Source organism: Amphiura filiformis, chromosome 6 (genome assembly GCF_039555335.1).
Source record: "Amphiura filiformis chromosome 6, Afil_fr2py, whole genome shotgun sequence".
NCBI classification, from domain to species: domain Eukaryota; kingdom Metazoa; phylum Echinodermata; class Ophiuroidea; order Amphilepidida; family Amphiuridae; genus Amphiura; species Amphiura filiformis.
Genome location: NC_092633.1, coordinates 46358771 through 46502949, shown reverse-complemented (window position 1 = coordinate 46502949; position 144179 = coordinate 46358771). Strand labels below are relative to the sequence as shown.

The window sequence follows — 144179 nt, the reverse complement described above, 5'->3', positions numbered from 1 at the left end:
AAGCAAGTAGTTATTGATTTATTGATCAAATATTGGTTTCCCCTCATTTTTGACTGTAACTCCACAACTGTTGTCTGTGCTGAAATAAAATTTCCAGTGGAGTAGTTGTAGTCCTTGCCCCAATACTAAACATACCTCACTTGTCACTAATCAAAGTATTTTTTGTTTGAGATTCACGAGCGCACAGTGTAATTTACTGTGACCCATTACCAACTTCAAAGTAATGCGCCATATTGCCTTAGCTCCAAAGCTGCAGCACCCATATTTATCCAACAGTCAAATATGTTGAAAAATCACTCATGAACTTTCATGTTCATTTATTTTTCAGGTTCAAATAATTGTTAAATTATTCAAATGCTTATATTTACCCCATAACGTATTTGATATTAAACATTGACTTTGTTTTATATTTTACACCCTGCTACGATTGGTACACTCAGTCAGCAGTACTAGTGTTTATGCATGCAGGTCGCTATTAATAGAATCCATGCGTGCATAGCTGACCCCGTTCCCACACACACACACACAGCGGCCATGCAAAAGATGGATTTTTAATGTCACAAAAAACAAAAGATCCGCCAAATTTGCGAAGGATCCGCCTCACAAGCTTTAGCGCATTCAACGCTACGATAATACACAATGTGTGATGTTAATTTGAGTAAGGCATTGACATTCATGATTACAAAAATTAAATATCTGCAATTAAAAACTCGTGTTTTTGAACGATTTTGAATTTTATCAATGAAAATGCAGCGATGACGTCATTGGGTTAACGATTTTCCAACTGCTGATTGGTTGATTGCGTTACTGTCAGTGATCCGTGCATGCACGGTACGGTCCGTACGGAATGATTTTTCGTATGGGTAAAATACACTGTGGAGCGTCGGGTGTGATAATGGAGATTCAAGTTGCCATGCCAGCAATCAGTTATTACAGAATACATAAATTCAAATATTACTGAATGTAAATATAATCTGAAATATGATAATGGTTAGGGATTTTCAAAAGGGTTATTTTCTGTTATTTATTAGAAGAATCAACAGTTTTATTGTTCAAGAACAAACTCAATATTGCTATACATCATTAATGCTTTAAAACACAATGGTTCCAAGGAGAAATCGCATGTCGTTTTTTATTATTAACAAATTTCGTTTCATCTTAAACAAAGAATTTCCGATTCATCACTGCAAACCAAATTTAAAAGCGTGAAAACTGTCTATTAGATTTGAAAAAGCTCTAAGTATAAGTTAAGCTATATTGACATAGTTTTCTACCATCCCAGGGAGGGTAAATAAGAATAATTTACTCGGTGCGCAAATAATTCAGAGCCGGATTTACCATTGGGCCAGATGGACCCAGGCCAAGGGCCGCACCCCACAATTGACCTGTACATCTTCATTAATGCTTTAGTGTATTTATTATGCAAATAACCACTTTCCGTTCTCCAGTGGAGAATCTCCACAGTGTATCGGGAACTAACCCTTTATTATGCTAAATAGCTTTCCCAATTTTATGAGTTGAAGGCCACACTCTCCATACATCAGTAAACATGAAAAGAGAATCTAGCTGTTTTCCGTGTCAAAAAATGATAGGGGATTTCTAGCGCACTTGAGAATAATATTTAAATGGTTTGCCCATTTCGTCTACGGATCCTTAAAGAACTTTAGCAAAATTATCCTCGATTAGAGAAAAGCGAGGGTAATAAATTTTGTTCCACTGGTTTCATTTTCCGATATTGGATTTCATAATTTGATCTCATATACCTCGACACCTGCTGATGTTTGACCTTTGGCATGCCAACACATTCCTGGTGCTCTGGAGGTCAGCTGGGCAGGCCAGTGGCATGACTGTAACACAGTGTCATCGCCCCGATATCTCCATGGTAGAAATCGCCATGGTAGGTTGAATCCACAGCCACGAAAGGTCATTTTATTCCGACCTTATGAGACGCATATAATTAGCCAAGTGACCTGGCTAAGGCTACTGACAATAGCCGGGGTAATTGATTTCTCGCTGCGTGAGTAAGCTTGTATACGACATTGTGGTCAATGGGCATACTGCCTCCACTGGAGTAGTGAGTGCAGATTAAAGCCTGCGCGTTGTAGTCCATACAGGACCAACGCAATACAAAATTAGCGATTTTGGTCAGATTTTGAGTTCAAGACTCACGGCCGTTTCTCAAAGCGCAAACTAACGACTATCATATCTGTTCAACGCGTATTTTCAAGTGTATGAGACCAGATCTGGTTTCTTGAGACGAAATCATTTACGGGAGATATTGATCATTTTCTAACCCTGTATCCGAAGATTTTCGTCTGATATCAAAATCGTGCATAGCAATTCACGTGTATCGATCCCGTGTATTCATTTTAGTGTCTCTGCTGCACCAAATAATTATTAGCCAGGCGATGTCGGTGTGTGTAATGCCATTGATAAAGATAGTGGTGGAAAGTAGTCTCAGCGTGGAATTGCCGGAGGGCATAATATGTAATATGGTGACCCGTGTCCAGCTGGTTATGATGACAGGCTGACCAGTGTGTTTTTAAGACTACCTTTCATGCCCATGGCAATTGCCATGGCAACTAGCTGTCAAAGCTGAAAACACTTGAAAAAAGCATGAATTCAAAAGTTTTAAGGATGTGTACACGAAATGAATATGGGCTTTCGAATGAGTTAATATTTTATGAATGAACTGCAATATGAATGGCAGCACACCGTCACCCACATCCACAATAACTACGTTGAAATTACATCAGGTACCTGTGTCGGTGTTTTAATTTTTTAATTTTTTGCATGTAATATGAAAATAATACTATTCAAACAATATTAATTGTGATATTTTGGCCTAGATACATTTGTTTAGCAAGACACGGCTTTCGAAAGGAGTGGATACGTAAAATTGGCCTATACACTTGAGTGTGTAATTATTACGTAGTCAATTCACCACACACGGGTGAATGGGAGATGTCCGCTAACATTTTCTGTTTAAACTCTATACTCAGTAGTATGAAAGTAATTTATATTATTCAATATAGTCTCAATGACTGAATTTGCCGCAACTTGTTAATTTCATATTTCCACTTCAGATACAAAGCATAAAGAAACAACCATTGTTTCTTTCCCACACTTCTGAATCTCTGTACCCCCTCCCGCCTCTTGTTTCCCCTCCCTCCCTTTTCCATATTCTTCCCTCCATCTATCCTCGTTCTCTCAAACCAACTCCTATAACACCCTACTTTCACTGCGGGGTACTGTTTGCAGACCTTTCCAACACCTCATGGTCAGCGGGAAAAGTCGGACAATTAAAATCATCATCGCATCCTGGATTGTAGGTATCATTTTCATCGCATTGGTTGTACCTCGCTATGCAGGATATTTCACATTTTGCGTTAATTGGCCCGAAAAGGAAGAGTACCTTTCGTTTCCAAAACTGATTCAGTTTTGCGATACAATCCATCCTGATGTTTACATTCTAAGTGAAGCTTGTCTGTCAGGTCCTTTCTTTATTGCCATGATAATCAACTTGTTCATGTACACACGAATCATCACAACTTTGAACAATAGACCAGCAACAAAATCAGAAAGTTCTCAACACTCTGATCATGCTGGTGCGCAGCAAAAACAGACAATCCGAGTCCGAAACCAAGTAGCTCGGCTTCTTATCATCAATGGAACTATATTTTTTCTCAGTCAATTTCCGTACAGAATCTTATCGATAAACAACATCTTACAGCAAGCAATTGGCATAGGTTTTCTTAACCGACAGCAATACGGTATGTTCTTAGTGATCTCGCGATGTCTTGTTCTGATCAACTCTTGTGCCAATCCAATAGTGTATGTTACAACCAGCGAGTTCTATCGCAAAGGGTTTAAGAAGGCACTTGAGTGTAAGAACGAAAATTTGTCTACTAACTCCAGCCACACTAAATCAACGATTGCTTCAATATCTAATCACGGATAACACAAGTGATACAATTTTCACATATTGTTTGAATAATGGTAGACATCATCGGATGACGGTAATCGAATAATTCGAACACTTGAACTAATTTTCACTATATTTGAACTTGGTAAACTTTAGATAAATATAAGTAGAAACTTGTAAAAGAACACTACGAGGGGTATCCAAAAGTTTTTGACATCACCCAGAAGTGAAAGAGCTATACCAATGAAATTTTGTCAGTGTAATCACTGGTCCTTATGTACATTATGGTCCAAAAATGGTCTCAATGAATGAAACAAAGCCTAAAACGCAAAAAATCACTATCACACCGGCACGCATCCTACAGGTTTAAAATGGACAAGAGTCTTTCCTAACAGTTATGACTAATATCATTTTATCATTGTAAGTAAAGAATAACAAAAGTTTACTTTGATAGAAATTATAGGAGTTCTATGATACTTCTCGCACAATTTTCATGGACTAAATAGACGATTATATTACATTCGTTCGTCGTTCCAATATATGTTTCTCAATGTCTGTTCATCTGGCGAAATTTCCGAAGATAGTATCATTACATTTATGTTTTGGTTGTGAACTGAGCTGGGAACTAAATTAAAGGGTTTTGGTACTTTTCAAGGCCAAATTCAATTTACTAGATATATTTGTTACCATCAATCTTGTTAAATCCATAACTTAACAGAACACATATTTACGCAAATTGTGGCTTGTAATTAAAGAGTCCAATTAATATACAATTTCGCTACACCTGCAATAATAATTTTAAGGCACGACCAGATGTGACATGGCGAGATGATCAGAAAACATTGATACCAATGTCCATATAGGAAATCATTTGAAAGATTGTCTCAAATCTCCTTTGAAGTTGAAAATCCAATGCGGAATGTGTGTGGGTGTGTGTGTGTGTGTGTGTGGGGGGGGTGTGTGTGTGTGGGGGGTGGTGTTAATTTTATTTGTTTTATTTTAGATAGGCCTATAGTTGACCTACGACTCGATTATCTTATAATATTGCACATAAACACTTGTTAGGGGCCTGATGCAAAAAATTACGGGTCAACCCCATAGAAAAGAATATAAACTCAATTTTCCCAGGGAAATTTGTGGTCATTTTTTCCAGGCCCACCCCCCCCCCCCCCTTAGGAGGATCAAACATTTTCAGGGCCACCTTTTTGCATCATGCCCCCCCTAGCAAGTGTTTGTGAACGGTCCCTAATGTACACAATATAAATCACAGATACAAAAAAATGTATGAATAGAGTCTTGGGTTCTTTATTTTATGCTGTTGAGACATTCAAATCACCTATTTAGGCATATTTAACCTTATTATAATATTCGGAAATTGTACATGTGGACTGTAACTCACGACTCCTATCATGTTGTCAATGGTAAAGAATGCAAAAGATAAATAACATTTTACAATTTAGGCATGACTGACGCGCATGAATTTTCTAATACGCTCTTTGGGTCAAACTTTTAAATTAATGGGGCTTAAATGGAATAAACTGTCATTCGTACAATTAGAGTGTGCCATTGCAAAGCTTTGACATAAGCCTGAGTCTCCTAATTTACCTAAACATAAAACTAAGGAACGTATAGTTTCCTTCAATGTATTGCATTACATGCTTTATGATCATTACATATGTTGTGACGATAATTCATCATTGATCATAGTGCAGCAAGCCATGATAACCATTCATCAAGTGAACGTTTTTATATCCGTGCATCAATTGCACTGACTGAAGCGATGTTTTGTTTGTGCGTTAATAAAGAATTGTTAACCCTGTTACCGATACAGACGTGGCCAGGTTTGGCTCATGATGTTTAGTTAGATTGGTCAACATGATGGCGATTATATTGTCATCATGTCTTGCACGTGAATCATATTCAATTATACATTACTTATTATGATGCGATGTAACTCTGGTAAGACTTATTATTAAAACACACATTATGTATTTTGATCAGTTTGTCTGATACTGTAAATTCATAATAAATTCTTAAACTTAATTTCTGTTTCATTTGGTTCATTTCGTGATAGTCATTTTTCCCGTTCATTATCCCTCATCCCTTTGGACTCCAAATCTGGTACCTCGCTCTGCTTTCCCCTTGGACTAATTCCCCAATTTAGATTCATAAGACATATATACATGGAATTTTTGAAGCTCAACAAAATCATTGCATATCCTCAAGATCAGCTCTAAGGTATGAATTGTACAGGCTGCCCTGTTACACTTTTCCCTTTGTGTTTGAATGTGTTTGCTTTTTAATATTAAGTCTCGTAAGATTCTTGAACTCTTTCCAACTGAACTTTCTGGTAGAAACATACATTGTTCTCGAAAAAAAGGTATTGTTCACCTCGATCGTGAAGAATTTAAAGTTTAAGAATAATAATGCCCATTCGTCATGGTAAAAATGCCAAATTGACTGAACAGAAACATTGCTTCGCATTAATAACATTGAGTCCATTCAGTTTATGTTTTACAGTCAAACATAACTTTTAGGGACAGTAATATAAATTTGATCAACTAAAAGAACAAAATATGCAAATTAAAGAATCAATTTAATATTCAAATTTGTTACTCCAGTGATGAAATTAAAAAAAAAAATGGTTTGTATAATTATGTTGCAAATATTATTAAATAGAGAAAATATCATTCTTATATTTTAAAGTTTTGAATGTGACAAACGTTAATTAATGTTTTGACAATGAATTACAAAGTACGTGACCCGGGTACGTGATGATAGTTGTATAATATTTAATTGGATTTGCCATTACACTTTCATGAAAGGTATAAAGCTATGTGATATTGGAAATGAAGAATGATTGGTTGTAATGCAGAACGTTTCATTACGTCACTGGATGTCCTACACGCCCAACAGTCACAACTACACAAGTTATTAAAGGTGACGCACAACCAACCATGGATTCCTCTCCGCGAGAACAGCTTCACAGTAATTGTGCAGACTACCCAGTCTTAAACCTCACAAATGAATTGGTAGCTTCGGCATGGTTATGGAGCCCATTGGAAGATCTCTTCTTTACGGTAGTTCTCCCATGCATCATGCTGATTGGGTTCATCGGTAACGTTTCATTTCTCCTTGCTGTAATTCGCGTACGCGCCATGCAAACCATCACTAACGCGTACTTGGCTAACGTCGCCTTTGCCGATTTTCTTTTTGTGGTTTATTCGTGTGCTATTTATTTTATCACCTATCTTTTGACTCCGGTCAGAAACGACGTTCCCTATCGATCAAATGTTGGTTGTATCTGCAGTTTTGGAATGATCTACTTGACATATTTTGCGTCTTTGAATCTGATAACTTTCGTAACGGTTGAGCGTTATTTTGCTGTTTGCAGACCTTTCCAACACCTCATGGTCAGCGGGAAAAGTCGGACAATTAAAATCATCATCGCGTCCTGGGTTATTGGTATCATTTTCATCGCTTTGATTATACCTCGCCATGCAGGATATGTCACATTTTGCGTTAATTGGTCAAAAAAGATGAGTATCTTTCGTTTCCAAAACTGATACAGTTTTGCGATACAATCCATCCTGATGTTTACATTCTAAGTGAAGCTTGCCAAACAAGTCCTTTCTTTATTGCCTTGATAATCAACTTGTTCATGTACACACGAATCATCAAAGCTTTAAACAATAGACCAGCAACAAAATCAGAAAGTTCTCAACACTCTGATCATGCTGGTGCGCAGCAAAAACAGACAATCCGAGTCCGAAACCAAGTAGCTCGGCTTCTTATCATCAATGGAACTATATTTTTTCTCAGTCAATTTCCGTACAGAATCTTATCGATAAACAACATCTTACAGCAAGCAATTGGCATAGGTTTTCTTAACCGACAGCAATATGGTATGCTATTAGTGATCTCGCGATGTCTTATTCTGATCAACTCTTGTGCCAATCCAATAGTGTATGTTACAACCAGCGAGTTCTATCGCAAAGGGTTTAAGAAGGCATTTGAGTGTAAGAACGCAACTTTGTCTACTAGCTCCAGCCACACTAAATCAGCGATTGCTTCAATATCTAATCCCCCGGGATCTAATCACGGATGACACAAGTGATACAATTTTCACACATTGTTTGAATACTGGTAGACAGCATCGGATGACGGTAATCGAATAATCGAACACTCGAACTAATTTTCAATAATATTTGAATCATAGTGAACTTTAGATAAATGCCATATTCCGTTTTGATGTGTCCAATGGCAAATTACAGCAGTGTGTGCGTTCATGTGCCATTTTAGCAATTTTCTATGGTAAACCTCCATTTATTTTAAATCTCTTACTAACATTTCTATAAACAAATTAAAATACCTGATATATGGTTCATGACCTTGCACTATTGTGAATTTTGCACAAAATGAGTAAAAATCATCATATTTAGAACCATAATGTGGGTTCTTGAGCAGCTTTCTGAGCAAGATTTGCCACAAAATTTGTCCTGGTCTATACGCTGTAGAAGTGACGTAGTTAATCAGATTAACTACCATAGCAATGGATTAATACAATTTTGACTATACCGCCCTGCACTACATTGAACCATTAGATGTCAAAGAAAGGCTGATCACTCGCACCTGTAAAATAAGTATCTTTGAAAAGAGCGGTTTTGTATTCAATCTATGTTTGCTGACATACACAGGTGATTAGTGCAATCTGCTTGTAGTGTAGGGCGGTCTATTCAAAAATTGTATTCATCCATTGCTATGGTAGTTAATCCGATTGGACGTCACTTCTACGGCGTATAGAGGTCAGTTTATGATATTAAACATGTTCTCACATGGAGTTTTTCTTGTTTCGTGTTTAAAGTTTAGTCTAAACATGCTAAAATACATGTATAAAAGCAAAGCATGTAAGTTTTATCAATGTACAGGGTGATTTAAAATGAACTGTACACAACTTAACCCATTTTTCATATATATTCGCGGAGATTACATATCAAAAAACTATCATAGAAAGCAGTGATAAGTGTTTTGTAGTAGAAATTTTGAATTTTGATAATAAGTGGTTTTAGTCAGAAGATATCGTATTTTCAATTTATCATCCCATTGTTAGACCAACACATGGAACTAAGTTTATCCGTGTTCTCTACCGCAGTAACAAAATTGGTGTGTTTTATAAAAATGTAGTTTTCTTCAAAACCATTTGTGGTAAAGACATGATTTTTTCACCAATAATAGGAAACATACTATCCTCTTACAACTTACAACTTACAAACACAAATAATTTTAATGTCGCTAAATATTTTATTTTAATATTTGAATTTGGGTACAGTTCATTTTAAATCACCCTGTATCATACTTCTGCCCAATAATTGAGGCATCAATCAGTAGGAAGGGTCTTTTTATCTTTTCAGTTTCCGTAAGTCTATTGTTCAGATACGAAAACGCAAGTGATTCAGTAAGTTTACTGTAATCTGACTTCATTGTTAACTTTGAAGTACCAATCAGCTTATTTCAATAGAGGCAGATGACTATGTCAATAAAAGCGGAAGAGACAAGACCGATGTCTTAATGGTCTTGCGCCCTCTCGTCTTTGCATTGCTAAATTGATCTATATAAAAAAATTTGACAAAATGTATGCCAATCCGAAAGATAATGTCCACTTTTTTTCTGTAAAAACGTTGAAAATAAGCCCTTAAATCACAAAAGGTCCGCTTATGAGCCTGTCGCGCCCCCAATGCACTTGTGCATGGCCACAGTGTCGCCCTCCCTCGTATCAATGGCTATCTCCCTATTTTGCTTCCTCCTGCCCCCCCCTGATCAGGCTCCCCACTCCTTCCCCGGTCCCTACTCTCTCCTCTCGAGCTTTCTCTTTCTAGTCTTTCCGTCTCTCCCTCTCCTCTCTTTCTTCCTCACCCCCTCCCACTCTCACTTGTTCAGTCTCAAGTATCTCCCTCCCTCCCCCCTCCCTTGCGAAATTTATCAGTATGATCCATGACTGAAAATAAGCTCTGCAAAAATAAACATTTAAAATAAACCCGAGTCTTGCATATAGGCCCAACCAATTATCAGATTAGCTTGCCATTGGTACGAATGAATAGAATGCATTATCTTTGCTCCAATGCAATTCTTTTGTATTGCATTTCAATATAAAACATGATTACCAAATCACCACTTGTACGCGCCTCATTGGGAGATATTTGACTATTTCAGACGCTCGTTTCGTCGCCAATATGAAAGACTTTTGCTTATAACTTGGCAATATGGTTAGTATATATTTCAATGCATGACAATTTTTACGAGCCACTTACGTCTAGGCGTAAGTGCATATACACCAAACACAAGTCAATTGAAGCCGTACAATTTACCGCGAATTTAGGACCGTAAAATTTAGACTCTTCTTTTGTCTAGATTAGCACCCAACCGCACATCTCAAGGTTTTATGTAACAAATCAATATAACAAATACCAAAACGAAAACTGAAATTCACGAGCTTCAAATTTTCAGTAACTAACAAAAGGCTAGAATAAAAGATTGGTCACACCTGGGAGACTGCCACTTCAGAATAACAATGACTTACAAAAACGGATACGGAAACAGAAACAGAAACTTAAAAGGAACAAGGCGGAACAATGGAGTTTCAAGTTACTGAATGTAAATACAATCTCAAATATGACAATGGTTAGGGATTTTCAAAAGGGTTGTTTTCATTAGAAGAATCAACAGCTTTATTGTTCAGGAAGGAATTCAATATTGCTATACATCATTAATGCTTTTAAAACACAATAGTGCTAAGGAGAAATCGCATATCGTTTCATATGAATATTGTTTTTTAACAAATTTCGCTTCAACTTGAACATTGGATTCACGAAGGAATATCAGTGTTGTAAATTGTATAGGGACGATTTTTTTACTTTTCGAAAAGTTGTCATTGTCATTCTAATAACATATCTGTTGTTAGGCAGAATTTCCAACTCACTGCAGACCAAAATTCAAAAGCGTGAAAACCGTCCATAGATTTGAAAAAGCTCTCTACGACTTTAAGTATAAGTTAAGCTATATTGACATAGTTTTCTACAATCCCAGGAGGTAAACATGGCAAATAAGCATTTACTACGTGCGCAAATAATTCAGAGCAAGATTTACCATTAGGCCAGATGAACCCGGGTTAAGGGCCGGACCCCACAATTACCATGATTACCCTGTGCATCTTCCTTTTTAGCCCTTTTTTGCGCGTTTCAAGTAGCAAAATTCACCTTCATTTTGGGCTAAATTAGTTCTGTCGATCTAATACGTAAAACAAATCTTGACTAAGTACACAAGTGCACATGCCTTCCTCACAGTGAGTTTTGGGGCCTCGAAATTTTGGCCTGGTCCAGGGCCCCAAAAGTGTAAATCCGGCCCTGCGGGCAATTTAATTTCTTCTTGCGCCAAAAATAGGGAAAATAATTTAGTTGGTGGGCAGATTTGATTTTAATGGCATTTAGTATGGCTGGAATGGATCAATAAATGGGTGTGTGGAATTTCCAATCCAAATAAATACTTTTTTTTTTCAAACTCGGCTCCGATTTAAAAAGCTGACTTCCAACACTAAATTGGTTTTTGATGGCAGAAATCGCCATGGTAGGGTGAATCCACAGCCACGCATGGCCATTTTGTTCCGACTTGTTTAATAGTTTTGAGACGCATAATGAGCCGAGGGACATCCGACTAAGAAGAGGTCATCTGCTTTTAGACTGCCTCCACGAGTGAGTGCAGCTAGCCTACGCTGCGCTATAGTTCGGCACATATAAAATCAGAATATTTGTCAGTTTTTGAGTTCAAGACGCACGGTTCTTTCTCAAGACGCAAGTTAACGACTATCATATCCGTTCAACACATATATTCAAGTGCAAGGAAATAAATATGGCTTCTTTAGAATAAAAAAACCGGGAGATATTCACCATTTTCTACCCCAGTATCCAAAGATTTATCGTCTGAATATCAAATCGTGGAGAGCACATTCACGTGTATCGATCCCGGTATTGATTTTAGTATCTCTGCTGTACCAAGTAATTATTAGCCAGGCGATGTCGGTGTGTGCCACTTATCTGCTTGTATGCGCTTGATTTAAATAACCAAGAATGAACTCGATAAGCGATAATCTTCTCAATCATGGGGGTATGTCAGGAGCAAGCGCTAATATTTTGAAACTATATACTAGTATGAAAGTATATTATTTAATATTGGTGCAATACCATGATTTTCATCAGTACCCCTCTTCTTTTTTTCTTATTTTTTGTTGCAAATTTATGAAGTACATAAATATGTTCATCACCTCATGTCCTGAACTTATAAAATATCTCTACATACAAAGTGCTTTTAAACCATTTTAGTCAATCATTTTGGCCCTATATATTTTTTGTTTACTGTATCCTAGTAACTCAGATGTGTGCTTCATAACAAACCATTATTTATTCTATTCAAGTGGAGTGCATGAATAGAATACATTAAATCCTTTGTTATACTATCTGCATGCTAAATAACACTGAATAAATTAAATAAGCTCTTCCACAGTGGATGCATAGCAAATTTAATACGAAGTTTGACGAACGTGCGACCCCCAGTCTCCGAGCAAAGAGGCGGACAGACAAACAGACAGACGTACAGATTCTGGTGAATTATAGTAAGATGTACCTTCTATAATGTGTTGTTAGGAAAAGTGATTTAAAAAGGCTATAGGTCATCATAGGTCAGGTTATAGGTCACTTGGTTCAGGTCAAATTTAGGCATCCATTTTGAATACATGTGATAGTCTGTGATATCATAATGAGGCATCTTGATATGAGGCATTTTGATTTTTTGTCTTTTACTGGATATATATTGAAAGGTGTGAGGTGGATATACTAAAATACCTTAGGATGTAAATGGTGAGTACAATTTAGATTGCCTAGTTGAAATGGATTGGACAAACAAAGGTAAAATAGTTACCAAAATCACAAAAGTGAAGCTTACGAAAAACTACCTAATATGGTGGTGTAGGTGACAAGAAATTCAATGTTTGTTTCAACATTGCTGTAGTGTGGTTGTGGTAACCTGTTACCTATGGCTTAATTAAGTTTCAGTGAAATAATATCGCTAGTTAAAAATACAAAATATAGCTCAACATTGAAAATAGAAGCATTTTAACCAGTTCGTTTTTTGATAGGTATGGAGCACCAAGTTCATGAAGTCAAAAAAAGAAATCAGGAACCACTTATTCCCATTTTACATATCAACATTATTTCTCTAATGCGTTAGCAACACATATCCAACATTTTAACGAACGTTGATTGTAAGCTTTCCAAAATGAAGTGAATTTAAAACATCAGTGATGTACCACCTGTTAGCTTCTACCTTTAAAAACATGTAAGCTGCATTGATACCGATGCCACCAATAGAACGAGAAGATTTGCCCCTTCATTTTGCATACCAGTTTGTCCTCATTTCTTCACAATTTTTTTCCCTCATTTCTTCACAAAATGCAAAAAAAAAACCGTTAAAAAAATGCAATGGGTGTAAACCATTCACAAACACTTGTAAGGGGGGGGCCTGATGCAAAAAAAATTATCGCAAACATTTTTCGCCCCCCTTTACAGACCTCGGCAATTTCAGGCCCCCCTTTTTTTTATTTCATGAAAATTATCGGTCAACCCCATAGAAAAGCATATAAACTCAATTTTCCCAGAAAAAATTGTTCTCATTTTTATCAGGGCCCCCCTTAGGAGGGTCACAAAATTTCAGGGCCCCCCTTTTTGCATCAGGCCCCCTTACAAGTGTTTGTGAACGGTCCCTAAGTTACCGCTACTTGTCTATTTCAGATTTCCATTTCAAACACAAAGCATAATGAAGCATCCACTGTTTCTTTCCCATACCTCTGAATCTCTGTCCCCCTTTCATTTCCCCTCCCTCCTTTTTCCATAAATATCACTATCACACACGCCAGCATCCTACATGCTTAGAATGTACAGAAGCCTTTCCTAACAGTTATTACTAATATTATTTTATCATTGTAAGTAAAGAATAACAAAGGTTTAATTTGATAGAAATTGTAGCAGTTCTAAGATATTTCTCGCACAATTTTCATGGACTAAATAGACGATTATATTACATTCGTTCGTCGTTCCAATATATGCTTATCAATATATGCTTTTTTTTAAATGACTGTTCATCTGCTGGTGAAATCTCCAAAGATACAGGGTGAGTCAAAAAAACTGCAATAGAGCAAATAATCGATAAGAACCAAGGCGAATTTTCCCAATATTGAAAAACTTTATAAATGCCACACTCAATGGCCATCTTCTGTGAATATATGAAGTGAATCGCGACTACCGTTTTATTTTTATGACTCCTTTTGCTGCGATACCCAATTTCGTTAATTATCCACGAGGTACCATGTATTTTGAACGAGAGCACACATTGCACGGTAAAGGCACCAGATCTAAAACTTTAATAAGGTTGATTTTTGTGTTATTTTAATTTCTTTTTTTTTCTGTTCAAACAAACTTTCTAGCAGGTCCTTCGTACCTCACTCGACTCCAACGCCAGTTTTTTTTAATCCCAATATGTCCAACTTACTGGATATTTTGTAATTCACTCCACTTCAATTTGCGCGCATTTCATTTTGACATTTGAAAAACCCGCCTACAAATTTGTATGTTTTTGATAGAGAATAAACCTCTTTAAAGTAAAGGTAAAATGAAAATAACAACAAATAATGTTTCTTCTCCTTAAACAAGACCAAGGGCAATAACACTTTGGGTGCTCCATTTTATTTCGATGCCAATGAGGTTAAGAAAATGGCAGTTGTTCCAAATCTACCTTTACTACACAGCGTGGGCTGATCGACATTCAAATTTTAGATGTCTCTTGGACGAACATTAAAATGGGGTAGCGCTATAAAATGTGTCATAAAAACAAAACGGTAAATGCTAATTCCTTCATATTTTTACACAAGGTCGCTGATGGATATACAATATATAAAATGTTTTAAAACCTAAAAGGTTTAACTCGGTTCTTAAATAAAAATAGATTCTTTTCTCTATTGCACTTTTTTTTACTTACCCTGTAGTTACGTTACATTTATGTTTTGGTTGTGAACTGAACGGGGAACTAAAGGGTTTTGGTACTTTTCAAGGCCAATTTACTAGATATATTTGTTACCATCAATCCTGTTAAATCCATAATTGAACAGAACACAGATCTACGTAAATTATGGCAAGTAATTAAAGAGTCCAATTAATATACAATTCTGTTTTACCTGTCATTATAATTTCAAGGCACGACCAGATGTGACAGGACGAGATAGTCAGAAAACATTGGTATCAATGATAGGCAATCATTTGAAAGATTGTCTCAAAGCTCCTCTGATGTTGAAAATCTAATGTGGGTGTTTTGTAAATATTTTTATTTTCATTTTAGATATAGCTGCGTAACGACTTGTGAAGCCTGGTTACCTTACAATATTGCACATAGTAAATATAAATCACAGATATACAAAATGTATGAATTGAGTCTTGCGTTTGTCAGTTTTATATGCTGTTGAGACATTCAAATCACCTATTTAGACACATTTTAACCTTATAATATTCGAAAAATGTACAAGGGCGGTCAAAAATTTTCGTACAAGGTACGGCATTTTATCGCACGGTAATGAATTTGGTCTTATTTGAAAGCTTGTTCCTAAAAAACATTGCAAAAATATATTATTACAGTATATGGTTGGGACACCCTGTAGAAGAAGTCTACCTCTTTGAATTCACAGGCACTACCAGAAGTTAACACAGGGTCATCAATTTGTTCCCGACGGAGGTGAAATCTCAATTGAAATTTAACAATGTAGGCATACAGTTGATGTAAATGGTGATGAAGTTCTTAATATTCTACAGCAACGAAATGGTCATTCGAATTCGAGGATGGAATGAGCGTCCTTGAAGATCATCAAAGGTCCAAAAAGAGTGGCTGACATCACGTTAATGATACACATTCTGGTATAGTAGCGTTGATAATGAATACAGAACCAAACAAGAAAGGTGAGATAGCCATAAAATATATTCTGATGAAAGTGTTTTCAACTTCTTAAATCCATTAACATTTGGGTACATTTCAGGGCGTCTTCTAGATGGGATCCCAGAAAATGTTTACCAGTTGACATAATCACCCAGCAAACACAAAAACGTTTTAAAAACGTTTTAAATAAGTTATATTTTGGCTTTTGGTTTAGGTAAAAACGTTTTAATAACATTAAAATGTCGGGTTATATAAAGGTCATGATAACGTTTTAAAACGTTTTGTATGAAAACACACTACAACAATATTTTTAAATGTTTTCAAAAAATGTTATTGTAAACTATTTTTGCAAACATTTTTGCCAAATATTGTGTCAATACTTAAATAACATTATGTTAAAATATTTGAACCCAGTAAACACAGAAATGTTCTGAAAATGTTTGTTTTTTCAAAACCTTTTAATAACATTTAAATGTCGGGTTATATAAAGGTCATGAAAACGTTTTTAAAACGTTATTGAAAATATTGTGAGCAAACATTTTTCGCAAAATATTTTTCAACCCCCAAATAACATTCTGTTTAGAATGTTTTGTATCAAGTTTTCAACAATGTTTTTGGAATGTTATTAAAACGTTTTTATACCCTTTATATAACCCGACATTTAAACGTTTTCTGTAAAACGTTTTTGTTTGCTGAGCAGTAGAATATCAAAAAATGTTTTTTAAGGCTATGAAAACGTTTTATACTCTTAATATACCCTTTATATAACCCGACATTTAAACGTTTTCTGACAACCTGTTATAACCTTTTGCGAATGATGTCGAAAATGTTTTGTGTTTGCTGGGCAGGTCCACACATCCAATACACTATAGATCCACTACACCAAGACCGAGACAAGTTTCATCCATATTTAGCTTAAGGTGATAAGACATACATTAAGCACTAGACTAATTTATTATGAGTCCATTCAGTGGAAGCATCTGGATCTCTCACAACTAAGAAGATCATCACTCGGTCACTATAGGTCAATGTCTTCATCGCTGTTTTCTGAGATTCAGGGAGAGTCTTGATGACAAATCATTTGTCAAATGAAAGTACAATCATAGGCATATATCATGCAATTTTGATAGCAAAATTGTTGCAAGCATCAAGTGAAGAATGTTCGTGGTAGGAATGGAACTCTTCTCGGATTGAGTCCTGTACACTATTCATAGTTTTCAAATTGTCATTCACGACAGAGGGGTCAGATAACTAAAGTAATAATCAGATTGTGGTCCAGGCATGGCATCTAGTTAGCGAAACTTATTTCAGAATTTTAAGTCCTATATACCTTCATAATATCAGGTTTTCTCATGCGAGTCATGATTTTTTTTGGGGGGGGGGGCGCTTTGGGGGCGCCAGCCCCCCGGGGTCAAAGCAGGGGCGGCAAAATCGAAGGGGCGGCGGGAAAAGAAGGGGCGGCAAAAAGAGGGGCGGCGGAAGAAGAAGGGGCGGCAAAAAGAATTAGTAAAGAAAAAAGGGCGGAAAATGTGAAAAAATTGTACTATACATCAAAATGTGTTGCTTTTGGGGCGGCGGTAGGGCCTATAAAACCTTTGGGCCAACCTTTTCGGGCTGTTTAAGAAGGGACGGCAAAATTGGCTTTTCTTCAGCCCCCCGGGAAGGGGCGGCCACGGTACGCCACTGTTTCTGGTGATCAATGCTGGTGAACCTTTACTGAAGAGCGGCTAAAGGAGCAAGACTTCCATTTTGTTATAAACATAGGAACTTGTTTTAAGAAAAATTTAGACTGGTGCATTAAGGGATCTAAAATGAGCGTTTATTGCGTTTCGACAGTATTTTTTGTGGGACATGAGAGCACCTCAGACCTATCGAATTGCATTCTGAATACGAAGCATGTCTTTCTGGTATCAAATAATTTTCATTTTTGAAAATCACAATATAATACAAATTTTATGACAAATTATAAAAATTTGATATTTTTCAAATTGTTGATATATAACAGTCCTCGAAGTTAATTATATAAATCTAATGATATATTCTTAAAGTGTATGTAGCAGGGAGGAAAAGCCGATGGTCAATTGAAAATTTTGACCTTTCATCTTGAAGATATGGATTTTTCCCCAAAAACACCTAATTTTGTTGGTGTTTTGGGAAAAAAATCCATATCTTCAATACGAAAGGTCAAAATTTTCAATTGATCGTCGGCTTTTCATCCCACCTACATACACTTTAAGTATAAATCATCAGATTTATAAAGTTTACTTCAAGTACTGTTAAATATCAAAAATATCAATTTTAATGGTTTACCATAAAATGTGTATTAAATTGCGAATTTCAAAAATCAAAATTATTTGATATCAGAATGACATTCTTCGTATTCAGAATGCAATTCGATATGTCTGATGTGCTCTAATGTCCCACAATAAATACTGTCCAAACGTTCATACCCCAGCCCTTAAGGTTGGTCTGAACCCTGGAATTATGGAAACTTTCGGGCCTCATAACTGCTAAATTGTTGGTCTAAAGTATATAAAAGTATACATATTTAGAATGGCAAAGACTTGATAAGTTCATCTGTGAGGTCAAATTTGGGCCAAAATGCTCATTTTTGGCCCAAATAACGGTTTTTTGGCCCACTTTTATTTTTCGTAGGCCTACAACGTAAGAAAAAATTCTTGGGCCAAAAATGTTTTTTATTAATTTTTCAAACTAGATAAAAATATCTAGGAGCCGTTTTTTCATAATTTCGACCAACTTCGAGAAATTTGCACCAAAAATGGTCAAAAAATGCTGAATTTTCAAAAAAATCATAAATTAGCCCGATTTTCGCCCAAATTTCAAATATTTCTAACCCTAAGACCAATAAATATTGGGCGTAAAGCATCCAATTTTATTATTATTATGTGTTGGATCCAATATTTTCACACACTTATCCATCAAAACATACTAATGTGAAAATTAGGGGGGGCCTACTGATGGGTGGCAAAATTAGCAAAAAGTAGGTAGGCCTATCATAGAGAAAGTCAGCATCCGAAAGTCTGCGTGGCAAATTTTCTTTGAAGACCCCCCCCCCCTTGCATTATTTAAGCGTTTCCGTAGGGCCTATTTCCCCTAAGCCATGAATGTGTGCCAAAAATCCCCCCTCGGCTTGCCAAAAATTGCTTGCCCCCCCCCTTTCGGCTCCTCAAAAATTTCTCCTCCCCACCAATTTTACCCTCCCCATCAGGCAGTAGCATAGCCAGCGTGGGGAGGGGGGGGGGTAAGGGGAAGAGCCCCTGACAAAAAATGAAAGCAAAAAGTGCCCTCTGACAAAAAATGAAAGAGAAAATCAGGAGGGCAAAGAAAAAGAAAAGCCCGATCATCATTCAGCCCGATCATGGGCCAAACTTGTGTAAAATACAAAAATTTTGCGCCTATGAAAGATAAAGCGATTTTCCACCCTGACAATGGGCGAAAAATAGTGTCAAATACCAAATTTTTGGCGTGCTACTCGCGTACATCGTCCCAGTAAAGCATTTTCTGAAGCTTGAAGACATACAGTCTCTATGTATTGTATGACATGATGCCGTCATGTCTACAGTAGAATTCACCTCGACCTTTGCAGGACTTAAACCACATTAAAAGCTATTAAACCAAGATAACACTCATTGAACAGCTCAACTGATTAAATCGGATCTTCTCTGGCTGTGCACATGTGTCTGTTTTATATGTGCGATATCATGAGCTGCTATAATACAGCTTCAGTTGGGTAACCGAGTATAAAGGAAACGCAAGGAAACAATGGTAGTGGACCTTTGTTCACGAAATGAGACAATGGCCTGCTTTTTGTTAACCAGCATTCTTGAAAATGAGCAACATAATGATTGTTAACTTAACACGGTTTGGAAATAATTTCTTCATATTTTTGGTGTTATCTGTCGTTTACATATCCTTCCTAAAACACAAAAGTGCGACCCTTTGTCAATCACCTACAGTACCCAATTTCGGCATACTATATAAGAAACTTATCATGATGATTGCCAGAGAATAGTTTAAATGTAGCTTGTACCGTTTTTTTGTGGCATCCTTCAGAAGTGAGCGGTACGATACCAATATTTTCGGTCAAATCTCCATTCAATTAACACGGGGAGTTGGCTAGCTATGCCTTGCCCTCACTCATATTTTACAAAAGTGCGACTATTTCTGAACATCTAACCTAGCTGTAATTTTAGGTCATGTTAGAGAAATATATTTGCTAGAAGTTTGGAGAATAAGTTAAATATTGGCTGGTTATTTTTGCACAGTGATGTTAACTAGGCAAGTGCCCATTCTTCCAACATACATCATTTGTAGAGGTCACGCGTCAATGGTGAGAGCACTGTGTATTGTGTATAGGAAAACGGACAGTAACTGCAGTATGATGCAACTAATTGTAATTTGTTTCGTCTGTGCCGCCGTTATCCTTTTTTAAGGTCTTTTCTTGTTTACGTGTTTCAAAGGGACATTTTAATTGGTGTTACGCGCCCTGAAGGTCAAAGCGCTGGTCAAAGGTTGTGTACTTTGTTGTCATTCTGTTGTCAGCGGAAAGCTATTTTATTTCACAATGTTTTGAGCCGGGAATGCCCGGGATGATTCATTTCTGTATCGTAAACAATCACAAACTGTTGCGGAGGCAAATGCTCTATCCGTGTATGTTGTAAATATGAGCTCAATTTCAGTATAAATACATTTTAGAGGACGGAAAGTTTTGGTTTGGTTTCGGGCAGGGCCAGTGTCGGCTTTCAGTCAGTGTTTATCATGCTATCCAGGATGTTTGACGTGCGGTGATTTTAATACCGAGGAGTTTCATTTTCGGTTCCTGTAAACAACAAAGTTATCACAGTTTCTGTCTGTCAGACTTATTGTTGCACCTGATTTTACGGACTTTTGGACTTGGTGACAAGAATCAAAAGATCAATCAACCAGAATCATTTTAAATCTTTTCAAATACATGTTCTGACAAGTTTGGCAGTCGGAAATCGACTTCGAAAGAAAACTTGTGCTATTTTCATCAGCTCCAGCTTCAGGTAAGTATTTACTAGTATTATTATTGATTTATAGTACATTGCTGTAGTTCGCAAGGCAAACTTTAAAAAAAACGGGCAAAACAGATGACATGTCATTTATCGGTATTCTCTTGGTCGGGCTTGCTCAGTCTTTAGACGTTGGAATTCCAATTGAATGAACGCAGCTTTCAATAGCCGTAACATTTTTTGCGTACACTGCGCGATGTACGCCAGCGTGTGCGCCTGTGGGTGAGTAACGAGTGAATCCAACCATTAGATTAAAGATTAATTTCCATATTATTTCCTTCTAAAGCTGAATTTATACTCAATCGCTTTTGCAGAAAAGCGATTTTCACGCATGCTCAATGTTTACTTACATTTCCAGAGCGTCAAGCCGATCAATCGATTCAAATCGCGGAGCAAAAAGCGACGTCGCTTTTGCAAGTTGAAGAAATCTCAACTTCCCAGCGATATCGCTTGACACGTGAATGCGTCAACCAATCATATACATGTACAACCAACTGGATCTATTATTTTGCTAATTAATTTACCTTTCTCGATTTTTAACTTTTGGTGATAAATTAATTCAAAGCAATAATTATTGACAGCAACTCATGTTTTAAAAATGTATTTTGTGTCATTTAGAATATTTTAATTGTCGTCTGCAATCGCTATCGCCGTGATAAGTATAAATGCAAAAGCGACGGGCGATGCATCGCACAATTCGGCGATTGCAAATCGCTTTTTCAAAAGCGATTAATCGCATCGCTCGGCGATCGAGTATAAATTCAGCTTAAAGATCCTAAACAATTATTATATTCATATGCAATCTTTTTACTGTCACGGGTACTCACGCTCAAATAACGCTACAATAGCGTTTTAACTTGAGGGATATGAAATGTCCAGGGGATGCAAATGCGAGGGGATGAAATGTCCAGTTACCCCAACGACAACATACTTGTGATTGGTTAGCAATGTATCCAAGGTCGTGTGTTCGCGTTGTAGTTTGAAATACGCCATATACGATCACGGTTGGATGGAATACAGCTTTTGAAAGCTGCATTCATTCAATTGAAATTCCTACTATATATAGCCAAGAATTTGCTCACCATATAGCTTCACATTCTAGGCTAGAGACCATTGCATTCAAAATCTAGTCGGATTCGCTCAAAGCATGACACCGTGTAAAGCAATGGAAGTTCAGAAGTAAACGCATTTTTGACTGTAACTCCACAACTGTTGTCTGTGCTGAAATAAAATTTCCAGTGCAGTAGTTGTAGTCCTTGCCCCTATAATATACATATCTTACTTGTCACCAATACGCTATAATTTTTGAGAAAAATGCAAAAATAGGCACAAAATTGGCCAGGGGTGTAGTAGGCTACCCCCTTAATATACTTTTGAATGTCATTTGGGCTAAACATCCATCTTCAAGTGAGTGAGCGGCAAATAACAACACATTTTACATGCCTGTTGGTCATATAATGAAAGGCAGAAAAATAATGAATAATGAAAAAGTTACCTCACTTGTTTTCAGATATTATGTGATGGGAAACTCAAAATTGACTGTTAGGGGCCTAATCAATAACCTCTGCCTGAGGCTCCGGTGAAAAAAATTGCACCGCCGTCTGACCGAAAAATGATAGCAAAGCACTCTAGCATCGAATGCTTAAAACAAATTTGAACTACATGTAAGCTCTAGAGTTCTTGACGGGCTGACGTCGCAAATGGTAAATAGCCTTGTAAAACCAGTGTGCGCATGTGCAATTCCTCTTTCTCGAGCTGGTTGGGGTGCGTGCGCTTGTGCAAAGGGGACAATGTTCCTGGATGTTCGACCCCGTGAATGACATTTTCCTTATTGATGCTGCCCTATTTAAAGCAGCTAGAGCTACTACGGTATGGGTTCCCTGTATTGACTGTAACCCTTTACCATAGACGTTCGCTTTTCGTATCTCTTTCCTGTGTCGCTTTTGAAAAACAGCGAATCATGCGCATGCTCAGCAGGCAAATACGACGGCGATTTAGTACACTGACCATGCGTGCGATTTAGGTTTCACCAAAAGCGATTGAGTATAAATGTATCTTTAGAAATGACCGGCGATTGTGTGTTCTCAAGTGGGTTTTATCATGTTAATTAGTGACCTCGATCAAGCATTGAAATGCTGTCATTTTTTGTACTGGATCGTTCAAGCATCTCCAACAAATTTTTCAATGTAAGTGCCTCTGGCCCTAGTAGAAGTAAAAATGGATACTATGGCCAGAGTTCTAGGGCTACTTTACCATACCATGTCCATGTTGATGAGAGCATAGGCCTAATTATGTACTTCCGCAATGTTGACAAGCATGCATGCATTGCAGGCGCAAATCGCAAAACATGATATATCATATGGCATCGGCGACATCTGTGCGACATGTAAAACCACAAGCAATACACACATGATCCTGATCCATTATTACGCTTCAGTCAGAGGCTCCTTGTTAGGGGCTGTGCAATAATTATGAGCCCTAGGGTGAAATGGGGTGGGGCAAGAAATTTTTTGGCTTACATTTTCTGTTTTTGTTCCTCAAGCTTATACACGTATGTAGGGCGGTTGCACAAAAGGTCATTAGTTCAAATCGTCCTTCTGGAGGACGATTTGAACTATAATGACCTTTTGTGCAATTGCCCTACATTGTAGGCCTACTCTTTTTAAGGGGGTACTACACCCCTGGCCAATTTTGTGCCTATTTTTGCATTTTCCTCAAAAATTATAGGACATTGGTGGCAAGTAAGATATATTATAGGGGCAAGGACTACAACTGCTGTACTGAAAATTCAGCAACTCAAAGCAAATAGTTATTGATTTATTGATCAAATATTGGTTTTCCCTCAAATTTGACTGTAACTCCACAACTGTTGTCTGTGCTGAAATAAAATTTCCAGTGCAGTAGTTGTAGTCCTAGCCCCATAAACGTATCTTACTTGTCCCCAATACATAATAATTTTTGAGAAAAATGAAAAAATAGGCACAAAATTGGGCAGGGGTGTATAAAGTACCCCCTTAATGCTGTTGTTGAAACAACAACAGCAATAAATTAATAATAGATATCTTTAATGTTTTTGTTTTTCAATTGTTTCAGAGATCTGCAAACAGCTAGGCAGAATGTTTCCAATTAGCAAAACAAAGATCAGGGATCTATCTCTGTCGGAACGAGCACGCAGCATACTACTCGTCAACCGTGCCACTATTGCACAGGACCTCAATGTGGAAGCAGTCATTGATCAGCTTATTGCAGATGAAATTCTTGTCCCAGAAGATGCAGAACTCATACGAGCTGAGGTAATTTGATTAATTTGTTAGTAATTATGCTGTTAAATACAGGAAGAAAAATTAACAAACATGGTGCAAATATTTCTGCAAATTTATGTATTTATTGTCCTTGAAGTATCATATTGAAATATTAGCACAATTACTAGCATGAAAGTTCATCTGCACATTGGTAATAAACTTCATAATTGGAAATTTAAACTTATGATCTCAACACAAAATTAAGACGTACCTCAAACTTGTATCGGAAGGGCCAGTGTTCAGAATCCTACATTGGTGAGACTGAAAGATCATTGAAAACCAGATTCTCAGAACACCGTCGTCCGAGTACTACCTCGTCGGAAGTCTCCCAGCACATCCACATTGAATCCCCCGGCCACCAAGTTGATTTGGATGAGGTCAAATCCTTGACTGGGACGCTAGATAGGCCTACTTTGAAAGGGGTGTGAAGGAGTCAATTTACATCAGAGTCACCATCTCTCAATCGCGACGGGGGCCGATACAAGTTACCAAGAGTGTACGACCGGGTTTTGGGGTCAAGTGTCCAAAAGGTCACTGATCCCAAACTTGGGTTGCCAGTCTCCAGATGAAGGTCAAAGTTGTGACCGAAAATTTGAGGTACGTCTTAATTTTGTGTTGAGATCATAAACTTATAAGTTTAAATTTCCAATTATATTAGCACAATTGATTTGTAATGTCATATCAAATTTAATCAATTGTGCAATGACTACATTTAGGAGTTGAGTATTATTAAAAAATAAATAAATAAATAATTATTTTATAATAATAATATGTGATATGTTAAAATAAATCTACAGCTATGGGGATGAATTCCCCCTGCATGTAGGCCTACTATTTACAGAACATACATGTACGTTGTAATTTGTATTGGGCACTAGGGGTGTGATTTTCGGGTAATTTTGTGCCCGGGTACCCAGCGCATTTTTTGGGCGGGTAACCAGGTACCCGAAATTTGCACATTGTTTTTGTGTTTTTAATATGAAAATTGATACATAGTTTTCATGTCATACTCTATTAATGATATCAAAATGCATTCAAATTCAATGCATTTTGATATCATTAATAGAGTATGTGCAAAATTCAATTTTTAAAAAAAAATTTCAATTTTTAAAAAAAAATTTTAGGTCAACCATGAATGATCCTAGCATTTAGGTCTAGGCCCAGAGACACTACAAAACCAAAAAAAAAAACTTTGAAAAAACTTTTCCTGCCGGGTAATAGGATTATCGGGCGGGACTCAATTCCGGACTCACTCACACCCTTATTGGGCACAGTGCCAATTTTCTAAATGTAAACATCGCATCACATATATATTCCATTCATGATTGATATTTTGAAGTTGGCAGACAACAAAGGATTGAGTCTATAATAATAGCCTGACTTCTCATTTATCATTTTAGGTAACAGGAAGAAGACGTGCTACAAAGTTGCTTGATATGGTGATGAAGAAAGGACAGAATGGCTATAACTGCTTGCATAAAGCTCTTATAGAGACACATAAACATCTGGCTATTATCCTGGAAGATGGGGTCACAGAGGATGGCGTGCCGAGGTCACCAAGTGCCTCCCCTGAAATACTGACTTGTGATGAAGGTAATTAGGACAAAACTATATCAAAATACTAAAAGATTGTGACATAAAAGGGTTAAAAACTTGTTTTTTTGTATTTGAGATTTTTTGACCGAGTTGGGGGTACTCAGTACAAATGACCATACGCCACGGGGATGTGCCATGCGTGGCATGCGAGGGGTCTGAGGTTCAAATCACAGGGTACCAAGTGACTTCTTTTGTCTTCTCTCCTTTTTTGTTTCTTCATTTCCTTCCATAAAAAACCATGGGCACGGTTAGGATTAATACTACCACTTAAAACTACATTTGAAGGTGCATCTTAAAATACAAAGTACAATTGAGAACAGGTTAATGGAACAAATAAGTTTTAAGAGCTTTTTTGAATTATATTTGTAGATGAAGATTGTCTAATAATATACCGTAAATGTTCGCCTAATGGCACTATGGGCTCCCTAGACATAACTGGAATTTTAGACACAAACTAAAAGTACCCTCTTTAAAAATCCCACCAGCAAATAAAGGCACATACATACCCTTAATTCTTATTGAGATTTTTAGAGGAGGGAGCTCTCTATTTGTACGTATGGCATTTACCCTAAGGTGAAGGAGCCCAGGTCAGTGGCGGCGCCAGTAATTTTTTTCGGGAGGGGGGGCAAAGTGAATTTCAGGGGGGGAAATCAACAAATTTTGTGCAAAATTACCACAAAAAGTGGACATTTTTGTAATTTTGGGTTTTTCGGGGATGGGGGGAACAGGGGGGAAGAGTTCTGACTGGGGGCATTTGACCCCCCTGCCCTCCATGGCGCCGCCACTGGCCCAGGTGCCCCATTCGGCGAACGTTTACGGTAGACAGGTATCTTATTCCACTAAATACAAATTATCGGTGATTGTAAGAAGCGTGCAATAGTAGGTTAACATCAAATGTGCTTTTTATTCTGCTGCAGTTGACGTCATCCTGATCAGAGGTGGAGTGCCCCCACGTGTACCTGTGTTTGTGAACAGGCCCAACGATACCAGTGGAATCCAGTGCAAGATGAAGGTTATCAAAGACAAAATAGGCTGGGTTATGGTTCATGGTATGGGAGGCATAGGGAAATCTGTGCTGGCTGCAGAGGCTTTGAGGAACTCCAAGATATTAGCAAGTTAGTAATTATTTTGTAATACTAACAAAACAAGTTTACTATTTTTTTTTATTTGTTCCAACAGCTGATGATCATTCATTCATGTTTTTGTTTTTGTAATTATTCATTCATTCCATTGATTGCTTGATTCATGCATTCATTGATTCATTGATTCAACCCATGGGCGTCAATCCTGGAGGGCTATGGGGGACGTATCCTCATCCCCCCCACACACACACATCTTTTGGCAAAATTACCAATTTTTGCTATTTTCAGCCACTTTTTGACAATTTAGCCCAATTATCCCCCACCCCCCACCCCACATTTCAAGACAGATCGATGGCAATCATTTAACCATTTGATTAATTAATTCAGTGATTGATTGATTGATTGATTGATTGATTATTCATTCATTCATCCCTTCAGTGAGTTAGGCCTATTCATATATATTTAGAATCAAAATAAAAATGCACATTAAAAAGTGCAATTATTAGAAAAACTGTTATCATCCAGTTGTTGAAAACATCAACATAATAGACACCATGATATAATCAATTTAATCCAGGTTCTCTTTACAGTTTTCATCGCTCCTTAGGTTAAGATCCACAAGGCAATTAATTAATTGATTAATTAATTGGTAAAGCCTGACATTGGGCTAATTAGCCTTCATTGAAATCATGTCAAGGGAAAACAATTGCATCATTTCGTGGAAACAAACAAACAGATGGCATTGGATTTAAATTAGATTTTAATTAGTTCATTGTTTAATGGAGAATATGAAATGAAATAAATGAGAAAATCACCTTATTTTTGTTGTGCAATGTTTGGATTGTGTCAGCAAATAAATTTATCATATCATAGGTATACCCCGCCAACAATGGGAGATGATAGCGTGTGTTTGCATAGTATGTTTGCTTTATAACACAATAATATTTTATTCTAATTATAGTCCTTGGATAATAATAGTGTAGCATTACATTGAAGTTCTCAAGTATAGGATGTACAACAATGTAGTCTTTAAGTACAATTGTAAATTGCCCTTCCCCTCCATGACAAAAGGGAATATCTACCACCAAAAATGCACAATTTGCAATTTTTTTTACCAAAATGTGTGATTTTTTCTCCCCAAAAAGTTCAAATATATGCAATATTAAAAACATTTTTACTGTTTTTCTTTTATATTTTCTTGCAAATTTTTGCGACGGCCTATTTTCTATACTTTTTTAACATGGATTGCATTGCAGATCATTATGGATTCTTTGATTATAGTGAAAAATTCAGGTTTTTGGAAAATAAGTAGGCCTACTTGAAAAATGGTTATTTTGGGTAAATCTTAAAATTATACCCAAAATGTGCAATTTTCAGCACATCACACATTTTCCATGTCCTTAGTTATAGTTAGGGGCTCATAACTAAGGTTTTTCAAGTCTATATTTTCCTTTATTTTCCCTGATGATTTTTCCATTCAAAGTGTGTAATTATATCCGTACACATTTCATTGACATTATTTTCTGTCCTTCCTTTCCTTGAACCGCTCCTAGATTGTTTCCCTGGAGGTGTATTTTGGCTTAGTATAGGTCAAGTCGATAAGAACAAACTGCTGATGAAGGTACAGAACCTATGCGCTAGACTAGACCAGGAACCGAACCCACCACCTTACAATATAGATGAAGGAAAAGACAGATTACGCACCATATTCTTAGAGCAACATCCCAGGTAAGCAGTGTGATCATGATGAGGACCATTCAAGTGGAATGGCTCTTTATGAGAATTCTGTATTTTTGTACAAATATTCCAACATTAGTACAGTATTGATAAAATCATGGATGTCTATGGGAAAATCTTGCTATTTTTTTAAAGAAGTATTTTGTGATTCTAGCATCCTCTTTTTATGACATTTTTTCAGTATATTTTATGTCCATGAAAAAAGCTTATTCCCCGCAGCATTTCAGTTGTTTCCGATTGTGCGTTGGTGACTTACGCATGATTATGTGTATTACACTGCTCCATAGGCCACTGTGTTATAATTTTGTTCTGTATTAACAGAATGTAAATATACAAATTTGATGATATTTTTGCCAATAATTTTTTGGCACATAAACATGTAATATTTTATAGCCAGAGCTTTCTGATGGTAGAAAAATCTCAACTTTTTTTTAGAAAAGTGGGTGGGAAGGGATGAGTCTGTGGGTTACAAAATACCCTTTAAAGTTTTGTTTTTTTAATTGCCACACAGCAATCTAGGCTAGCTACATATTATGGTCCCCATTAAATTTAATGATAATAATAAACATAAATTTATAAAGCGTCCAAGGTAAAATAACTTCATACAGGGTGTATCAAAATGATTGGTACCGAGAACTTCTCATTTTTACTGATTTTTTTTACTATTTGCTGTACCAGTTTGGAGTAAATTGTTTAAATATTTGCAATTATAGTAGTTTTATCTTCTCTAAGAATTTTAGATCATAAAGATAGCACATTCTGTTCAGAAGTTACATGATTCTAAAGGAAAGTAGGTGGTTTTACACTTTTCATCGTAACGCTGGATCAGTAGCGCACCATTTTCAAAGCTCTATTTTACTACAAATACCTTGTTTGTTGAAAATAATGCCTATTTCTTCATTCATAATACATATATAAATGTTCTAATCAATATTTATTGGTTGAGAGTAATATTATTGACTTGAATAATTTTGGTGGGGTGAAAGAAGTTTGTGTATCAACACCTTCCAGGGCGGTAATTTAAATTGTAGTATAAGATGCATTTAAGATTACTAAGTACGAGTAGATGGTGTTGCAGAATGGCTATAGACTGTAGACAGTGTAGGTTTGACCTGGTAAAAGTTATTGGAATGGCTCCACAGTATTCCACACTTTAGCGAACATTCATAGTAAAGAATTACTGGTTACCTCAACAAAGAAGTGCAGAGAAGATTTAGAAGACAGTTTCCAATAGCAAGAAGTATCCCATGCAAACATGCTATAACTTGCAATGTTTCAAATTTGATATGGGCAGTTACAGAATGGATCCATCCCAGGTGTTAAGTTCATTCACTAATGGCTTCACCTCACACTGCCAGAGTCGTTAGTCAGGGACGTCAGGAAGTGTAAAGCAAGTATGTTATGTAGACTGAGGTGAAATATTGAAGAGCATGTATACATGCAATAAATAGTTCAAGCAGTGAACCTATCCATCTTGTGTTGTGTAAGTAAAACCATGATTACGTCGATTTTCGTTTAGATGACAATATATAGCTCTCAGATGCATCAACCTATTATCTTCAGATTATTAGATCAATAAGTTAACATATGTCCCTTTCTATTTATAGTACAAAAATTATATTAATTAGCCATTTTATATTTTTGATATATTTTTGAAAATGTCACATAGCCCGGTACCAATCATTTTGATACACCCTGTATCACTGATGCTGTGATAATGCCAATATTTATGTCTTTGTTTATAGATCTCTGCTAGTTCTGGATGATGTATGGTCTGTCAAAGTTGCCAAGACATTTGACATTCAGTGTAGGGTCTTAGTTACAACACGAGATAGCAGTATAACGGATCAAATCTCAAGTAAGCTGGGGGTATAGATAAATGGGGATCTTCTGTGTATCTCAATACATGGGCTGATGGGAACATAATCAGAAAAATAAAATAAATAAATGTAGATATTTATATAGCGCTTTATGCCGTAAACAGCCTCAAAGCGCTTTACATTTATTCCGCCGTCATTAGAATGTCGGAACCACGTTTGCAGCCTACATATGGCGCAGGGTTCATCAGTACGTCGACTGTGACTACCCCTAACAGCTTCCCATTGCACCTGGGTGGGGTAAGGCAAGCGAGGCAAAGCGCCTTGCCCAAGGGCGCAACACGGTGGTGGGACGGGGACTCGAACCCGCGCACGTCAAGCAAGCTCTAAGATTATGAGTCCAAGGCCGTAACCATTGGGCCACTGTGTCCTCAAAAAAGTACATACTGTGATTCGGGAAAAGAATTTTACCAGATCCTGTAGATTCTCTCCCAAAGTAGTGTATAAACCTAAAATACTTAGATTCTCACAATTCTTGTTCGCTGAATCTTTGTGAGAATAAATTCTTGGATTCACAATCAATTTCTGCATGTCAAACAAGGTGTACAGGAACAGCCCATATGAGTTTGGAGTGTCATTAGTCTGAACAGGTTTAAAGTTTGGGTTTAGGGCATTTTAGGTTAGGATTAGGGTTAGAGATTGAACGTTCACCCAAAAGTTCCTTTCATACATATATGATTTATGAATCGAAAAAGGTCCATTAACGTGTATGTGTGTTGTGAAATATATTGCAAGTGTACTGTGCACAAAAAGTATCAGAACACTTGAAACCAAAGCAATATCTTAAAAGCTCTTATAGACACTAAATGTACCAAATACAAAAAATGTGAAGTAATTTATAGATGAGTAATTTTGTTCTGCATATTTTGATACCTCATTTGGCCCGAACCAGCTTTATTTCGCCGATCAAACTTTATTTCCCCAAGTTATACAGAATTGAATCGAAAAAAAGAGAGCTTTTCAGAAATGACAAACTTGGGCTATTTCCTCCTTCAGGGTGATTCCATTTGGCTATTCTAACGGGCTCATTATAGCGTGACAGAGCAACACTCACTCACTGTGCTCATAATTAGCATGTTTCGAGAGAAGCCTATGTAAATTTTGTCACTTTTTGAAATACTCTCTTTTTTTATTTATATTGCTTTAACTTGGGATAATCTATTGACTACTTCATTTGGTAAATTAGGTTTAGTGTCTTCAAGTTATTGCTTTTGTTTTAAGTGTTTTGTTTTAAGTATTATTATTAGGTGAAGCGGAGGTATGGTACAGGAAATTAGCACGCGCGAATTGTCTTACTGGGTGAAGCCGAAACGAATTTATCATACCACTAAGTCATTCTAAATATTGAAATAATTACGTTTTTAAACATTTTGATTGTTGAAAATTAGGCAAAACATTGCAAAAATTAGATGACTGCTTCGTGTATTACGTATCCTGTGCATTTTACACGCCCGGTTTACGCGAATTCCCTTTATACGCGTACCTTGCCGTAAACGCGTATCATGCCTGCGAATTACGCTCTCATTGACTAGATATAAAGCGTACTGACTAGATACGAAAATATATCCGCTTAGCGGTGTTCTTTGATGTTTCCCTTATGATAAACATGTGTCACCAGTATGATGTGTATGTCACATGCTTTTATGAACCATACACTTTATCCCTGTAAATTCTATAGATTCTAAAATAGTCAACTTCATGCATGATTTGGTCATGTTTGTCTCAACAGGTGAAGTACACAAAGTATCACTTGAGAGTGGTTTTAACGAAACCCAAGCTCTGGAAACCTTAGCATTGTGGACGGAAAGAACTGTTGCTACCCTACCACCCCAAGCACACGAGATCTATAAAGCTTCCAAAGGGTCGCCATTAGTAATATCACTCATAGGGAGCCTGCTTAAAGATCACCCTCATAGATGGGAGTCTTACTTGAAGAAGCTGCAGGAGAAGAAGTACAGTCGTCTGCGGAAGGCGTCGTCTTACGAATACGAGAGTGTGGATGAGGCTATGGGGATGAGTCTGGAACAGCTGGCCAAAGATTCAAAGGATTTGTACTCGGACTTTGCCATCTTTGATGAGGATGTCAAAGTACCAGCCAAGGTTAGTTGCTTACAGAGATATTCACCTGAAGAAATGTGTGACGTGATCTGATCTACTCAGACCAAAGGTTAAAGTTTGAAAAAATTCAGTTATTACCATATTTCTAACTTACTTAGTACCTAAGCTTACTGATGTTGTAAATCCCATGTACTTGCCGTAATTTTGCTAAGTTCATGAACGGTTTATATCATATGTGAATTTTCTTGTTTTTTTTAAATTGTTTTTAATGTTTTATATTGTTGTGTGTTGTTTGTGTTATTTTGTTTCTTGTCGCATATAACATGGGTAAATCATTCGGTGTTAAAACACTGCTCTCTCATGATGCCCAGGGGCTATGGAAGGGCGTGTGGACAGCCACTCATTACCCTTGTCGGAACTGACTGCAAGAGCTTTGTCATCACCTGTATCTGCCCCACAATCTAAATGCAGTAATGGAGAGAGCAGATAATTGAATATAAATTATAATCAGTTTTAATTTTGTGACTTCAATTGTCAGAAAATTTGCAAAATGTTTTTAGCCTATTTTACCTCAAATTGCAAAACTATTGAAATTAGTGCTAACTAAAAAGATTAGCAATGTTTCATTTGGCTAAACAGGGTAACATTGTTTTAATCCCAAACAATTAGTGCTGTATTTTCCTGTCATCAGGATTAGTCACATGTTGTATTTATTCAATTGCCATAACCACCTCTAATCTTTTATAGGTACTAAGTATTATGTGGGATGAAGATCTTGAGACTGTTGAAGATGAGATGTATAAACTGGTGCAGAAATCGCTACTCAGACAAGAATGGGATGATGACCTGCTGTGTATGACATTCTCAGTACATGACCTACAACGAGACTTTCTCAAACAGAATACTGAAAATCAACGGGTAAGTGAAATGGGTGGAATGGTGGATGGAATGGGCTATTCCAGTTGAAATTCATACACCTCCATATGGAAGACATGACCTTAATCTTCCACACAGGGGGTGTAGATTTCAAATGGAACCCCCATTCAGGTAAATCCATTTGAAATTTACACTCCCTGTGTGGGAGATTATAAAGGTCATGTCTTCCATAGAGGGTGTATGGATTTCAACTGGAATAGCCCAAAGACCCTAAACAAATCGGCAAGCCTTACAATCAATCTTACGCTTGATCTACCATGCATAAGGCTAAAAAAAAAATTCTTATGCCTCAAAGCCCATGGCAGTTTAAAAACTAAATGGGGATTGATGTGTTTTTTTAAAGATTTTCATATTTTCATTTTTCGCAAAGATTTTTTTAAAACAAAATTTTGAATTAAGATGTTATTTTTATTTTCGAGTGTTCAGGATAAAATTGTGGTTGATTTACACAATTGAAGTACAAATATCAATAGTTTTATAACTAAACAATGCGAGTATTAAATCAAGTAACTTTTCTTCCAAATTTGTCTCAGAATTTCATGATTTTATGGCAAAAACTAACAAAAAAAGAAGGAAATAAAAAATGAATTTGCCGTGCCCACATGGGCTTTGAGACATAACCATTTTTTTATTAGCCTAAACGCCTATTCAATCAATCATAAGATCAGTTTTATTTGTGAAATGGGCCCCTGTTTTACCCAATGTTTAGCTGGAAAAAGGTTGTAATAGCTCATTATAACCAATCAAGTAAATTTTCTTCCAAATTTGTCTCCGAATTTCATGATTTTACGGCAAAAAAAAAAAACTAAAAAAAATGCAATAAAACATGATTTTGCCGTTTCAGCTGACATGGACGTGCTAAGAAACACTAACACGCACGTGTACTTTGAGAATAACAATTTTTTTATTAGCCTTAACTCCTATTAAATCAAACATAAGATCAGTCGTAACTTAGTATTTGTGAAATGGGCCCCTGTTGCAATGTTTAGCTGGAGAAAGGTTGTAATAACTCATTATAACCATATACTGTGACCATCCAAAAATCCTTACAGCATGACACCTGCTACCAACTGTCAACATTTGTTAACCAATGTTCTAGGGTAAAGGTCACTTCCTGGAAAGCTGGATTGAACATGGTCATCTGATGTAATATCTGGGTCATATATTGTCAGGGACATTGAACTCTTAGCTGTCAAGAAGAATAATATTGCTTAACACTTGGAAAGACCTGTGTTTGTGCAACTTGTACTCAACTAAGATTAGCCACATTTTTGAACCAACTTGGCATTCAATTTCCAATTGTTTGTGCGCTTCACATGGATTTGTTCCGTTAAAGAAGTGCTGTTACTAGATTTTCATAAATGAGAGGGGATAGGAGGTGCAAAATGTAGTGTAAGGAAAAAACCTGGACCACATCTTGTAGAAACCTGTATACGCTGGCGAAGTGACGTAGTTAGTCGGATTAACTACCATAGCAATTGATGAATACAATTTTGAATATTTTGCCCCGCACTACAACATTCATGCGGTACCGATGTATTGAACCATAGATGACAAAGAAATTCTAATCACTTGCACCTGTAAGATTAGTCTCTTTGAAAAGAGCGGTATTGTATTCAATCTATTATATGATTGAAGACAGGTGATTAGTGCAATCTGCTTGTAGTGCTGAGCGATCTATTCAAAAATTGTATTCATCCATTGCTATGGTAGTTAATCCGATTATGATGTCACTTCGTCAGCGTATAAAGTCTGAGATCATTGTGCTATTCCAGTTGAAATCCATACACCCCCTATGGAAGACATGACCTTCATCTTCCACACAGGGAGTGTGAATTAAATGGGACCGCCTAAATTGGTGATTCCATTTGAAATCTACACCCCCTGTGTGTGAGATTTATAAGTAATAGTCTTCAATTGGGGGTGTGTGCATGGATTTCAACTGAATAACCCATTTGGGTGCTCCAGGGGTGCTGATTTAGTCAAAGATCTTATACTATGAGATAAGACACTCCGTACAATTAACGTGCAAACGGCATATGCCGATGCGAGGACAGAAAATGTGACTCTCTTGCTAGTCTCCCACACAACCAGCTAATTATGCGGTCCTGACACTTGTCGTTCATAACCGCCAGGACCACATAATTAACCGGTTGTGCAGGAGACAAGCACGAGAGTCACATTTTCTGTCCTCCGGAGTGTCGCGTGCTTGATGTAGTCCTGACTGAACTGGTATTTGTAATTTCATACAACTAGTCCAAAAATTTCCACTTACTTGCAGACGTTTCGGAAACTCACAGTTTCCTTTATCGATGCTATTGTTGCAGTGACGATCTGTGTACAGCAGATGATTTTTGCTGCTTAGCAATCGAGTTGCCAGTTGATTTCTCAGCTATCAGATCGTCAAAGACGTGACTCAAGTTGTATTGCCCTCGCCTCGGTTCATGGTTTTCCCCGCTTTCTGATGGTGATTGCCTCCTTAATCCATCTCTTATATCTATCACTCTCTTTGCCTACGATTCTGGCCTCCTCCCAATTGATGACGTGGTTGTTGTCTACTATGAAATTACAAATACCAGTTTAACATGAACAGTCCTGATGAACATCTTCAAGAAGTCCTGACTGAGTTTTATAACACTATGGTGAAATCATCCTAGAGGGCAGTAGCAGGACAACTTTGCTATTATGCCCCTCGAAAACTTTTTCTGGACAAAATTATGAATGTTCTTTACAATCATCAAGATACACACCAACTTTAAAAACATAAGGGGGGGGGGGAAGGTTTGTCTCAAAAGAAAAAAAAAACCCTCTTACGTTACCACATTTTTTTTTTTGCATCTATAAACAGCAACTTCACGTCAAGTTAGTCAAGAGTTATTACCGGATCTGCGGAGGAAAGTACCACGAGCTTGAAGACGACTCGTACGTTCACCAATATCTACCTATGCATATGGGTCAGGCTCTGATGACAGATCAACTCAAGGTTTTATTGCACAGTCTAGAGTGGCTCAAGGCCAAGATTAATATAGTAGGTCCGTCTGCAGTACTCGGCGATTTTATCAAGTATGCTCATATGTTAGAGTGCGAGGTAAGATGTAATGTTGGCTCCCATTATTTGCAGTGTATAATCTGATATCGACTGCTCAGTGCCAGAAGTGGGTAAGTATAGTGCAATAGCTGCCTTGTGAACATTTGGCAATTTACTCATCTACACATGGCAGTTACACAGGGCAGCTATTGCACTTACACACTCCTGGCACTGAGCAGTGAATTATGTTTTTATTTTATCCTTCTACAAAATAGAATGCTTTGAGCTATGTATTATTTGTATGGTATTCAATTTTGCATACTAAACACAGCCAAATTAAAAAGTCTCCACTAGTTCCATCCCCATTTAATCAGAGTCTGATGAGTTTATGGTAAAATAATTTATATAATAATTTTCTATACAATTTCCTTCGAAGGTTGATACCAAATTTGATATCAAAAGTTTAATCATCGTGAGCATAGCAGCCGTTGTTTGAAAATTCGTGCAATTTTAAAAATGATAAATTACCAATTGATCACGCAAAAGCCAATGCATGGTATCAGATTATTATGTGGCCTGAAGCAACCCGTACAGGGATCATTGTACACTTGCCTGCTCACAATTGAAAGAGCGGGGTATTTGATTTGCATTTTGACATGCATGGGTAAACCTTTAACCTGCCGGCCTATTCAGGCGACGTAATTCTTGGCACTCAAGCTAGCTCAGCTACGTGATACAATTCCCTATGTCATTTTTAAAATTGCACGAATTTCCAAACAACGATGATTAAACTTTTGATATCAAATTTGGTATCAACCTTCGAAGGAAAGTGAATAGAATATTATTATATAAATTATTTTACCATAAACTTATCAGACTCTGATTAAATGGAGATGGAACTAGTGGAGACTTTTTATTTTGGTTGTGTTTATACTGTGTGATGAGTTTGCAAAGGGTATATATGACCCCAACACAGAATTGCTTCATATTGTGCTAACTAAGTAACCCCTATAGTTTAAGGGCAGTTAGAGAAGTCAGCTGTTGTGACTTAGTCGAATTGTTGTATCTTGTGAATACTCTGACAAAAATAGTTATTTTGAAGCAGGCTTGACAAAGAATTAAAATATCAGAGTCACACTTTTGTAGGTCTTACGGTTCTTGAGTCATGATGTAAAGAATGCAAAAATGAAACATCTTCATAAAATACATGTCTCATGAACTACAATATATTAACCATTTTTTTTTTTTTTTATGACCATGACTACTCTGACACACATTAAGTGAACAAAATATTTCATCAAAAGTATCATTTGTGACACGACCTGGTCCATGGGGGCCAAAGGAGGCATTTTTGAAAATTGAGCTACTGCAATTATTACATAATACATACAATAGTCTATCATTTACTGAAAACACCAAAGGTCTAGCATACTTGGTTCTAAAGTTATGAAGCTTTTCTATTTCCTTACTGTTTGTTTTTTACTCCATATTTTTACCGTTATCTCAGTTTCAAATTTGCCGCCTTTGGCCCCCATGGACCAGATCGTTTGACATATTGTCACAGACCAGGGGTTTGGGAAAATTGGAATAAAAAGTCGGACTTGCGACGAAGTCCGACAATTCCCTGGCCGTGGGTAGCGTGGCCTTAAAATTGAAAAATATGAAGGGGAATCAAGTGCCTAATTTATACTCTTGACCTTGAGACGAAATAAATTCACCCTGAATCTAGGTTTTACAGTTCAGTAAATTTATTAATTATTTTTGAATTGCAAAAATATAAATATAAATATAAATTTAAATAGCAAATTCAATTTCTCTGGTATAATGGAACCAGGGACACAATATTTGAGATTTGTTTCTCACATAAAATAACGATTCAACATGAAAAAAAAAAAAAATAAATTCCCGATTAATCAATCGGCTTATTACTTTTCAAGTAATTTGTCAATATTATAACTGACCAATTTGTGAAACCCTAAATACCCCAAGTGCTGATCGATAAAATGCACCGACCAACACCCTTTCTAAATTTTGGATGAAAGTTGATTAATAAAAATTATTGATCAATCAATTTCTAATAATCAATCTGATCAAGTGTGAAACCCTAAATACCCCAGTGCTGATCGATAAAATGCACCGACCAACACCCTTTCAAAATTTTGGATGAAAGGTTATTTATTAAAATTTATCGATCAATCAATTTCTAATAATCAATCTGATCAAGTGTGAAACCCTAAATACCCCAGTGCTGATCGATAAAATGCACCGACCAACACCCTTTCAAAATTTTGGATGAAAGTTGATTAATAAAAATTATTGATCAATCAATTTCTAATAATCAATCTGATCAAGTGTGAAACCCTAAATACCCCAGTGCTGATCGATAAAATGCAATCACCAACACCCTTTCAAAATTTTGGATGAAAGTTGATTAATAAAATTATTGATCAATCAATTTCTAATAATCAATCTGATCAAGTGTGAAACCCTAAATACCCCAGTGCTGATCGATAAAATGCAATCGACCAACACCCTTTCAAAATTTTGGATGAAAGTTGATTAATAAAAATTATTGATCAATCAATTTCTAATAATCAATCCGATCAAGTGATCGGTAAATACCTTCCAATAAAATCAATCAACCCGACCGATCAATTGAATCGATCATTTCCTTTCAAAAATTTGGATGAAAGTTGATTAATAAAAATTATTGATCAATCAATTTCTAATAATCAATCCGATCAAGTGATCGGCAAATACCTTTCCAATAAAATCAATCAACCTGACCGCTCAATTGAATCGATCATTTCCCTTTCAAAATTTTTATGAAAGTTGATTAATAAAAATTATTGATCAACCAATTTCTAATAATCAATCCGATCAAGTGATCGGCAAATACCTTTCCAATAAAATCAATCAACCTGACCGATCAATTGAATCGATCATTTCCCTTTCAAAAATTTGGATGAAAGTTGATTAATAAAAATTATTGATCAATCAATTTCTAATAATCAATCCGATCAAGTGATCGGCAAATACCTTTCCAATAAAATCAATCAACCTGACCGTTCAATTGAATCGATCATTTCCCTTTCAAAAATTTGGATGAAAGTTGATTAATAAAAATTATTGATCAATCAATTTCTAATAATCAATCCGATCAAGTGATCGGCAATTACCTTTCCAACAAAATCAATCAACCTGACCGTTCAATTGAATCGATCATTTCCCTTTCAAAAATTTTGATGAAAGTCATGAAAGTTGATTAATGACAATTATTCATCAATCAATTTTCAATTTAAACAAAGTTTAAGCTTATAAAACCATTTTTGTTGTCTCCAAAATTTTGTGACGGCCACAAACTCATGTGCTAAAATTTTCAGCACCCGAGGTTAATTTGTTTCTCGAGAAAACCAGACACCAACATTCATGAAGACGATCATGACATTGTTGATTATTCAAATTGAATTAAGCAACTTAATTTTCCAACAAAAATGTCACTTCACATCGAAATGACCACAAAATAATTTGTATGTGCTTCCGCGGATGGTACAAATACAAAAAGTGCAAATCTTAATCTTACCAAAAATATACCACCAATCAATTCAAAACATCCAAATAATACACAAATCAATTTTCGGAATTCCGAATAAAGAAGCCACAGCATTCAAAACGCCGTGGACTTTTTAAATTTTGAGGCAAATACAAAAAGTGCAATTCTTAAGCTTAACAAAAATATGACATCAATCAATTCAAATAATCAAAATATGCGCAAAGCAATTTTCGGTATCACCGAATGAAGAAGCCACAGCATATCACAACGCCGTGGACTTTTTAAAATTTGAGGCAACGGTGTCTGAGTTTCTCGCAAAACAACAACAATTTTTCCCCATTTTCTATTTGTGTCCCGTAATAGAACGCCAATATAATTCCTCACACATCTCTGATAATATTTTCAAACATGGATAAATGGAGGGGCAGTCAGTCAGTGGAACAGATTTTAAGGTTTACGACACTTACCAAACCATCACTTCTGTATGGCGAAAGGCTTTGGACATGATGGACGCCATTTTGTTTTCTCAAAATTTCACACGTGTTTATATTTTAAAACACATTTCTTTTTGCTTTCTCGACGTTGGTCGAGCTAAAATTTTTGACTAAACTTGTGTAGGGAATTCACTCTCAAGGTGGAGTTATTCCTACACTAAATTTTTGATGAAAAACCTATAAAACAAATTGAAACATTTTAAAGCAAAACCAGACGCATGTCTCTAGCCCACTTAACGACCGACAGAACTGATCTGATCTGTTTCAGACCCGGATGTCACGGCGATTTCGCCGCTCTTACTTCCACTTTACTCCCTCCCTATTTGTGAAAGGGCAAGTTCCACTGACTCAATATTTAGAGGAAAGGACATTCACAATATACTTGCTCCCGTACATGAATAAAAAAAATATGAACACGAACAACCTGGCCAGGGAGTTTGGACACAAAACGGAACAGCCCCAATCGATTGGTACAGGATTTCGGTGACCAATCAGGGTTTGCTCTGAACAAAAGATTGATCAATCCAGAGGATTTTGGCTACCAATCAGAATTTGTCCTGAACAAAAGAGGTTTACCGCCAAAAATCGGGACTATCCCTATTTAACATAAAACTTTTAAAACCGGAAAACAACTTCTTGACAAATGTCCCCTCCCCACCAAGACGCGTCTCGCGTCACCAACACACATAAATATCACAAAGTAGTAATGTATGAAATCTCTTTAAAAAAATGCATGTATATTCCTTTAAGAAAAGGCATGAATGTCCCTTTAAGAACATATTTCTTTGTAAATCTGCCATTAATTGTCAATTGCAATTAATAGTAAATTTGTAATAATCATTAAATATTTATCCAAGTGTTCATTAATAATTACCATGGCAATAATTTAAAAACCTGCCATTTATTGAGTGTCTCAATAAATGGCAAATTTGTAAGAAACACTCCTAACATAATTCATTTTCAAGTGTTCCTGTCCATGGCATTGAAATGTATCAGAGTTCATTTTGTATTAAAGTTCATAAATCGATGACATAATCTCCACTCATCATCCAAGCTGGTTGTCTTCTTGTCTTCTGTTGGCGGCGCAGAACAGGTGTACTGTTTATTTGCCTTTGAGGGGTAAGGGACTTGGGATTTTTGTCATCAACATCTGAATCTGATGATTTCTGACACAGTTCATTGCTCATTTCACTGGTAACACCTGCAGCTTCACTGTTATGTGACGAAACTTGAACTTGCGTTGAAGAGATGTCGACCATTGATGAATCTGATGAGAGTTGTTCATCATTTACAGCTGCAATTGCGACTGTAGATGTTTCTGGTGATGAAACTTCGTCACCCGACGCCACCACTGAAGACGGAGACTGATCTGTCTCAATGTTCATTAATTGGTTCGCCACTGATGTTTCTGGTGACAAATTTTCGTCACCCGACGCCACCACTGAAGACGGAGACTGATCTGTCTTTATGTTCATTAATTGGTTCGCCACTGATGTTTCTGGTGACAAATTTTCGTCACCCGACGCCACCACTGAAGACGGAGACTGATCTGTCTCAATGTTCAATAATTGGTTCGCCACTGATGTTTCTGGTGACAAATTTTCGTCACCCGACGCCACCACTGAAGACGGAGACTGATCTGTCTCAATGTTCATTAATTGGTTCGCCACTGATGTTTCTGGTGACAAATTTGCGTCACCCGACGCCACCACTGAAGACGGAGACTGATCTGTCTCAATGTTCATTAATTGGTTCGCCACTGATGTTTCTGGTGACAAATTTTCGTCACCCGACGCCACCACTGAAGACGGAGACTGATCTGTCTCAATGTTCATTAATTGGTTCGCCACTGATGTTTCTGGTGACAAATTTTCGTCACCCGACGCCACCACTGAAGACGGAGACTGATCTGTCTCAATGTTCATTAATTGGTTCGCCACTGATGTTTCTGGTGACAAATTTTCGTCACCCGACGCCACCACTGAAGACGGAGACTGATCTGTCTCAATGTTCATTAATTGGTTCGCCACTGATGTTTCTGGTGACAAATTTTCATCACCCGACGCCACCACTGAAGACGGAGACTGATCTGTCTCAATGTTCATTAATTGGTTCGCCACTGATGTTTCTGGTGACAAATTTTCGTCACCCGACGCCACCACTGAAGACGGAGACTGATCTGTCTCAATGTTCATTAATTGGTTCGCCACTGATGTTTCTGGTGACAAATTTTCGTCACCCGACGCCACCACTGAAGACGGAGACTGATCTGTCTCAATGTTCATTAATTGGTTCGCCACTGATGTTTCTGGTGACAAATTTTTACGTCACCCGACGCCACCACTGAAGACGGAGACTGATCTGTCTCAATGTTCATTAATTGGTTCGCCACTGTTTCTGGTGACAAATTTTAAGTCACCCAACGCCACAGCACCAAGAGGGACTTGGGAAAGGGAAGGCACGTCAACTGTACACCCATTCATGACTTCGTCCTCTTCTGATATGGTACTGGTATTCACATTGTCCTCTTCTGTCTGGTTTTCTTGAGGTTCGTCTTCCCTGTTTTCATGCACTTTACCAGTCGTTCTTAATACACATGGTTTCAACCGATCATAATGAACTACACTACTTTTACCATTTGGCAATTTGATCATGTAATTGGAAGTAGAATATTGGCGTTCTATTACACATGGCCCATTCCAAAAACATTGAAGTTTTGGTGTTACCCCCCGTTTTCTAGTTTCTGTGTACAACCACACAGTATCTCCAGTTCTGTAGGGTCTTCCGTGGGCTTTTGTGTCGTATACCCTTTTTTTTCTCACCTGGGCTGCTTGCATATTATTTCTGGCAACCTCAAAGGCAACTTCCAGTTTATTTCTAATATTAAGGGCATAAGATGAAGGCGACTCAACTGTTTCACCTGGTGGTGGAGCTATTAGAACATCCAATGGCAAAGAAATTTCCCTCCCAAACATCAACAAATTTGGCGACGCGCCTGTTGACTCTTGCTCGCTTGCTCTGTAAGCCATAAGAACAAATGGAAGGTGTTCATCCCAATCCGTTTGGTCATTTGACACATACATTGATACCATGGTTTCTAAAGTCGCATTCATGCGCTCAACCAAGCCATCAGACTGTGGGTGATAAGCAGTAGTTCGCGTCTTATCTATAGACAACAAGCGACATACTTCTTGAAAAAGCGTACTCTCAAAATTTGCTCCTTGATCTGTATGTACTGTTAACGGTACTCCATAGCGACATATGAATTCAGTAGTTAGCGCTTGGGCCACTGTCTCAGCCTTTTGATCTGGCAACGGTATCGCCTCTACCCATTTGGTAAAGTAATCCATAATTACCACAATATATTTGTTGCCATTCTTAGACTGAGGCAGTGGTCCTAAAATATCTAAAGCTATGCGTTCTAATGGTGCGCCAACTTGACAAAGTTTCATAGGAGCCCGTCTTCGCTTCCCTGTTGGACGCTTTTCTAGTTTGACAAGCTACACAACTTCTGACATAATCATTCACATCTCTACGATAACTTGGCCAATAATATGATTTTCTGATTTTACCCAGAGTTCTCCTCTGTCCTAAATGACCCGCTGTTCTAGTATCATGAGCAAATATCAACACTTCATTCTTTAATGCTTGAGGAATTACAAATTGTACATATGTTACTCTTGATGATGAAATATATTTTCTATACAACACTCCCTCTTTCAAAGTCAACTGATCCCACTGGCTCCATAATATCTTTGAAAAACGATCCAAACCAGAAACAGCTTCCAATGTAGGACGAGTAGAACTCTTTTTCAAAAGATCTATTATTGGTGAAATCGAGTATCTTGTTTTTGAGCTAATGCAAGGGACTGGGAATCTAATCCTGCAAGACTGAATGCACCAGTACATGTACACACTATTGACTTTATGTCCTTGGAACTACCTGTGTGAGAAACTGAACAACACCTTGCCGAGTCACATCTATCTGCTTCATACACATCGGGATGTCGTGAGAGTGCGTCTGCATTATTATGTTTTTTATCAGGCCTATGTTCAATTTCAAATTCAAACATTGCAAGAACTTCGAACCACCTTGCTACTTGACCATCTATCTCCTTGAAATTTGATAACCACCTTAAAGAACCATGATCTGTTCTAAGTCTGAATGTTCGCCCATACAGGAAATGGCGAAAATGTTTAACAAATGAAACTGCTGCCAACATTTCTCTCCGTGTTACATCGTATTTCCGTTCTGATTTGGAAAGTTTCTTACTGCATAGGCGATAACTCTTTCCTTTCCATCTTGAACCTGTGACAATACACTCCCTATACCATCTCCACTTGCATCAGTGTCCAATATAAAACTCTTGGAAAAATCCGAAATGCTAAAATTGGGGAGGTTGTTAGATGAGTTCTCAATTCCTCAAACGCTTTTTGACATTTTTCGGTCCAAATGAAAATAGTATCTTTCTCTGTGAGACGATGTAGAGGTGCTGCTATTGTAGAAAATGATTTCACAAAACGTCTATAATAGGAACACAGACCTAAAAATTGTCTGACTTCTTTCACATTTGTAGGTACCTTCCAATTTCTAACTTTGTCAATTTTCTTTGGATCTGTTGATACTCCATCACGTGAAATAATATGACCTAAGTATAGAACTCGTGTTTTTAACAAATCACACTTTTTGGGTTTAAGTTTAAGCCCTGCTTGTTCAAGTCTAGTAAATACAGTTTCCATCCTTGTAAGATGATCTTCAAAGGTCTTACTAAAAATAATGATGTCATCCAAATAGACCAGACAAATTTGCCATTGCAACCCTGATAACACACGCTCCATAAGGCGCTCGAAAGTCCGAGGCGCATTTGTCAAACCAAATGGGAGTACGTTGAACTCATAAAGTCCCGTACCAGTGGAAAATGCTGTTTTCTGTCTGTCTTCTGGGGCAACTTCTATCTGCCAATAACCCGAGGTCAAATCTAATGTAGAAAACCATTGTGAACCTGATAGAGCGTCTAAAGTATCATCTATCCTAGGAAGTGGATACGAATCCACTCGGACATTCAAATTAATTTTGCGAAAGTCAACACAAAATCGTAAAGTACCATCACTCTTCTTTGCAATTACTACTGGGGACTGCCATGGTGACTGAGAAGGACTAATGATGCCTTTTTGAAGCATACTCTGAATTTCATTTTCTACTTCTGCACGTTGATGAAAAGGCAAACGCCTAGGCGGCTGTCTTATTGGGGGACAATCACCTGTATTGATATGATGATATGCTAAAGACGTTCTCCCTGGTTCACTATTTTCTGAAAAAAACGATTTGTGTTTTTTAATCACATCCACCACCGCTTCTTTTTGATTATTATCTAAATCTGGGATTGTCCGATGTATTAACTCCTTTAAATCATCATTCACTATGTCTTTCTTCTGCTCTTTTGAATTTGTCTCAACAATATCTTGTAATGAATTATCAGTCTTGGATCTAACTTTATTCTCACTTACACCATATGAATTTGTATTCTTGAATTCATTTGAAGAACTACTTGTTTGTATTTCCTCAGTGTCTATGTTGTTAATTGTGTTACATGTACTTTCAAATAAATTGGTATCAATTTGGTCTTGTGTGTTTGCTTCATCACCATTCCCTAATGACTGTACTAACTCAGCAGGCTGTAACAATGCTACATTTGTACCTTGATAAAGTACCACTGGTTCACTAGAAAAATTTGCCAACCTCAAAGGAACTCTTGTGCAATCAAAATCAACCACTGACCTTGCAACAAGGACACCACTATCACGCTCAACAAATTGTTTAGTCGCTTCCACAATACCTATTCCTGCTGGCTTCCTACTAACAAGTCGACCTGGAATAATCAATTCCTGCCCTGGCTGAATGGTTGTAGTATTAAGTACAGCTACCCGACAACATTGGGAAGGAGATGTTTCAACTACTACTGGAATTTGTTTATCCATGATAGTAACTGTGCCCTTCCGTACATCTACAATTCCTCCAAAAGAATGCATAAAATCATTTCCTAAAATTCCAGCAGGTTCAATGTCAGCGACCAAAACTGGATGTTTAACCTGTACTTTCCCTAACTGCATATCAAGTTCTCCACATACACCATGTACTTTCAACACCTGACCATTTGCAGCTGCAATTGGGGGTAAATAAGGCTTAAGCTGATCAGTAATTTCCTTTGGAAATAATTCCCAAACCTTGGGATGAATCAAAGTGTCAGTTGAACCACTATCTACAAGCATCTTAATATCCTGCTTACCAATCCTAACCATTGCATAAATTGATTTCTTGACTACCTGGGCCTTGTTTGCAGTAGGTTGCTCATTGGCCCTGTCTTGGGCAACCGAACAGAGTTTAAATCTGCACCTGTTGACTGATTCCTTGAATTTCCTACAAAATAACCATCACGAACACTGGGAATACTATCAGCTGGATGAGGTAACGGACTACTATTCTGGACTTTATATCCACCGTTTGACATGTCCTGTCCATGTGTCTCCCTAGACATTTCACCATACATATTACTAGTCTGATTACCATTACTACAAGTTGTTTGACCATACATGTTACAAGTTGGACTACTATTCATATTACTACTGGTATTACCATGATTATTATGACTGGTTAGTGGTCCATATGCGTTACCAGCTGGAGGAACTGCATATTACCAGATGGTGGGACCTGCATGTTATTAGATGGAGGGATATACATATTTCCAGCTGGATTCATCCTTGGCCTATTATTCATCCATCCATATCGTGTGTTTGACAAGTGGGGACATTCGTTTTTGTAATGTCCAAAACTATAGCAATGATAACACTGCACCTGTGAACGTGGTCTTGGCCTACGTATTGGATAATAATCATTTGTCTGAACAGGAGCAATAGTACTCGGTTGATTGTTAGTAACAACCATGCCTTTTAATTGTTGAGTTATTTGTATCAAAGTCTGAACCTTCTCTGTCAAGTCATCTCTTTCTGCAGTTAATGAATCTATCTTTCTCTCTACTTTATACCTCCAAGCTTCTTCACTCTTCTTTTTAAATATATTTGTATTAGGGGTTTCCAAATCTGTGAGTCCTAATTTAGTGTTACCAGTCTCAAGTTCAGGTTGTGAAACAAAAGTTGTATTTTGGCCTATAATACTACTAGCCGCCACGCCTGCATCAAGAGGTTTACTATTCACTACTGGGGACGGTGCTAATAAATTATCAGCATTTTGCAGCGCTGCTGTTCTGCGAGCTAATGGATTTCGATCTTCATCAACTTGAATCAGTCCCTCCTCAAACCTTGCAGTCGCCAATGCTTCCGACATGGTTTTTGGTTGTTTTCGTCTTATCGCCATTCTCAATTGCTTATTTCCTTCTAAGGCTTCCACAAAATGGTCGATTGCAATGTCGTCTGCAACGGAATGAGGCGCATCTGGAAAAGCTTTAGCTGTTAGCACTCTAATCGCAGTAGCTAATGCAGACAAAGATTCATTAGGTTTACGACGTCTCTGTCTTAGTCGCAAACGATACGACTGCGCTGGGTCACACGGACTGAATCTACTACACAATTCATGCGCAATTATGTCGGCATCTGCACGCGACTCTTTGCTGAGGGAAGCATATATAATCGCAAAGCTTCGCCACGTAATGCACCTCCCATAAATTTAGCTTTTACTATTCCTTCCCACCTGTTAATTTCTGACATCAAATCAAAATGAACCAACCACGAAGTTAAATCTGTATCACCACTGTAGGGTTCTGGTTTGCAATTGGTGTTCCGATGTATTCTTGAATTATCACCGGGCAAAGAATTTGAATAACCATGGGGGATTATGGAAGTTTGCCTTTGAGTACCAGGGTTATGCAGCAGCCCATGCTCCACAGAAAAACCATCTGTTCCACTGACTGTTGTGGAGGAATATGAGTTTTCTTTAATACCCTTGGACGGGCTTGTGTATTTGTACATGCATCAGCCCTTACAGAATTTTTAACCTCTGTATCGGGATGAATTCTTTCATCCAGATACTCCCCATCTTGATCTGCAAGATATGAACCAGATTCACTTGCTTTTGCCACTCTATTTGCAAGGTCATGCAGATGTTGTTCAATTTCATCTTCCTTTTTAACATGGGATTGATCATATTGATGACCCAAAGTATTCATATTTACTTCATCTGCATTGAATCTAATTGCACCTTCCTCCATGAATGAAAGTGGAGTATAAGATAATTTGAAATTTGGTCCTTGTTTTGCCATTGTTTTTAATTTACTAAACAATGAAAATATTTCGTAACAGTGAGACAATTCAAATAAATCAAGCACTTGTATTTACTACCCTAAAATTTTGAAGGCCTTAAAGGTTTTTAAGATAATAAAAACCCAATGATATAAGGCTGAACTGGACAAATGCAGCTTTGCCGCTGTCACCAAAATTAAGGCCTGGTAATTGAGACAGACCGCTGCCACCAAAATTTATGTCACAGACCAGGGGTTTGGGAAAATTGAATAAAAAGTCGGACTTATGACGAAGTCCGACAATTCCCTGGCCGTGGGTAGCGTGGCCTTAAAATTGAAAAATATGAAGGGGAATCAAGTGCCTAATTTATACTCTTGACCTTGAGACGAAATAAATTCACCCTGAATCTAGGTTTTACAGTTCAGTAAATTTATTAATTATTTTTGAATTGCAAAAATATAAATATAAATATAAATTTAAATAGCAAATTCAATTTCTCTGGTATAATGGAACCAGGGACACAATATTTGAGATTTGTTTCTCACATAAAATAACGATTCAACACGAATCGAGACAAAAATAAATTCCCGATTAATCAATCGGCTTATTACTTTTCAAGTAAATTGTCAATATTATAACTGACCAATTTGTGAAACCCTAAATACCCCAAGTGCTGATCGATAAAATGCACCGACCAACACCCTTTCTAAATTTGGGATGAAAGTTGATTAATAAAAATTATTGATCAATCAATTTCTAATAATCAATCTGATCAAGTGTGAAACCCTAAATACCCCAGTGCTGATCGATAAAATGCACCGACCAACACCCTTTCAAAATTTTGGATGAAAGTTGATTAATAAAAATTATTGATCAATCAATTTCTAATAATCAATCTGATCAAGTGTGAAACCCTAAATACCCCAGTGCTGATCGATAAGATGATCCGACCAACACCCTTTCAAAATTTTGGATGAAAGTTGATTAATAAAAATTATTGATCAATCAATTTCTAATAATCAATCTGATCAAGTGTGAAACCCTAAATACCCCAGTGCTGATCGATAAAATGCACCGACCAACACCCTTTCAAAATTTTGGATGAAAGTTGATTAATAAAAATTATTGATCAATCAATTTCTAATAATCAATTTGATCAAGTGTGAAACCCTAAATACCCCAGTGCTGATCGATAAAATGCACCGACCAACACCCTTTCAAAATTTTGGATGAAAGTTGATTAATAAAAATTATTGATCAATCAATTTCTAATAATCAATCCGATCAAGTGATCGGTAAATACCTTTCAATAAAATCAATCAACCCGACCGATCAATTGAATCGATCATTTCCCTTTCAAAAATTTGGATGAAAGTTGATTAATAAAAATTATTGATCAATCAATTTCTAATAATCAATCCGATCAAGTGATCGGCAAATACCTTTCCAATAAAATCAATCAACCTGACCGTTCAATTGAATCGATCATTTCCCTTTCAAAAATTTGGATGAAAGTTGATTAATAAAAATTATTGATCAACCAATTTCTAATAATCAATCCGATCAAGTGATCGGCAAATACCTTTTCAATAATTTCAATCAACCTGACCGTTCAATTGAATCGATCATTTCCCTTTCAAAAATTTGGATGAAAGTTGATTAATAAAAATTATTGATCAATCAATTTCTAATAATCAATCCGATCAAGTGATCGGCAATTACCTTTCCAACAAAATCAATCAACCTGACCGTTCAATTGAATCGATCATTTCCCTTTCAAAAATTTTGATGAAAGTCATGAAAGTTGATTAATGACAATTATTCATCAATCAATTTTCAATTTAAACAAAGTTTAAGCTTATAAAACCATTTTTGTTGTCTCCCAAATTTTGTGACGGCCACAAACTCATGTGCTAAAATTTTCAGCACCGAGGTTAATTTGTTTCTCGAGAAAACCAGACACCAACATTCATGAAGACGATCATGACATTGTTGATTATTCAAATTGAATTGCGCAACTTAATTTTCCAACAAAAATGTCACTTCACATCGAAATGACCACAAAATAATTTGTATGTGCTTCCGCGGATGGTACAAATACAAAAAGTGCAAATCTTAATCTTACCAAAAATATACCACCAATCAATTCAAAACATCCAAATAATACACAAATCAATTTTCGGAATTCCGAATAAAGAAGCCACAGCATTCAAAACGCCGTGGACTTTTTAAATTTTGAGGCAAATACAAAAAGTGCAATTCTTAAGCTTAACAAAAATATGACATCTAACCATAAAAATAATCAAGATATGCGCAGATCAATTTTCGGTATCACCGAATGAAGAAGCCACAGCATATCACAACGCCGTGGACTTTTTAAAATTTGAGGCAACGGTGTCTGAGTTTCTCATAAAAACAACAACAATTTTTCCCCATTTTCTATTTGTGTCCCGTAATAGAACGCCAATATAATTCCTCACACATCTCTGATAATATTTTCAAACATGGATAAATGGAGGGGCAGTCAGTCAGTGGAACAGATTTTAAGGTTTACGACACTTACCAAACCATCACTTCTGTATGGCGAAAGGCTTTGGACATGATGGACGCCATTTTGTTTTCTCAAAATTTCACACGTGTTTATATTTTAAAACACATTTCTTTTTGCTTTCTCGACGTTGGTCGAGCTAAATTTTTGACCAAACTTGTGTAGGGAATTCACTCTCAAGGTGGAGTTATTCCTACACTAAATTTTTGATGAAAACCTATAAAACAAATTGAAACATTTTAAAGCAAAACCAGACGCATGTCTCTAGCCCACGAACGACCCGACAGAACTGATCTGATCTGTTTCAGACCGGATGTCACGGCGATTTCGCCGCTCTTACTTCCACTTTACTCCCTCCCTATTTGTGAAAGGGCAAGTTCCACTGACTCAATATTTAGAGGAAAGGACATTCGTCAATATACTTGCTCCCGCACATGAATAAAAAATATGAACACGAACAACCTGGCCAGGGAGTTTGGACACAAAACGGAACAGCCCCAATCGATTGGTACAGGATTTCGGTGACCAATCAGGGTTTGCTCTGAACAAAAGATTGATCAATCCAGAGGATTTTGGCTACCAATCAGAATTTGTCCTGAACAAAAGAGGTTTCCCGCCAAAAATCGGGACTATCCCTATTTAACATAAAACTTTTAAAACCGGGAAAACAACTTCTTGACAATATAATATATAAAATTGAATATTCATACGTAGTGGTATGAATTAAATTATTTTGACTTCAACACTACTTAAAATTTGATCGCTTACCGGGAGCGCTTTCACAGAACCAACTGCGTCCTCAGCTGTCAGGGACCGTCTATGAAATCTCCTGTTTAAACAGGTAGTAGAAAGTTGGAAAAATGGCTATCTGAACATAAATCAAAGGCTGCCGGTTCCAAATCTGCTGTACATGAGCATATCTCCAGGAGCAAAAACACCCATCAAATAGACTGGGAAAACATAAATGTGCTGGAAAAAGAATCCAAAGAATTTTCCAGAAGAGTCCTAGAAGCCATTCACATCAGGAAAAAAGGACCAAACTTGAACAGAGACACTAGCCTGGACTGGACTTAGATCCAGTCTGGGACAATCTACTCATACCCAAGACCACCAGGGGGACGAGGACAACACCTTTGACGTCATCTGCTTCTAGTGTGACGTCATCGAAGGTTGTCAACAAGCCATAAATCATCAGAGCCATAACATCCGGCTGAAGACACAGTTGGTACTGTGAAAGCGCTCCCGGTAAGCGATCAAATTTTAAGTAGTGTTGAAGTCAAAAAATTCTTCTAATCATATAATATGTTTTATGACAGAGCTCACTTGATTATGACATAGCTCAGGAGTTCCAATCCTTTGTAAGCATTAATACACACCTGCTAGTGCAATCACCTAAACCAGACCTCTATCAGCTAGCCCTCAACCAACCTGAGTCAACACAGGTCTATAAGCAGGCACTTCAGAAGGTAGAGGCTGCCAGTAGAGGCTTCTATGTCATGTGGAGGTAAGATGGATTTTTTTTCTATTTTTCTGGTGAACTGGAGAAAACTTCAATGTAATATGGAGGTAGGATAGATTTTTTTTTGGATTTTTTAAAAATTTTTCCTATGAACTGGAGAATATTATTGTACAATAAATAAAGTGAACTTGTGGAAAGAAAAAGAAAAAGTGACACCAACTTAATGTGGGGAAACAAGTAAAATACAGACTTATAGAAAATACCGTAGAATTCCGTCTGGAAGCATATATGCCTCTAAACGAGGGTTTTTTTAACGAAAGATATGAAAGGCCAATACCCTTCTCAAAAACATTGCAATAGATTGGTGTTACAAATATACATGTTTGTACAGCCGCCTTTATCAGTAATATAGTTGTTCAAACTCCAAATAACGTTTTTGTTGAGAGTGTCTGCTCCTTGTCTCTTGTGTCAAAAAAACCTCGTTTAGAGGCATATATATGCTTGTAGACGGAATTTTACGGTATTGTATATTGAGTTAGCTTGAAATTCCCCTGAATATGGTTTAGTAATTACCTTCTGTCTTTCATAATCAACTACAAATTGAGCTATGTACAGTTCCCGATGGACTCAAAACTTTTATGCTAGGATAGCTATGCTACTAACTTGATTCCTGCAAAAAAACACCCAAATAATTGCACATATTCCTATTATGTACACAATGCTGAAATGATGGGCATTGTGAAATGGCCAATTGTTTAATGCATGGAATTAGGAATGCATGAAATTTGGGCTAGCTGTCCGGAAAAGGGTGTGAAGACATTGCATGGGGTTATGCGTAGTAAACACAAATGTATAGTCCAATTTTGCTACGAAAAAGGAAATCAAATTGTACCCCTGCAGCCCCTTGTTAATCCCTACTGATAAGCTGTCAACAACATACATACATACATTATAAATATTTATATAGCGCTGCTACATTTAGAACGTAGCGCTCAAAACAAAAAACACAAAACAAAGCAAAAGAAGAACATGAAGAAAATAAATAAATGAGAACTGCCTATGAAGGCTACAAAATCTATGGAAACAAGTGTGACTTTAGAACCCTCTTGAAAATACCCACTGATTGTGATTCCCTGATACCAATTGGCAGTCTATTCCAGGTTCGAGGCGCAACATAGGAGAAGGTCCTGCGTCAGCTGACATGAGTGTTTTGATTGTGTTGTGCTCTGTCAGGAGGGTGGTATCAGAAGCAGAACGCAGGCCTGCACGCGCAGGGCAGTGCAGGGAAACACAATCAGACAGGTACTCAGGAACACTCTTGGTGAGGCATTTAAACACAGTGACTAAAACTTTGAAATTGATGCGCTCTTCAACAGGGAGCCAGTGTAACTGCTTTAAATACGGTGTGGCATGATCATATTTGAGGGCCTTACATATCAGCTTCGCAGCCCAATTCTGGATCCGTTGTAGTCTTTGAATGTCTGCTTTACAACAGCCAAGAAGCAGCCCATTGCCATAATCGATCTTGGAAAGGACAAGGGCTCTTATGACCAGATGACAAGTGTCATAATCCAAGTACCGACGTATCCGGGAAATGTTGCGAAGCTGGTATGTAAGGTTAGAACAAAGAGTCTTGACGTGAATGGACATAGACATTTGACAGTCAAAAATAACCCCTAGGTTACGCACAGAATCTGAAGGACAGATGGATTTGTCCCCAACCCTCAAAGCAACCGGTATCATTGAGCGCTTCAGGTGTGGAGTAGTGGACACAAAAAACTCAGTTTTGCTGTCATTAAGTTTCAGCATGTTCATTCTCATCCAAGCCTTAAGAGCATCAATGCAACGAGATAGATTATCTAAAGCAGCAGCAATGGATACCGGTCTTTGGGATCAAAGCAGGTGTACAACTGTACATCATCTGCATACAAGTGGTAGGATAAGTTGAATGATTTGATGATACGACCAACTGGTAAAATATACAAAGAAAACCCTGAAGGTCCGATGATTGAACCTTGAGGCAGGCCAAATTCGAGCTCAACAGGGTCAGAAAAAGTACCATCAATGCAAACTCTGCTGGTTCTCTCAGACAGGTACATGTAGGATCTGAACCATTGCAAAGCTTTACCTTGTATTCCAATTTCACTCTGTAATCTGTTGATCAGCATGTTGTGATTTACAGTATCAAAAGCACTGCTCAAATCGAGGAGTACTAGAAAAACACCTTTGTAGTTGGAAATACACTTCATGATATAATAATAATAATAATAATAAAGAAACATTTTTGAAGCGCTTAAAACATAAGTCGCTAAGCGCTTTACAAAGTATGCCCTAAAACAAAATTATACAACAAATTACAAGTACAACAAATATGATATACCGGTAGCGATTTACAAAGCATATATAGGCCCTTAAACAAATTTTACATATCAAAATAACATAAACTAAGTAAAGCATCAAACATGATTATAGCGATTTACAAAGCATACAAAATTACATATCAAATAACATCAAAACTACAGCAAGCATGATAAACACACCAAAACTATATTATAACAAAATTATAGAAATATTAAAAACAAGCAATCAATATCATCATAAAATCAATGTACATGAACGTATGCAACAGAGTTCATTCTTAACACGCATTAATGCTGTTTCTGTGCTGTGTGCCTTTTTATAAGCAGATTGTAATTTTTCACCCAGGTTGTTTCTTTCCATATGATCATTCAAAGACTTAACAGCCTGTTTCTCAAGAAGTTTTGATATGAATTGAATATTGGACACAGGTCTGAAATTGCTCAGGTCATTTGAGTTGAGAGATGGTTTTTTGATAATGGGTGTGACAATAGAATGCTTCAGGTTATCAGGAAAAACACCAGTATGAAGGGATTCATTGATGATACGTGTGATACTGGGAACAAAAACATGAATATTTTGTTTCAGAAACCATGTCGGCACAGGGTCGAGCAAGCAAGACTTTGTGGAAGCTTTGTTAAGGGCTTTAAGAACGTCCTCCTCGCCCAAACAACAAGGGCTTAGAAGTGTGACCACTAATTCTACAATAATCATCCTTAGGCCAATGAGCAATTGACTGACCAGTCCAGGACCAGTGGCCAAGCAAGGCCTAATACTGATCATCACCAATTGGCTGAAGCTTAATGGTGGGCTGGGAGTGAAACTAGCCAAAGGAGGGTGATTACTAGTATTTAGGGTAGATTAATGGTTTTGATGTTATTCCATTGTCATTTGTGTATTACTAATTTCTGTATGGGCTTATACATCAGTGTACATGTATAATGTTAAATTATACAATAATTATACTAAATGAATTGTAGTCAAAATACATCTTCATTTTTGCTGTCAGTTGCTGAGTACTAGAGTTATGACCATTTTAATTGAATGCACAACCTTTAGGACACTCTGTATAGTCATGTATGATAGTAACTAATTTCTTTGCCATGTGTATTTATATTCCTTGAAGGAATCGCCCTCCAGTGATGGATAGCATTCTTATGACCAGTAAAGTCCACGACGGCATAGTATCCTGTGCAAAGTTCTCACCGGATGGCGAAACAGTTGTGTCTTGTGGAGAGGATGAAACAGTCAAGGTATATAAGATTTTAAACAGTTCTGTCAACAATTATTTGACTTACTTGATATTTCATACCACATCCATGGGATTTCATCAGAAAGTGAGGTGGAGCGGTAAACGCTTAGTCATGTGACCCACGGGGTAAACCGGGGTCGCATGACTTGATGATCGGCTTGTTGTCAAGGTATATCTTATTTGCTTGGATTCGCATCTCATGGTAAAAATTTCATTGTAATGTGCAAAGTTCTCAGCACCTGTGTGCCATGTAGAAACGATAAAACTGTCAAGGTATGCTATAAACATCTCTTTGCACGTATCTGCAAGATAAGCAAAGTCTGAGAGAGCATATGGATCGAGGGCTTAAAGCCAGAACTAGCTATGTCCATTTGTTTTCTCAATTACATGTTACTCATTTCGGTAACAAATGGACGGTTAATTCTGCCCTCCATAAGAAAATGTAAGTGACTTTTCGTAAAGAGCAGGGGATCAGCCCGGGCCTGTTGTCTGTCACACTCGGCATTGAGGACAACTTGCGCTGCCCTTTGGGGCTTGGCAGCATATGTGACATGATCAAGGGGAATGAGTCACATGTCGACCCTGGTAGAAAATTAGCTTTACATATGTTTCTAAAGAGGAGATATAGAGCTTTCAGAAACTGAAAAATCACATGTTGATATGACTTTTCGTTATGAAGTTATGTCAATTTATCAATCGCTGAAAACAATATAAAACAAAAGAATTTTAACACTTTCTTTGCCAATATCTCAAAATCAATATTAGCGACATCCGACTCATTTCCCTTGATTGTGTCACATATCGACCTGTGGCGCACTTTGAGGAATCTGAGTATTCAGAAAGCGTGGATAAATGCCGTTTTATTATTATTATTATTATGGCGTTCATCTCTAGCAAAGACATCAAATCAAAAGGCCATTAGGACATGTTATCCTGTACAAAGTTCTCCCCCTACAGCATCCAGAGTAGTTTCTTGTAGAGAAGATACGATGGTCCAGGTATGGCGCATTTATCTCTACCAAGCATCTTTAATGACAAGTTCATGAGGGCATTGTATGCTATGCAGAGCTCACCCTATATGGAGACCAAAGTTGTATCTTGGAGAGGAAATGAAACAGTTGAGGCATATTGCATTCATCGGTAGCAAAGACATTTGTAATGACCAGTAAAGTTCATGAGGCCATTGTATCCTGTGCAAAGCTCTCTCTCTTTATCGAACTAGACTTTATCTGTCTAGAACTATGTTTATTTGAACTAGACTAGATAAATTTGTCTTTATAGTGTCTTGCGGACGAGATCGAAATAGTCAAAAGTATACATGTTGCTGTGTTCATACCTACAATGTAGCAGTAATCTGTATACATGCAGGTGATACTGAAGATGTTTTTAAAAGAGAATAAGTCAGGAGCTCCTCCATGATGCCACACTTTCAAACAATCACCATAATTGAGCCACCCATTTTGTTTTTCTTTTCTACTTGTCTAGGTATGGGAAAGTGGTTCAGGTCAACAGCTAGTGTCTACAGATAGCCATACAGACTATGTGAGCTGGTGTGACTATTCCCCTGATGGTGCCTTGATAGCCTCGTGTTCACATGACAAGACAGTCAGGGTAAGTAATGGGCTATTACAGATAGCCATACAAACTATGTGAGCTGATGTGACTATTCCCCTGATGGTGCCTTGATAGCCTTGTGTTCACATGACAAGACAGTCAGGGTAAGTAATGGGCTATTACAGATAGCCATACAAACTATGTGAGCTGGTGTGACTATTCTCCTGATGGTGCCTCGATAGCCTCGTGTTCACATGACAAGACAGTCAGGGTAAGTAATGGCTATTACAGATAGTCATACAGACTATGTGAGCTGGTGTGACTATTCCCCTGATGGTGCCTTGATATAGCCTTGTGTTCACATGACAAGACAGTCAGGGTAAGTAATGGGCTATTGCAGATAGCCATACAGACTATATATGTGAGCTGGTGTGACTATTCCCCTGATGGTGCCTTGATAGCCTCGTGTTCACATGACAAGACAGTCAGGGTAAGTAATGGGCTATATTACAGATAGTCATACAGACTATGTGAGCTGGTGTGACTATTCTCCTGATGGTGCCTCGATAGCCTCGTGTTCACATGACAAGACAGTCGGGGTAAGTAATGGGCTATTGCAGATAGCCATACAGACTATGTGAGCTGGTGTGACTATTCTCCTGATGGTGCCTCGATAGCCTCATGTTCACATGACAAGACAGTCAGGGTAAGTAATGGGCTATTGCAGATAGCCATACACGACTATGTGAGCTGGTGTGACTATTCCGCGGATGGTGCCTTCATATTAGTGCATGCTTGGTGTCTAGTGCTAAAGTTTGTTCGGTTGAAATTATTTGGCTTTTGTTACTGTGCGCGTCAATAAAGTCTCAACTCACGCTCGTGTAAATTCATATAAGTGTGCGCTATAGTCACGCATTACGCAACGCACACCTAGCTTAAGCATTGCGTCCAACAGCACGCCATTCTATATCAATACACAGTGTTATGAGTCTTATTTTTTCCGCCTTATAGACGAATCCAAATCCACTCATTCCTACACCTGACTAGCAGCCTTTAGTTGGGTAGCCGTCGACTACAATGCACCCAAAATGTGATATGATTCGGCCTTGGCGGAAATTTTAAACTGCATGCCATCACCCGTGTGACACCTTCCACAAAAACACAGGTAGACAACAGAATGATAAAGTTTACAACACAATAGGCCCTATAGTTCCCTTCGGCAAAACACACAGCTTCTACATGGTCTATTCGCTGTTGAAGTGACATAATAATCGGATTAACTATATCAAAAGCTACAAATGGATGTACTTGCGAACAAAAGGACTATGTATGAATAGATGCGACGGATTTACCTGCGGAATTATCTCTATTGTAGGGGCCTATATATATTATTCTATTAACCCTCCTCGTCCTTGCATCTTCTCTAGGTGTTAGGCGGCTTTTATTTGCACAATGGGGCGCTCAAAAGACCAGGTTGGTGCTAGCGGCTACCCAAAGATGGCCGACCAAATCCTGACCATGACTTGGCTCGTTGGATTCGCTTATATAAGTTTCTAACAAACTTAAACACAGTACTATGCTGAATTAAAGTAATCTTTTCTTCCTATTTATGTCGGATTTTGTCTTGATCAGGTTGCTTTCACATTTCCCCTTTTGTCTGTTTCAGTAGCACATCTTATCATTGTTCCAAAAAAGCAAAAATTATCACTTACCTTCACAGTGTATGTGTGCTTAAAGAGGAAGACCTGTATTTGGTTTAAGTTCCTTAGGAATAAGTCAAGGTTGAAATTTATCAATGTAACTTCTGTTTTGTCTGTCATCAAAGTAACAGGTGTAAGTCAGCTCTTCTGTGGCGAACTGGTCAAGCGGGACTTTCTCTTTATGAATTAAAGCAAAATGACTAAGTAATACCTTTCTTTATTTCAGATTTGGAATTCTAAAGATGGTAGATGTATGAAGACACTAAAGGGACATGAAGAAGAGGTGTATATGTGCGTGTTCTCTCATGATGGTACCAAGATCGCTTCATGTTCGCAAGACTGGACTCTTAAGGTAGTTACCTAGTTATAGGCTAGGATGCAATTCCATCTTTATATCTAGAAGGAAAGGGGACAGACAGACTACCCTGCCTGACTCAAAGAAGTGCACTCTGAGCTTTGTTGGATTTGACAGGGTGAGGGATAACCCTAACTTTGCTGAATTCCAGAAAATTAAACCGTTGGGTGCCTACTTTTAATTGACCCAGTCACAGGGGACATATATCATGCAACACATAGTTCTTTAGTTCTAGCATTTTAAATGGCCAACACATGTTACAGCAGCCTAACCTTTCCCCTGCAAAATGCAGTTGAACTATTGAACTTATGCAACTTTAGAATGGTAATGCCCCAACCATAAAGTAAATTCTAACCCTAATATCCTTATCCAAACCCTAATTCTAACTTTGACCCTAATCCTAACCATAAAATCTGTCTGGCTGGCAGCTGTCACTACACTAGGGGTGGGGCATGGACAGTGACCTCTTGTGGGGGTACTTGTATATTTCCACATAGAATGATCAAACAAATAATAAACTATTTTTCCAGGACTTTTTCCAGGATACAAATTTGAAACTTCTCCCTTCTCATTGTTGTTGTCATAATTTTTTTTTACCTGAAGATCTGGGATGTGAAAACAGGCAAAGAACTGAAAGAACTAACATGCCATACTGCTGCAGTCAAAGTTTGCTGCTTCTCACCAGATGACTCCAAGATAGCAACCTGCTCAGATGATATGACAGTCAAGGTAATTTTGTTGGCCCCCACACATGTGTGGGGCTTATGTTATCCAGATGGTTGCCTGTTTCTTTGTTTGTTTGGCTGCCTGGTTGTCCGGGCGGAAGCAAATTCATTAATCTACTCTGCAGCTCCAACGCAATACCCGATCAACTTCATTATTATGTCTTCAGAATCTTGCATCCTATACCTTTGTACATAACCTGGCTGTCTGATCAATTTGTGTATCGGTCACCTGGAGCTACAGGGTTTTTTCATATCTGTAGCCTCTTCATAGAGTGCATAGTTCATATACTTTATGTGTAAAAGTCTCTTTTGGTGTGATTGTTTTTGTAAATGTGACAAGCCATGACCAAAAAATCATATTTTTGACCAAAAATCACATTTTTGACCAAAAATCACATTTTTGACCAAAAATCACATTTTTGACCAAAAATCACATTTTTGACCAAAAATCACATTTTTGTCCAAAAACACATTTTTCACCAAATATCACATTTTTGACCAAAAATCATATTTTTGACTAAAAATCATGTCAAGAATCATTTTTGACCAAGAGTCGCATTTTTGGCCAAAAATCACATTTTTGACCAAAAATCATGTTTTTTTACTAAAAATCATGTTTTTGACCAAAAAAAGATTCTGAAGACATAATAATGATAAAATTGGACGGATAATTTCGCATGATACCTGAATTTATCAGTCTCGCTAGAGTTTTCAAATATCATGCGAGACGAAGTATTTTCAAATACTCTAGCTCGACCGATAAATTCAGGTATCACACTCAATCCGTCCAATTTTATATCAAACTTGGTATGGGGATAGGATGTGGTAGCCTGATGTGCTGTATAGTTTTGTGTCATGTTATTTGCATCTTTATGAATATTAATGAGCTTATTTGCATATATTGCCTACATTTTCATGAATCCATACTGCAGCTTAAACCACGATAACCGATCAACTTCTAACTGGTATTGTGATAGTATATAGTGGCCTAATGTGCTGTATAGTTCTCTGGCATGTTATTTGCATATTTATGATTGTTAATGAGCTTATTTGCATAATATTGCATATAACTTTTATTCACAAACCTTTGTTATTTACACACCTTTGTGTGTGGGCCACCTTAATTACGAACCGCATAATTCTAGTTTATATTCTTGTTATAACCTGCTGAAAAGATGGTAGCATAAAGTTCAGAGCAGTGTGTGTATGGGTTGTGGGAGGGGGAGGGATGCACACAGGTTTGTGAACAGCAGTAAATGAGGACACAGGCATGAGATATCTATGTGTAACTGTGAACACAGAGGAAATGTGGACGTCTGCAGTTTCTAGATGGTGTTTCTTAATCTAAGACAGCATAAGAAGGCATTTAGCCATTGACCACTGTTGCTGCTATAGGGTTAGTCTGCACAAGGGTAGTTAAAACTCAAGGCTTTGAGTTTTGAAGAATGCGAAAAGCGATCACACTCCTCCGTATTCCTTAGTAGGGGGGTACTACACCCTGCCCAATTTTGTGCCTATTTTGCATTTTTCTCAAAATTATAGAGCATTGGTGACAAGTAAGATATGTATATTATAGATAGGCAAGGACTGCTACACTGGAAATTTTATTTCAGCACAGACAACAGTTGTGGAGTTACAGTCAAAAATGAGGGAAAACCAATATTTAATCAATAAATCAATAACTACTTGCCTTGAGTTGCTGAATTTTCAGTGCAGTAGTTGTAGTCCTATCTTACTTGTCACCAATGCACTATAATTTTTGAAAAAAAAACCCGCAAAAATAAACAAAAAAATGGCTAGGGGTGTAGTACCCCCTTAATTGAACCTTAATCTTTATGCTTACACTCGCACTCGTACAACTACACTCATCATTCACAAAATAGCACTCCTCACAAGTTTGAGTGTGCTATTTATCACAATCCTCAATTTTTTTAAACTCAATCGTTGACATTATGCCTTATATGTAAGAAAAATAATTATCAAGCACGAATCACATGGTTTTATTTGAAACAAACTCATAGTGACCATAAAAATGAATAAAAACATCCGTCTCTCAACACGCGATATTGAACATTCCCGGGCGCCGAAATTGTCGAGTGCAATGACGTCCCAGTATTACAATGAAGGCTGACGACAATTGAACACAAATAACCATTACGACATTGCACTTAGACGATTTCGGCGCGGGAATTTTGAATATCGCGTGTTGAGAGCTGACTGTTTTTATTCGTTTTTATGGTCAACATGAATTTGTTTTAAATAAAACCATGTGATTCGTGCTTGATAATTATTTTTCTAAAATATAAGGCATAATGTTATGATTGTCGGAGACTCCCTTTAAAACATCACACACTCTGTTCAAAGCTAATCTTTTTATTGATTGCAGATTTGTGATGTCAGTGAAGGGGAGATAGCCATTAGTTATGAAAAGCATGGTGATTTTGTGTCGTGCTGTTGTTTCTCACCCAATGGCAGAAGAATAGCCTCAAGTGCCGATAACGAAATCCATGTAAGTACCAAGGCTATATATAGAGGCCCTGCATGCTTTTATCGATTGGCTCCAAACCAAGGATTTGAACCGGTGAAGGACACCGTAATCATGGCGCAGTGCAGTCCATTCAATCAAATGTTGTCATCAACCTATTTGATCGTAGTGCATTTGTTATGTGTGTGAGCAGTACATTGCAATCATGCTATTGTTGAATGCATATGAGTAGTCTGCCATATTTACGGGATGATATGTCATATGCACAACCTCTATATATACTTGGCCTAGGTTATGTAATATGCTGTCATCTGTGTATAGTTAATGATTACAGCAAACAACATATGGCAGTCAGAAAATAATCATATTAAGTAAGCCTTGGTGAAAATGGCACATATAATGAACTTAAAAACTAAATTTTGATTTTGTTCCGACAAATGACTAATTTTACTTGATCGCATCACATTTGCCATACTCCTTACTAAAGCCACTTGTTACTTTGTTCCTAGTAACTGATTTTTAAAAGCCATAATATATGACACGATCTGGTCCATGGAGGCCAAAGGAGTTACTATATAATTATTACCTTAAACAAACATCAGGCTATCATATATTGAAAGCACCAAAGGTCTAGCATACTTGGTTTTTAAGTTAATGAAGTTTTGTGATGTCCTTTTTCTTAAGTATTTTACTGTTTTTTTACTCCATATTTTTGCCTTTATCTGAATTTCAAATTTGCCACCTTTGGCCTCCAGATTGTGTCATATGTATACGATTTCTGTCAAATTTTTAGTTTAAATGACGTGTTTGGGGCTAGAGCAAACTGACAGTCAGTTTGCTCAAGCCCCAAATACGTCATGTAAATTAAAAATTTCTGGGGCTTGCATTGTTTATTTCCGATCCTCGCATATATTAATTGGTGTCTCGCATCGTCTTATGCCCTGCTAGGGTGAAGCATATAGGCCGCCTCCTTCGTCAAATTTTTAGTTTGTTATTTTCTGCCAAAACTTATGAAATAATACTAGTTAGTAGTGGGAGACTTCAATTCCAAAGTAGGCAAGGATTGGGAACCATGGAATGGTATACTTGGAAAATTTGGCTGTGGTGAAAGAAATCAAAGAGGAGAAAAACTCCTAAACTTTTTGCGCCACCAACAACCTCTGCATATCAAACACCAAATTCAAACAATCAAAGTTTAGCCGCGAGTGGACCTGGGAATCCCCAGATGGTACAACAAGGAACAAAATTGACTTCATTCTTATTCAACAAAAATGGAATAGCAGCATATCAAACTCACGGAGCTACCCTAAGCGCCGATATTGGATCAGACCATCAGATGGTCCTTGCTGATCTAAAACTCAAGCTGAAAGTGAAACCAAAGGCAAACAGACTTCCTCGCTACGAGGTTACAAAACTCAAATCGGAAGAGATTAGAGAGTCATATGAAGTGACAATAGGTGGTAGATTCAAACCCCAATTAAACATCCCAGATACTGATGTCGGGATTGAAGACCTATGGAATGACATCAGAAATACAATCAATGAAACTTCTGATAAACTTCTTGGAAAGAAAAAACCACAACAACAGAAGCCATGGATAAGTACTGAGGTCCTAGAGATAAGCAGACAGAGAAGTAAAGTGAAACTGCAGCGCTTGGAGGACCCTACTCTGAAACCCAAGTACAACTTTCTAAATAGGGAAATAAAACGGAAGTCGAAAGAGTGTAAAGACAACTGGCTGCGTGAACTGTGCAAAGATGTGGATGATGCGCATGAAGCAAAGAAAAACAATCACAGGGACTCGCTCAACATCAATGTCAAGTGTCAAAGACAAAAATGGCAACGTGCTAACTGAAGATAAGGAAGTCAAGGATAGATGGAAAGAAAGTTTTGAAGAATTATTCAACAAAGTCAGTCCTGATGACACCTCCATCCTCCAAACAATTCCAACCATTCCTGAAGAAGGAGAGGAAGCAAACATCCTGATAGACGAAGTTCGAGCAGCCATCGGTCATCTCAAAACAGGCAAATCCCCTGGTTTTGATGGGATCTCAGCAGAGGAACTGAAAGCTACAGGAGAACCAGGTGTCAGGATTATACACAAACTGTGCAACAGAATATGGGACACGGGGGAAATTCCAGAAGACTGGGGAAGAGCTGTTATTGTTCCAATTTATAAGAAAAAGGACAAGTTAGACTGCTCCAATTACAGAGGGATCAGCCTCCTTAGCCTTGCAGGAAAAGTATTCTGTAGCATACTCCATAAAAGAATGCAAACCCGAACAGAGGAAATACTTGCTGAATCCCAAGCAGGCTTCCGACCGGGAAGGAGCACCATAGACCAACTCTTCACCCTAAGACAACTGGCTGAAAAGTACAACGAAAAACGGAAACCATTGTACTGCTACTATATAGACTACCAGAAGGCCTTCGACACTGTATGGCAAGAGGGTCTGTGGCAAGCCATGCGACACCTGGGCTACCCGTCAAAGACCGTCAATCTTCTAAGAGCACTCTATGGAACATCTCAAAGCACTGTAAGAGTCAATGGAGAGCTTACACCTTGGTTTACCACTAGGACAGGAGTTCGTCAAGGATGCATACTGTCTCCACAACTTTTCAACATTCTGCTGGAACTAGTGTTAAGGTTGGCTATCCAAGACGAACAGATAGGTGCAAAAGTGCAAGGGCAGTACATCAACAACCTCCGCTTCGCAGACAATATTGTCCTCCTGGCTGAAACAAAAGAAGACCTACAAGGTTACAAGAGTTGATACTCTCAGCAAGAAGTTTGGACTTACTATTAATATCAGCAAAACTGAAGTCCAGGTCATCAACAGAGAAAAAGTGAAACTTGATATTCTGATTGGCGGGAAGCCCTCAAGCAGGTGGAGGATTTCAGATACCTGGGAGGGTAATATCAGAAACCCCAGCAATGAAAAAAAACGATATCAAACGTAGGATTGGTCTTGCTATGGGATCCATGCAAAAGCTGAACCCCATTTGGAAGTCGAGAGACATCAAATATTCAACCAAACTTGAATTATACCGAGTACTGGTCCTATCCATCATCACATATAGTGCCGAAACCTGGACACTCAAGAAATCAGAGGAACAGAGACTGCAAGTATTTGAAATGGCGTGGTTGAGGAGAATATTAGGAGTCACACGTAGAGACAGAATCCGAAATACTAGCATCAGGGAGCGACTACATTACTACAAAGAACTGACTACAACTATCATGACCAAAAAACTCAAATATTTTGGTCATGTGAAAAGAATGAACAACACCCGATATCCAAAAATCCTGCTTGAAGGTCACATAGACGGCAACAGACCCAGAGGAAGACCGGGAAAAAAGTGGCTCGAGGATATCAAGCACTTCTGTTCAGAGACAGGAATACCATCAATTGCAGCGGCAGGACATCTGGCCACCAACAGACAGCTGTGGAGACTCAAACTAGTTGGGAAGCCATCTCCGAGACCTACCTCAGGAGGACGGCTTTAAGTCAAGTAAGTCAAGTAGTAACAACTGTTAGGAAGATTTTCTAGTCATTTTAAGCTGACATAAATGAGGCAAAATGAACGAAAATCTGGGTCACTTAACTTTGGTGTTCTATGGGGGATTTAATGTCTTATTAAGGCATTAATTCAACATTGATTTGTTATCCAACAAGCATAATGAATCTGGCTGAATCCAAGACCCTGGTCAGGCGTACATAATTGCATCATCTGGCCATTGTTTTCTTTACCATGGTTCCGAGTTAATTAAACAATGTACGGTCACACAAGAGTGTACCAAGAGCTTGTTTTCATGCTTGAAATGCATGATCTGATGACGCATTGTGTGGGTCACACAGTTGATTGTTTGTACTAATTATTATAATAGTCTGACCATAGTAACTTGGGCGCTAACGATAGTACAACATTACTATAGTCTGACCATGGTCGCTGTGGTCACCACTACCCGTACCATGGTCTGACCATCTTTACTTGCAAATGTAATATTTCATGTAATTTGGCATACGGGCCACAAATTTGAAATAAATTTAATCTGAATCTGAAAAAAAAACAGGCACGTCTGACCGGGGTCCAAGTGTATAAGATTGGACATGTGTAAATGTGTAAACATGACATATATGCCTAATAAAGGTTTGAAAAATTCATTTAAAAAAAATCATACATGATGGCTGTAACTAGACTTGCTTGTAATTATTTTCAGATATGGCAGGTAGACAGTGGTGAACAAATTGGCAGATGTGAAAGCAGGTCTACGTCCATTTTATGCTGTGCCTATTCTCCAAGTGATGGAGTCATTGCTGGAGGACTTTCTGACTTCTCTGTTTGGGTAGGTGCTTCCTGCAAAATGTTGTATGGATATTTCATGGGCTATTGGGCTGTTCTATTTAAAATCCACACTCTCCCTGTTGAAGAATTTGGAAATATCTTCCACAAGGGGAGCATGAATATCAAATGGAATGAGCACATTAGGCAGCTCCATTTAAATTTCATACACCCTCTGAGAAAGATTCAACCTGAACCTTCCATGGAGGGAGAGTGAGTTGCAAATGGAGCTGCCTAATGTGTTCATTCCATTTGAAATTCATACTCCTCATGTGGAAGATATTTCCAAAATCTTCCACAGTGGTAGTGTGGATTTTATATGCAATAGCCCATTCCAGTTGAAATCCATATACCCTTATTGAAGACATGACTTTAATGTTCCACACAGGGAGTGTGAATTTCAAATGGGGTCACCTGTATGACTGTATTGACACCCCCTGTGTTGGAGATTATAGTCATATCTTCCATAGGGGTGTATGGATTTCAATTGGAATAACTCATGTCATTTCAATATTTCATATACCGTATTCATTCCAATAAGCGCCCAGGGCGCCTGACAAAGTCATTTTTGATAGGCGCTTATTTTTTATATGGTTTACCTAATTTTTTCCTAACAGGCGTTTATTAGAGACGAATTTACGTACGTTATAAAAGGGTCCTGAGACGTTCTAGTAGCTTTTCTGATGCAGAAAATGTATTGCAAGTTTACACAGGACTTATAATCACCAGCTATTTCACTGTATCGACATCTATCCGTCAATTCGACGCAAGTGGTACCCTTTAGCAAATTGAAAAAACCCTGGGTGGGCGCTTATTGGGGCATGGGCGCTTATTGGAACAAATACGGTACATGTTTTGGAATTTGTTTTGTGCAATGAAGATGTGTGTGTCTGTTATTTGTTAATTCATTTAATTGTGCTTACTATTCATGATTTAAGTTGTAGCTACTTAAGAGGGGTACTACACCCCTGTGGTAAATTCGTGACTATTTTTGCATTTTTCTCTAAAAAAATAACACACTGGTAACAAAAGTTATTTATATTATTGGGGCAAGGAAACCAATTACTACACTGAAATTTCAGTGCCTCAAGACAAGTGGTTCAGTATATATGATAGAAAATGAGGTACATTCTAGCGGTACCTCTTTTCTTATCATAAATAAAGAACTGCTTGTCTTGGGTCACTCAAATTCCAGTGTAGTAATTGGATTCCTTGCCCCTATAATGTACACAACTTTTGTTACCACTGTGTTATTAGTTTTTGAGAAAAATGCAAAAATAGACACAAATTTATCGAGGGGTGTAGTACCCCCTTAAGTCATTTTTATTTTTGACATTGCACATTTAAAAGAGCATTTTATGGTCTATAGCCTCATCCCCCACTTTTCAAAAAAAAAGGTGGGTGCAAAAAAATTCTAGGAGATTCAGTTACTTGTCAAATTTGTATAATTTATGTTCAGAACAATATTACGGCACATTGGTCTATGGATCATTATATTATTATGGTTCATTGACAGCTAATTAAAACCTGACTCGAAGGTAAAAATAAATTTGAAATAAGGCAACAAGAAAAACCTTACAAGTTTCACATGTGGACAGACTTTTCAAGTATTAGGGTCGGTCGGGATTTTTATCCCCAGAGGCTAAAATGACCTTAAAATATCACCACCAACATGAAAAAGTTATCAAAAATTTGATGATTTTTTTTTTGCAAATTAACATATCTTGAAAAATGTTCTGAATTTTTACAAAAATTTAAGTCATAATTCAATAATTTTTTCCAAAAACTTGTTCATGATTTGTAGGGAAACTAAAAAAAAAAAGATTTTCCAAAAATGCAAAATCTGGGTAGGTATGTCCTGTAAAACAGGTTTGTTTTATCATCACTTAAACTGTAACTTTTAAGTGTAACCCCAAAACATAAAAGAATGAACAAATTCTACAAATAATTTTGTTATACATGTAGCATAAACAATCTACTTTTTTTTTGCTTAGTTTGTACATACGTCAACACTATTTGTTTTCTTTTGCATATAGCTATGGGATAGCCATACCTTCAAACCACTTACCGTATACAAGGGCCATACCAGCTGGGTGCTATCAGTATCATTTGACAAGGAAGGACAGAAGTTGGTCTCGGCATCGGATGATCAGACTGTCATGGTACGTTTTATCTGTTAAAATAAATGTCAACATTTGATGGAATCGGACTGATTCAATTGAGCCAAAGACAGCAGATACAGATAAGAATAAGGAGGAAAAACAATGCAATAACATGCATTAAAAATTTGAAACTTTTTTCTGAAAAGTGAACATTTTGTGAAATTTTCTTGCAAAAAAAAGGTTGACTTTCAATGTTTTGTACATAAAAGACTTTTTTCTGAAAGTGAACAATTTTTATGCCTCCACCGCGAGGCATACTGTTTTTGCAATGTCCGAGTTTCCGAGCTTCCGTGCTTCCGTCCGTCCGGATGCTGTATCTCGGGCATGAATGGGCGGATTGACTTCAGAATTTCAGGATAGGTGCGTCATGGTCAAAAACTATGGATACTTTTTTTGGGTGGGGTTCAAGGTCATATACTGAGGTCAAAGGTCAATCTGAGGTCAAATTAGTAAATTAACAAAAATGGTCATATGGGCATGTAACTTGGTGGGTACAGTCAACATTTAGAGCCAAATTTTTGGAAGGTCATTTTGGGGTCATCCGAGGTCATCCAGAGGGTCATCTGAGGTCAAATTACTAAAAACTGCCGTATGGGAATGAAACTTGGTGGGTACTGTCAACATTTAGAGCCAAATTTTTGGGAGGTCATTTTGGGGTCACCAGGGGTTATCTGAGGTCAAATTACTAAAAACTATCATATGGGCATGAAACTTGGTGGGTGCAGTCAACATTTAAAGCCAGATTTTTGGGAGGTCATTTTGGGGTCACCAGGGGTCATCTGATGTCAAATTAGTTTGAACTATCATATGGCCATGAAACTTGGTGAGTACAGTCACATTTAGAGCCAAATGTTTGGGAGGTCACCCAGGGGTCATCCGGGGTCACCCAGCTTTGTATCAACTTGTGAGTATGTGCCACATCACTCCCTTTGGTGGAGGCATCACGGTCGACGCTTTGCGTCGAAAACCGCGACATCCGAGAACCGTGGTCCATCTAGTTAAAATTGTCTTTCAAAAAAGGCTGATTTACAATGTTTTGTTTATAAAAAGTCTCTTTTTTCAGATTTTTTTTTTATTTTGGGACATCGTATCCCCCCCTTGGTTACCGCTTTGTAATCAACAAATGCAAGATGATAGTTTGTTTGATTTGAATGGTATTCAGCCACTCACACACTAAACGACGTGTTGAAGATAGTTATAACATACAGCTGTACATTGCAAATTCCGAGCATTTGTAAAAAATGACTGTGGTATAGGGCCTACTGGGGAAGAACCGTTCATCGTACTAGCACATTAAACTTTCATGGAAACATAACATACGCAGATAAGCCAGAGGAAAATACTCTGGATATACCTGTTGTGCTTGGGCTTGAACTCCAGACCTGAATTTGTTGCATCCGATGCTCTAATTACAGAGCTACACAGACTGTGTGGTATATTTATATTTTCTTGTAATTTATATTACAGATTTGGAAAGTCAGTGATAAAGAAAGTGAAAAGAGTATCATCTTGAAAAGAGAGTTTGCTGTTGAGTTTGGTGAGGAGGATACAGCAGTGGTAGCATCAGATACGCAACACAGATGTTTGGTAGGTACTTGTAGTGAAATAGTTTGAGTACTAGCCTAAGGCGACGAAAACAAACAAATCTGTTTTACAGGATTTAAGGCCTTGTCAATTTTTCAGGATTTTTTTTTTTTTTTTTTTTTTTCTAGAGGCTAAAATGACCCAAAAATTTTACCGAAAGCTTAAAAAAGATTTTTGCAATCATATTTTGAAGTATAAAATCAATACATTTGGACTCCAAAACTGCTGATTTTACATGATTTTAGCAAAAAGTTTCAAAAAAATTTTTCAAAAAAGGCAAAATCTGGGTCGGTCGGGCCTGTAAAACATGTGCTTTTTTGTCACCTAATCACTTGATTTGAAGAACGTTTTATAGGCAAGAGTGGTTTGAAGTGTGTTGCATCAAACAGGGTTCCCATGGTCCTTGAATTTGAAAACTCCGTTTCAAGGCCTTGAAAGTCCTGGAAATTTGCACAAGATCCATTGAAAGTCCATGAAAATTGGAATTTTACCTAAAGTATAATTTTGGCAAAATTTGGGGAGTGGAGAGGAACTGTCACTTTCGTTAATATGCATCTTTTTGAAAATCATGCTTTTGGACCTTGAAAGTCCTTGAAAAGTCCTTGAATTTTAAAGGCTTCAAGGTGTGGGAACCCTGACTAAAGTAGAGAATTAAAGTGTTGTTTTGAGACCCAGCCGTGTGTTTGTTATATCGCCTGATATGACGCAGGAGATAGCATTATTGTACGTGGAACAATGAGGCGGCATTCTTAAACAGATCAACCGTAATCATGTTTGCATTACGTCTTTATGGCCACTTTTCAACCTGTACTCCTGTGCACAAGATGAATCCATTGAGTTCTTCACATGCGAACACGCAATATTGCACTGCGCCAACGCAAGAGATCATTGGATGCATTGCATATATACCATGTTACATCAGATTCCAAATGAAAATCTACAATCTGACCAACGCCACTCCACTGGTTGCCAGAGTCAAGATTCATCAACTCAAAATTCTCGGCTATATACTGCGTCTTCAAGACGGCAAGCCTGTGAAAGAATATGCCCTTTATATTCCACCACATGGGAAGAGGAAACAGGGATGGCCGCGCACACTGTACTTACAGTATGTCCAGCACCTCCTGGGAGATACTGAAGGGATGCTGCCAAACAAAATTGTTTCGCTTGCCCAAGATCGCAATAATTGGAGAAAGCTTGTAGTCGCCTGTCCCGGCAGCCGACTGATGATGATGATGATCACATGCTACATACATGCATAACACACAGTTCAATACGCACCAAGCTGTACTCCATTGTCCCATATGACACAGGCACCTCACCTCACCTCAGGTACCATCCTCATCCTCATCAAAGTACTGTAGCTTGTGTTTTCTCACTGTTGTCAGGAGTCTTACTTTTGGATCGATCTGGGCAAGAACCCATTCATTGGTGTGTTTGTCTTGCCAAGTGACATGCAAGATACGTCGGTAGCACCACAGTTCAAAGGCTGAGATCTTTTTGGTGTCTGCCTTCTTCTTCAGGGTCCAGGCTTCACATCCGTAGGTTGCTATATGGGGAATATGTGTGCCTGAAGCAGTCTGGTTTTGACTTTGATTGAGAGTGACCGGTCTTTGAGTAGGTTTTGGATTTGACTGAATTTGTTTCTTGCTATTGCAAGCCATCTTCGGATCTCCTTTGAGGTGTCATTGTTGTTGGAGCAGGTAGCACCTAAATATTAAATTAAAAGAAAAACTAAATGAAATTAAAAGAAAAACTAAAATACTTTTTAAGAATATTCTTTAGTATTTACGTTAATGTGTTCTCAGATATATGCAAAAATGCCTTGGTCAAATATGCTTTGTAAACACGTTTCAATTTGTACAATTATTTTTTAGATCATAAAAGGCAACAACACAGTACCCATACCCATGAGCCAGGGTACATCGCGAGTGCGATCAGTAGCATTATCTTCAGATAGGAGAGCAGCTTGCGGTTGCGATGATGGGCAAATCAAGGTATGAAATCAGGATTATTTAAAGGCCCATTCAGTGATCCCAGCTAAGGTGTAAAAAATTAAAATTGTTTATAAATTGCCTAAGAGTAAAGGATAGGTCATTAAGGGATCTGGAATGAGCGTTTTGAGCGTTTCGACAGTATTTTTTGTGGGACATGAGAGCACATCAGACATATCGAATTGCATTCTGAATGCGAAGAATGTCTTTCTGATATCAAATAATTTTCATTTTTGAAATTCACGATAATAATACAAATTTTATGACAAATTATTAAAATTTGATATTTTTCACATTTTTGATATATAACAGTCTTCAAAGTAAATTTTATAAATCTAATGATATATTCTTAAAGTTTATGTAGCTGGGAGGAATAGCCGACGATCCATTGTAAATTTTGACCTTTCATATTGAAGATATGGATTTTTTCCCTAAAAGACCTAATTTTTTTTGGTGTTTTTGGGAAAAAAATCCATATCTGCAATACGAAATGTCAAACTTTTCAATTGATCATCGGCTTTTCATCCCACCTACATACACTTTAAGTATAAATCATCAGTTTACTTCGAGTACTGTTAAATATCAAAAATAAAATTTTTTAATCATTTACCATAAAATGTGTATTACATTGCGAATTTTAAAAAAAATCAAAATTATTTGATATCAGAAGGACATTCTTCGTATTCAGAATGCGATTCGATATGTCTGATGTGCTCTATAATGTCCCACAATAAATACTGTCCAAACGTTCATCCCCCATCCCTTAAGTTTGTCATTAAAATTGCCATTCAATTTGAAATTTCAGATTTGGAAAAGCTATAGAACAGATCGGGATGAAGTTAAAAGTAGTTTAATTTGGATCGGGCGGTCTGGTGTGCAAAAAATGATTCGGGCGGGTTTGTTCCAAATTTTTTTGGGACGGGTCGGGTTATTCTGGGAATGCCAGAATCGGGCTGGAAAAAATCTTGTCCAGCAATATATTTATATTGATTGTTAGTAGTGAATGTGATTTAATTCATTAAAATGTAACTATTTTAAGCAGTTTGCTGAATTTGTTGAATCTGCTATTGCATTATATTATAATAACTTCTTCACTTTGTGGGTTTTTCCCTTCCAGTTGCTCAGCATTGCTGATGCGTCACAGCTTCAAGAGTTGAAAGGTCATAAAGGTAGTGTTCGTTGCTGCGTGTTCACCAAGGATGCCTCTGTACTAGTGTCTGCCTCGGATGATAACACCATCAGGGTAAGATAACTGATTGTGATGAAAAAGAAAAGTGTGGTATTACAAGTTATACATGTATGTGGGGATTTTACATTTACTTTAAGGGATCTGATATTAACGTTTAGCGTTTTCACATATTTTTTGTGGAAGCTTGAGAGTACACCAGAGATATCGAATTGCATTCTGAATACGAGGAATGTCCTGATGATATCAAATGATTTTGATTTTTTGAAACTAACTTTATAAATCTAATGATATGTATTTAAAGTGTATGTAGCTGAGATGAAAAGCCGATGATCAATTGAAATTTTTGACCTTTCATATTGAAGATAAACATTTTTTTCCCAGAAAGACCTAAATTTTGTTGGTGTTTTGCGGGGAGAAATCTGATGTGCTCTCATGTCCCACAAAAAACCTAACCCCTTAAATTAGGTCCAAAAAAGTATGTCTCATCAGTGTTTTTTGTGTTTGTTTGTTTAAACGTTTTTTCTTGTAGAATTTCCAGGTATTAAACACATGTTTATTAATCAATAAGGTGTGGTGTTGCACTTTGTGGAGAGGAGCATATAATATATAATAGTTTGCTTTATATGTGCAAACTCCATTAATGTAGAAGCTTTGTGAGAAAAAGTATCAAAACGTTAGCAACTTAGAAATGTTTATGAAAGAACCCTGCTGACAATATTTTGAATAATTATTTCTGTGAAGCCAACACATCTAATATTTTGTTTTGTGAAATAATCCTTGGTTCGGTACATGTTGAATTAAATTGCTATGGCACACCCAAATAAACTCTACCATGAAGACATAAACACCTCAAAAGAAATAAGTCCCCCTCTGAACATGTCGTCATAACATCGTAAGGTTTCGTTTTGTACCAACAAATCTAACTTTGAAATAATTATATGACTGTTTACTAAGTGCTGTGTGAAAATGAGAGATTTCCATGACTTCAGGGCTGAATGAGCCTAAATTGAAGACAAAAAGTGCCCTTTCCAAAAGTCACAAAGTAGGCCTATGCTTGTTAACTGCAAGGCGTATTGGGACAAGGAATGGAACTGACCATCTTACAACTCACTGTGCTGAACTCTGCACCAAGGGGATTTGCATGGCTGAATGATCAAGAATCGATACACATTACAGTAAATGTTCACTTGGTGAGGATTTTAAACTGCACTCAAACACATTGGGTTTTCCATTAGTGACAAGCCATGAATCAACTTTTGTGACAAGCATAGGCCTACTTTGTGACTTTTGAAAAGGGCAGTTTTTGCCTTAAATTTAGGCTCATTCAGCCCTGAAGTCATGGAAATCTCTCATTTTCACACAGCACTTAGTAAACAGTCATATAATTATTTCAAAGTTAGTTTTGTTGGTACAAAATGAAACCTTACGATGTTATGACGACATGTTCAGAGGGGAACTTATTTCTTTTGAGGTGTTTATATACATCTCCTTCTTTTCTAACATTTGGTATTTTATTTATTTGTACTTGTAGGTATGGAATTTGGAGCAAGGTACCAGTCTAGAGTTAGCAGGTCACTCAGGATGGGTGACCAAAATTAGACTCTTCCACAACGACACAAGGATACTGTCTTCATCGCACGATGGATCACTCAGGGTAAATTTTGGTTTTATCTTTGAACTTTTGTAACTCAAAAATAAGATTTATACACCAAGTGGTTTCAAAAATAGTATATACTTAAAGGAGTATTTCGTGATCCTAGCATCCTCTTTTTATGACATTTTTCAGTAGATATCCATGAAAAAAGCTTATTCCCAAAATTTCAGTTGATTCCGATTTTGCGTTTGCGAGTTATGCATGATTATGTATATTACACTGCTCCATAGACAATGTGTTGTAATTTCGTTCTCGTATAACAGAACGAAATTCAAATTTCACGATATCTTTGCTAAACGAATTTATCTGCAAGAAATTTTTTGTACATAAACATTATGTAGTCAGAGGTTTCCAGCGATATAAAAATCTCAACTTTTTTTGAGAAAAGTTGGGGGATGATGCTGTGGATCACGTAATGCCCTTTTAATATAAAGGTGAAAAATGTTATGGATCAACAGTTAAATAAATGATTTGGGTAATTTTTACTACATAATATATAATTGGTTTTTTTACCAGGTTGAAATCAAATGGGCGACAGGAGTTGGTCTACACCCATAACTCACCTAATGTTGCTTGTGAGTGACAAAGAATGATGACCAAAATTTGTCCAGTAATGTTAATGCAGGCTTCCAGTCCATAACCAGATATGCAATGCATATTATGCATCCTTTTAAGCTTTTAAACTTAAAGCCATAATGTACGGTCTTATAATATGAAATTGGTTAATTTTTTTCAAACCTGATTTTTTTGCATATTTGTAATGTTTACACATGTCCCAACTTGCACCTAAATGGAATCAGCCAAATTTGTTGTCTTTGTAGGTCAACAGAGCAAAGTTCGACATATTATCATAATTTAAAAATTATGATAATATGTCCTCCCATAGAACTGCATGTTAAATGGCCAAAATAACCAGTGGGGTTTCTTTCACTTTACCTTGTTATTTCAACTTAAAATGGACAGCAACCCTTCCCGGCAGTTATTACTAATATTATTTCAACATTTTTAATAAAGAATAACAAAATTAAAATTGGACGGAAATCGTACATTAAGGCTTTAATAGTTTCATTTATCATCGATATGTGCTTTTATGACATTTTCATGAATAATTAGAGTAACAGAAGAATGATTAATTTACTTGTTTGTTTGTTTGTTTGGTGTGTTTGTTTTCAGATATGGGATCTATCAAGTGGGAAACAGTTGAAGATGATAATCGCCCATACCGACACATTGCTGTCATGTGACCTGTCACCTGATGAGACAATGGCTGCATCAGTCTCAGTCGATAAGACAACCAAGGTGAGTGGATGCTAGGGATGAGCATATGTTAAAAAGATGTGTGACAGGCAGGACATGCCAATGTCACATGTAGCAATTTCACTTCATGTGTTCCTTTTACTTTTCATAGAAATGTTGAAAATTATGCATGTAGGCATCATGAAACTTCAGTTTAACTTAAACTTCCATCCTGTTCATTGCCATATAAAAAATGGTAGAATTTCACATTCTTGCCTAAAATACACTCGTACATATGTAATTCTATAGTATTGACAGTGATAATATGCTGTTACATACTGTAGGTGCCGTCATATAAATTTTGAATCCAGAAACGAACCGGAATTGAATACTTTGCAATTTTCACCCCTATTTTTAAGCTTTTTTCTTTAAGAATTTGCTTGCAATAAATGCCACCTTTAGAAAAATTGCACATCCCCAGGGCTTTTATTACAGACAATACAGTAATAGGCCTAACATGTTGACTGGAGCGGGATTTTGGTCATGTGACTTAGATATGACGTTAGAGTCACATGACAGGATGGGCTTGAAGTGTCATGTCGGCTTTGAACTTGGTACACATATATTTTATATATTCATACGATATGTTTCTCTAGTTTTTTTGGAAGGAAACTACGGTGGTAACATCCGATACTCAACAAACATGTTTGGTAGGTTTATAGACAAGTTATTAGGAAAATCATTCATTCATTTATTAATTTTTACTCATCATATAACAAAATATGCATGAGAAATATAAAAACAAGGTAGTATATCTTTAAGTTAAATAGAAGAATCACTATTGAAGTTACTAAGACATTTTGGCATCGTGATATTTTGAGTTGGAGCCCCAAACACCCCCTCCCCCACCCCTGGGGTCATTATTAATCTGCTCATACCAACTTCGCAGAACCTTTTTCTTGTTTGTATATTAAAACTTTTGAGGTTTTGTTTAACATCATTAATGTCATAACAAAATGTTTTCACCACATTCAGAAATCTTATACTTAGTTTATTTTCTTTCATGTTTGCTTTGTATTTATTCTTAGAGTTATAGGTGCACTATAAGTTTTGTATGTAATGCTAAAAAAATAGAATGTATCAGAGCTATCAAACACATCTGTTAGGCAAAAAAAAAAAAAAAAAATTGTTTGTTTGTCCATAGAGGCTTATGAAACAGTTGGGTCGGTAGGTCGGATTTTTTTTTTTTTTTTTTTTACAGATATTGCACTTGAAACTGACAATTTGAAGACTGGTAAATAAGTCAAAACACACAGCACTTTACTGGTTTAACTCTTGAGATGGTTCTGCATGTTATACTGTTCATTTTCTTCACATTTTCTTTTTTAAAATTTATACTAACCACTGTTTTATACGATGTCCCATCGATGCCCAAAAAAAAAAATCAAAAATCAAAAAAAAAAAAATTTGGGGGGCCTAATATGCGGTGCTCATTTAAAACACATTAGTGACAATTTTGTGAGACTAACACTTCATAAACATTTAAGTTTTCAAAGTTTTGAATATCTCAAACTTGTTTTTTACTGGAAAAAAAATCCAAAAAAAAACAATGCATTCTGCATTGAATTTAAAATCTTCTCAAGCTCTAAAACATTTTTTGGCCTGATGTAATGTAATTGCAGCATTAACCAATTTATTTGCATCATAATAACATTATAAAAGGACTGATCATACTAAATTGGAAAATTATGTTGTATAAGATTTACGATATTTATTTCTCACAAGAGAGGAAAGCTTTCATCATGTTTACTTTTGGATGAAGTCAGTCCTAATTAATATTAGACACATGGGGGTGCTGTTGGGCTATTCTGAGCCATTGACACCAGGCACCAGATGGTGTGAGTCGGCTCAGAAGACTGTACAAGTCCAGTACTTAACTAATAACAGTTTAGACATGGCAGGGTTGGGTGTTAGGGTTAAGGACATAAATAAGTCTGTCACAGACCATATGTCATAGATTGGGAGGAGGCAAACAAAGAATGGGTACACATTATATTATCTGTCAATAGTCGTGCAGTACAAGTACTTTTGATATTTTGTTTTAAAATATTTTTAACAGTTTGTAAAAATGATTTTTTTTAAAATATATGTTCTACAGATCTGGGCAATTGCTGCTGATGGCACTATAGGTCAAATTGTCCATTCCTTACAAGGACATGAGGACTCTGTGAGGACCTGCTGCTTTTCTCCTGATAGCAAGTACTTAGCAACAGGAGATGATCAAGGGGTTGTTAAGGTAGGTTCCGAGTTTGTGGCACAACTTTGATATAAAATTGGATGATTTGAACCCAATACACAAATTTATTGGTGGAGCTATGAGCTTTAAGGTTATTAATTATTTTAAACTGTTGTGATTTGGTAGTTCACAGCATCTTACGAATGGTAGTGAGCTTTGGAAAAAAACTGCATTGCTCAATTCATAGCGAGCGTGTAGAAGAATTAAAATATCACAGATTAACGTTTTCAATCCCATCAATTGAAAACCAATTTAACCCCTGCAGAATAAATGCTGTAGTCCCGTTGGTAAGGCCTATTGTGTGAATTTGTGTACTGTTGCTAAGTCACGTGGTACACAGGCGATGTTTTGCATTCCGATCATTTCTTGTTTCGTCATTATTTTGTCAGATTCAACAAGACTAGGTTGTGTTTAAAAAATTTTCTTTCGGAAGCTTTTTAGTTTGCATATTTTACAAGTAGTAATCCCAGTAGCTTATATTAATTTGGAAGTGTATTTACAACAATATTTCGTGGCGTGGACCATGTTTTCATTGATGGTTTTCGTCGGAAAAAATACAACAAAATATGTGCGGCGGTTTGGAATTTCAAGAACTTTGAGTGGAACATTGGGAGAAAAGGAGTCTATACCACCAGCTGGATCGAATTTTATGTCTATTTGCGCTATCACCGAGAGCATCTCGCCAGGTGCATGGCTGATAATTCATCAGTTATGAAAGTACAAGTCCGATCATAGGCTAATGATATAGTTCCATTTTGGTTCCCTTACGATTCCAAAGTCTTTTTTACATGAACGGAAAATCGTTGTTTAATTTACGCATCGAAACAACTAGCTGCAGCAATCAAGTAAAAGTCGTCAATATTATCATAGTGATGGTACTGCGGCAAGTGGAAATTGTGACATTGTCTGGGATTCTCTTAAATATTTTATAAAATAATAAAATAGTTGGACAAAACTAACCCGAGTGATAGAGAGGCGAAGTTGCTGGTATTTTAAATGCGGAATGTGACAATTTTACGTGGGTCACCCAGCGTCGGGCGTTATCCGGCAGCGGTGTTGAGAGCAGTCAAGATGATGAGTTGATTCGGTGAGAAATTTGCTTTTATAATCAATCCCGGGTTTTAATAGCAGGCCTAGGCCTAAGGCTAAAGCCTATAGGTAGAACACATTTGTAAAAATGGGCATTGGAAGTATAAATAACATTGGGTCGAAAAGCGATTTATTTTATAATTTCACTTGACACGGTTTTAAGTTTTTCAAACTGTGATATTCACACAAGCAGAACGCATAAAACCAGGTTGCCAAAAATTTCTGCTTGAATTGCTGCCCAAATAATCAAAAAGTCTCCAAGAATGGTTTAATTTGGTTTAACTTTATGGGAGCCAAATGTTAAAAAGTCGTAAAAATTTTCCTTAATCATTGCTTTTTTGAGGCCAGGAAATTGTCAAAAGTCGCAAATAAATAAATAAAAATCGAAATTGGCAATACTAAATGGCGGTCTCGATGATTGCGTAAATTGTTTACCGTCAATCAGTCCTGGGGATTTTGCAAATAGCCAATTTCTGCGGCGTGCTATCAACAGATTATTATTGATCAACCCATTTACGAGAAATTACATTAAGTTATTTATTTAAATGGAATGACGTCATTCGAACATGTATCACATAAACAAAGATATTTACATTGTTGAACTTGCGATATCAAGCTGTGTCCGAATCGAAATTTGAGTGCCAATAAGGAGCAGTTATGATTAAAATGTTTATTATTTAGTTTAATTAGTGGGTTTTCACATTATAATTTGCATCGTTCACATAATGTATCAACTTAATTGAGAGAAAAACATCGGACTTCTGCAGGATAAAATAGGCGCGTGGTATAGGTTGCAGAATTCGACATGCTTGATTTATCGAATCCATGGACGGAAAGATCAATGCCTGGTTAAAAACACATGGATCAGAAACAGCAACTTTATATAATCATGCTGATGGTTTTTAGTTAAAAACAAACTGTATTGTTGTTGCTGCAATAATTCCAGGGCATTGCAGGGATTATAAATTAATCCCAGGGTTTCAGTCCTGAGAAGGTAAAGAGGCGGAGCCAGGCGAGGTGTGCTGTGACTCCTGCTTTGCATAATGCCCTGCTTTGTCCAATCGTGGGACAGGAGTCATTCACAGGCCGCGCTTTTGGGGCGCTAAGCGTATTTTCGGTGATTAGTGTCGGGAAAATTTACAAGCAGTTTGTATTCCCATCCGAAGTTGAAAATAATAATAAAATAAGATAAAATCTTGGCCAATATGGCCAAGAGTTCAATGAGACAAGTGTTGGGCGATATGCAATATAGTAACATCGCTATGCGGTGCATTAGTGATGCTGCGGTATATGATATCCTGATATTGCAAGTGGGATATTCGTGAATCATTTAGTCTGATTAAAGAATGTTAGTGGCTCTTGGAAAAGCTTGAAATTACTGGAATTCAAATTTTGGTTGGATTTTCATGAAAATTCCTGGAAAATTGTTTGAAGCAATCGGTAACTTGGGTTAGGATATGTGAACAGATTTCCTTTCTGGCATAAAATACTAACATCGAAGGGCAGCATTATAATTTAACAAATTTGGGGATCGTTTTTCTGACATATGCAAAGGTTGTTGGATTTTGGTCATTCAAGGCAATCGGTGAAGGTCAAAGTTAGAGTCCTTCGTATGTAAATTACAGAAAATATTAACAATTGGTTTTCTGACATATGCATAGGTGTTGGCATTTAAGGAATTCATAGAAGATGTATCATCAGGAAAGCAAAATTGTAGAGTCATCTGATGTAAAACAAGTTTGGTGGATCTTGGTACGATTCCTTTTACTTGCCCAAATTAACTCGGCATAGTTTTTACTAGATTTGGTTTTACTCTACTTGGCAGCATCTTTGTGAAGCTCGCCTAGATAGTGGGAACAGTGCACACTGCCTTTCCACTTGGACCTTCTGGCATAATTAAAAAGTTGAAAAGTAAATAAAGAGGTAAATAAATAAACAAAATAAATGGAAAAATAATCATGTTCAAGATCAATTCAATTTTCAACTCCTTAGTATATAGTAAGGTAGTTTTATTAATAATCAGGCTTGTATATATGCAAAAGCCTTTGCTTGCACAATATGCTTCCATTTTTCTGTGTTCTTCATTGCAGATTATATCAGGTAACAGGCGGAAGACGTGTTGCTTGTCGTGAGACTGGAGATTTGTTTATGACCACAATAATATTTGACGGTGATCTCATCATCAAGCATATAACGGGTTTACTTCAGTTAGACATGGAGCCACGTAACAGCTACATTGCAGCAATCAATGACTTATATTTTGAATTAACATTTTGAATTAACATTGAATGTTGCACGTTGCTTTATCTACAAACTACGTACAATGGAAGAATCATGTCAAGTGCTTTTAAAAACAATAAAATGGTGTACAATCTGGTAAGAATCACAAATCACGCATACAATTGTACGTCGTCGTTGTCTTGTGGGTCATAAGTAATATGACTGACCTGGTATTGCGATTTAAGAGTGTTGTTTCAACTCTGCCTGTCCAATCCAAGATGTTGCATGTTGAGCATTCACAGGGGACAGTCTATTTCGTTTTTGAATGTCATCTGACCAATAGACCTCTGTTCCCAAAGTCATGCAGTTGCTGCAATCAATCTTCTGACATTCTGAACATTTGACAGGTATGTACACTTGTACAGCATCATCAATTATACTTTCAGTTGTTAGGTACTCAAAATTGTTTAATGAAAGTATGCATAACATTTGGAATGCACACTGAATATGTGCACATGATATAGTGGATTAAGGAGATGTAAATTTAAGGCTAAGTACAAGAACACTTTTAAGTGTTCTTGTACTTTATAGAATTCAATTGTCAGAATTCAATTGTCAGATTGGTATAAGTTAATAAGCAAGGAACGTGTCAAGTTGCTGCTTCAGAAGCATGAATGTTTGTTTTTGTTTTGTTTTGTATTGTTTTAAACGATCATCTTGTTCAGAACCATGAATTGCCCTATTGTTTTTATTTAACAAATATTTATTGAAAGCCGGTCTAGCATGTGGGATTTGATCGATTAAGTTTGGTAATACTAAGGAAGGAATCAACTCCAGGTTGGCATGGGATAGCCTAGGCAGGGGCCAAGTACTATGCCCTCAAATTTTTCTTGTTCAACTAAATTCAAAATCAAAAATTGTGTTCAAGTTTTTTCGTGAGGTTCATGCAGCCGCCTAGTTATCACGTTGATTCAAGAAGTATGTTGACCTATTGTATTATAGAATAGGCATGTTATCCTAGTTCTCTGTACACTTTTATAGCATGGCACACTTCTCGTTTGATGATTTAAAAAAATGGTGCGGGGCTTAGTTGTACCAGAAATATACCAGAAATATAAACAAGTGGCACACAAAATTTGTAGAGCAGAGTTAACGTGTCATTACCCACAGATATAGTTCATCCAGATATGCGTAATGGGTAGGGGATTGCACTCACAGTCACCGTTTGGTCTCCTATATATCAGGCAAAAGAACATCCAGAGAGCTTCCCATATCCCCCAGGCTTAACTGATGAAAATTAAAGAATAAATAGAATATGTTTAAAAATCTGGGGGGATTGGGAAGTTTATTTCTCATTCAGTTCTTGCATGATCCATTAACTTCTTTGGCAGAGATTTTCTAATTTGAAACATATATCTATTTAAGTATGGATAAGAAATGCACAAAAATTAAAGTATGTAGACATTTTAGTATGGATCAAGTATCCAATTTAACCTGTCAGGGATTTCCCCTATATGAATGTACGATTCCTGGAAACCATCTTACAGGAATATATATTGTATATTTTGCATGCACAAATATTGTTAAAGGTTTCAGCCCATGTCATTTTATATTACTGGCTGTGCTCTTTGTTTGGATATTTATAATCTCCCCTTTTTGTAGTTCACTGGGGATGTGATTTTCAGATAGGTCATCTGGGGTGCTATATTAAATATTCCGTATTTATATTTATATTTTCTATTAACAAGATATTATTCAGCTCCCTCTGTAGGGGTCACGAGGGTGGTGACTTAAGATAGGTTTCATCTAGGTCCTCTAAAATATTCTTGTTTATTTTAAGATATTTATAAGCCCTTACTGTGTAGGTCACTGGGGTGGTGACTTTTGATAGTTCATCAGGGTCCTTTGTAAATCTAAATATCGTTTTGCTAATAAGTCCAGGTTTTGGGTGCTGATTCCTTATATGCATGCTATATATTTGTGTTACATACTTATTGCAAATAAATCATATATGTCTGTTGAACGTCTGACAAAGACGCAAATCATTGCTTCCAATTTCATTATTTTGTCTGGGGTTAATAACGTTTTCAATCCCATCAATTGAAAACCAATTTAACCCCTGCAGAATAAATGCTGTAGTCCCGTTGGTAAGGCCTATTGTGTGAATTTGTGTACTGTTGCTAAGTCACGTGGTACACAGGCGATGTTTTGCATTCCGATCATTTCTTGTTTCGTCATTATTTTGTCAGATTCAACAAGACTAGGTTGTGTTTAAAAAATTTTCTTTCCCACCCACCACTCCCTTTGCAATTTTTCATATTGAGAGTATAATAGTGGTGGTGCGGAAAAATTTATAAAGAAAATTTTAAGTTTGCATGTTAAAGTTAAAGAAGCAATTCTAACGTAATTGATAGAGCAAAGATTGGGTCACGATTCGTGATTTGATGATTGGTTTGGTGCAGTCGTCTAATTCCTTTTGAGAGCGGTAAATTGCTCAAATCATGAAACTCTTGATAGGTGCCTTCCTTTGCTATATCAATCAAGAACTTCCTGTTGATAGTTGAACTTCATTGTGTAAAATGTACATCTCAAGTGAATCTCTCTCCTTGGGCTAATAAGCATATAGTTAAATGTTATCTCATATGTTATAGCTTTTCAAACAAAAAATTAAAAGAAAAGGAAGAGATAGCTGTAGTTGATTAAAAATACACACATGTCTAACCATGTCATTTGAAGTGAGCAATGCTAAAGCATTAGCATCACTTTAAACAAATTTAAAATCCGCTGGCAGAGATTTTCTAATTTGAAACATATATCTATTTAAGTATGGATAAGAAATGCACAAAATTAAAGTATGTAGACATTTTAGTATGGATCAAGTATCCAATTTAACCTGTCAGGGATTTCCCCTATATGAATGTACGATTCCTGGAAACCATCTTACAGGAATATATATTGTATATTTTGCATGCACAAATATTGTTAAAGGTTTCAGCCCATGTCATTTTATATTACTGGCTGTGCTCTTTGTTTGGATATTTATAATCTCCCTTTTTGTAGTTCACTGGGGATGTGATTTTCAGATAGGTCATCTGGGGTGCTATATTAAATATTCCGTATTTATATTTATATTTTCTATTAACAAGATATTATTTAGCTCCCTCTGTAGGGGTCACGAGGGTGGTGACTTAAGATAGGTTTCATCTAGGTCCTCTAAAATATTCTTGTTTATTTTAAGATATTTATAAGCCCTTACTGTGTAGGTCACTGGGGTGGTGACTTTTGATAGTTCATCAGGGTCCTTTGTAAATCTAAATATCGTTTTGCTAATAAGTCCAGGTTTTGGGTGCTGATTCCTTATATGCATGCTATATATTTGTGTTACATACTTATTGCAAATAAATCATATATGTCTGTTGAACGTCTGACAAAGACGCAAATCATTGCTTCCAATTTCATTATTTTGTCTGGGGTTAAATACTTTTGTAGGTGCTGCGGTTCTTGAGTTACGTTGTGAAGAGGGCTGAAACAACAACACTTTTGTAAAATGTACATAACTCATTAACAACAATAAATTAAGCAAGTTTGCAAAGTATACGATTTGTAAAATGAACTTGGGCAAAACATCAAGGTGTTAATTTTCAATAATTTATTGATCTAGATAATGAAAATTGATTTTTAGGTTGCTTCGACCAACAATACCTCGTCTACCCTTAATATATTAGACGAGACGTAGTTGAGTCCAATATTTTAAAATCTAAAGCAAGACCAATTAATTATGTATTGGGCGCAAAAAATCATCCAATTTTATCATTATTATATACTATGATTTCAGAATCTTTTCTTGGTTAAAAATGTGATATTCGGTCAAAAATTTGATTTTCGGTCAACTGGACAAAAATAGTTGACAAAAAATGTTGGGGAAAATATGAGCCCATCCACCACAGTCCAAGTGTTGCGTGCAATGTTGATTATATTGGACTCTTTAACTCTGTATGTACAAAGTATAGGAAGGAAGATTCTGAGAATAATGTATAAACTTTTGCCACAAGTATTGCTGAATCACAGTTCTGATTGTATAATAAATAATACTGTATAAGTGGTAATTTTCGCGAGGTTTTTATTTCCGCGGATTTCGCGAATGGAATTCCATCCGCGAAATTAACACCTCGCGAATATATGTAATAATGTATTGCAAGTATAGGGCAAGACTAGGCAATCGCGAAAATAACAATTGCAAAAATGTCTCTGTAACTCCAAATCGCGAAAATAACTGTACGCGAAAATTACCACTTATACAGTAGATGTGTATGTGAAACTTCGTTGAGATGATGCCTCAACCAGCATGTTTGAATTTTGATGTAGAATGATTACAATCGTTCGAGAAATGATAAATAATGACAACTCAAGATGGAATTTTTGGGGCTGAATCACAGTGACATTGCTGTGAAAAATCTGTGTAGGTGAGACTCATTGACTTCGTTCACCTCATTCCACATTTTTTCCTTAAAGGGGGTTAACCCTATCAGTTTTAGGATATGGATTGTCTTCAAACTTACATACAATTTCAAATATTGTCCCCTTTATGCATCTATGGGAGAAAGCGAGAACATTTTCAGCGTAAAAGTGAATAATTAGCACAATTAGCAAGCCAATACGTTGAGTACGCATCCATTGCATTGTGGTCCGGCATCCAGAAACAACACTCCCGTCGAGTGCTTCGCCATAACACTACGCCCATGATTCTTGTGACAAAATATCCCATTCTTTTTATTTTAATTTGACCCTGATACATTTCCTTTTAATTTTGTATATTATCATCACGTACATTTTACACTTATCTTTTATTTTAGGGTGTGTTTTAATGAAAAAAGTGTGGTTTTTTATAATATTTCTAATTAATTAATTAATTAATTAATTAATTTTATAGGGGGGACATTTTTTCTCATATTTTTTTTCATATTCCTCGTATCATACTTAACAAGATAAGGTCTTGTTTTGTATTTATTTCATCCCTTATGTATTTCTTTATTTTAGTTTTAAGCGTTTATTATTATAGCGCCCTCATTTTTTCGGACCTATTTCCGTTTGTGCGAATTGGCAGGGAGTAATGGCTCTTATTCACGGAATCATTTTTCCTACCCAGAATGTCGAAGGTGGTTACCAGTATAGCCTGTTTGTTTCTTGATTTCTCCGAAAATACATCAAATTGGATCGTCAAATTTCAGGATGGTAATGAGAAAAATATAATCTATTAAATGATACCAAAAACTCATCAACAATGAGAAAAATCGGGGGGATGATGCTGTCGATCGGGTCACGGACCTTTAATGACACCCTCCCGCATATAAGTTTTAATTCCAACACTCTGTTAATGCTGTGTCTATTCATTTTTAAAGTTGATGGCTGAATCCTAAGAGCTCAACTAGAACCTTAGGGAGGACAGCTTTTATGGTCTACTTAGCTCAGCAATGCTTTGCTGTCTTCGATAGCGCATTGTATCGGAGAGGTACCTCGAAACCTAATTACACCACTTTATGTTAACATAAACTTACACACACATTATTGAATTTCTATTGAAACACAACCCCAGACATGCTTATTTAATGACCACTTGAGTAGTTGATGAGTGGGTCATTATGTATTTACTAAACACAAAGGAAATTGATTATGGTTTTACCATCGACTATGTTTATAATCCTGCTGCTCTGCTGAACGCTCCGATAGATATCAGCAAACTCGTATACTGTTCGCTTGTTCCTATCAAACGCTCTGGCGAACATGAACCATTATCGACGACAGCAAAGCATTGCTGAGCTAAGTAGACCATAAAAGCTGTCCTCCCTTAACAACCTTGTGTCTTATCCCTAAATTTTCTTGACAGATTTGGAATGTGAAAACAGGAGAGTTACAAGGGAGTAGCCAAGAGAATCACAACTCATGGGTAACAGATATCAAGTTTGCTGCCAACAGTCGTAAGCTGGTGTCTGTAGGGGATAACGTCAAGGTAGGTATATGTGTAGACAGATGGATAAAGTATTAGGCTGAAAATAAATACTAGTTTGTTTCCTGTAGTTTCTTATGGTGAGTTGAATCTATAAACTTAATGAAAGTTAATCTAGAGCTTACCTTAACCCTCTGCAAGCGGATGTCGACTGCAGACGACAAGTTTCAAATTTTGTTTAAATTTGTCAAAAATGTCAGAAGTGTAAATTTTCATGACCATATTTGGAATCGGCATGACAAATGCATTAAAATGAGTACAAACAAGCCTTGTATTGGTTCAGTGGTTCTTAAGATAGCTCTTGATATTTTGAGAAAATATCTAAAAACTTGGACTTTTTATGTTGAAGCCTATGGCGAGCATTCACATCTAGCATGTACTCTGCAAGTAAGTACCTACAGGAAACCACTGTCAATTTTTGTTAGATGAAGGTCTATCTTGCCAACCAAAATTGCTGATAAAATACTTTTAAAAAAAGTATTTACTAGATATTTGTAAAATATTTTTAAAATATTAAAACAAAACACAAAACAACACACAGCTGCCAACAGCTGTACGCAATCCGACCGCAATCCTATTTTAAAAATACAAGGTGAATGCCGACCTTGCATACTTACTGAAAATATGTGACACAATCAAGGTAAATGAGTTGGATGTCGCCAATATTGATTTTGAGATATTGGAAAAGAAAGTGTTAAAATTTTTTTGTTTTATGTTGTTTTCAGCGATGGATAAATTGATGTTACTTCGTAAAGAAAGGTCGTATCAACATGGGGTTTTCAGTTTCAGAGAGCTCTTAATGCCCTCTTTAAAAACCTATGCAAAACTCATTTTCGACTAGGGTCGCCATGTGACTCATTCCCCTTGATCATGTCACATATGGTGGGGGGGCTTTCATACACGCACGGACAATTGTCACTCTGTTGGCAGATGTGTTCATTCAAATGAAATTTTTAATATAGTATATTGATTTTGCAATTATACCTCAAAACATATCACCTACTTGGTTTGATTTCTGCACAGTGTGATGTTGAACAAGATGGTTAAAGAAAAGAAAAATCATAATTAAAAAAGATTTCAAAAAGCATCCGTTTTAATCTTCTTTAACACACATTGTATACTTATTTGTTGCAGTGGTGGGATTTGGATGGCAACATACTACAGACATTCCATATCCGAGGAAGTTTGGTGCGCCTCATTCACCCCAATCAAGACTTCACCCAATTTGTGACAATTGACAATGCTGGTCAGCTCTACGTTCTACAGAGGATCTGAAGAACCTTTGTATCCTTCATGATTATGTTACTTGCTGTATACTTAGCCAATTTCTATGGCTGACGGTCTGCCACGTGTATGCCTTCCACAACTCTTTGGTATACTTCATACATGTATGATGCCACACTTAAACAGTAATTTCCATTCACCCACTAGCTACTATATTACTATTCGGCGAAGACCTTTCGCACTGCCCGACTGCTCTTCCGGATTATCGTGTAAAAAGAACTGGGTCACACAACGTTACATAGCTCTTGTTCGGCGAATGAGTTGCAAATTCAATAACTCAATTTTTGTGTTTACGCTGTAAACAGTGCCAAAGGGCCGTGCCGAATAGCATTGATATATATGATTGAAATCAGCATCGCAAGCAGAGTTGAACTTGAGGCAACATCGTCGCAAGTATCTCACCAACCATGGTCATGATTGAATCGCTAGAAGCTTAATCAACACACATACAGTCCAACCTCTTTTATACATTCATGATGGAACAATCATTAAATGGATAAAGGAAAAATCTGGATGTGTAATTCTTCATTGAATGTGCAAAGTGTTTAAGTTGAGGCAACAACAAGGAATTATTTGGTGATAAGACTGCAAAGATTGTGTCAGTGTTGTACAGAACAACAAGATGTCCTTTCAGTGCTGTAGAGCATGTAAATAAGGTATCATGATTTTCCTTTGATGATTATCTGGTAGGATAACTGACAGATCAGGATAAAAGCAGTCTGGATAAGGGAGGTTGACTTGAAACCAGCGTCGCAAATTGTTGAATTCAAATTGCTTAGCAAAGATTATCTGAATCTTTTAAATTGTCCCTTTTTCATCCATTAATAACCAACAATCTGAACAAATAAATAAAATATAAGCCTAATACTATGATCTCGGCCAATCAGATTGCGAGATCGCGTATTCTTTTCATTGATACCCAAATTTCTTTTGTCAAAACCAATTTTGACCAGATCTATATATAAATGGATCGGAAGAGATCAGAAATTGGAACAAGAATTGCTTTGAAAAGGGCCTCATCCCAACCAACATTCTGGATGGTTACATACTTTCATTTGTGTTACAATTGCAACTGGACTCACAGATCTGGTACAATTGCAAGTACATTTAAGGGGGTACTACACCCCTGGCCAATTTTGTGCCTATTTTTGCATTTTTCTCAAAAATTAGAGCGCATTGATGACAAGTAAGATATGTATATTACAGGGGCAAGGACTACAACTACTGCACTGACAATTTTATTTCAGCACAGACAATAGTTGTGGAGTTACAGTCAAAAATGAGGGGAAACCACTATTTGATCAATAAATCAATAACTACTTGCCTCGAGTTGCTGAATTTTCAGTGCAGTAGTTGTAGTCCTTGCCCCTATAATATACATATTTTACTTTATGTTTGAGAAAAATGCAAAAATAGGCACAAAATTGGCCAGGGGTGTAGTACCCCCTTAAACCACTTACACTAATGTTGTGAGTAGTTAAGAAGTATCAAGTGCATTTTGACATGAATATTTTAAAATTCATAAAAACAGACTTTACTAGAATATCAAAAATGTGTACATCCATATCAAAATGATGCACTTGTTGGCTTCTACATGTGTCTCTTTTTTATATAATAGCTAGGGATAAATTAAATACCAGACTCTTCTCAAATGGAGGTCACTTCAAATCATCCCTCAAGTTGCATTAACCTCTATTTGTTTAACCCCCTGAGAACTACCTGCCGATCTAACATTGCTTCTGATTGGTCAATTACATGGTATCTTCACTTTAATCACCAATCAGAATGGAGCTTTGCAAATAATTCACCCCAATTTTTTGTGTGGTGAAATTATTCTAACAATGTTGCTGATTGGTCCAATAGATAATGAAAACTTCTTTTTGGCCAATTGGCAGGTAGTTCTCATGTAATGGGGTTAAAGTGCAAAATTATTTTGGCCATGATTGCTATATCCCCTCCATGCTTGCCAAATCACTTACAGCACTCCACAGAGATGTAGAGATTGTTTATAAAGTCTGCACAAAAAGTAACACAGCTGTTATAAATATGCCCATGGCTTCAGAACTAGTATGTTTTCATAGAAAAGAAGGATGTTTTATTGATGCGCATTTTGGTACCCCATTTGTCCATTGTCGTTCAATATTATCAACACACCAGTGCTTTTAAAGAAAAATGCCAGAAGTTGCAATTTACAGCAATCAATGGATATTACACAAAGCGTTGTGGCATGTAAAACCCACCATTATCATCTGTGATGACTTCAAATCAATACAAATAGCTGCAACTTTTAAATTTGGGTATTTGTCTTTAAAACCACTGCTGTGATGTTAAAGGAGGATTTCGTGATCCTAGCATCCTCTTTTTATGACATTTTCAGTAGATATCCACGAAAAAAGCTTATTTCCAAAATTTCAGTTGATTCCGATTTTGCGTTTATGTAGTTCTGCATGATTATGTGTATTACACTGCTCCATATAGACAATGTGTTGTAATTTCGTTCTGGTGCACCAGAACGAAATTCAAATTTGCGATATTTTTTGCTAAACGAATTAATCTGCAAGAAATATTTGGTACATAAACATTATGTAGCCAGAGGTATCCAGTGGTGTAAAAATCTCAACTTTTTTGGGAAAAGTGGGGGATGAGGCTGTGGATCACGAAATGCCCCTTTAATATTGAATGAAAACAGACGAATGGGGTATCAAAATGTGGGTAAATAAATCGTCCTTCTCTCTACGTTGAAATATTGTGACAACAGTTATTAGTTCTGAAGCTGCATCACTTTTTTGTGCAGTCTTTAGTTACCGTGGATTCATCGGTATGAGACGTTAAACATCTATATTAAGTGGTCTGAAAATAAACACATTCCTCAAATACGAAAGGATGTATGGTACTGGCGCTTGAGTATAGTCCCACCCCGTTTTGGGTGAACATTTTTCAAAATTGGGGGTGGGACTATACTCAATTTCAACAAAAAACCTAGACCTAAATGCTAGGATCATTCATGGTTGACCTAAAATTTTTTTTTTGAATTTTGCACGGTGTTTTGTGTTTTTAATATGAAAATTGATACTTTATTTTCATGTCATACTCTATTAATGATATCAAAATGCATTGAATTTGAATGCATTTTGATATCATTAATATAGTATGACATGAAAACAAAGTATCAATTTTCATATTAAAAACACAAAAACCGTGCAAAATTCTCTTTTTTTTTAAAATCAACCATGAATGATCTTAGCTATTAGGGTCTAGGTCCAGGGACACTCCAAAGCCGAAAAATAAATAACTTTAAAAATATTCTGAAATTTTTCGAAAATTTGGGGTGGGACTTTACTCGAAGGTGGGACTATACTCGCGTCAGTACGGTAGTATTTGCAGCAAATGCTGGAGAATGAACCTTTATACAAAAATATTAAAAAACATGTACTTATAATTATATTGCTATATTACTGTATTTGAATTGAGTGGTAGGTGCAATGAATGACAAAGAGCTCACAGCCAGTTCTAATCATGGTAACGTTTGGCTGTTTGTACACCCTACTCTACAATCCAGGAAAAAAAAGGTTCTCTCCAGGAAAAAATGCGTTCTATAATTTTCATGTTTGCTCTGTAAACTATGTGTGTATTGTAAACTGTGGTATATGTGCATTAAATGTAACCATGTAGTCAATATATTTGTTTGAATACAGTAATTTCAAAGCCGGATTATTTTTTATATTATACACAGTCTCTTTGTATCGGTACTACAACTTAAAAGTGCATTATTTAGATTTTTTCTGAACAGTATTTTGTACTTTACTTTTTTGTTATATAAATTGTTTTTCTCAGATTCCAGCATAGCTCTATGCAAAGTGTGATAAACTGTACATCAAAACATCATGTGAAAATTAAAGGGAACTGTTATTTACACCCAAGGCAATTTGAGTCTTGTTTCGCACAATAATTATACAAATATTGACTGCTATGTTTTATAGCATGTTTTCAGATCATCATCAAGGGCCTGTCATTTTAACCGAGCCTCAAATATAAAGCAGGCAACATTTTTTTTATTTACCGTACCAGTTGTAGACACAGATTCCTGGTAAAAATTCTTGTCATCAGGCAGCACTGAGCACCGCATTGATTGAATTAATTGATGTATATAAATGCTGATCTCGCAGATCTGGGCAACATGCAGGCATCATGCAAGTTTATTTTGACCATCACCACGGGCAAGGTTTAATTTAGTTTATTATCTTCATTGCACATAAAAGTATCAAAAAGGTGCATAATCTAAACTATGCCCGCACATATAGCCAATCAGATTACAGAAATCTATGTAATAGGTACATGTATATTTGAAAGAAAATATATGCAAGTAAGGCTGGTATATACAGTCACTGGCCACACTTGCAAACGAAAATGAAACAAAGCAATACATTTAAGCATATAAATAATGTTTGTGAGTTATGAGTTACATACAGCGTATTTATAGTGCATGGGAGCAGATGTGTGGTACATTGCGGTATAATTTCTATCCGGTCAGAAATTATCTGGAAACTTGCTCACTATATAAACACTAGCCGTATTTGTATGTACTGCACATCGATATCCTTCTCAACAGAAGGATATACACACGAGGATAAATTGTGTGCTGTATTACCGGAAGTAGCAGCTTCTTCATGATGCGTAGGATGCGCATAGGACATTCTGAATGCTTCTCACCCCAAGAGTTATTAAAACAGAAGATACATGTTCACCGCCATGATCATATTGTTGAATGGGCTGTTTATAGCTCGCGCCACAATATTTACACATTCCCTGTGTAACCTCGGGGTCATTGCAAATGTACGGTATAAGTTACTTGGTATATAATTTGTGCAGTAACTGTATCTCACTATAATAGCAAGAGTTTCGGTATATATACAAGGATTATCGTATACAGTATACTCAAAAATCGGTATATTCACTATAAACATGCTGAAGAATGATTCATTGAATTGCCATGCTTTCAAATATTTCTGTTGGAAATAAGAAATTGCATCAATTTAAAAAAACACCCAAATTTGCCCTAAATTTAGGTTATTTCTAACACTGTATACAATCAATTGGAGCCTGTAAAATTAGTTGTTTGAAAGTAATGGAATTTTTTACTGGGCTATTTGCCCGGGGGGTCACTCCCATTGTGGCCTGTACACCATCCGCGATAATGAAAATGCGTAAAAAGGGTAGTTTTTCGTGGGTAAGCACGATCTGGCAGCGTAACGCGTTTAGGGTGTCAAAAACATGAAATATTGGGGAAAAGGGTAGCAAAATTGCAATTGCTAATCTGCGAAATGAAATTTAGGGTATGAAATTTGATGCAAGGAATAAAATCCCTGTTTAGGGTATTGTTTTAGCCTGGGGTTAAATCCTTGTTTAGGGTGCTTTTCAAAAGTTGATTATCGCGGATGGTGTACAGGCCACAATGGGAGTGACCCCGGCTATTTGTTAACATAATAACATCAAGATAAAAGGATACTGTATTTTCACTCCTGTATTGATTGATTGTAATGAGGGCAGCTTGGTGCGAGATGTCCCTGGTTCAAGTCCTGGTGAAGGCAAATATCAAAAGTTAAATATCCACTATATCCATTACTGCATTTGAATTGAGGGGTAGGTGCAATGAATGACAAAGAGCTCGCAGCCAGTTCCGATCCAAGTAACATTTGGCTGTTTGTACACCCTTATACCCTGGGTATCATTGGAAAACAGTGTCTGACATTGAATGATTCACCCAGTTTGAATAAGAAATCAAATCCCAGTACACCTGGTCTGACTGCCTGCTATTTATTCCTAGCTCTGCAGTGAAGATGTAAATATATACGAGGGGGTATCCAAAAGTTTTTGACATCACCCAGAAGGAAATGAGCTATATTGATGAAATTTTGTCAGTGTAATCACTGGTCCTTATGTACATTATGGTCCAAAAATGGTCTCCTAAGTATATTTACTTTCTTTACAGGTGGCGCTAGATGGGCAGTATAGTAGGCGCATAACCTGCAAGATGGTGAAAATTGAGGCATGCAGCGTGATTAAGTTCCTGCATTTGGAGGGTTAGGCCTACAATGCTCAGAAAATCTATGATGAAATGAAAGCTATCTACGGTGATGATTGCCCATCATATGGCACTGTTGCTTTTTGAAAAAGGAATTTCCAAACTGGCCACATGTCCCTCACAGATGAGCCAAGAAGTGGACGTGAATCATTTACGGATGATGCGGCCAGAGTGAAGAAACTCAAGAAAGTGGAGGATCTTATCATGAAAAGGTTATGCGCCTACTGCCCATCATATCGCCACCTGTAAAAATTAAACATACTTATGAGACCATTTTTGGACCATAATGCACATAAGGACCAGTGATTATTACACTGACAAAATTTCATCAATATAGCTCTTTTCCTTCTGGGTGATGTCAAAAACTTTTGGATACCCTCTCGTATCACTGCCGTAAATAAATTTGCATCCTATTTGATGCAGCTGTAATTTAAAAAAGATTTATGAGATGAATATCGTGAATTCATCATGTTTAATGACCCTTAAAAATGACAAAAAGCTTGAAACATCTGAAACAAATCTGATTTTTTTTTTTGCATACCTACAAACAATTTCTGAATTAAAACAAAAAATTCAATCAAAGTCAAGCCACATTGGCCCAATAAAAGCTGTTTTTAATTGCATACAGCTATAAAAAAAAATCCCCAAACCAAAACCAAAAGCTGGTTCAGTCAGACCAGTACAATGTGGTTTTATTCACACAAATCTGGTGTGGTTTTTTTTTTGGTTTTTTGGGGTTTTTTTGGCCTTATATTTTTTTGTTTTATTTCGCATTCAGATTCAGATTGTTTTATTTTCACATATAAAATCACATCTTCACATACAGAAATAAATGAAATTAATGTTACATGGATTGCACTTATATAAGTATTTTTTAACTCAGAGAGCATCATTGTCATAACAATTTATAATAGTAATACTAATAATACATAATATAAATAATAATAATGAAAAAATACAAAGGAAAAGGTTATAAATTTAATTATAATAAATAATAAAAGCAATGACAATGGAGGTTGTAGGAATAATAAATGTAGTAATTCCATAATAGTTAAATTTATATATACAATAATATATATAAATTTTATATTGCATATTATGAAAGCATGTATGGGCAATATTCACCAATAAATTGAATACCTGAGTGGAAGAAGGGCCCAACTCCAATTTTTTACAAAAATGAGTTAGACCCAACATTTTATTGCCAGCAGACTGTTCTTCCTTGTGTGTGAAAGATGAGCCAAAATTCACTCTCTAAATAGTCTTCCACATACACTTAATCATGGTTTTCATGGAAAAAAAAGGCCCAACTCCAAGGAGTTGGTCTCTTCTTCCACAAATATAGGGTTAAAGAGGAATTTTGTTCATCCATGAAATCTGCTTTTCACTAAATAAACTTTCTTGCTAACATATTACATGAGTTCTGCTTGTGCAACTAATGGTGATTACCTAATTTCTGTAGCTATTTTTAACACGGAACTAGCACTTGCAGTATATTAGTGGAAGAAGGGCCCAACTCCAGCTCGTATTAAGACCTGTACCGTTGCCATGGAAACATCATATATAATTTTGAATGTATGTAATATTGTATGTTCATGTATTAAATGTCCTCTGAAGATGAAAACATTCGGTCTATAAAACTTTTCGAAATATTAAGTTTTTTCTTAATATCTCAAAAACAGTTTTGATGGAGTTGGGCTCTTCTTCCACTCAGGTATTCAATTGTTTGTGAACTTTTTGTATGTAGAGCTTTTTTTGATCGGATATTGATTAAAAGGGTATTTCGTGACCCACAGCCTCATCCCCCCACTTTTCTCAAAAAAAGTTTTATGCCACTGGAAACCTCTGGCTACATAATGTTTATGTACCAAAAATTTCTTGCAGATTAATTCGTTTAGCAAAAATATCGTCAAATTTGAATTTCGTTCTGGTATACCAGAACGAAATTACAATAGTGGCCTATGGAGCAGTGTAATACGCATAATCATGCACAGCTCACAAACGCAAAATCGGAATCCACTGAAAATTTGGGAATACGCTTTTTTCGTGGATATCTACTGAAAAATGTCATAAAAAGAGGATGCTAGGATCACGAAATCCTCCTTTAAGTACATTGTATCTACTTATTCTTTGAAGTTAATATTTTACCGACTCAATTGTTTTGCTCATATTTATGTTTTATTGTACACTAGGGTGGTTCTTATTTTACAAAAGTCTGAAATACCATGCTCCTAACCCCTAGAATGGTTCAGTTGGATGAAAAACTTATCCTGTAAAATTTTCAGAAATATTGAACAATATTTACTGGTAGCTCAAGAGCCTCCAATATGGTCGTGACTATCCGGAACATTGGTCGTCGGACATTTTGGAGCATTTTTAGGGGGGTATATTTTCAAAATAGAGTGTCTCTTGATACTCAATCTTAGTAATTACATTAACAGTAACTAGTTTAACATATATATAACAAAAAGTGTCTTGTATTTACTTCCATTGTTGTTTTAAGCTCAACCAGATATGGCACTTTGTGCCGTGAATACTCCTAAATACTGGTCGTTATCCATTTTTGAGCAATTGTAAAGGGGTCTAATTTCAAAATAGAGTACCTCCTGATATTCAATCTTTGTAATTGGATTAACAGCAACTAGTTTAACAGACATATAACAAAAGATGTTTTGTATTCACTTCCATTGTTGTTTTGAACTCAACCAAATATGGTAGTTTCACTAGTTTTTGCCGAAGTACTCCTAAATATCGGTCGTCAGCCATTTTCGAGCAAAGGGGTCTATTTTCAAAATAGAGTGTCTCTTGATACTCATATCTTTGCAATTACATTAACAGTAACTAGTTTAACATAATATAACAAAATGTGTCTTGTATTTACTTCGATTGATGTTTTAAACTCAACCAGATATGGCACTTTGTGCCGTGAGTACTCAAAATACCGGTCATCGTCAGCCATTTTCGAGCAATTGTAAGGTGGTCTAATTTCACAATAGAGAATCTCTTGACATTCAATCTTTGTAATTGCATTAACAGTAACTAGTTTAACTTATATATAACAGAAGGTGTCTTGTATTCACTTCTACTGTTGTTTTATACTCAACCAAATATGGTAGTTTGCGCAATGAGTACTCATAATTATAAATACCGGTCATCGACCATTTTCAAGCAATTACAATTACATGTATAATTAAGAGGGTCTATTGATACTCAAGTTAAAACTTGGCAGATGGGTGGATCTGGCCTTCTAGACAATTGCATGGCTGTCTTGATAAGACCAGGTCCTTAAGCAACTGGGGGTCATTACGTGGAGCACGTGGTGCAATGAATAAAGGCCTATAGCCACAGAAAATATACAAAATTCCTGAATGTCTTTCTCTGGTTGAGATTAAAACAACAATGGAAGTGAATACAGGACATCTTTAGTTATATGTGTTAAACTAGTTACTGTTAATGCAAATACAACAATTATGTATCAAGAGACACTCTATTTTGCAAATATACCTTAAAATTGCTCAAAAATTGCTGACGACGGTATTTGGAGTTCTCACAGCACATACTACCATATTTGGTTGAGTTGAAGACAACAATGGAAGTGAATACAAGATATCTTTATATGTATGTTAAACTAGTTGCTGTTAATGCAACTACAAAGATTGAGTATCAAGAGACACTCTGTTTTGAAAATAGACCCCCTTATAATTGCTTCAAAATGGCTGACGACTGGCCATATTTAGGCACTCACCGCCCAAACTACCATATCTGATTGAGAATAAAACAACAATGGAAGTGAATACAAGACATCTTTTGTTATATAAATGTTAAACTAGTTAATCATAATGCAATTACAAAGATTAAGTATCAAAAGACACTCTATTTTGAAAATAGACCCCCTTATAAGTGCATGCTCATAATGGCTGACGACCGGTATTTATAACTACTCACGGCACAAACTACCATATTTGGTTGAGTTTAAAACAACAATATTGAAGTGAATACAAGACATCTTTTGTTATATATATGTTAAACTAGTTGCTGTTAATGCAATAACAAATATTTAGTATCAAGAGATATTCTATTTTGAAATTAGAACCATTTACAATTGCTCACAAATGGCTGACGACCAGTATCTGGAGTATTCACGGCACAAAGTACCATATCTGGTTGAGCTTAAAACAACAATGGAAGTAAATACAAAACACTTTTTGTTATATATAATGTTAAACTAGTTACTGTTAATGTAATTACAAAGAATGAGTATCAAGAGACACTCTATTTTGAAAATATACCCCCCTAAAAATGCTCCAAAATGTCCGACGACCAATGTTCCGGATAGTCACGACCATATTGGAGGCTCTTGAGCTACCAGTAAATATTGTTCAATATTTCTGAAAATTTTACAGGATAAGTTTTTCATCCAACTGAACCATTCTAGGGGTTAGGAGCATGGTATTTCAGACTTTTGTAAAATAAGAACCACCCTATTGTACACAGATATTATATATTTTGGATTACATTCGTCAACAATTTCATATTCTTAAATAATGATTTTATTAATTTAATAATTACTCCCTATTCTAGAAAAATACAGGACTATTTTTTTTGTATTAAAAATATTGTCCTGTTTTGCCAAATGAAACGTAGCTAAATCTTTAATAACTGGCAATAAAAGTCAAATTTTAATACTTTTGCGATTTGAGGGAAAATGGGCCAAAAACATGCAATTAATTTGTGCATGATTTCTTACAACTGCAGTCACAAAAATCAAAGACTTGGCACAAGTCTAAGTATGCAAAATTTGGAGTATAGGCTATGAGTTTGCTCATAATTTAGTTTTTATGTTTTAAATTTTGATAATTGGTTATAAACGATATTAGAAAGTGTGTTTCCACAAATTTGAATGCATAACCTGAAATTAGTCTTAGTACAGGTCTAAAGCTGGTTTCATACTACCCTGCCGCTTGCAGCTGAGCGGCGTGGCGCACACGCATTGCAGACAAACGGACACAATCAAGGCTTGTCATTGGTTGAAACGCCCTGCCGCTTGCCGCTGCGGCAAGCGGCAGGAAAGTATGCTGGGGGCATTAGGGCTTGATTGTCACAGCATAAAAATTTGCCCTAAAATGCATGTTTTGGCCCTTATTTCCGAAAATTGGCCAAATATTAAAATTGGACTAAAAGGTTCGGATTTAGCCATGTTTCATTTGGCCAAAAAATAGGATAATATGTTCTCTAGATATATTGCGAGTGCAGCAAGCATGAAAATTTACCTTTATTAAGTGTTTCTGGACTGTTTTCCTAAGCCTTTTTAGAGCATTGTATTTGAAAGGCACCTCATAAATGTGTGCTAAAATTGCTTTCCCCCCTTTTGGCTGGCCAAAAATGTCTTGCCCCCACCCCAATTTTACCCTACATGTACCCGAGGGATCATAATTACCGTAAATGTTTTCCTAATGGCGCTATGGGCTCTCTTGACATAACTGGAATTTTAGACACAAACTAAAAGTGCCCCCCTGTAAAAATCCAACCAGCAAATAAGGGTACGTACCCTTAATTCTTGTTGGGATTTTTAGAGGAGGGAGCCCAGGGGTGCCATTAGGTGAACGTTTACAGTATTGCACAACCCTTAACATTATACAAGGACTGTTCTAAAAATGTTTTAGAAGAAACTATGTAAAAGAAGAAATGTATATTTGTTTAAAATGTCATTGAAGGTTTAGAGAATATTTTGAGACATTTTGTTTTTAAATTAAGGGTAAACTTTGCGTGGGATTTATCTATGATGAAAATCCACATAAGTTGTTGAATAAACTAGTGAGCTAATTAAGTTTCAATCAATAGCCTAAAATGTTTGGGCATTTCAATCGTGTAATTAATGGTATAATGATAATATTATTTGCTTGCAACACTCTCACCCACATAATTATGATCAGCTCATATTAGCCCAGAATTATGTAGTTTTTGTTACTGCACTAGTCAATTAAGTCCCAACTTTAAAACACCTGCGTAAATTCACAAAAGTGTGATTTAGTCACACAATACACAAAGTGCAGTTTGCGTAGGTGCTGCTCCCAGCTGTGTGTATGCCATTCTGATATATGTTGATCCACAATGTTACGAGTCCCACCTATTTCAAGCTGATTAGAGTATAAATCGAGAGACCATGCTTGGTCATGAAAACATGATAAAGACAAAAAACTTATTAATGTATTATTTATTTTCAATATCATTTGAGATATTTGATTTCACTGTAAGTGTACAAATAAATGTGATGATGATTTGATATGCTTTTAAATCGTGTTGATTACCTTTTAAAAAGTAATATTGTTTTGCTTTTAGATGGACATTTCTGTGTTATATGTCTCTGTTTTAGAGGACCCTGCCAACAGGGTGTTTCAAAATGATTGGTACCCATCGGCTTTCAGTGGCGTAACTACGGGTGGGCAGAGGGGGGCAACATGCCCCGGGCGCCACCCTTAGGGGGGTGCCAAATTTACCAATTTAGCATCGATTCTGCACCCCTCCAAGAGATGAAAGTCAAAATTTTTGCGTGCTTCGCGCGCATTTCAGCACAAAATCAATTGAAAGAACATTTTAAGACAGTATTCAACTTCTAGTAACAAAAATTAATTAGTGGTGGGCCTTATTTGTCCAAAATTTGTGCGATTGTTTCAAGAATGAGGGGTGGCGTCTAAGATATTCTCGGGTGGGGGTAGGGGCACCAATTTTGTTTCTTGCCCCGGGCGCTGCCAACCCTAGTTATACCACTGTCGGCTTTGTTGTCTAATGAAACGCATGCTTCTTCTATTCAGCTTTAGATCCCCATAAAATGACTACAATTTATTGTTTAAAGCCCCAGGTTTAAAGCCATATTGTAACATTTCCATAAAAATATATTAGTATTTCTTTTTCATAAAATGTTAGCTTTTACTGTCAGATATCTCCCCTTTTAATTGTGCGCAGAACAACTGAGGTAAAGCAAAGAAAATTGGAATTTACTACCAGCGCTGGTATCTCCAATGCGTGTCACAACATCGGTTGTGCTACAGCACGGTCCTTTGATGTGTGTACGACTGTCCAGCAGGCCATGTATGTACTGTGTTGTAAACATTGTGTATGCATTCAACTAATATTTCCATCGTAATAATTAAACAACGGTCCCTGCGTTTTATTCAAAATCTCAGATTTTGACAAAACTACAGCACCTAGGTCCATATGCATAAAAGACTCGACACAGACTCAAATGCGTTCACCAGGAGAATAAGAGAAGCAATCCAAATTCGAAAAAAGGGGGCCAAATCAATCAACCGTGACGAAGGTATCGTCTATCTAGATCATATACGATCCACTGCTCTAAACAAAAACATCACTTCCGGGAAATGTCAACAAGCCGTTTTGCGGGTAAAGGGGTGGACCAAGTCACTTGTGATCAAGCCGTCAGCCCTGATGGCGAAAGCTTAAAGCCATATTATAACATTTGCTGAGGAGAATTTTAAATTCAGGTTTTTACACGATTGTAATGTACTTTAGTAAACAAAGATTCTCTGCAAAAATCAAGACTTTAGGTGCTGTAGATTTGTCAAAATCGGAGATTTTGAATAAACCGCCGGAACCGTCGTTTTATTATTACGATAGAAATATTAGTCGAACGCGTATGCGATATCAACACAGTACTACGCACACAGCGTGCGGGACACGCAAACACACGCCAGAGGATGGTACCATATTACAACCGCCGGAGTAACATGCATTGGCGCTAGTAGTAAATTCCAATTTTCTTTGCTTTACCTCACTTGTTCGGCTCAAAATTAAAAGGGACATATCTGACAGTAAATGCTAACATTTTGTAGAAAATGAATAATAATCTATTTTTAAAGAGATGTTATAATATGGCTTTAAGTAGTGAGTTACTTTCTCATTGGATTTGTCGAGCTCAATGTTTGAAACATTTAATCTACAATCCTACAAATGCATCTATTTACTGAATTTTAATTCTTTTTGCGCTTTCGCTGGGATCACTGAAAGGGCCTTTATAAATAGGGATATAAATAGTACAGCATATAAATTAGTAAAATAATGTGAATGTGTAGAAAGAAATGTGTCCATATTGAAAATTCATAACCTCATTAATAAACGCGATGCGTGCGATCCAATCATATTTTATTATTTGTGAAAACGCTTGAACGCAAATCGAGGTCATTAATATCTCACAATTGACCGCAAAATGCGTAATTGTTCCAATGTCGCACACAATTGACTTCTCGCGCGCCAGTATTGTCGTCCAACGAACTGCGAGCGCTTGGCTGTCAGATTTGGATTATGCAAAAGCGCTACCATATTTGCACAGATACTGATACGCACTTTGTTATTGGCCGTTTTGTTTTAGCCTGATCGATTTTGGGAAAGGGAAGATGTAAAAAAAATTTATTTTTACAAACTTTTAAGGAAAATTTTGTGTTATTTTGTAAAGTTAAAAGATCAAAGTGACGGTTATGAATGAGGTTAATAACTTTGCATCGGTTATATATGAGCATTGTGAAAAATCTAAACATTTTGCTTTGGACCTCGGAATATCCCTCGGGCTGCGCCCTCGGGATATTCCTCAGTTCCAAAGGCAAAATGTTTAGATTTTTCACAATGCCCTCCAAATAACCGATGCGCGCAGTTATTAACCTCTAATTGGTATATCGATGGGTCCACTTTTAAATTCTTGACAGCACACCCCCCAGGCACACCCCTAACCTAAACCTAACCAAACCTGAGTCCACCTGACTGCTGGTCACAGCTTTCCTTTCTATATATTTTTCAAATGAAATTTGAACCAAAATCAGATGATAATATAATAATATGTTTAAGCTTCCATGAATACAAATTGTGGTATGCACGAAAAGTGGACAACCTGCAAAATGAACTATGTATGCATTTGTTGCATTTATTATGATGTCATTCATCTAGTATACTGTATAACTATAATTTAACTTCCCATCATGCTTTGGGGTAAAGGTCCATTTATCCTTCACTGCCCCGGCTTCACTGCAGTGCAGTGCTGCAATGTAAATGTATGTTAACTGAAATTAGCAGAATATTTTACCCATGGGGGGGGGGTGCATGGAGAAAAAAGTGAGTTTCAGCCAGTGGCAGCATCAAAAAAGAAAAGAAAAATTCTGAGGAGGAGCATTAAGGGGGGCACAAAATTGGGAGGGGGCAAAAAGTGGAAAATTTGAAAATCTTTGATGGAAATTTTGGGAGTTTTCAGTGACTTTTGTTTTGTTCTGACCGAGGGTAGGGGACAAGCCTAACTTTTGGGAGAAAATGCTCCCCCATTGTGGTACCATGACTGATTTTAGCAACTTGAAGGGAAAATTTTTACAAATTTGGCTAGAATTTTGTACTTTCCCAGTGGTGGGAAGTGCTACTGACCCACCCCATGGGGCAAATATTGATATAAAATTTGATGGTTTGAACCCAATACACAAATTTATTGGTCGAGCTATGAGTTTTAAAATATTTGACGAGACATATGTGAGTCCAATATTTTAAAACTCATTGCAAGATCAATAAATTTTGTATTGGGTGAAAAAAAACATCCAATTTTATCATTATTATGTTTTCAGATTCTTTTCTTTGTCAAAAACGTGATTTTGGTCAAAAACACGATTTGTGGTCAAATTGTGATTTTTGGTCAAATATTGTGATTTTTGGTCAAAAATGTGATTTTTACTTTTAGTATGAGTTTTAGTCAAAAATGAGTTTTGGTCAAAAAGTTGTTGAAAAATGAGCCTATCCAAATCAGTTCTTGAGTCCAAGTGTTGATTATATTGGACTCTTCAACTCTGTACAAAGTATAGGAAGGAAGATTCAAACATAATAATGCCTAAATTGGAGTAGGGGAGAGCGGGGAGTGTTCGCCCTAGGGGCAGGTTCGCCCACCCCTTGTTTCACAGCTTTACGGCTATCGGGGAATTAAGTGACGGCAAAATTAAGTGACATAGGTCATTATAAACTTCTCATATTAGCTACGCGACATATAGGGATGTGTTCATCGAACTGCAGCCAAAACAAAAAAATTACACCAAAACGTAATTTTTTCTTGCATTAATAATTTTGTATTATCAGTGATACATAAATACAGATGGTTTTAAGGGGAATCTGTATTGGGAACATATAGGATTTGTCAAAGATTTAATGCAGTTATAAACTCCTTATTCGATTTGTATTTTGCATACCCTGAAGAAAATACAAAAATGTGCACAAGAGACACGTTAAGCCCTTTTTGAAGATGGGGCATGTTAGCCCTGTATCTTCCCCGGGCGGACTTACCCCAAACTGGAGGGCGGACCTGCCCCATCAGCGTGGTATGCAAAATATTTATAATTATACCATTAAACAAGGTAAAACTATACTGAAAAGCATGTTTTTAAAGTTATGTGGTATCAGTATTACTCATACCACCGTTTATGTCCTAATCCATAATCTCCCGAGTTGTAAACATGATACGCTTAAGTTCACTTTGGACCCCTACATTTTACCCTGACCCGACCCCTGCAACAAATTAATGACTCCCCAGAAGAGATCGAAATGCCCGGTATACTCTTGCTAAATGTTTGCATTTAATATGTTATTGTTATGCAATGTTTAAACCTTTTTTTTGTGATTAGGGTGAACCGTACCCACCATATGGGCGAACCTGCCCCAATATGGGGCAAGTTCGCCACTTTGCAAAACTTTTTGTTTGCTCTATCCTGTTGCTATTGTAAGGCCTATAGTTCTGGGATTGTGGCCGTATATAGCTAAGACATAGGGCTTTCACATGAGGTAATCAGATCACCCCTAACCTTAAAATTGACATCGCTAGGCTGGTCAGAAAAATATAGGGCGAACACTCCCCGCTCTCCCCTAGTCATAGGCATGTCCACTAAAAATTGGAAGTACTTTTAAATTGATTCAGACCTAACTTATTGGCTGGGAATTGATGAAAGAAACATTTTGGCGTTTAAATAATCTTAATCGGACGTTTCATTCCAGAGATATGGCCTTTCGAGTGTCACGGTTTTATATAGGGCTGCTAGAACAAGTTAAAAAGTTAAAGTCCAAAATGGAATACTAACAGAAAGTGCAACTTTAAGGTACTTTTTCTTAATGTATTTATTAACTAGCGTTATCTGGAACATTATATTTGCTTATAACAACATGAAAATAAGATCATCCTGAAAATTTAATCGATTTTGTTGACATACAACAAAAAATATAAGACCTCAAAACCCATGGTTTGTTTGGTGAAACCTCAAGCATGATCATAGATGGCCGCCATGGAAAATATCTCCATAGAGGAGATGAACAATAAGTGCATTATTTCAAATGAATAGCGGTAGTCTTAAACATTGTTCAATCTTTTAAGGTCAGCACATTTTATCTTCAAAATTATTATATTTCATCATGGCATAAGTTTGGTAACATTAATCACTACCAATTTTGAGAAATTTGCTCCAACTCAAAGGTTATCTTTACTACATTGAGCAATACACTGTGTGTGCATGGAAGCCATGATGGATAGCCCCGGTGGATAGCATATGAAATGGACATGGTAGTGAGAAGTGCACGGGAAGTCCATGATTTGAGATGGGCCGCGGTAGGCTTAAACTGACATTCTTAAATTTCTTAACATCCTGTACATTTTGTCTGCAAAAATAGTTAAATTTTATGAGTATGTAAGTTTGCTTGTCTGATTCACTCCAAATTCGGAGGTAATTGCGTTTGAACACCTGATGCACGGAATGGTGTCACTTCAACCTGTTGTAGTTCTCATCTCATTAAATTTTTCATTAAAAAAGTTGATCTCTTCATGAAGGAAGGTCCTCTCTATTTACTGACCAAACAGGAAAAAGTTTGGTTAATGTTTTCTGGTGGAATCAGGAATTTCTTGAAACACCCTGATATAGGCCTACATTTGGATCAAAACAAGTATGTACGCCATTTAACAGGCCTGGGATTTCTTGTATCGATCAGTTTATCCATAGACAATACGTGTGTGAGTGCACGCACACAGTAAATGAAAAATCGTTCTAGTGGAAACTGTATTGAGAGTGGGCATCCCTAATACTAGATATTTTGTATTGAAATGTGGAGAAGTCACACTATAATACATTCTACATTTTTTTGTAGTAACCTTTATTTTTGTACAGGTATTTTCAATTGGCAAAGCTCACTGACTCCACACTAGGACAAGATCAATACTTAATTGTGTGACCTATTTCGGACAATGGACGAGGTCCAATGCTCTTTAACCTTTTCCCATCACTCCAATGTTATATGGAATCAATTATAGATGTCAGACAAGAATTGTCTCTTTAAATTTCTATATTGGGATGTCCTTGCAATGCATGTTGGGATAGCATTAGCGCTCAACCCATGCATGATGAGCTTTAGTAGCCAGCCGGTGCGTATTGTTACACTTGTCGTAACTAGTCAGGCATCACACTTTCCAAGTTCATATCTAAACAGAGCTATTGAAGTTCTCACTGAGCTGTGGTCATGGTGGTATGTAACAATGCTTCAATGGACCTTGGCCTTGTGGAATTACTAAACTTTCTCAAGGAAAGGAATTAACACTTCACAATATATTCCATGAATGAATGTCAGGTAAGAAGCACATTTTGAATAATTAATTTCTTTTAAAAAAAAATCAGTGGACATGTAGTTAGTTAACAACCTGTGGACACATCGCATGATGAAGTACCATCTGTGATTTTATCATTGGTGTATATAGGTATTTTTTCTGTCAGTAGTCCTGTATTGTGTGCAATTTGGTAAAGACAGCAGCTGGAAGTGAATGCACAATACAAACATGGTATTAAATGGACAAATGTGTACATGTCACCACTGCTCGTTATATTGCTAACAGGCCTTACATATATGAAGTTATGTCCATGTTTTTTATTTGAGATATTTTTTATGTCAGGCTAATCAATGCATTAGCAGTTGTTGATAGCTATTGATTAGCTTATCTTATCTTACTTTGCTCCTACTCATAATCGCCCCGGCGACGCCATCGTGTTGTGCCCTTGAGTAAGGCACTTTATCTCGATTACTCCTCTTCACCCAGGTGTATAAATGGGTACCGGCATTCTTAAATGCTGGGAAGGTAACAGACTCGCTGTAGAGGAGGTGTGTAGCGATCCCCCTATAGCAACATTACATGGAGGAGTCTGGCCCAATCACCAATGAAAGAGAAATGGGCACTCCGATCACTGTTTATATGCAGGATCACCTCCTTTACCTTTACCTTTACTTTTTTCATCAGCACATGCATGTCTGGTGAATATAAGAAACAGAGCCTAAATTTCTCGATTTGCAATGGAATCTAAGATTATATATTTTATGCCCCTACTTCTACTTAGCCATAGCAGACAATTTGAAACAATCAGAAGTTATTGGAATTCTCAGCATATTTTAGAGGGCCTAGGGAAACTAGAAACATGTAATAATCATTTATTTACTCTAATGAGAAATATTTAATAAAAACAGATTTGGCCTTTGTGCCACCTGGGAACCAAGGGAGAACAGTGCCATTGCCATTGATTGGTCACCCCAGGATAAATAAATAAATAAATAAATAAATAAAAAATGAAACTGGAAAATTGAGTCAAGTGCACGTGACAACAAAATAGTGTCCCAAGAAGTGGACCAACTTGACATCATCAAGAAGACCCTATTTGAAATAGCTGCCATATAGACATTTGACAATTTTTACATTCTATATTGTATTCATTTAAGAATGTTATGACATGTGGCAGCTATTGCAAGTGGGCTTTCTTGGACTAATGCAGTTGTCAATTGCAATTCTACCCCCTCCCAGGACCCGGGCAATAGCGGGGACTTAACCGGGACTTGGCCAAGGATGTAACAACTCAATGTGTCCCCGCACTGTTGGGACATAGCTAAAACTTATATTGAAGAGCTTTGTTTCAAAACCCCTTACATCCACTTGCCCAATTTTGAGAACACATCAAAAAATCATCAAAATAATCACTGATATAAGGTGTTTTTCAACAAAAGCAGTTTTTGGCGGGATGCTCATCCTACCCAAGCATCCCGCCAAAAACTGCTTTTGTTGCAAACCTCCAAATATCAGCGATTTTTTAAAATGATTTTTGATGTGTTCTCAAATGGGCAAGTGGATGTAAGGGGTTTTGAAACAAAGCTCTTCATGGGAATGTAATGCATCTCAAAGGGCTAGAGATCAATATGGGACCATTTAAAGTACTCTCAACTGTGCCAGGTCTTATGTGGAGGAAACAACAGGGAAATCCAGGTTCTTGATTTTTGTGGGAGAAGTCATGCACACTTTGTCATCTTTCTGGCAGTTGCCCGGGGTTATATGGGCATGCAGGACTTGGCCGGGGATGTACAAAAAAATAGTGCCGTGCCCTGCCGGGACTGTAACATGATTATGACAGTTTCCAAAATTGTCCCCACTACTCCTGGGTCCTGGGGGCAGGGATTGCAATTGATGGCTGCATAACCCTTTGATCAAATGATATGGCTCAACAATGTAATGAGACATGCATTCTATGAAACACTTTCATATAGATTACATCTTGTGTTTCTTGCTGGCAATTTTTCCTCATGCGTTCACTTCAAAAACTGTGTTTAGAAAGAGTTCAGATGCAAAACCTGATAAATGCAACTATAAGGGCTCTGGTATGAACGTGTGTACAGTATTTTTTGTATCCCCAGTTAGGACTAACTGAATAATTAGGATTGAGCTATGTTTCATTTGGTAGAACTTGATAATATTTTTTAAATCCCAAAAAATTAGTTCTGTATTTTTCTGGAATAGGGAGTTAGTACTTCCCTTGTTCTTAAATTCCTGATTTAGAGTTTTGTTAATATTCCTGGCAAACACAAAGATGTTTTGAAAACATTGTAAACATGTTTTGGTTTTATTCAAAGGTCATGAAAACATTTTGAAATTGTCGCCATATGAAAAAAAACATGGCAACTTTTTAAAAAATATTGTCAAAACATTTTTTGCAAAACATTCTGTCAACCTTTAAAATAACATTATAATATTAGAATATCAAGTCTAAAAAAAATGTTTTCTGAATGTTATTAAGATGTTTCACAGCAGCTGAAGGGAGTATCCCATTATGCTTTGCAGTACCATAATAGAACTGAATGTGCCATAGAAAATGTACACAAAATCCCTCACTTCAACTTTCAATAACTGGCTTAAATCAGGGGAGGTGAAGACTTTTGTTTGCAAAAATATGACCCCTAAAGTATTGTGACACTATCCATAGCTCTCAATATCTAAGCGGCTCTTGTTTATGTTTTGTATACATTTGCTATGGAGCCACACCACTCCACGCCATACATAAATTCTGCCAGTCACATTTCCCCAATATGAAATTTTTTAAAAGTAAAATTTTAAGTTTAATGTTACTTCATTAAAGTTTGGCGGAGGCGGGGTTCGAACTCACGGTGGCGGACTGCTTCGGACACACTATGAACCCAGCGCCTTAGACCACTCGGCCACTTGTCTTTTTGGAATTCATTTGAAAGTTATTTGAAGATATAATCGCAACTTCAACATAGGCCAACCATGTGACAAGCAAAGGCAGAAAACGTACCATATTTTGGAATTTTATTTGCCTAAAAACATTTATGTGTATTATTAGCGCTCAATTGTGGTTAATTGCGTGTTTTATACAAAAAAATCCAACAATAAACATGATAACTAGGGCGTCTATATGGACAATACATTATATCGATTTTGACACGTGCTTGTGTCTCAGTACATTTCCATGGTCAGTAAAATACTACAGAGGAAAACCTACCATTTTCTTGTATACACGTTCGATGTTTTGATCAAGTATGTGAATATTCGACATTAGACCCAAAATGTTTTTTCAGGAAATAAAAGATTAGATTATCATAAAAGCGAAACAGTAATCTTTGGTTGGGTCTAATGTAATATTCACATAGGATTTTCAACGTTTTTCTATCCTTATTCTTGCTCAATTAAAAAAATATTTTGGCGTATATAAAATTGAAATAAAATTCTCTGCCTCTTAAACGACATCAAATGTGCCACAATTGGGTATCACGAATCGTTATATATGATGTGCAGTTAATATTCATATTTTCTTTTATACACAGGATGCTTCAGTTTTGACAGGAAAAATATTTTCTTGAAAACCCTCTCACTCGGTTATTTTAAAAAGGTAACCACGCTTCCCTAGAATGTGCAATAAATAAGCATTAAAATTTTTCTTATTCTAAGAGCAAGCGTTTCTAGAATGTATTATGGCGAAATGTGGTGTACTATGGAGCAAGCAGATATACTGCAATGCATGATGGGAGGCTCCTTTTGGCTGCTGAAGATGTTTTATACTCTTTGTTATCAATTTCAATAACCCAATATTTAAACTTTTTTTTTGGCTGAAATCATGTGTTTATATTGTCATGGCATGTTTAGCAAAGTAATGTTCCATCAACATTTCTGCTTTTCAAGTAATTTGAAAGCAATTTGGATGAGCAAAATGAATTGATATATGATACTACATCAATATCTATTAATTATTATAGCAAATGAATGTGAAACTGACTAGATTTTATTTTCAATTACCGCAGCAATGGCTTCAGATGGACAGAATGAAAAGACATCAATCCGATTAAATGATATAGCTGGTGGTAGTAACCAGGATATAACTGAAGATCAAACAGACACAAATCAAAATATCAAGAATGGCTATGAAGATTTAAGTCATGATGATCAAGGTATGCAGCTACTGCTCTATAAGCCTTTTCGAAATATGGCGGGCACAAACGCAGAGGCCCGGAGGGGGTATGGGTATGTGCGGAGGTCAAGGGTCCCTTTTTCAGGCTCCCTGGCAGTTCCTTAAGACCCACATTTGGATCATGCTCCAGTTCTTTGAGCCTCAAACTCTGGCAATTGTAGCTCTTTAGCCAAAATTTGAAATTTTTTTAGCTCCAAAGCCTATAATTTGGCCGAATTTTAGTTCACAAGACCCACCAAAATTGTTGAAATTTCAGTTCATCAAGCCCCTATTTTTCCCAAAATCAGTTCTTAGTTCCCAAAGGTCGGCGCTCTGCGCCGCACACCCCTACCAACATTTCAGTTGAGTGCCCCCTGGGTGCAGAGGGTGTACTTTTGATTTGGGTAATCTTTTGTCAGCTAAGAAAGCATACAAATGATTACCCAAATGAAAGTACACCCTTCCTTTTTTGCCCACCATACTTCGAAAAGACTTATTAGGATTGTTTGGAGCAAATTTTCAACACTGGTTGCCTCCCTGACCATAAATGACCTCTGACATCCCTAATCTCATATTCCAATCCCTTAACCTTAACCTTAATGTAATAATAATCCAGAAATCTGGCCCTAGCTCGAAAAACTAAAACCTAACCCTAATCAATGGTGGTGCTGCAGGGGCATAATTTCCACTTTCCCCCCCCCCTTCATGTTTCCCCTAATGCCCGCTGGTGCCGCCACAGATCCTGATCTCCTGGGGTAGAAATTATTATACATGCATGTATTCTTGTTGACCATTCATTCTTTAATGAAATCACCAGCAAGTTAAACTGGACCCAATTTTTGTGGGGAGGGAGATTGCGGCAAAAATGTCATTTAGAGCATGTTTTGTAGGTCATTTTTAAAAAGCTTTATAATGTGGTCAATGACCATTTGTCATAATGTGCCTTTGTCAATTGCTGACGCGCTCCCGTTCATATGGTAACGGTGTCCTGTTATCTTCAAAGGGGTAACGGCATGCCGTACCCTAAAACTGCTGCCCTCTATGTGCTAACGTGGCTCCGTTGCGAGAGAGACTGTTTGTGCTTCATATCTTTATAATAGTACAGCTGCTAAACTGAATCATTGTGCACTTTGTGATAAAAGCATGAGCACATGAAGTACATTCATTTTAGGATGTGGAGGCATTTCGGATTTGGCCCCTAGTGACTTTAGGTCGCAAAAGTCACACAGGGGTTAAATTTTGAAAATCTTGTCGACATGTAGGCGTACACTAAAGTATTTGTCTGATCACAAGGATTTCAAAAATGTATAGTTTGTGCTATCTACGACCTATGGTTAATAGGAAAAACTCATGTTGGGGTAAAAACGGCAACATTTGGTTGTACTTGGGTAAAATTTCAACTTGCTCCGATTTTGACAAAATGGTAGAACAAACTAAAAGATTGATGAAGTCTTATAAATGTAACTAGTTTCAATTTATTGCTGACCCCCTCCCTCCCCATCTATAACATTATAAACATAACCATAATATTTGTTAACTGTATCATGTGTGCATAGGAGAAATGAAGTTAGCATTTAAACACCTTCCCTGTAGATTTCATTTTTTAGGGCTCATCAATATTTTGGTTTGTTTCCTTAGATACCCAAGGAACTCTTTTACTGGTTCCTTTTTGCAACAATCCAATATTGCAGATTTCTTAGCTCTCTAATATAATATCCTTGGATAATTGTTTCTTATATAGTTCCCTTGGATGCCATAGATGAAGCTCATGATTTATCAGCTAGAGCCGCTACAATATGGAGATACTCGGCTCTTGCCACAGCCTGGGCCTCTGTTATTGTTCTTCTTGTACTAGGAATCATAAGTTTTGGTAAGTTACTAAAATGCCTATTAGCATATTTGATCCCCATGGCTTAATTAAGCAAAATTAAGGAGTTAATTGTGCTTTGCTTTCTTTATAAGTGCATGTTTATGGTTTGGACATTAAAAAAATTGCAGTTAGTTGGTCAGGATTTTTTTATTATTATTTCTTTTTTAGGCAAAAGAGTACAAAATTTTTACCTGTTTTTGATAAACCAGTTATCATTACATATACATCCTAGCCTATTACCTTTGTTTTTCCCAGTAACAGCATATTTGTGTAACACATTACTGCAAATGTATTCATCCTTTGTACTGAGATATGATGTCTTCTGAAACAATAATTAACTTTGATCAGGCTGGTTGGTTTTATGTTGGTTGTGTAAATTTTCTTTTTGTGCTTTTTAATCATAATATATTTGATTTTTTCCACACTTAACAGGTATCTCTGGTTCATCAAGAAGCCCGGCTGCTTTTGGGTTTGGGGTAAGCTATAACCATGATATTAAACATATACATAACTTTTATTGTGTGTTTGACATTTATAAAAAAATATACCAGAGAGATTTTAAGTCTGAGTCGGCGGCCACCTGAAAACCAAACATTTTGTTACCACATCCCCTTAAGGGCTTGGATAACAATGTTTGCACAGTATTTTTGTGGGACATGAGAGCACATGATTACATTGAATACAAAGAATGTCCTGATGACATCAAATAATTTGGATTTTTTTAAATCAAAATTAAAAATTGATATTTTTGACATTTAACCGTCCTCGAAGTAAAATTTATAAATCTAACGATATGTACTTAAAGTGTATATAGCTGAGAGGAAAAGCTGAGGATCATTTGAAAATTTGACCTTTTGTATTGAAGATATAGATTTTTCCTCAAAACACCTAAATAATTTAGGCCTTTTGGGGAAAAATGTGTATCTTCAATACAAAATGTCAACATTTTCAAATGATTGTCGGCTTTTCCCCCAGCTAGATGCACTTTAAATATCATTACATTTATAAGTCTTACTTTAAGCTTCAAGGTAAATATGAAAAATAGAAAAAATATCAAATTTTAATAATTTGCCATAAAATTTGTATCATATTGCAAGTTTCAAAAAAATCAAAATTATTTAATATCAGAAGTACATTCCTCGTATTCATAATGCAATCGATAATCTGATGTGCTCTCAGGTCCCTGAATAAATATGCAAAAATGTCTCTATCCGATCCCTTAAAGGCCTATTCAGTGATTTGCTCATCTGGAGGATCATAAAAATCATAGAAATTCAGATTTTGACACCTTTGTCAGTGTCATTAATATAGATGTGCTAACACCTTTGTCAGTGTCATTAATATAGATGTGCTAACACTGTTGTCAGTGTCATTCATACAGATGTGCTAACATAGCCTGCTAGTGGTTAAAGCAAAACCTGCATATAAAAGATGAAATAGGACATTTTACATGAATCTGTAATTTCTCTAAGAGAAATTAGCCCTGGGGTACTCAGTACAAATGACCATACAGGGACGTGCTGCAAACATGGGTAGCATTTTCAGCCTTCTGGTATATCAATGACCCCTTTTTCAAAGCCTATTTTGGTATATGAATGGGTCCTTTTTTCAAAATTTTCTCAATTTTTTCGAAAACAGCCCAATTTTTCCTTAATCTAGCTAACATTTTCAAAATTTTCCCAAAATTTCGGAAAATTTGTAAAAACTAAGAAAATTTTGGGTAAATTCGGCCGAAAATTTTGACTTTTGGTATATCAATGGGTCCAAATTTCTTGAAAAATTGGTATATTTATGGGTCTACTTCCAAAATCTCAGCGGCATCGTCCCTACCAAAACCAAACTTGAGTACCCCGGAAATTACCTACATGTATTCGAATGGGGCTTCAACTTTGTCAATACTGCTGTTTTTTGCCAAATATTTCATTTCATAAAATACCTAATCACAATTTCAATGACTTCACTTTCAAGAAATTTATACACAATTTTTTCTTTTTTTTTTTTACACTGGGCATGGGATCACTGAATAAACCCTCAAAGCGATCTCTCACAGAAAGACCCTAATGGGCTATTCTGAAATCCACACTACCCCTGTGGAAGATTTTGGAAATATCTTCTACAGGGGGAGTATGGTTTTCAAATGTAATTGGTCAGAGTTAATCAGTTTGAAACCCATACTCCCCCTGTATCATAGCTTTACCTATATCTTCCACACCTGGAGCGAGTATTTCAAATAGAAGTTACCCAATTGTATATTCTATTTATATAGTCTATCATACTCCCTCTGCGGAAGAGTGTAGCTAAATCTTCTACAAGGGTAGTGTGGGTTTTAAATGGAATAGCCCAATGTGCTACCCCAAAGAAAACTAACAAACTAACACAAACATTTCAAAATATTCCTAACTTTGCCATGGATGTAAGTAAGTGTCAGAATAAAAGTGAATCATATTTTGATTAATTGTGATGTGATCAAGCAAAATGAGGTGGATGCCAGTAATATTGATTTTGAGATATAGCCATAAATTGTGTTTAAATTCCTTTGTATGTTATTATTCTGAGCAACACTAAAATGACCATATCTCTGGAACCGTAAGTCTAATTATAATGGAGTTTTGAGCAAAATAAAGCTCTGAAAATTCCTCGTTTACCAAATTGAAAACTGAATTTTGCTTTTGATCTACATCAGACTCATTTTGCTTGATCGCATCACAATTTTGAATGTGGTGTTTAATTATACATAATGTGCTGACATAGGTACATTTATTGATTCAGACATTAGTCTCCCATAATAAAATGGACAGAAACCTTTCCTGACAGTTATTACTAATATTATTTCAGCATTTTGAGTTAAGGGATCTGGAATGAGCGTTTCGACAGTATTTTTTATGGGATATGAGAGCACATCAGACATATCGAATTGTATTCTGAATACGAAGAATGTCTTTCTGATATCAAATAATTTTCATTTTTTGAAATTCACGATGTAATACAAATTTTATGACAAATTATTAAAATTTGATATTTTTCACATTTTTATATATAACAGTCCTCAAGTAAATTTTATAAATGCAATGACATATTCTTAAAGTGTATGTAGCTGGGAGGAAAAGCCGACGATCAATTGAAAATTTTGACCTTTCATATTGAAGATACGGATTTTTTCCCAAAAAGACCTCATTTTTTTTGGTGTTTTGGGGAAAAAATCCATATCTTCAATACGAAAGTTCAAAATTTTCAATTGATCGTCGGCTTTTCATCCCATCTACATACACTTTAAGTATAAACTAGACTTAGCTGTGGTCTAAGACCACGAACACAGCCGTGTTGTTACCCCTTAATGACCTTTGACCCCAAAATATATGAAAACCCCATAGACATTGGCTAATATTAGTCAATGTATGTGTGCACGTGGCATCACTTTGCCATGTTATTTGTGACAGAAGGGGCATTTTGAAGGTTTTTCGTCTCAGACCGGAAGTGACCCCTTAATGACATTTGACCCCAAATCAAAAAAATACCACATATGAATTGGGTAACCACAATTCATGTGTGAACATACTAGATTACTGTCCTATGTTTTTCTTAGCAAATAAAAACTTTTGAAGGTTTTTCGTTTTATACTGGAAGTGACCCCTTAATGACCTTTGACCCCAAATCTGTGTAGGACCCCATAGACACTGGATAATAACAATGCATGTGTGCAAGTGGCATCACTGTCCTACAGAATCTGTGGAAGAAGATACATTTTAAAGGTATTTCGTTTATACCGGAAGTGACCCCTTAATGAGATTTGACCCCAAATAAAAAAAAATACCACATATACATTGGGTGACTGCAGATCACATGTGAACATACCGTTACTGTCCCATGTTTTGCTTAGCGTATACATTTTTTTTAAAGATATTTCGTTTTATACCGGAAGTGACCCCTTAATGACCCTTGACCCCAAATCTGTGTACACCCCATAGACACTGGGTAATAACAATACTTGTGTGCAAGTGGCGTCTCTGTCCCACATAATTTGTGGAAGATGCATTTTAAAGGTATTTCTTTTTATACCGGAAGTGACCCCTTAATGAGCTTTGACCCTAAGTAAAAAAAATACCACATATACGTTGGGTGACTACAGATCTTATGTGAACATACCGTTACTGTGCTATGTTTTACTTAGCTAATAAAAAATTTTGAAGGTTATTCGTTTTATACCGGAAGTGACCCTTAATGACCTTTGACCCCAAATCTGTGTACACCACATAGACACTGGGTAATAACAATGCATGTGTGCAAGTGGGGTCGCTGTCCTACGTAAGTTGTGGGAGAAGATGCATTTGTAGTTGAAATCACGTTTTTGACCCCTGTGACCCCTGCGTGACCTTTGACCCCACGAGTTTCATGTGACATGTAGGGGCATTGTCAATGATCATTGTGACCAAGTTAGGTCAAAATCGATGTAAGCATGTGAGTGCTAGAGCAAATGTAATGGTTGACAGAAAGAAGAAGAAGAAAGAAAGAACTAGACTTAGCTGTGGTCTAAGACCACGAACACAGCCGTGTTGTGACCCTTTAATGACCTTTGACTCCAAAATATATGAAAACCCCATAGACATTGGCTAATGTCAATGTATGTGTGCACGTGGCATCACTTTGCCATGTTATTTGTGGCAGAAGGGGCATTTTGAAGGTTTTTCGTCTCAGACCGAAGTGACCCCTAAATGACATTTGACCCCAAATAAAAAATTCCACATATGAATTGGGTAACCACAATTCATGTGTGAACATACCGTTACTGTCCTATGTTTTTCTTAGCAAATAAATTTTTTTGAAGGTTTTCGTTTTATACCGGAAGTGATCCCTTAATGACCTTTGACCCCAAATCTGTGTACACCCCATAGACACTGGGTAATAACAATGCATGTGTGCAAGTGGCGTCACTGTCCTACACAATCTGTGGAAGAAGATGCATTTTAAAGGTATTTCGTTTTATACCGGAAGTGACCCCTTAATGAGATTTGACCCCAAATAAAAAAATACCACATAAACACTGGGTGACTGCAGATCACGTGTGAACATACCGTTACTCTCCCATGTTTTACTTAGCTTATAAAATTTTTTTAAGATATTTCGTTTTTTACCGGAAGTGACCCCTTAATGACCTTTGACCCCAAATCTGTGTACACCCCATAGACACTGGGTAATAACAATACATGTGTGCAAGTGGCGTCTCTGTCCCACATAATTTGTGGAAGAAGATGCATTTTAAATGTATTTCTTTTTATACCGGAAGTGACCCCTTAGTGAGCTTTGACCCCAAGTAAAAAAAAATACCACATATACATTGGGTGACTGCAGATCATATGTGAACATACCGTTACTGTGCTATGTTTTACTTAGCTAATAAAAATTTTTGAAGGTTTTCGTTTTATACCGGAAGTGACCCTTAATGACCTTTGACCCCAAATCTGTGTACACCACATAGACACTGGGTAATAACAATGCATGTGTGCAAGTGGGGTCGCTGTCCCACGTAAGTTGTAGGAGAAGATGCATTTTTAGTTGAAATCACGTTTTTGACCCCTGTGACCCCTGCGTGACCTTTGTCCCCACGAGTTTCATGTGACATGTAGGGGCATGGTCAATGATCATTGTGACCAAGTTAGGTCAAAATCGATGTAAGCATGTGAGTGCTAGAGCAAATGTAATGGTTGACAGAAAGAAGAAGAAAGGACCTGTAAGAAAAAGACACAGCCGTGACTAACGTCCACGGCTGTGTAAAGAACCTGTAAGAAAAAAGACACAGCCGTGACTAACGTCACGGCTGTGTAATCATCAGATTTATAAAGTTTACTTCGAGTACTGTTAAATATCAAAAATACCACATATACATTGGGTGACTGCAGATCATATGTGAACATACCGTTACTGTGCTATGTTTTACTTAGCTAATAAAAATTTTTGAAGGTTTTTCGTTTTATACCGGAAGTGACCCTTTAATGACCTTTGACCCCAAATCTGTGTACACCACATAGACACTGGGTAATAACAATGCATGTGTGCAAGTGGGGTCGCTGTGCTACGTAAGTTGTGGGAGAAGATGCATTTTTAGTTGAAATCACGTTTTTGACCCCTGTGACCCCTCGTGACCTTTGTCCCCACGAGTTTCATGTGACATGTAGGGGCATGGTCAATGATCATTGTGACCAAGTTAGGTCAAAATCGATGTAAGCATGTGAGTGCTAGAGCAAATGTAATGGTTGACAGAAAGAAGAAGAAAGAACCTGTAAGAAAAAAGACACAGCCGTGACTAACGTCACGGCTGTGTAAAGAACCTGTAAGAAAAAAGACACAGCCATGACTAACGTCACGGCTGTGTAATCATCAGATTTATAAAGTTTACTTGAGTACTGTTAAATATCAAAATATCAATTTTAATCATTTGCCATAAAATGTGTATTACATTGCAATTTCAAAAATCAAAATTATTTGATATCAGAGGGACATTCTTCGTATTCAGAACGCAATTCGAAATGTCTGATGTGCTCTAATGTCCCACAATAAATACTGTCCAAACGTTCATACCCCACCCCTTAAGTATAACAAAATTAAAATTTGATGGAAAACATACATTATGGCTTTAATTGGCATTGAAACACAAACTAAATAAATACTAAAATGAATGTTTTGTTTGTATTTTTTTGTCAGTTTGATTGTATATTAGACGTACTCACATCAGCTGTTGTTATTTGGAGATTCTATGGGTCAATAGGTACACTATATTCATCCGATAGAGAACGAATGTAAGTAACCGATAATGGGGTGTTCCATTTAAAATCCACACGACCCCTGTGGAAGATTTTGGAAATATCTCCCACAGAGGGAGTATGTTTTTCAAATGCAATTGGTCAGGCTTCATCATTTTGAAACCCATACTCCCCCTGTATTGTGGCATTACCTATATCTTCCACAACTGTAGTGAGTATTTCAAATATGGAAGTTACCAAATTGTCTATTGTATTCAAAACTCATACTCCCTCTGTGGAAGACTTTAGCTGAATCTTCCACAGGGGTAGTGTGGATTTTAAATGGAATAGGCCAATATAATGTTAAAAACTGTTGAATATGTACAACATCATCCAAGATTTAGGTTAAAAAAGACAAAAACAACCTACGTTTTGGGAGCATAAAAACACTCCTTTTCCTCTTTGGTAACTGGATCACGCACCTTTGGAATTAGTAGTACATGTCATAGACTTTGTGTTGCGATCACTTTCAACCATGGTGCAGAACTCAAAAGCGTGATCCAGTTGACATAGTGATAATCAGATTACACGTAACACTTCGCTGGCGAATAAAAACCAAAGAATATCAATTCTGGAACTGCCACTGTCACTAACTTTCCGACAGCTCTTACTAGACATGCCAGTTTATAAGATTGATAAAGGTTCTTTTTCAGATCCAATAAAATGATACTACTCACTCAGAAATATTTCAATTCCTATCAGGAATCTTGTTCACTCTGGTACTGGTGTTTCTAGATGTTTTAGCTCCGCAACACTTCTGTCTGTTTTGATGACGTCACCAAACTTTCTTGTTGCCGAGTATTTATGACCTGGTCATAAATTTTGTCCAGTCGGTAGGCCCCCTCGTCTTTATTCATAGTGTCTTTTCCTCTACTCCTGATCCAGATTGCTTCCTTTAGCCAGCGTGTAGTTTTGTCAGATTCTTGATCAATAACCTGAGCCTCCTCCCACCCAATTACGTGGTTTTGGTTGGAAACATGTTCGGCAATGGCAGATTTGTGAATTTCTGAAGCGGATGCTTTGCGTTGTGACCAGGTGAAGCTTTTGGCGCTTACTTTTTCGCTTTCTGACTTGTGTTCTGTTAACCTTGTCTTAAACAAGCGGCCTGTTTCCCCGATGTAAGTTTTGGGGCAGTTCTGACAAGGTATCTCGTAGATCACTTCTGCTGATTGTAATGGGTCGCACTTGTCTTTCGGGTGAACTAACACTATGAATAAAGATTTAGGGGGCCTACCGATGACAAAAAATTTATGACCAGGTCATAAATACTCGCAACAACAAAGTTTGGTGACGCTATCATCAAACCAGACAGAAGTATTGCCGGTGCTAAAAACATCTAGAAACACCAGTACCAGAGTGAACAAGATTCCTGATAGGAATTGAAATATTTCTGAGTGAGTAGTATCATTTTATTGGATCTGAAAAAGAACCTTTATCAATCTTATGCCAGTTTAGTCTACTTGGCAGATAAATATCACTTGAATCATAAACGAAAATAGTGTAAAATTGCTCATTTTAATATGTGTTTCTGTACACATTATGTCTGCTACTAAGCTTTCACATCGTATTTCATTGCAATCAATAAAAGAAAAACAGATGAATCATTAATAAATTAATGAATAATAAAATCATCAAGAAATTAATCTTTCTATTGCACTAAGACAATGTAAGATGGTATCCATTTGAAAAGCAAAGTACCAAAACACAGCTTTTAAAAAAATTCTGCTGAACGTTAAAATCTTATTACGATCTTAACTCATTATGCTTTATTTTTGCCATGCAAACTAAATGCTTTTGCAAATTTTAGATATTCATGTATATTTTCAGTGTATATAAAATCAGACATATGTCTATAAAAATACTGGAAATACCAGCAATTTTATTGATTATTCAAATATTATAAAACTACACCTATGAATTTGGTTTGATCATGGTTTGATCAGATGCCAAGTAATATCAAATGTTAATGCTGGTCATTAAGTTTTATTTGAATTGATTATTTTTATAAACATTGATATTATTTATAAAAACAAATGTAAAAACCTTGAATTGGTGCAAGAAAATTGATTATGGTATTTTACCGTTTGTCTCCCTGTTGATGATCTATAATTGTTGGATAATAATTTACATTTACAAGTACTTAATATCATGTTATTTCATTTGTAACATTTTTCATATATATTTCTATTTTTATATCTCGGGGATTGATATGGGTTACCTAAAGTTTCACACACTTTCAGTGGCATATATTTCTTTTTGACATGGGGGGGGTGGAGTTGGAATTTTTTCTTGAAGTATTGTTAATCCAGCACCTTTTGGCAACAAAATAAGTTTATGGGACAAATGCATGTGAAAAATGTGGTATATTGAAGCTAAACTGGTGAAATATGGTACAAAAGTGGACTAAATGTATATACATGAAGCACACACAAAATTGGCTTTTTGTGGTTAAAATTTGGTCAGAAACTCACAGGTGTCAACATTGGGGGATGATTGTATGGACCATCCCCCTAGCAAAATATTGGAGGATTTATCAGGGACAGATGCGGGGGTTAGAGATAGACAGTCAAAAAGAATTTTCATCTTGCTTCACTCCTCCAGATGAAACAGGTTTTCTATGCTTGTTTGTTTGTTTGTTTGTTTGTTTGTTTGTTTGTTTGTTTTTTAGAGGAGAGGGAGAGCCTCGACCCTGTTCTCACCCTCCCAAAAGTGTGAGGAAAATTGACAAAAGGTCCACATTTGGGTTATAAGGGCATTCAAAAGCCAACAAAAAATGGCAAATTTTAAGGGTTTATGGGGCTTGTAATGAATCTACCTTGAACATGAATTGTTGAGTTTTCTTAATGTCTTTGTCCTGTTTAATAATCCTATATTTGTCTGTTATTTGTCATTGCAGTGCTCTGTTACTTCTAGGATGTTTTTTTATCGTAGCCAGTTTATCAATCTTTGCCCGTTCTGTCACAGACCTTGTCTCACAGCAGCATCCTAAGCATGTAAGTATGACAGTCAATAATAATTACATGTAATAATAAGACTCATAAACCAAGATTATTTCCTCTAGGCTTATTTTATTTTGTTGTTAGAGCAATGAAAAATCCAGAAAATTATTTTAAAAGATTGTTTTTTTCATTTTGTTAATCCTATTAATAGAATCAATCTATAATTTTCATTTTTAATAACCTACAATTACAATAAATGTTTGTGATTTGATCGACCCATACGAGGGGCGGTCAATAAGTTCGTACAACCAAGGTACTTGAAAGAGTACTAGCCAAATTCTTTCTATCTCACTCTTGAGCATGGTCACTACAAACCTTAATGCACCCATCGCAAATTTTCTTGAAACCTTCTATGTCAACAAAATGGAAGTCTTCCGATAGCTCCTTGAGCCACTCTTCAGTGAAGGTTCACCAGCATTGATCACCAGCAAACCTGATATTATGAAGGTAGGACTTAAAATTCTAAAACAGGTTTCACTTACTGGAAGCCATGCCTGAACCACAATATGGTTACTTTAGTTAACTGACCCCTCTGTCGTGAATGGCAGCTTGACAAACAAAGAATAGCGTACAGGACACAATCCCAGAACAGTCACATTCCTACCATCAACCTTCTTCACATGATGGCTTGCCTCAATTTTGCTATCAAAATTGTATGATATATGCCTATGTTTATACTTTCATTTGGCCAATGATCTGTCATCAAGACTCTCCCTGGATCTCAGAAACAGCAATAAAGACCTTGCACTATGGTGACCGAGTGATGATCTTCTTAGGGGTGGGAGATCCAGGTGCTTCCACTGAATGCTCTCATAATTCCAGTGATTAATGTATGTTTTATCACCTTTAGCCACATATAGATTAAACTTGCCTCGGTCCTCATTCTAAGTGTATAGAAGGTGTAGACCTGAATATGTCAATTGGTATCAAATTTGTACATTAAGATTCTGGGACCCCATCTAGAAGACACCCTGGAATACCCAGTGTTAATGGATTAATGTTGAAAATTCATCAGAGTTATCATATTTTGTGGCTATCTCATCTTTCTTTTTTGGCTCTTTATTCATTATCAATGCCACTGTACCAGCACGTATATCGTTAGCGGTGACGTCAGCAAGTCTTTTGGACCTTGGATGATCTTCAAGGACGCTCATTCCATTCTTGAACTCTAAGAACCATTTCGTTGCTGTTGAATATCAAGGACTTCATTACCATTTACAGCAACTGTACATTGTTAAATTTCATTTGAGTTTTCACCGCCGTCCAGAGAAATTTCCATAATGATCCTGTATTCACTTCTGGTAGTACCTGTGAATTCATGGAGGTAGGCTTCCTCTGAAGAGTGTCCTGAGCACATACAGGGATGCAAAAATCTAATATCTTTGCAGTAATGTTTTGAAGGAACAAGCTTTCAAATGAGACCAAATTCAATACCGTGCGACAAAGTAGCATACCGAGTTCTCTTAACTTTTTGACCGCCCTCGTATGTTACCATAAATATTTTTTCTAATTAAAAGTACACAAACATTTTTCTTTCGCCTAATAAGCTTCTTCTTTTTTTTAAATTCTCTATTTACTAACATGTTGTACATTGCAGGGATTTCCAGATTATTTTTTGTTTACAGATTTCGATTTGTTTTGTTTTTGGATTAGGATCTGAATCCAAATTTTCCAGAAAAAAAAAAAAAAAAAATATTTATATTATTTTTTTTTTACATTTCTGAAATTGAATGAATATATTTCATCGCAAAAAAAGCACAAAAAAAACAATTTTAGGGGTTGATACCCTCATGGCCTATTCACCAATCCCTAGCGTTTGCTAAAAAGATAGTGCCCCGGCCCTGTTCGCTAAAAAGATACTGCTCCAATCAAGTGTTCGACTTGCTTGCTTTACTCGTACCATTTCAGTTTTTGCAATGGCTAGTTATCCCGGGGTACTCAAGTTTGGTTTTGGTAGGGACGTGCCGCTGAGATTTTGGAAGTAGAACCATAAATATACCAATTTTTCAAGAAATTTGGACCCATTGATATACCAAAAGTCAAAATTTTCGGCCGAATTTACCGAAATTGTCTTAGTTTTTACAAATTTTCCCAAAATTTTGGGAAAATTTTGGCCAGATTAAAGAAAAATTGGGCTGTTTTCCTAAAAAATTGAGAAAATTTTGAAAAAGGACCCATTCATATACCAAAATAGGCTTTGAAAAAGGGGTCATTGATATACCAGGAAGCTGAAAATGCTACCCATGTTTGCGGCATGTCCCCGTATGGTCATTTGTACTGAGTACCCCGGGCTAGTTATATCCCTGACAACACATGTCATTGTTCTCATTCAATGATTCACCAGATGTGGATGGTTATTCCAATTGTAAACATGGTAAATGTATCAATTATTATTTTGTGTATATGTGACACAATCTGATTTGGAAATATAAAACTGATGTGGAAATATAAAACAAACACGTTGAATTCCAAGGCGGTTATATTTTAAATGTGTGTGATTTATTTAATAGTATAGATGTACTACAACAATTGCCTAATTTTCCCAGAGGGACTCAACTTTGGTTTGGGTGGGGATATGTTACTGGGACTAAAAAAAAAACAACAATTTTTTATCAAATTTGTCAAGAAAAAGACCCTTTTAAAATTTTAATATTTGGATGAAAAATTTACACTTTTTAAGAAAATTTAAAAAAAACCTCTTTCTTAAACCAAATTTTCATAAAATTGAGTGCTAACACTAATGGCGGAAAATGCACCCAAATCTGCCCACATCCCTGTGTACCCTCCTTTCTACTAAGAACCCCCCTGGCTACTTTTATATGACAAAAAACATGGGCTGATGTGGTGATGCTGAGATTATTTTATGATTGTTTCGCCAGACTTGTCTAATGAAGAGATATCACTAATTAGTTTCTTCATCAACATGTGGCTATCAAATACCACAAAAGCATGACAAATAATATTTAAATCCTTCCAATATTCCATATGTGAAATTACTGACATATCGCTGCCCTTCCAATGAAAAATGCTAGTGGGTCCCGCAATCCAATGCGGAATGCTCTGTTTTTCCCACCCTTTCTTCCTGCAACTCAAATTTAATAGCTTGAGATGCTTGAAAATTAGGCTAAAAAAATGTTATGTCTCAAAGCCCATGGCAGTTTCGAATGCGGAATGAGGTTTCTTTTTTTTAAGATTTTTTTTGAAGATTTTTAAAAACAAAATTTTGAATTAAGATGTCATTTTCGAGTGTTCAAAAGTACACAGCATGAAATTGTGGTTGATTTACACAATTAAAGTACAAATATTAATTGTTTCTAAACAATGTGAGTATTGAATCAAGTAACTTTTTTTCCAAATTTGTCTCAGAATTTCATGATTTTACGGCAAAAAACTATAAAAAAATAAATTTAAATAAAAAATGAATTTGCCCTTTCAGCTGACATGGACACGCTAAGAAAAACGAAGGCGCGTGTGGGCTTTGAGATATAACGAAATTTTTTTAGCCTTATGCACATAATGAAATATTTTCACCAATTTAAAGTGTTAATCACACAGGTCTTTCAACAAATGCTTTTCAACCATATTTTTAAAGTTATTTTTGTTTACTTCACTTGGGCAGCTTTACACAAAGTAAACCAAACGGACAATATGGACGCATCATTGTTAAAGGAGTATTTTGTGATTCTAGCATCATCTTTTTATAACATTTTTTGGTAGATATCTAAGAAAAAAGCTTATTCACAAAATTTCATTTGATTCCACTTTTGCATTTGCATTAAGTTATGGATTATGTGTATTACACTGCTCCATAGGCCACTGTTGTAATTTTGTGCTGGTACACCAGAACATAAATCAAATTTGATGGTATAATTGCTAAACGAATTAATCTGCAAGGAATTATTTGTACATAAACATTATGTAGCTAGAGGTTTCCAGTGGTATAAAAATCTCTTCTTTTTTTGTGAAATTGAGGAATGAGGCTGTGGATCACAAAATGCCCTTTTAAATGGTGAGGAATAATGGCGAAACATGATTGAATCCCTAAATCACATATAACTATATAGTAGTTAAGATATTTTGATGAATATTAATCAAAACTAGGAAATAGGAATGGATTCTATAATTTGGTAAATCATGTATGCATAATGGAATCATGGAAACAGATGTTCCGACCACTGTTATAAATAATGACATCATGTAAATAATGGCCGCAACAGGCCTATAGGGTTGTTTTTGATGTTAGGTGTGGCAAAAGTCCAAACATTTGCCTAAAATTGAGCATTTGTTGCCCCCAAAACTTATAGACATTTTCTGATTTCATATTTGACTGGTGGGAGGAAAACGACTCCCCACGCGCCTTCTCATCTGGCAACAAAATGAATTGAATAGCATAGTTTTAAAATACCATATGTTGCAGCAAAATTAAATCATTCAAATATGTATAATCAGCAGGTTTTTAGTAAAATCAACTGATATAGTAAGCCAATTTAATAATTCAGAACAGACTGCATTGTGGGGAAAATCTGGGGGATATCGTGATTGAGCTTACACAGTATTCCAATGGCGAGGAACTTTGAACTTTTTAAAAGATTTTTTTTAAATTGTTACAAATTGTTAGGTCTGATTGCCCCACAGAACTTTCACATAATAAACATGATCGTTTGAATCTTCCTTGGAAGTGCCAGTGTTGTAAATGAAAAATAAAATCACATGATTTTATCATCTATGGGAGGATTGTGGTAATCCCATTTTGCATCCCAGATTTTTACCCACAATCACAGATGGAATTGGCTTATTTGTGTCTTGTTAATAACAGATAGCACACAAACAATCAACCATGCATGCTTATGAATAAGTTCTATAAGGCATAACCGGACCTACCCTACTTGAATTTCTGGGAGACAAAAAATTGTATCAAGAAAAGGACCCACATTTTCAATTTTGGGTACATTATCAAAACATAATGGAAAATTGTACATAAAATAACATGTTTGGGGTGTTTTTGAAAAGAAAATGTGGAAAAAGAACCCCAATCTTCTGACATTTAAGCCCATTACGCCGATAGCACACAATTTTATTAAAGGCCCAATTGATAAAATGCAAATTTGTGTGCCTAAGAATTTGAATGAAAGTTCTTAATTTTCTTTTTCAATTAACCTTAATCTTCTGTCTCTATTTGTTTGCAGGGATATCCCTTGTTTATTCTAGCTGCTGTTAGTGTGGCAGCATGTAGCATATTAGCCATAGCCAAATTCATTATAGCCATGAAACTGAAAAGCAAAAGTGTCAGAACAGATGGTAAGTTGTAACTTAACACTAGGATCCACAACATGCTCATCTATCAGGGCACATTTCATTAACCCCAATACATTTGCACATTCATTGAATGACCTTTGAAAATTTGGGTACTCTGTAACTTGAGGTCAAATTTTGCACTATTATTATTTTATTGAGGTTATTGAACTGTGCCATTGGGATGAGGCCATAGTGTAAGAGTTTGTTGAAGGTTTCATATTACTAACTTTACATGTGATCAATACATTACATGTAAACTGGCTTCAAAAAGAAACTTATAATTTTTCACAAGGTCATATTTTAAAATCCTGTCTATAAAAATGAACAAAAATTACACAGGGTTACTTCAATACTCTACTCTAAACACATGTCAAAAACCAAGCAGTTGTCCAACTGACACAACAGCAAAATGCACTGTCATGGAACAACTTCCTGGACCACATTCACATCCCAACAGATTTCTTTGGCTGGGTTCCAATTATTCGCCTGTGAATGTGGTCCCGGAAGCTGTTCCGTGTCAGTGTATTTTACTGTTGTGTCAGTTGGACAACTGCTTGGTTACTGACCAATGTTTAGAGTAGAGTATTGAAGTAATCCTGTGTGCAATTTTTGTTCATTTTTATGGAGAGGATTTTAAGATATGACCTTGTGAAAAAATTATAAGTTTCTTTTTTGAGGCCAGTTTAAATAAGTTGCCAAAACAAAGGAGGCAATTTCAATTGCCAGTAGGTGTTAGCGAGCCACCCATCATTTTGGACAGGCAGTTTGCTCCCTAGACATGCAAAATTAATGCCTGTGACATATGCTAAATTCTACAAGTAATGCTTGAATAAGTTCTTTGAACTCAAAACAAGGCCAGACTAATAAATGAAGGCTATAGCATCAATAGCGATTTGAACCGATTGAACCCCCAGAGGTCTGGTTTATGTTTTCAGGGCCAAATCTTGGACTGACAATTTTGGGGAAAATGACAGGCATTTGTTAAATCCTACCTAAGGCCCTGTCTGGTGTAACAATGTGTGTGGGAGGGTAGGCAGTAAAAACCAAGACAAAAGCTGGAAGAGTACTAATATGTGATATGAAAATTGAGCTAACTTGCTATCTACTGTAGATAGCAAACTTGCTATCTACTGTAGATAGCCTACTTGCTATCTACTGTAGATAGCAAACGTGCTATCTACTGTGGATAGCATACTTGCTATCTACTGTAGATAGCAGTGCACATTTCAAAGCAAGCAGATGACTGAAGAATAATGTTTTGTTTCCTCTGAAGTAAAAATATATTTGTTATGTGCACAAATATATGTATTTGAATGGAGTATCAATTTCATTTTGTTAATATGAATATTGCAAGTACTAATAATATTAGCTTCAAAACAATTAATATGAATAGTGACGGTAGAGCAGTAAGCTAAGCATAATAACATCTCTTTTCAATTAAAGTGACCAATCCCCCCTTAAGTACAGGGATGATGATGCATGATGTTACCTTATTGATGTAATGAACATCATTGAATTAAGATTAAGATAACCCTGCAAAAATCATGCCTGTGCTGTATTTCTGACAAAATCCAATATTTTTAATAAAACAACATGCCCAGTCTTTTAAAGCACACATCTTAAACTTAAACCCATAAGCACACATCTCAAACTTAAAGTGGAAGTCCCACTTTTGGTTCAAGTTCCTTAGGGAATTAGTCAAGGTTAAAATGTATCCATGTAAATTCTGTTCTGTCTGTCATCAAAGTAACAGGTGTAATGTCAGTTCTTCTGTGGAGAACTGGGCAAGCGGGGCTTCCTGTATTTTGTCATTTGCAAAAATGAGGACCTAATGGTGGATTAGATGCATTGTACCACTCCCTGTTCCCCTGGCAATGGGCCCGGCCATGGACACTGATTTGAACTCGTAATTTCTTTTATTTTAGGTTATAGTTCATTAGCGGGTGCTATTACCAGTTTTAGTATTCTTATAACTACCAAGCTCATAGAACGAGACAGGAACATCTGGTATCTGGATGCCATTGTTGGTATAGCTGTGGGGTTCCTATTGCTTTTCTATGGAGTCAAGTAAGTATATTAAGGGTGGTCTTAATCCTGGAATTGTGGGAACTTTCATCTGTGTGGTCAAATTTAGACCAAAATGCTCATTTTTTTTTGGTCAACATAACAAAAAAAATTTAGGGCCCAAAAATTTTTTTTTTTTTTATTAACTTTTGGTCAAAATATAAAAAATGGTTCCTAGATATTTTTATCTAGGTTTTAAAAATGTATTTAAAAAATTTCTTTGGCCCAGGCTAAGAATTTTTTTCTTCCATTCTAAATACGTATACTTTTTTATACTTTAGACCAATAATTTAGCAGTTATGAGGCCTGAAAGTTTCCATAATTCCAGGGATAAGACCACCCTTAACTTAAACACAAAGTTATGGTTGATCTTTACGTGAACATGTCCTTAAAAATTTAACCCCCGAATAGCCAGTATTGGGGGTAATAAATTTTCTTCCTCTGATCTTTAGTTTCAAATACTGTCAGCAGGGGTCAGCAGGGCAGAGCGCCATCAAAGCCATGTTTATTCAACCCTTGCCCTTTCACCTGCTGACAGTCAGGGGCGGCGCCAGGATTTTTTTTTTTCGGGGGCATTGAGGGGCAAAGTGAATTTCAGGGGGGGCAAAATCAACAAATTTTGGCCAAAATTACCGCAAAAAGGTGAAATTTTCATAATTTTGGGTTTTTACTGGGGGGCAACAGGGGGCAAGAGTTCTGACTGAGGGAATATGCCCCCTCCTCCCCTGGCACCGCCACTGCTGACAGTGGCATGTGAAAATAAGATCAGGGAAAGTAAATTTATTACCCCCAATGCTGATAATTTTTTTAAGGACATGTCCATGTAATGATCATTTGATTTAACCCTAACCCGCCAGGGGCTTTTTGGCAACGGGAAGGGAAAGAATTAAGGAATAAAGAGAGAAAACAAAGAAAGAAGTTGTTTGCTCTGGGTGGGATTCGAACCCGAGACCCCTCGCATGCCAAGCACTGGGTCGGCGACACTTTGCCACGGTCTTGGGCTTCGCTGGTCAGCAAAACTGTGTCTATATGCACTTAGGGCGATTGCGTCATCACACCACTTGGGATGCACGCACGAACAGCGCATATATCAAGTAGTATTTTGTAGTACTCAGGCGTGTTAGGGTTAATGTGATCATTGTTTGAAGATGTCACTTGTCTATTTAAATGTTATACATGTATATCAATATCTATTCAAATTTGGTCATCAAATTTGAAAATAAACTTCAAAGTAAGCGGATTTTTTTTTCTTTCTCTTTTCTTTCACCAGGGTACTGATTGATGTCTTGAATGAAAATCCATTCAGTGTAAAGGAGATATGTTGCAAGAAATGCTGCAAAGACTGAAAACTTCCTTGTTATGTCATCATCATCATGTGCAATGCAATTCATATAATTATACACATCCATACAATCTGTAAATATCACCTTTTATCCTTAAACTATGCTATAAAGTGCAAGTAAGGGGTGGTGCAATAATTATGTGTACCCCATGAGTGGTGAATTATAGGGGGGGGGGGCAAAGATTTTTTGGCAGGCCAAAAGGGGGGGGGCAAGCATTTTTGGCAGGTCGGATGGGGGTCAAGCGATTTTGGCAGGTCAAAAGGGGGGAAGCGATTTCTGGCACTGATATTTTGTGCACTGTTTCTATATTACGCCCTAAAAAGGCGTAGGAAAACGTTAGGAACACGCTCAAATATGCAAAATTTCCTGCTGCTATCCAGATTATATGATAAGACAATTTAAGGTTTTAAATTCGGGTTCCCCAAAATCTTGCATGTGTAAGGGGGGGGCAAAGATTTTTTGGCACATCAAAAGGGGGGCAAAGGTTTTTTGGCACGTCGAAAGGGGGTGCAAAGATTTTTTGGCACGGCCAGAGGGGGGGCAAACGTTATTTGGCAGACCATTTTGAGAATTCACCACCCCGGGGGTACATATAATTATTGCACCACCTCTAAAGATGATGCACATGAAAGTTCAAAAAATGAAGAAAAAACCCAAAAACAATAAAAATGCTAATGTTTGGACTAGTGAGTTTTGAGAAGCTTCTTGAAGAAAGCAGTAGCAACATTCTTGACACCAGATGTATGCTTGTTCTGTAGTGGCAACTCTGGAGAAGGCTTGGTCAACTGCCTGAGTTGATGTTAGAGGAACATAGACTGTACGGTGCCTTATACATCATAGCTTTGTACATTATAGAGGCAGCTCTTATGAAACTGCAGTGAAGCTCATTCATATTGGAGTAGGACTGTCATGTCATGATTTATGAAAACTAGGCATGCTGCTTTAAGTCATTGAAGAGAAGTTAGTCTGTTTTGGAAGTACCTTTGAGAAGTGCAGTACGTAGTACAATCTTGACAGCATGAGGGATATAACTATTGCATGGCATGTATCTCGCCCAGTGGCGGCCCATACGGGGTGCAAGGGAGCATTTGCCCCCCAATATTTTTCTTTACTCCCCACTTTTGAGGCAAAACCCCCAAAATCACGTAAATTTCCACTTTTTGCGGAAATTTTGTGCAAAATTTGCCAATTTCCCCTAAATTCACTTCCCCATGCCCCCCGAAAAAAAATCCTGGCGCCGCCACTGATCTTGCCGGTCAAATAAGCTGCAAATTTTCCAGCTATTTCAGATATGTTTTGGATTACGAACACTGGTGGATGGTGGAAATTGAGTGTCATCGATTGTGAAGGTAGCACAAATTTAATGAATTATATAATCAATAATATCTTCAGTCAATTTGCAGGCTATAACATGTTTCTTTACATTCGGATATCAGACCAAAGATCCAAAAACTTGAAAATTTGTACTCAGACAGCGGATCTGTCAGGATGGAAATCTTTAATGCCAATATGCTTGATACAGCATAGAATGTCCTTTGCTTGCATATGGTAACAATCTTGTACTCCAGAACTTGAGGTAGACTTTGAGCTGTTTTGTTGAACAATAGACTACCGGTACTCATGTTGAAATCTATACACTCCCTATGGAAGATATGATCTTCCACATATAGGGAGTGTGAATTTCAAATGGGAGTACCTAAATTGGTGACTCCATTTGAAATCTACACTCCCTGTGTGAAAGATAAAGGTCATGTCTTCCATAGGGGGTGTATGGATTTCAACTGGAATAGCCTATTGGCTTATAGTGAAAGGTGAGCAATGTGACTGAAGAGGAAAACCATAATATAATATAATATCTTTAGCATACACTTCAATTGATAAAACTGGCCTCAAAAAGAAACTTATAATTTTTCACAAGGTCATATCTTAAAATCCTGTCTATAAAAATGAACGAAAAAAAAAGAAAGAATGAAAATTAGGTCTTTTTGGGAAAAAAATCCATATCTTCAATATGAAAGGTCAAATTTTTCAATTGATCGTCGGCTTTTCCTTCCAGCTAAATGCACTTTAAGAATATATTATTAGATTTATATCAAATTTATTTCGAGGACTTATTTCAAAAATGTGAAAAATATCAAAATTTAATAATTTGTCATAAAATTTGTATTATATCGTGAATTTCAAAAAATGAAAATTATTTGATATCAGAAAGACATTCTGCGTATTCAGAATGCAATTCGATATGTCTGATGTGCTCTCATGTCCCACAAAAAATGCTTAAAACGCTCATTCCAGATCCCTTAAGATAATATGTTGACATCTGTGGCAAGTAGAAGAGAAACATATTTTATAAATCTGTTATTAAATTCAAGTTTTTCATGATTATGTAGGCCTACCATTTGTTTTGAGGTGTTTTTTTTTCTAATAAGGGGTTTTCACCAAAAGTGGAAAGTGGAATAAAATCCTCTAGAAAGTACATAGTCTATTTCAATTTAAAAATTTTATTATTGTAAAACAGCCATTTTAAGAAAACGACAACTTAATTTTTATGCAACTTTCAACAATGGAAATCTAGACATCAATTACATGCAAATCAGCACCAGCTTAAACAGAAGTAGGCATACAATAGTTATGATTGTTGATGAAAATATTGATTTGTTTTGGCTCATTTCTTGGATGAAAATGGTGTCAAAATCCTCAGGAAACTGCATCAAATAAGCTGGTTCCGTAAGAAATATGAAACATCACCCTATGTTAAAGGCTGTTTAACCTACCCCTACTATAATTAATAATTCTGTCTTCCAGGCTCAAAAGTACAAAATCAAAAAAATGGGATCTGCTAGATATAAATAATAACCCATTGGTCAAATGCATTTTCCACTGAGCTGTCTAGTGTCTTCCATACCTAATCCTGTCTTCCAGGCTCACGAACACCAAAAAACACTTGGGCCCTCTAGATATCACCCAGCTGTATTTAACTTCTATACTGAGTTCTGGTCTGTCTTCCAGACTGAAAATAAGCTACTTCTTTAATAAGTGTGTTTAAATATGTTTAAAATTCGAACCTGGGAAATCGATTTTCATTATCTAAATCAATATGTTATTGAAAAATAACACTTTGATGTTTTGCAAAAGTCCGGAGCAAAAGTTCATTCTACAATTCATATACTTTGAGAACTTGTTTGATTTATTGTTGTGAATGAGTTATGTACGTTTTACAAAAGTGTCATTGTTTTAGCCCTCTTTACAACATAACTCGAGAACCACTGGACCTACAAAAGTATAGGCCCTATCTGTAGTATTTGAATTCTTCTACCCGCTATGAAATGATCAATGTTATTTTTGCCAAAGCTCACTACCATTTGCAAGATGCTGTAAACTACCAAATTGCAACAGTTTAAAATAGTTGCTAACCTTAACCCAAACCCAATCCTACCAAAGCAAATCCCCATTTTTAGAATGACACAGTTAAACGTACACTGGTTTTCTTTCATATTACGGCATTATTTTGACTTAAATGGCAAGAAAGCCTTCCTGGCAGTTATTATTTACGAGGGGGTATCCAAAAGTTTTTGAAATCACCCAGAAGTGAAAGAGCTATATCGATTAAATTTGTCAATGTAATCACTTGTCCTTATGTACATTATGGTCCAAAAATGGTCTCATAAGTTTATTTTCTTTATAGGTGGCGCTAGATGAGCAGTAGGCGCATAACCTTTTCATGATAAGTTCCTCCACTTTCGTGAGTTTCTTAATTGTGGCCGCATAATCCGTAAGTGATGGACGTCCACTTCTTGGCTCATCTGTAAGGGACATGTGGCCAGTTTGGAAATTCCTTTTTCAAAAAGCAACAGTGCCATATGATGGGCAATCATAGATGGGCAATAGATAGCTGTCATTTCATCATAGATTTTCTGAGCATTGTAGGCCTATAACCCTTCAAATGTATAATAACGTAATCACGCTACGTGCCTCAATTTTCACCATCTTGCAGGTTATGCGCCTACTGCCCATCTAACGCCACCTATATATGTGTACATCCATATCAAAACGATGCACTTGTCGGCTGCTACATGCGTCTCATTTCAAACAATAGCTAGGAATAAATACCAGACTCATCTCAAGTGAAGGTCACTCAGTCAAATCATCCCCAAGTCACATGGTTAAGGAATGTTCTCTGTATTCGTAAACCATGTGACTTAGGATGATTTGAAGTGACCTCCACTTGAGTTGATTTTGGTATTTATTCGTAGCTACTATTTGAAATGAGACACTTGTAGCAGCCGACAAGTGCATCATTTTGATATAGATGTACACATATAAAGAAAGTAAACATACTTATGAGACCATTTTTGGACCATAATGTACATAAGGACCAGTGATTACACTGACAAAATTTCATTGATATAGCTTCTTCAGTTCTGGGTGATTTCAAAAACTTTTGCATACCCCCTCGTATATATTAAAAATTCATTTTTATGAAATGATAACAAATTTAATTGCATTATGGCTTTAATTCAGTCAATTGGTTACGTGTATATGGCATACTTGTACATCATGTGTACACTTTTAAAACAGCTAGCTGGTCAAATTGACCCCGGAAGTAGTCAAGTATGCACCTTACCATTGCACTAAATTGTCAAATTTTGACCTTTTTATGGTTACATTTTTATCACAATTTAGGGGTAATTAGTGCATAGTTGACTATTTATGGGGTCAATTTAACCACATTCTTTCAAGAGAGTACCATGTTTTTATTTTCGAACTTGGTGTATGCATACACACACACAAAATTTAAGTGTTCATTTCATATCATGAAAATATTTTTTGTTCAGTATGAAGATGTATGGATCAGTATAGATGTAAATATTCCCAAAAGATAATGTATGCATAAATGTGTCAAAATATATGTGTTAAAGTGATAAATATATATATATATAGATATATTTACCAGTATCTGTATTGTAAAATCAGGTATATTATAATTACATAAATTCAGATTTCAGTCAGTATTGCAGTACTCATGGTGTATTGTGTCAATTATTCCTATACTGTTAAAGTGTGTACACCATTGTATCATACGTTTTCAAAAATTATGTTCGTTAGCAAATTAATCTTATTAAAAGGGCATTTCGTGACACATCATCATCCCCCCACTTTTCTCAAAAAAAGTTGAGATTTTTATATCACTGGAAACCTCTGGCTAAATAATGTTTGTATTCAAAAAATTTCTTGCAGATTACTTCGTTTGGCAAAGATTTCGTGAAATTTGTATGATAACGTATGAGCGTGATGTATAGTATATACATCTTCCTCAACATCTTCCAGCCGGGATGTCGGCGTATGTTTACGATACTCGTATATAGGGCGACCGTGCTAAATTATCGCCCCATTGAAATACACGTAAAAATAATACCCGTTTTATTCGCTCATTTTGAAATATTGCAAAACGATAAAAGTTCAACATAAATTATGTTTCAATGTACGTGGTTCTTCACCTCGTTTTCTCGGCATGTTCTAAAACAGCGCCCTCAACGTTTTTGACCTGCTCTCTAAACTTCAAACCCGTTTGATCATTCAATTCGCGGACCTAGTCCAAAGAGAAGCCCAGAATACCTCAAAAACGTGTTTGTATGTTACCGAAACTCGTTAGGGTTACACAAATGGCGCATTGATTTAGAGGTGTGCTCTCTATGGTTAATACTTCTGGATACAAAGTAGTTCGACATTCTGAATCATGTGAGAAGGCACTCTTCATTCATGTTTTATATTTTAAAAACATTAAAATATACAACTACTGATATTGGTGTTGATGAAGTAACTATCTGCTCCTGATATTGGTGTTGATGAAGTAACTTTTTGCTGCTGATATTGGTGTTGATGAAGTACCTATCTGCTGCTGATATTGGTGTTAATGAAGTAACTATCTACTGCTGATATTGGTGTTGATGAAGTAACTATCTGCTGATATTGGTGTTGATGAAATAACTCTACTGCTGATATTGGTGTTGATGAAGTAACTATCTGCTGCTGATATTGGTGTTGATGAAGTATAACTATCTACTGCTGATATTGGTGTTGATGAAGTAACTATCTACTGCTGATATTGGTGTTGATGAAGTAACTATCTGCTGATATTGGTGTTGATGAAATAACTATCTACTGCTGATATTGGTGTTGATGAAGTAACTATCTGCTGCTGATATTGGTGTTGATGAAGTATAACTATCTACTGCTGATATTGGTGTGGATGAAGTAACTATCTACTGCTGATATTGGTGTTGGTGAAGTAACTATCTACTGCTGATATTGGTGTTGGTGAAGTAACTATCTGCTGCTGATATTGGTGTTGATGAAGTAACTATCTGCTGCTGATATTGGTGTTGATGAAGTAACTATCTGCTGCTGATATTGGTGTTGATGAAATAACTATCTACTGCTGATATTGGTGTTGATGAAGTAACTATCTGCTGCTGATATTGGTGTTGATGAAGTAACTATCTGCTGCTGATATTGGTGTTGGTGAAGTAACTATCTGCTGCTGATATTGGTGTTGATGAAGTAACTATTTGCTGCTGATATTGGTGTTGATGAAGTAAATATCTACCGCTGATATTGGTGTTGATGAAGTAACTATCTGCTGCTGATATTGGTGTTGATGAAGTAACTATTTGCTGCTGATATTGGTGTTCATGAAATAACTATATACTGCTGATATTGGTGTTGATGAAGTAACTATCTGCTGCTGATATTGGTGTTGATGAAGGAACTATCTACTGCTGATATTGGTGTTGATGATGAAGTAACTATCTACTGCTGATATTGGTGTTGATGAAGTAACTATCTGCTGCTGATATTGGTGTTGGTGAAGTAACTATCTGTGCTAATATTGGTATTGATGAGTCTGCTACTTATAGTGGTGTTGATGAGGTAACTATATGGTCGAATCCAATGAAAAGTGTACACGGCATGTTCAGGGCCATAACTTAAAAGTATTAATCAATTGGCATTCGTTTTTGTATTGTGTTTATTCGCCTTGATCATATGCTTCGCGCCATATATAATAAGACCCCCTTCTGTGAAAAACTTAGACACAGAGACCCCAAAACGTACTATTTTTACCCATTTTTTCAAAATATTTCTTAATGTATTTTTAAAAACATCTAAATCAGTTATGAAAAGAAGTCATTGGATTGAATCTAAATTGATTTCCTGAAAGATGTGTATTCAAAGATTGCCTGTTCAATTTTTCACATATTTGTACATAATTATGAATTTTTGTGATAATATTTTGAGTGGTATTTTTATACATTACCTACGAATACAATTTTTCATAGCACTAGATATATCTTTAAAAAATGGAAATCACTAATAAATGCTAATTGATACAAGCTTTGATATGTCCAATACTGAAATGCATTGCATTCGGACATCTTTATTATTGTGTTTAGCTGCCAGAAATTCTAAATGGCACAAAGGTAGGTTTGGTAAAAAATATGCATTACCTCCGAATACATGTTAAAAGCTGTGCCATTTCCACAAAGTGAGAGAATAGTAAACAATAGTTGCGAATTCACATACATGCCCACCATGCAAAACTGAATACGGCTTAATTGGTGAAAAATATGTACTGAAATAGACGACGGTCTGCTCATTTGAAAGAAAAATCAGATTCAAAGAAGATTAGAAGGGATAAATACTTGGATTTGTCAACTGTCATGTGTGCTTCATTTTAAATGTTTACCGACCTTCTGGTTTCTTAGTAATTTATGTCCAAATTGATTTATTCGAAGGTAACTTTTGACGTTTTCGCTAAGGTTACCTACGAATACCATAGAAAAAACGACTGTTCTCATTGTCTCATGATCTAGACAACACATTGATGGACCCTGGTATAAAGCTAATTGTAGTTGCCCTCAAACGAAAGGCCACAAGACGTAATTGACTCCAAGATGGACTTCACAAGTCTGCAATAACGGTTTTAAGCGATTTGTGTGCAATTAAGCAAATTAAAGTCACTTTAGTGCCTTTGTTTCTTACTTCAATCCTCTTTCAACCGTTGTGAACCGACATTATTAATACATGATAGGGTCTAAAGTATCAATAAACGCACATAAAGAAAATAATACATTCAAAGTGCTTTATAAAATGAAGTTTTGATTGCGATATCCACCAAAAGTCTAATTCTTACCTACAAATACTGAAATGTTACTTACGAATACAGTATAATACATGACATGTGTAATGAAGTGTCCCTACCAATGGAAATTAATTGTCAAAACTTTAAGCGGTACCCCAGGACACTATTATTACCCATATACGGATTCATTCAACAATTATTTATTATGTAAAATTGCTGATTAACTACTTGTATATCAAAATGAAGTGGTCAAAATCTTGCTAAAAGCATCAAAACATTTTTGATCTAAGGTAATAGCATTTATTCATTTGGACGTACCATCTGAAAGGGATCTAAAAACTACCATTTTATTAATTCATTACCATAATATCAAAATTTAAACCTATAAACTCAATATAGATATTGTTAAATCGCTCATGTTACCTACGAATACCCAGGTTTCTTCACCTTTTCATTGTATAAAGCGTTAGGTGTACGCGTATAATTCCTAATATTCTTGAAAACATATATCATACTCGTTCTTATACAACGTGTAAATTGATTCATACTCATTTGATAAATAAAATACAGAAACTGACCTAAACTTCATTTTCAAAAATAAACTAGCATAAATTGACTAATATCATATTGATCGCGTTATAAAAATAAGAACAAATATTTTCTGGTTGAGTTAGCATTTTCCTGACACCCTGTGGTCTACATTACACGAAAAAAGCGTTAATGGGAATATTCCATTTGTTTTAGGTTGATTAGTATTGCGATAGTGAAAGCATCCTAGTGGTATTCGTAGGTAACATTGGGTTTTGATATCACATTTACTATCACACGTCCTGGATTTATTTTTTCAAGATTAGTAATGGCACTTTTGGTTCCTATAAGGCCAATATGTCATCAATCAATGGGCAAAAGGAAAAAATTGTGGAGACATTTTTATTTCGGACTTTTATTTTTGGCCCGTGGACACTTTTGGTTGGATTCGACCATATGCTTAAAAGACAGAAACCAAGAAAGAAGGAAATAAATAAATTGTTACCAAAAAAGAAGGAAAGAAAGAAAAAAAGGAGAAAGAAACTAGCAAATAAAGAATGAAAGGAACTTCAAGGATGAAAGACAGACAGACTAATAAGGAAAGGTAGAAAAAAAGAAAGAATCACGAAACCCCGTCGGGAGTCGAACCTGTATAAACCCGTTAAACTTTCACAGTCTGGAGAACTATCGATGAGGCCACGCAAGACATTATAATTATAAGTCGGGGATTCACAGCTATTTATTGCACGTGATTAAGTGACAATTACGCCCTCAACTCATTGGTAACAGGACAGAGAACCGACGATGACGTATGTTTAGACGTACAATGAAAGTATTGCTACATGGCAAAAGCACGGAGGTGAAAATGTTCTGAAAGTTTTCAGTCAACCAACGTATGCGAATGCTCTCTCATACGTCAATGGCGTATGTTTGGCGTATACTCGTATATAGGGCGCACCGTGCTTAAATTATCGCCCTTTGAAATACACATAAAAATAATACCCGTTTTCTTCGCTCATTTTGAAATATTGCAAAACGATAAAAGTTCAAGTTAACATAAACTATGTTTCAATGTACGTGGTTCTTCACCTCGTTTTCTCGGCATGTTCTCAAACAGCTCCATCAATGTTTTTGATCTGCTCTCTAAACTTCAAACCCGTTTCCGATCATTCAATTCGCGGACCTATTTTCTTGATAATAACAATGCGACTGTTATAGGGATTGAAATTCAGGTCTAGGCATTAAACTTTTAATTAAGCTATAACATGCTACTCTCTGATTACGAGTCCAAAGAGAAGCTCAGAATACCTCAAAAACGTGTTTGTTTGTTACCGGAACTCGTTAGGGTAACACAGATGGCGCATTGATTTAAAGGTGCGCTCTCTATAGTTAATACTTCTTGATACAAAGTAGTTCGACATTCTGAATCATGTGAATAGGCACTCTTCATTCATGTTTAATATTATAAAAATATTCAATATACAACTTCTGATATTGGTGTTGATGACGTAACTATCTGCTGCTGATATTGGTGTTGATGAAGTAACTATCTGCTGCTGATATTGGTCATGTTGGTGTTGATGAAGTAACTATCTGCTGCTGATATTGGTGTTGATGAAGTAACTATCTACTGCTGATATTTGTGTTGATGAAGTAACTATCTACTGCTGATATTGGTGTTGATGAAGTAACTATCTACTGCTGATATTGGTGTTGATGAAGTAACTATCTACTGCTGATATTGGTGTTGATGAAATAACTATTTGCTGTAGACATGATAGATATTGCTGCTGATAGGATGAGAGCACGCCGAGAAAAAGAGGTGAAGAACCACATACATTGAAACATAAGTAACTATCTGCTGCTGATATT

The 144179-nt window shown here is 36.5% G+C and overlaps 3 protein-coding genes across 3 annotated transcripts; all 3 read left to right on the top strand.

The window, feature by feature from the left end:
* The first annotated feature begins 6882 nt into the window (after positions 1–6882).
* On the top strand, positions 6883–8099 carry LOC140154561 (thyrotropin-releasing hormone receptor-like). The gene is made up of 2 exons (XM_072177128.1): positions 6883–7383; positions 7497–8099. The coding sequence occupies exons 1-2, from the start codon at positions 6883–6885 to the stop codon at positions 8031–8033; spliced, it is 1038 nt and encodes a 345-aa protein (XP_072033229.1). The 3' UTR covers positions 8034–8099.
* A 16001-nt stretch (positions 8100–24100) lies between these two features.
* Positions 24101–92826, top strand: LOC140155496 (apoptotic protease-activating factor 1-like). Its single transcript, XM_072178359.1, has 24 exons — positions 24101–24296; positions 25706–25898; positions 26819–27016; positions 28537–28711; positions 30466–30578; positions 32327–32697; positions 33403–33573; positions 36440–36679; positions 52784–52971; positions 56411–56537; positions 58022–58147; positions 60017–60142; positions 60749–60874; positions 63257–63379; positions 67578–67703; positions 69736–69861; positions 71329–71448; positions 73323–73442; positions 74557–74682; positions 76160–76282; positions 77456–77581; positions 79677–79814; positions 89008–89130; positions 90262–92826. The coding sequence occupies exons 1-24, from the start codon at positions 24120–24122 to the stop codon at positions 90400–90402; spliced, it is 3723 nt and encodes a 1240-aa protein (XP_072034460.1). The 5' UTR covers positions 24101–24119; the 3' UTR covers positions 90403–92826.
* Positions 92827–108918: 16092 nt separating this feature from the next.
* On the top strand, positions 108919–133807 carry LOC140155495 (transmembrane protein 163a-like). The gene is made up of 9 exons (XM_072178358.1): positions 108919–109132; positions 113129–113275; positions 115016–115144; positions 115577–115620; positions 121841–121935; positions 124835–124931; positions 130124–130235; positions 132158–132299; positions 133567–133807. The coding sequence occupies exons 1-9, from the start codon at positions 109126–109128 to the stop codon at positions 133640–133642; spliced, it is 849 nt and encodes a 282-aa protein (XP_072034459.1). The 5' UTR covers positions 108919–109125; the 3' UTR covers positions 133643–133807.
* Positions 133808–144179: the final 10372 nt, after the last annotated feature.

What these genes read in the sequence shown, in the direction of transcription:
- LOC140154561 (XM_072177128.1), top strand. Translation starts at nt 6,883, where the DNA reads ATGGATTCCTCTCCGCGAGAACAGCTTCACAGTAATTGTGCAGACTAC. An exon ending in AAATCATCATCGCGTCCTGG is followed by an intron (nt 7,384 to 7,496) that starts GTTATTGGTATC and finishes AAACTGATACAG; the next exon opens with TTTTGCGATACAATCCATCC.
- LOC140155496 (XM_072178359.1), top strand. Translation starts at nt 24,120, where the DNA reads ATGTTTCCAATTAGCAAAACAAAGATCAGGGATCTATCTCTGTCGGAA. An exon ending in CAGAACTCATACGAGCTGAG is followed by an intron (nt 24,297 to 25,705) that starts GTAATTTGATTA and finishes TTATCATTTTAG; the next exon opens with GTAACAGGAAGAAGACGTGC. An exon ending in ATGTCAAAGTACCAGCCAAG is followed by an intron (nt 32,698 to 33,402) that starts GTTAGTTGCTTA and finishes AATCTTTTATAG; the next exon opens with GTACTAAGTATTATGTGGGA.
- LOC140155495 (XM_072178358.1), top strand. An exon ending in ACTAGGAATCATAAGTTTTG is followed by an intron (nt 115,145 to 115,576) that starts GTAAGTTACTAA and finishes CACACTTAACAG; the next exon opens with GTATCTCTGGTTCATCAAGA. An exon ending in CGGCTGCTTTTGGGTTTGGG is followed by an intron (nt 115,621 to 121,840) that starts GTAAGCTATAAC and finishes TTTTTTTGTCAG; the next exon opens with TTTGATTGTATATTAGACGT.